Here is a 114,558-nt window from a genome sequence, read left to right on the forward strand (position 1 = left end):
CCGCCAGTGACGGATCAGACAATTCATGGGAGATGTAGGAATGCACTCACCTGCACTTGTAAAACCCACCGGTGACCTTTAAATGGATGCGGAGCTGGAGAGCCGGGCTCTGCCTCTGGAAGGTTGTTATAGACTCCTCAGCTTCCTTTGACTCTACGAGCTGCGTTATCTGCAGCGCTGCAAAAGTGCTGCACTTCAGGGGCCATTTTCTAGTGACTGTCGCTTTTTAACACTGCACCCAACCTCAAACAGAGCGATCGTTCAGGGCAACTGTGCTTGACCTCAGGGGTGACAACGAAATAACACATTCCTTTAAAACTATTCAGAAGACACTGTTTATCAGTTTGAGTTGCTATTGTATTGTATTTAATAGTAAAACCAGGAAGAGAGGGTATGATGGAATATATTCTCCTCTAAAGGCTTCACACAAATCAATTAAGGCTGGTGGGTACATAGCGGGGCAAAAAAAACAATTTGTAAGATACTCTAATCCCATAACAGTGTGTGTCTTTATACATGTATGTGTGTTCATTTTCATGGTCCTCAGAGGATGACTCCAAATGATTTCAGTGACCACTGGCCTTCCTTTAGTGTCACCTTCCCTTACTGTACAACTGAAATAGAACATTTCAATTAATTTGCTCCAGTTTTCACATGTTGAGGCTAGCACTGTTAGCACTGTTAGCACTGTTAGCACTGTTAGCACACAATCCTGCTGTGTGGAGTTAGCATGTTCTCTCTGGTTCTCCATCCTCCTCCCTCAGTTCAAAGATGTGCAGGTTAACTGATGATTGTAAATTGTTTGTAGGTGTGAATGTGCTGGTGTGAAAGTCTGGCCCCTGACCAGAGGGACCTGAACAGAGACAGAGGTCCAGACTATAGCCTGGACCCTGAACCCTGATCCCTCAGGTACTTGTGAGACTGTAGGGCTCGAGTGTGAATATGAATGAGACAACACTTTTGCCGCGAGGCTCCACTTTCATGTTTTCATGTTTCATCTTCAATCCTTAAAGATGTGATTCTGTGTAAATGTAATTTACCCAACAGGAGAAACTTCCCGCAGACGTCGGTTTGCAGGACACATACTGAACTCTTCTGTGTGAGCAGCTTCACTACAGACTCTTCTGATGTTCAGTCTCACGATCATCTCCACGTGCACGTTAATGGACCTGTGCTTGTGCAGCGCTTTTCTACTCTTCCAACTACGGCTGCAACTAGCGATTATTTTAAGAATCGATTAATCGGTCGATTATTTTTTTGATTAATCGGATAAAAATATAATAATTTTAAAGCATTAATTTGCAACCTTTTATTACAAAAACAGAACAGTGCAAATTCACAATGCAACAAATCTTAATAATAAAGAATTTATAAAAAATAAAGAAATACAAATCAGAAAACTTAACAGGATTTGTCAGAACTTGTTTTCTACACTCAGACACACACGCACACACACACACACACACACACACACACACACACACACACACACACACACACACACACACACACACACACACACACACACACCGACGTGCACACTCAGAACTCAGAGAACTAGAGATGATATTCCAGAAGTAAACACTCAATGTTTCAACGGATAACTTAAGGACAAACTTTATCTAAACAAAGCTTGTTCATTAGATATGGAACTACAAATCCCAGCAGCACTTCCTCTGCATGAAGCCTCATTATATCAGACTGTTGAATGCAGGTCTGTGTTCTGCACCTCAGAGGAGATGTTTACTCGTTGCTTCTCTCTTATTTTAAAACAAAGACGTTATCTAACCCAACAGCTCAAACATAAATAAAGGACTCGCTAGCGAGCTAACGACAACGGTTAGCCTAGCTAGCAAGTTATTGTACAAGCAACGCGACGATGCAGCGACATACGAGAACAAGCTGCTGGACCTCCTGTCTGCTGCGCTCAACTGTTTTGTTTAATACTCAAACATCTCCGCGACTTATTGAGCGGCGTAATAATGGAGCGACACAACGAATCGAAAATGAAATTCTTTGCCAACTTTTTTCATAATCGATTTTTATCAATTCGTTGTTGCAGCCCTACTTCCAACCACTCAAAGCACTTTAACACTACATGACATCATGAGTGGATTTACACTCATACACTCTTACAGTCAATGTGGGACTACAAAATGGCCGACTCACCACACAGGCAGCACGGTGTGATTTGGGGCACAGATATGAAAACCAACTTTTTGAATGTTTTGAACCCATGGAGACCAGACTTCACAGCCGGCTCGGGCCCAGGGAGCATGTCGCTTACGAGTCGGCAGCAGAGGAATATTTGCTTTCACGGTGACATTTACCAGAAGATTTGAGAGCGTTCTTATTCTGTTTCTGCGTTTTTAATTGCTGGGGATAATTCCTGAGATAACATCTCCTCCATGTGGTGAAGACGTTTGGATGACCTTTTCCTGCTCGACTTTAATGACAAACTCTGCTGCTTTATTGCTCCGGCTGCTGTCTTTAGTGTGTGTGTGTGTGTGTGTGCGTGTGTGTGTGTGTGTGTGTGCGTGTGTGCGTGTGTGCGTGCGTGTGTGTGTGTGTGCATGTGTGTGTGCATGTGTGTGCACGCGCGTCTTTGTTTGTCTGGTTCTATACAACCAGAGGAGTCGCCCCCTGGTGGTCAGAGAATGCAGCTTCACCACATGAAGCATAGACTTCTATACAACCAGAGGAGTGGACAGAAAAGACAATGCGAGATTAAAGTCTTCCTCATTGTCTTCACTTTCTATCTCCATGCGAGATTTACACATTTTTATTTTGGCTCAACAAACAAATTCACAAATTGTGTTAATTCCACTTGAATATCAATATTTAGACACCAAATTATTGTTTTTATTGATGGAATACCTTGTTTATAAAAAGTCTTTACTTTCACTTTAATTGTTTCGTCATTTCACCTGAACATGTTGCCGACCGACATCTTTGCGCTCATCTCTGCTAACAGGGATGACATCACCATCATGTGTTCACGGCCTGATACACACTCTTCCTCACCGCTCCCTCCGCTGGGCGCCGTCCGGTCCAACCAGCAGGAGTCACAGGTGAGCGGACGCTCGCTCGCCAGCCTCAACATCAGGCGGGTTGATGTTGAAACACTATCCTGTGTTTTCAAGCCGCTCCGTTTTCGAGCCGCTCCAAGGCTGGGTTGCACCAACAAGGATTCAATTAATCCTGGTTTAGCATTAATCTAGGGTGAGTAAATCTAGGTTTAACTGGTTCATATTTAATCTGAGATGTGTTGCACATCTTACTTTTAACCCGGGATTAGTTAAACTAGTTTAAACTAGAGTTAAAACAGGATTAGTGTATGTTCAGTGTCTGTCATGATGGATTCTAATGAAATATAAACAAATTCACAATGTATGTCGAACAAATACAGAACTAAATAACCCTAAATTATGACATCTTGTTCCTGAACTAATCCTGTAGCATAAACTCACAAAGCTCCTAGAAGCTGGAGAAGTGTTGGCACGGCACAGGTCCAACCTTCCCATTGAGGTTCATGACGGACTCCTTTGTGAATCTCTACGCTGTAAAAACTCTCTGTTGTCATAGAATTCAATTGAGTTTAACTAATCTCTCATTTTCCTGCGAGGAACTCTTTCCTCTAACCCCATCCAGCGAAGATATGCAGCCATGCTGTCAATAAAACAGAGATGAACCTCCTCCAGGGTGGTTTAAATATAACTGCTCATCCAGGTTTAGTCTAGGTTTAAAAAAAACTGGTGCAACAGATTGGATTTTAATCTAGATTTAAATGGAAATTAAACCGAGATTACCAAAGGGTTAGATTTACCCAGGATTAATCGTCAACTAACGTTAAACTGGGTTTAAAGTTTGGTGCAACTGGATTAAAAGACAAACCTGGTTTAAACCTAAGAGTTGATCCTTGTTGGTGCAACCCAGACTAAGTGTTTTCAACTGCACGGTGAAAGACATGAACAACAACCTCCAGAGTAAAACTCACCTCTTTGGAAAGAGAATGAACTAAAAAACAGAATCTGCAAGGAAAATCACAAGGAAACAAGTCTTGGCCTGTTACCAAGGATTTTAGTCCAAAAACTGTGTCGTTCGGTTAAAAAATGGAACATTTAAAAGCTTCATGCCTAAACATGCTCTGATTGGGTGAAGCCTGTATTTAAAATCTGCATATTTTCCGCCTTAAGACGTGTGACGCGTTTGAAAAAAGAAAATAAAGGAGGAAATCTCTGACCCCAGTTTGCAGTCTACAAAAGTCAAAGGAGTTGGAAAACCAAACATCCCGGCTCCACTTGGACTTTTCAGGTACTAATACACATCCAGTAAGCCTCTACCAGAGCTCGATCGAAAAAATCACGGCAAGCTTTTTTGAGGTTACGGGTTTTATGTAATTAACGGTATATATTTTTTCCGTTCAGATAGATGTCTTTCCACAAGTCTTTACTGTATTCAGTCATTTACATGAAGGTAATCCACGTTGTGGTTTTGGAGATCCTGTAGGAAACGTCACTTGACCTTTTGGTCATGATAATGGGTGCAGCAGCTTTTGGGGGCTCAAAAGGTTAAGAAGCACATGTGGTCTCCTCCTGGGACTTGAAGACATCCAGAGTTTGCTCCTCTGAGTCAGAAGTGCTTTCTGAAGCCAGAGACCAAGCGCACATGTTGAGATGGACGGAGAGCAGCAGCTGAAAAACCACCAACAACAAAGGAAACACCGCGACATGCTTTTAAAGTAGTTACAGCGCAGCCGGAAAAATACATGATTGGAAGAAAAGAACCCCACGTTCTAAGTTGTGTCCTCTTTTAAATGTCATGCTGCACACTTTGTGTTGTAAATATGTGTGTATGTGTTCTGTTACGTGACATTTTTTATGACCTAGATTTGAAGGAACCATCAGGTTTCCACTCTATTCGTTGTGTAACAGGACTGACAAACATTTTGAGCTTCAGACTTTTGTCGAAGTGGATTCATTTAGATTCCCTGTTCTCCACGTTCTAGGACTGAAGGTGGATGTTCTCCATGTTCTAGGACTGAACGTGGACGTTCTCCATGTTCTAGGACTGAACGTGGACGTTCTCCACGTTCTAGGACTGAACGTGGACGTTCTCCATCTTCTAGAACTGAACGTGGACGTTCTCCATCTTCTTGGACTGAACGTGGACGTTCTCCATCTTCTAGGACTGAACGTGGACGTTCTCCATCTTCTAGGACTGAACGTGGACGTTCTCCAAGTTCTAGGACTGAACGTGGATGTTCTCCACGTTCTAGGACTGAACGTGGACGTTCTCCACGTTCTAGGACTGAACGTGGACGGCAGGATCTTTTGGCAGAATTAAAGCCAAAGGTGCTTCATGCTCTACGGCCTTGTGGAGAGACGAGTTGTGGGATTATGTTCTCTTCAGTACAGATTATGTTCTCTTTATTACAGATTATGTCCTCTTCAGTACAGATGCGCCTGCTCTCTGCTGCAGTCGGGCTTTGATTGACAGGTCCTCTCTGAGGGGGAGGGTCCACTAAAACACACTCATGACGTCATGGATCCTAAATGATCATTTCTCTACAAGTTTAATCCACGTTACAAAAACTCTGTGCCCCACGTGTGTGTGTGTGTGTCCACGTGTGTGTGTTCACATATGTGTGTCCACGTGTGTGTGTCCACGTGTGTGTGTGTGTCCATCATGTTGGATACGACCCAGAATCAGTTCTGTCTTTCTTTCATCAGAGCGACATCCCATAATTCAGTCTGTTCATGTTCATCTTTTATGACAGATCTAACAAGCAGCAATCAGGGCTTCAGGCAAACAGCTTTTATGAAACATTCATCTGTGGATTTTCTTTTGCGTACAGTACAGCTGCTCGTAGAGTTGAACGGCTCCAAGAGAACCCGTTTGTGTAATTCTGTTGCATCACGCTCCTTCCTTTGCGTGTTTAATAACTGAGATTTTACTTCTACTTGGATGAATAATGAAAAACATATTTGTGTGTTCATGTTTAGGTTTGACCATTAAAGTCATAATAGCATATTCTGCTTCAGATATGATCTGAAAGGATCATTTTATTTTGAACCAGCGTCATGCACGACCCCGACACCACCACATATGTGTGGTTTTGTTTTGAGTGGCTTATGAGTTTCTACTATATGTGGCCTTTGAGTCAATCCAAAAGGAAAGACATCTGGGAAGAGGCTCGTCCTTGACACATGTCAAATTTACACCCACATAAAAAGGTAAATACCCTGCAAGGCTGCAGATACAAGCTGCTGATTGTCCTTCCTATTACAGCTTTATGGAAGGTGTAATTCAAACAGACATCCCACCAGTGAGCCTTAACCCAGAATTGTCTCCCTTTCAGAAATTATCAGCTCATATACAGTACCTCCAAAATACCTCAACCAGCTCGAGCCCCTATGGGGCGTGGACGAGATGATGGAGGTTCATATGCTGCTCGCGTTATCCGTGGATGTCTCTGATTGTTCTTCTATTTTACGGGTTCTTCTGATGTGTTCGGCCTCAGTCCCATTTTCAATGAAACATTTTAATCCTGGCTGTAATTCACCATCTGAAGAGCACGTATCAGCAGTAACACACACACACACACACACACACACACCCTCATTGTACCTGACTGATGGCTGTGTGGTTGAGTGTGTGTGAGGCTGGTGGTTGGGGGTCAGCCGCACAGTTCCCCTCAGTCGCATAAAGCACTCACCTGTCTCACCTCAGAGACCGGCTCCTGTCGTTCCTCTCAGTCCTCCAAGGACATGCACATCGCTTACATCGCTTTGCGTCCGGCATGTCGTCCAAACACGCCGCCGCTGTCCGTTAACCAGTGGAGTCGAGTCAAAGGGCTACGCGGGTTTGGAGCTATCAACCCGTCAGTCGGCTGCGATGACGCAGTGCAGCGCGTTAGCCGTGCTGGTCAACGCTACGCGGCAGAGACACGACCGGTTAAAGTTACTGGTAAAGCCGGTTGTTTTCAATTATGGAGGAAACATTAGTAGTTCCATATCAATTATTGAACCCAAATCATGATTGTAGTACTTTTGTCTAAATAAACGTTAAATAGTTTAACCTAACGACATATTTTCGCCGCCTAAATGAAACTTAAGGTTGTTAAATTTAATGACGTTTCATAGCCTAAAGCTAACGTTATGTTGTAAAACCTAACGACACAGTTGTGTAGCCTTAGCGTAACATTCAATTAATTAACCTAATGATGTAGATTGTGAACGAAAATGAACATAAAATTGGTCCCTTGATCATTTTAACTAGTAGATCACTCGAGTATCGTGGTGACGCAGTAAAAACAGCTGTTTTACTTACTCAGCGGCGGGCCGTGCATTTTCTACCTGAGCCTTCAGTGGCAACTGAGATTGTTTACATAAACACGCACGTCACGATGCTGCGTCATTAACGAACAATGCACGTGGTCACATCAACAAGAACCTTCAGCTCTACACTTAGCTCTGCAGCCGAGGCTTTATCTTGCGCCTACACTTCACTTTATTAATGAAACTACAACACCATGCTGCGTAGTTTACACAACACGGCAACCGCTTGTATTCTCGTTCTACGCGTCACTCGAACGTTAACTCCTTGAGACTTGACTTGAGACTCAACTTCATCCATTAACCACGGCACGTTCAGTACCAGCACAGCATCATGGTACGTCAGATGCTACATCATTATGTAATCTCAAAGCCCGAATGTTACATTGAATGCCTCACATCTCTCCGGGTAAAGATGTATTTTTAGCTGATGAGCATAAGGACATGGATTATTTTTTAAATTCTCATTATATCTCCTGTCAGAGTTCCTGTCTGTTTGAAGATTGCATTCTTTAAACCTGCTCTTTGAAAACACACCGCGCTGCAGAGTTTTTCAATCCACCTTGTGCATCTGAAGATGCACAATTTGCCAGAGCAAACAAGTCGCAGGCCTCAGGCCTCGTGTCAGAGTCATGCTGAGGTTAGTCTGTCTCACTTAAGTCTTGTCTTGCCCGAGTTTGTTTGAGTCCTCTTATTAAATCGCCATACCGTTGTAGCTCTCTCCATGACCTGCCAAGGATAAAAAATCTGTTTACTGTAAATTGCCCCCGACTCTCTCTCAAATACCATCTGCTGCCCGAACTGTGCTTCGCTCACAACCTCTAAAAATAGACATTCTGATTGGCTCCTGAGCAGGCGGGGGTCCACATCAGCCCCAAACCCCTCACCGCTGCTTCCCGAGCTCGTCTTTGACGTATGGCCGTTTTCATCTCCTCCGGTCCGACATTAAGTCCACCAATCTGCTTCACGTCTAATGGAAGTGTGTGTTTGCATTCAGGTGGGACTGACGGGCTTTTGAAGCCAGAGACAGATGAAGAGTAAAGTTTATGACTATATGACCCTCAGTTTACCAGAGGGTGGTGCTAGAACAAAGGACACGGAGCGTTGGAAGAGAAAGAGTTCATCCTGTGAGGAGCATGAACGTGCTCGGCCCAAATTAAATCACAAATACACGTTTGCTTCTTTTTTTTAAAAATGAAGTGCTTATTAATATAAATATGTTTTTTATATCAAAGCTACTGTTGGTAACTTATATAAACAATTTACCTTTTTTTGCCATAATTTCTTTTGTCTCAATGTACTGCTACTAGTAAAATCTGCCAGCTTCTAGTTCTCCTTATGACGTTTGAGGAAATCAACCAATCAGATCAGAGGAGTTGAAGGCGTTGGCTCCGCTTGGTGGGCGGGGCTTAGTTTTTGGCTGAACTGTTTTCACCATGGCTCACTAACAGTACACCAAAATATGTTCCTGAAAACATTTGAGGCGATAAATAAGCAATGCAACATAATCTTTGTTCATATTTGATCAGAGCTGCCTCGTTTAAGGAAATATGTCATAACTTTATTTCAGTCAAAGTTACAAACAGTATCTTTGAGGAGCGCACGTTGAGCTGAGTGTACAATGTACACGCTCGATAGCTTACAAGCTAAAGAGCGTTGAAGTGAAGAATGAGCAGCGTATTATATTCCACACCACCCACATTGGGTTTGCAAGTGTGTGTGTGTGTGTGATGGGGATGTAACGCGGAGGCAAACACACAACAAAGCGAGCACTTCCTGTGCTGAGCACCGCTCCCGCCTGCGTATTTTTCTCATCACCAGGAGCTGTTTAGTATGCTGTGGGTGTAAATGGGAGATTGGCGGGGCACCGGGTGGCAGAGCGGGCCACTCTGTCATTAATGTGCCCATCGCTGTTATCATACGCCTAATGACATCGCTCTCAGATGGCATGCTGGGAGCCCGACCGCGGGGAGCCCGGCTCAAACGTCTGCAGGCACCAACGCCTCCCGCCATCAATTCTACACGTCTCCACACCAAAAATCGGAGACCTCCCGATAATGTCTTTCACGGTTGGGTAGACTTACAGGGCTTCCCTCCTGCCTGGCCTGGAAATGGGCAAATTAATAGTTCCTTTGAAACAAATTGGAATTACACCCCTCGATGCCTTAATGTCAGAATGCGAGAGCGTTGACGTCCCGCGTCTGACTGCTGATGGAATATGAAGATCTGAGGAACACACTGGAGGGGAGGACAGTGTGAGGGTGCAAAGATATGCAGGACTCACACACACACACACACACACACTCACACACACACACACACACACACACACACACACACACACACACACACACACGCACACACACTCTCCCCTCGCTGCTCAGCGTGGCCCCTTACAGTACCACTGTGTGATCTGTGTGAATGAAGGTTGGAGGCGTTTAATCCTCGGCATTAAAAGGGAAACCCTTCTGCCCCGTGAAAACACTGAGACTTAATAATGTCATGAGACATTACGCAGTTCTGTCTGACTTTATAGCTTTTATTAGAGAGCTGTTCACACTGTTTGAAATGGCAGAGCATGGTCTCTACATCCTTAAGTCTCTTCCTTTGCATCCTGTGCCATGTTCGGATACCATACTTCCTGCCTGTCAGCCAGGACGTGGAGTAGCAGCCATCTTGGACTCAAGCCTATCAATAACCCCGAAACCTAAACACAAGTAAAACTAACCTGAAAGCTGTGTCTTTCACATCTAGACTGGAAAGCAGTACAGGCAATTCTATTTGTAGCAGTGTCCCGCCCCCAGGGCTGCAAGTCTGGTCCTTAAAACTGATGAGAGCATTATTGAAGGTGATTTTCATATCCATGTGGATGTCAGCAATGATAGCTTTAGTGCTGCATCGATCTCATTGTTGGATTCGATTGGCTTCTGTCAGAGTACAGGAACCGACTCTCTGCTTTAACCCCACCCTCGACCTTGTACATATCACATGTTACATAGAACATGTAATAGTCTTTCTACAGAACCCTCTTTCAGCAGACTATTGCCTTATAACTTTTGAGTTCATACTCACAGACTACAAGCCAGGAGGCAGGAGTTTCTACACCAGATGTCTGACGTTGCTGTAGCTAAATTTAAAGAAGTGCTTCCTTCTGCATTTGATTCACCGTCTTGTCGATACCAGCTCACTGCCATGCCCCTCTAAAAGAGATCGTAAAACAAAGTTGGCTCCATGGTTTGACCCTCAAACCGGCTCCTCAAAGGCAGAGCAGAAACCAAAGCAATGGGTATGTAATATTCATTGAGCTTCTTTTTATGGCTTGATTGACACTGACAGGAAATCTATCAGTTTAGTAAAAACCCTTTTTCTGCTTGAGATGTCACACTGAGCGGAGCTGATGGACCGATCCAACAGTAGATGCAGTTCTATACATATAAACTCAGTATTTAATTGGGGCTGTAATTATTTCTAAGGTGAGGACCGAAAACTCACAAGTTTCACAAGATGCTGGAAGTCTCACAAGATGCTGCTCGTGTGTGATGTCAGACAGCATGCAGGCATTACAGAAGTAACTACCGTGTGTGTGTGTGTGTGTGTGTGTCCGAATGTCGTCCATAGACTCTCTCAAACAAGAGGAGGAGGGGACTCTAGAAGGTGGAGCTAAGTAAAATCGTTTTTAGGAGACCAAAAAGTTACAATAACCATGGAGTAAAAAGAATGTGAAAGAATTAAAGTGTTAAGAGCAAAGCAGGAACAGCTCCCATGTGTGGTCACCTTTAAGCCCCGCCCCTAAAGCGTCCCCTGCTTTATGGTTTGTTTGACTCTAAATGACCATAATGTACTAAATGATCATCATGTTGTATTGAAGAAGACTTGAAACTAGAGATTAAGACATAAACTCATGTTTACAATGTTTACACAATAATTTTAGAGTAATTTTCTCAGAGACTTCTATACAACCAGAGGAGACTTTAATGGATAATTCCAGATTCACAGGATTGTCTGACAGCGCTTTGACCTGACTCTAGTCTCTGGTCAAAGCTAATGATTGGTTAGCTCATGAATGCTAATTGAGGACATTTGGGCTTAAACCTGCCAACTGGTTAGTAGCAATTATTACAGGCGGTAGTTTGAAGATGATATGCTTGTGAGCACTTGATGCATCAGAGACGGTCTGACCCGCAGACTACGAGCAGGTCAACCAGAGACAAAGCAGAAGAAAACAAACCTGCAGATGTCAACACAATCAACAATCAAACATGGACAATTTTATTACAAATCCAATGACAAAATAGATTGGTATGAAGCACTTAGAGACTGGAACTCAAAGATTAAAAACATGTCTTTTCAACACAACAGACTCAATACTTCACAGAACTGTAAATGAGTCAGAAAATAAGTTCATGTTTTATAAATGGGGGGACAAAGAAAATATGCATGAAATACAAAAATAAAATCCTCCAGTCAAATGTCGAGTGAAATGCGTGCGAAGGCGGTGAGAGGACGCTTCACTGCTGACGTGGGCGTGCTGGGCGGGGCTCTGTGCACCTCGCTCTGCTCGCCTTGTCTTGTAAACAGGACACTGAGGATACTCTGTGTGGACACACTGTCGGATCGTCATTAGTGTATGAAAATAGATTGCGTGAAAAGTGTCATGAACACGTCCGCTGACTGGGCGTCGCCGGCCGGACACAAGCCTCTGCTGTAGTGGGGTGTGTGTGTGTGTGTGTGTGATGCTTTCATGGTCAGAAATCTGAGCGATGTCTGACCGTCTGTCCACCTTAATTCATAAAAAGTACAAACTCTTTCCTTAAATCTAAAGATATCACAATTTTAAATAGTGTTTTTTTTTTTTCTAAAATACTCCTCTGCTGCTAAACTATGTGGAGTGGAAGCTACCTGCTGGCCAGCTAGAGACTTTGGGAGGCTAGTAGAAAGTTACGTGTGCTATAGTCTGGATCAAAACGCTAAGACTGGAGGTGAAGCCACAGAGCTGTGGTGTGTTCAGGGTCCGCTCGTCGGGTTCAGTTTGGAATCTCCTCCTGCTCTGCTGTTTCCTCTTTGACAGCGCCATCTTCCTCCAGCTGCTCCTGCTCCTCCCCATCCTCCCCCTCCTCCTCCTCTTCCTCTTCCTCCTGGAAACACAGGACACAACAAACCGTTACCTAACAGATGGAGCCTTTGAACGCATCGGACAGAAAGACTCCGGTCTCCATGTGGATGCATTGCTGTCCTAATAGAGAGCTGCAGGAATGAGTCCTGAAACCCAGAAATGAGTCAGCACTTTGCTCTTCTGGTTTCCTCATCTAAAGGTCAATGGGTTTTTGGTTTGATGGCTGAAATAAAGTCTGTACACAAGCTGAAGAGATGGCTTCCAAGAACATGAGATCTGTCAGTAAACACAACTTTGTTCCATCTTGGTGGTTGCAGGTGTCGTCATGCTGATCACCAGCCTTGAGCTTAGTGGTGAAGCTGCTGGAGCTACGTTAGCATGGAGCCCACACTGTCACTCACTGCACTCCATGAATAAATAAATAAATACGATCCCATTTTTGAAAACATGTAGTCTAATTCAGAGAGAAGCAGACAGAAGGGTCCATAAGTGGCGTTTAAGGGACATGTGTGGGGCGTTGAACTGATTCAGCAGTGAAAACCGGTTAAAAAGATGAAGCTAGACGCTAAAGCTACAAGAGAACCACCACATCACTGTTTCTGCTGAGCCGGGTCGGTCTTTATTTACTTCAGAAGTGCTAACGCTAGGTAACGATGTGCTGAACTACTTTTTACGTATAGTTTAGAAACATATTTCTCCTTTCATCCTCTCCGGGTAACGGTCATCACTATTACACAACGTTTAACGACGACTAGCTCCACTGAACCACGCTCGAGACGATCTGAGGCGATAGCACGAGAGTCTGTGAGCAGAGCTGTCGGCCCTGGTTGGAGCTGAGCGATGCTTTCCTGTGAATGGCCGGTCTGTGTTCAAGGAGGCGGGACTTAGCCAAGAGCCAATACCCCACCTCCAAATGTACATCCAGGGCCAACTTTCAGGACCATTTAAGTCTTTATGCAGAGCGCCAGGTCAGGAGGCAGGCGAGTGGCGAGATGGGCATGAAGCACATCTGACTCGCATGAAGGAGACGAGTTCATCAGTTTGCATAAATGTTAAGTAGTTCATTTTTAATAAACGTTATTATGGCTATAAAGACCTGTCCTTAGCATCTTCTAGCTAGCTTCTGTTTCACACTGAGGGTCAGCCTCATTGTTCGGCCGCGGTCGATGTTGTATGCTCTGTATATGTCTACTGATTTAAAAATGGATGACAGCATTAAGATGCAGCTTCTGATTCATTTCCACCCCAAGCAGGCTGATGGTGTTGGCTCCACTGTATTTCATAGATGAATTATTAACTAAATATTGTGTTGCCCACCTTCACCTGTGTCTTTCTGAAGTGCAAACCAGTGTGTTAACATTATTCCTTTATATTATTTGCTGGGCACTGAAGATAATTATGATTTTTTTTTTTTTTTTTACAAATGATGAATCATTTCCCAAATGTACACGTGCGTTTTACAGCTAACTAAAAGGGAAGTGACACGGGCAGAGCAGGAGTCGTAGTGGGCCAAGCGAGGAGTCAGCTGATTTAGTAAAACAGACAAAGTGAAAGTGACAGTGGGGAGAGCTGCAGCGGTGATTAAACGACTCTGACAGATACAATTATCCCCCTCCAGAGGTTAATAAACACATCTAGCCTCCAGAATGTGTGATCACCAGGTTAGGACCTGCAGCCCACGGACGCCTCATGAATCCACGCTCCTCCAGAGAGCCTGGAGGCCCTAATTCTCTGTCAATCACGAATGCTTTCACTCCACATGGATTCTTTGTGTGCGCACATAAATGCACACATTTCTGAAATATTGTAAACTTTTCCAGACATATTCATCCTGACACAATCTGGTGCAGGCCTACAGAAAATGTGATTACTTCAAAAGTACTTTCAGAAAACCAAGGCTAATCCCAAGACGCAGTTTTTAACTTTTCACAAAAGATTGTAAGCGGGACTTTCCCTGGCAGACTCCTTTAACCCCGTTAGACTCTTTGGCAAAGACTTTCTCAAGCGTTTGGATTCTTTGGGTTGTGATTTAATCTGGAAAATGATCTTTGCAACTTGATACTAATAGCCCCACGGCCCTGTCGGCGGTACTTTGAGATGAATGCTAACATCAGCATGCTAACACGCTCGACATGACGTGCTGATGTTTGACCGGTTTAACGTTTTACTTTGTTCACCATCTTCGTTTTAGCACGCTGACAAACCTTCGCTGGCAAAAACGGATGGGAAAAAATTCAAAAAGTTGACCTCATGATGTCACTGGATGTAAAGTCTTCACTCATGAAGCGCTATCACGGCGCACACATGTCTGCATCAAGACACCTCATGGTGGCGCTAGAGGAAATGTGAGAGCACCGAGGCGGTGGCTTTGTGCAGCTGGGAACACGATCCAACAGCTGGAGAAGATTATTACATTATTATTTCATTAAAGTCTGCAAACCTTTTACGTGCAAAGATTGGCACAGAAGGATGAATACCAAGCCTGACATTGGACACTTCCTTGTGTCCCACTTCATTTCCTTTTCACAACACTGGTCAGCATTGGCATCCTTCTGAACTACAGACAAAGAAATCCTTAATTTTAGCCAACGAGAGGACTGAGAGTGTGTCACGCTTTTGTCTGTTTACAGCCGCACATTGTATTTGGAGGATATGAACGAAAAGGACGACTACTCCTGTCATTCATTCCCACCGGACATCTTTTAATGTGATGAATGTGGACAATGTCCACTGACAACTGATGTTACTGACATACCCTCCATCCGTAGTGTCATTATATGACAACTTTGATCACGGTGATTGTCAGAGGATATATCACAGTCCCACAGCTTTCATGAGGATTGTTCTGAATATTTCTATATTGAAAGGTATACATGTCCCAATGCCTTCTCTAATGTTTCCTTCTGTGTTTGTTCAAGTTATTTGGCAAAAACAACATTTTACAAGATTATGTTCGAACACATGTGATAGTTGAACTTCTAGTTTTACTTTATTAAGTTCATGGTCTGCATCCAAAGAACGAGCCGCTGCCGTCGCTGCACACGTCTGCATGAATATGTTGGCAATCGCTATTTGTTTGCTGGAGGTGGCACAGATAGCCCAACCCTCATCCACAAGCACTCGAACATGAATTGTTAAAACATTTAAAAACCATTTAAATAGTTTTACCACTGTGCTTCCCAGCCTCTATGTCTCCCCCTTTCCTGCACTGTGGATGAAGTTCACTGAACATTGAAATAAGCATTCCTGACCAGTCTTTAGTAAATAAAATGCATTCTATCTCGTGAACTATTGTTTGATGATGCAGATTGAAAGTGAAATTGTCAAGGAAGATAAAGATGAGCCAGAAATAAATCAGCGTGTGGGATGTGCTTGTTAAGGCATGTGTAGAACCAGTAAATTAAAGGTTCAGGTTAATGCAAAGGACGGCTCGTATATTATCTTGTCACTAACAGGAACCTTGTCCGTGCCTCTGGAGCAGTCTCGCCCTGGAGAAAAATGTGCTACATTTTCCTGAACTCCGGATCCTTTCTGGTGCCGGTCCATAGGGCTGATATAAATCTAGCTGTGGGGTGACACCTCATGAACTCCGCCGTCGTATACACCCGTGCCATCCACCAAATCTCCCTGACAAGCCTGCCAATTTTCCAATTACCTGTGGCGCCATCCGTTATCGGGTGGAGGGGCAGTCGGCTCTTAAATGGAAAACAAGAGAGGGGAGGAGGGGCCAGCGCATGCTAACTATCTCATAAAGCCAGAGATGTGCCTCCCATGCCTCCCGCGCTGATGTAGTGTGCGTCCCTGGGGACCGGGCTGACACCGGCCGCCCGGCCTCTGGGGATTTCTCGTGTTCTTGATCCTCCCCACTCCAACCCTGCAGCCACCCGTCACACCTGTGTCTGCCTCAGGGAGTCGGCGCTCCACAGCTTCACTGTTGCTGGTATTATCCTGCTGTCTGTCTGCCTGCAGAGCCCCCCCCCCCCCCTTCTCCAGTCTGAGTGGGAGGGACACAGCCCCAAATCTTCATCAGTTTTTCGTGTTTCTTTGGATCTCAGTGAAATGCTGTGCTGGGAGTGATACTACAGCTTAAGATTGCCTTCCGTTAGGGCCCACTCCTCATTCATCTGCCTCTATAGTCAGGCTCATGGAGTGAGTCTACAGAAATTGCCTGTGCAACGTGCAATTTAGAGTGTCACAGAGATGGAGGGGACGAGCTGTTCGTCATATTTGAAATGCAGGCGTCACCTGGGGAGCATCTTCAGAGTTGTTTGGGGAGGGTGTAACTCCTGTTGGAGAGCACATACTGTGTCATAGGGTTATAATTCTGTAACTGAAATATCTATGCTGCAATTAAAAGATGATATAAACCTCTTTGACACCGGGAGCATTATTTAAAGCTGCATTCCCCGACTTCCTGGCCACTTTGGGGCATCAGAGAAAGCTGTAAACACAACGCGTTGTGACGTATCGCCTGATAAATGCAGGAAACTGTGTCAGCAAACGAATCCCTATTTGCACATCCAACAGACACACAGCAACATTAGGATTAATTTGGAGTCCTGCTGGTGTTAATTAAATTATCACAAGAACAGTCATATTGTTTATTCAGAGTAAGTGTTGTGCTTATTGGTGCATCTTTAACATTACAATGTAACTTCATTTACTCAATACCGTACATCCTTGTTGTTTACGTAGCTCTTCTTCTGCTGTTGCTGCTGCTATTGTTGCAACCTCTATCTGGTTTGCATGACACACTGTAAAACTTAAAGATTTGGACTAGCACTATACCGCACACTTCTGACTATGCTATTAGTAGCATAGCACTATACCGCACACTTCTGAGTATGCTATTAGTAACATAGCACTATACCGCACACTTCTGACTATGCTATTAGTAGCATAGCACTATACATCTAACTTGTGACAATGCTATTAGTAGCATAGCTCTATACCGCAAACTTCTGACAATGCTATTAGTAGCATAGCTCTATACAGCACACTTCAGACTACGCTACTAGTAGCATAGCTCTATATAGCTTACTTCTGACTATGCTACTAGTAGCATAGCACTATACAGCTCACTTCTGATTATGCTATTAGTAGCATAGCACTATACCGCACACTTCTGACTATGCTACTAGTAGCATAGCACTATATAGCTCAGTTCTGACTATGCTACTAGTAGCATAGCACTATACCGCACACTTCCGATTATGCTATTAGTAGCATAGCACTATACAGCACACTTCTGACTACGCTATTATTAGCATAGCACTATACAGCTCACTTCTGATTATGCTATTAGTAGCATAGCACTATACCGCACACTTCTGACTATGCTACTAGTAGCATAGCACTATATAGCACACTTCTGACTATGCTATTAGTAGCATAGCACTGTACAGCTCACTTCTAAATACGCTATTAGTAGGATAGCACTATACAGCACACTTCTGACTACGCTATTAGTAGCATAGCACTATACAGCACACTTCTGATTATGCTATTAGTAGCATAGCACTATACAGCACACTTCTGACTACGCTATTATTAGCATAGCACTATACAGCACACTTCTGATTATGCTATTAGTAGCATAGCACTATACAGCACACTTCTGACTATGCTATTAGTAGCATAGCACTATACCGCACACTTCTGACTACGCTATTAGTAGCATAGCACGATAAAGCACACTTCTGACTACGCTATTATTAGCATAGCACTATACCGAACACTTCTGACTATGCTATTAGTAGCATAGCACTATACAGCACACTTCTGACTATGCTATTAGTAGCATAGCACTATACCGCACACTTCTGACTACGCTATTAGTAGCATAGCACGATAAAGCACACTTCTGACTACGCTATTATTAGCATAGCACTATACAGCACACTTCTGATTATGCTATTAGTAGCATAGCACTATACAGCACACTTCTGACTATGCTATTAGTAGCATAGCACTATACCGCACACTTCTGACTACGCTATTAATAGCATAGCACTATACCGCACACTTCTGACAATACTATTAGTAGCATAGTATATACCGCACACTTCTGACTATGCTATTAGTAGCATAGCACTATACCGCACACTTCTGACTACGCTATTAGTAGCATAGCACGATAAAGCACACTTCTGACTACGCTATTATTAGCATAGCACTATACCGCACACTTCTGACAATGCTATTAGTAGCATAGCACTATACCGCACACTTCTGACTACGCTATTAGTAGCATAGCACGATAAAGCACACTTCTGACTACGCTATTATTAGCATAGCACTATACCGCACACTTCTGACTACGCTATTATTAGCATAGCACTATACCGCACACTTCTGACTATACTATTAGTAGCATAGCACTACACAGCTCACTTCTGACTATGCTATTAGTAGCATAGTATATACAGCACACTTCTGACTACGCTATTAGTAGCATAGCACTATACAGCTCACTTCTGACAAGCTCTGCAGTTCTTGTCAACCATGAGAGATGTTTAGTGTGTAGCACGTTTTTTTTTTATAGTAGTTGAGTGTTTAAAAGCAGACAATTGACACTGAATGTACAAAAGCATATGTTTTGTTTGTTTAGTCTGCAGGGAGCAAGTTCATGCATTTAAGATTCATAATTCACTACGAGGCATCACTGATTATGTCACAGTTGTGTCCGGTCCAGCCTAATCACTTTCTCATGTCAAATTGGCAAATTTATATAAACATATAGGTAATAACGATATGTTGTAAATATGTCTAATGTCTAAATCTTTCATGAAATATGTTGTTAATGTGCAATTATGAAGCATCTCCTTTTTCCGCATTGGTTGTGCTCTGACAAACTAAAAATACTCTGTAATGACTGGATTGACAATATGGTTAATGCTAAAATGATGAACAATAAGATTCACAATCCCTCCTTGTGACGTGTCTTTGAAACAAGCCGTGTGTATGTGACGACGGCGTAATCAATCCATCACATCCATCACATCAATGACACATCAAACATCCTGTTTTTAGACAATAGCATAGCTATAATTATCACGGCAAACCTAATATTATCTGCCGTTTGAAGATTTGCAGCAGGTTTTTTAAGCGCTGCTCCTCCACTGATCCAGAGAACGGGGACAGAGGTGGATTCCAGAGGTTGAGCTGCGTTTTGCATCAGCGGCCCTCGCTCCAGACGTTTGCTTTGTGTGAAGGGAGGAGGCAGATGCTCCTCCTCGCCCCACCACTCCTCCCTCCGACGGACCTGCAAGAGCTGATGGGCTCTGGCATTGTGGGATATCTCCATCCAGTCCCTCTGGGGAACGAGGGATAGGAGGAATGGGGAGGGGGGGGTTGTTTTCACCGCTTGCTTTCCATAGGCTGGTGAGGCCCCCTGGCACTAACATATACATATATGATAATGAAATGCCACATTTCTCATTCGAGTCGGGGGTGGCGTTTTTAAAGGGCAGGAGCAGAGCGTCGTTCAGACTCAGCCGTAGGGGCAACGAAGAGCAGTCCGTTGTTCAGCCTGCTCAGCCTCTCATATCCCGTTGCTCGCACCATCAACAATAACAGACACACACACACAGCCACCCACACAAACACACACACTATGCAATCAAGCTCATAAGCACAGATTACATTTTCGGCTGTAAAGGAATCATAATGTACAACACAGCGTGAGCTTTAATAAGCTTCGCCTTCCTTTATCAAACTTGCGCAGTCCTCAAACAAATTAGCAGTTAATTAGAGGGACTGATTCCCTTATCTTGTTTTCTGCTTTCATCCTATTTATTTATGAGTGCGTCTTACGCTGCACAACGTCTGTATGCAGAAGAGCTGCCGCAGCGTCCTCTCACCTTTGATGGATTCACTATCCTCAGAGAGATAACCGCACACTTCTGCACGTTTCCTGAGCCACGCGAGCGGAGAGGACAGTAGTCCCACTCGGTCCACGTGGCTCAAATGATCCATCACAGGGGGATTCAAACTTTGCCACGTTGCACATATTAATTAAACCCTAATGACTAATGCATTATTATAAATGCTCAAACATGATGAACATGAGCTTAAATGTTCATTGGTGAACAGACTCAGCAGTAACTAAGGAACGATGACGTAATCTGACCAACGTAATCTGGACTCAAGGTTCACTTCCTCATGGCAGCGCCATGCCACAATAACAACTTATTGTGGGGATATTCTTTTAGGTCATCTAATGTTTTTCAGACACTTCAGAATTCCCAAATGTCAACAATTATTAGGATCGAAAATAATTAGAAATAAAACAATTTAATAAGCAAGATAGCCTAAAGTAATATGATAATGTATTAACTCAACTATTTATTACTAAAAGTCATTTTCCCTTTATTTTCTTTTTTTTTTTCTTCCACTTAAGCAATGTTATAATTTTGAAATATTTTTGATTGCCAATTCTACTATAATTTAATAATTTATATAATAATTAGGATATTCCTGAATACATCATTATTTCTATAGTTTCGGGGCTCTCCTACAGTATATGCTGCTAAAATGAATGTCATTGGTCATTTTCTCTGCAATAAGTACGTTTTCTACTTCAGGAGGCGCCATGCTGTTTAATAAAAACTGCAATTACTAAAAGTAAAACTGGGAAACTATTGATAGACTATTGCCTGAATGATTTCCTGATCATGTTTCCATTTCCTCTCAACACCAAACTCATCACATGTATGTACGTCTCAGTGATGGAAACATCACATATTTACTGTCTGTCATCACTTTGTCCAGAGATTACGAGCTATACTGTAAACAATAATGAGGTAGTCAATCCCCGGATTACATCTGGAACTGTAATAACAATTCATACATTGTGATTTAGTTTTTACATGATTACAAGTTACTCTGATATCATGCCAATTAACATGAGCGATAGAAAGTATTAGGAAATGCTTCTCTAGTTTATTTCACAATCTGTTATTGAATTATCTTTCTATACATAAATCTGCTGTGTATATATATATATATATATATATATATATATATATATATATATATATATATATATATATATATATATATATATATAATTTCTCATACTGTCTCTTTTCATTGAAATTCTAAAGTCGTTGCACTGACTCTAATGTTGTACACTGTTAGATTGTTGGCTTGTACTGTCGCTGCTCCTCAGCACCACAAATAACCATTAACATATTAATACATTTTAACGAAGACAATACCACAGTGTGTGTGTGTGTGTGTGTGTGTGTGTGTGTGCACTGGCATCTTGTTGCCGTTCAGGAGATGGCACGCTGCAGCGGGTCATAAACAGCGCTTCATTAGCCGTTCCAGCAGTGCGTTACATCCCAGCACCTCTGCCCCAGCGCTCCTCCTGCACCCACAAACCAGTCACCAGAGAGCACAATTAAATTTCATGACTGCGCATATTTGCAATTCCCGTTTCATTTATTACAAAGGGCATTCTTTAATGTCCTTTCTCTCTCTCTCTCTCAAAGAAAGGTATTTCCATTTTAGTGAGGCATGACAGGCACGAGGTGGAGGTACCAGGCGGCGCCTAATTTAATCAGAGGTACAACATTCACAAGTAGGTTTTTCTTTTTTATCGCCTCGTCACAGAACTACAGATGCCTTACGGAGAGGATATACGGCCGGGAAAGAGAGAGCTGCTTCCTCTTTGTTTCCCTTCCAATTTCAAGCATTTAGAATAAAGCAGGGGATCATAAATAGGTCCGAGTGCTCGGGCACTGTGGGATAAGTGCTTGTGCATCTCTGCTTTATCTCTGAACAACGCTGGGAACACGAGCAAAGGAAAAATATGTCTCGTTAACTGTATTTCACATTTGCACAGAGCTATATAGGCAAAATATGGGCATTTATGAACTTCTGTAGTGTGAAGAAAGGTTAACACTGCCCCGCCCACTCCGATCACAAGGTCCAGGAACAGGAAGAGGATCCCTCCCCGGCTACATCCCTTTAACTAGAAACTATTTTACATTTAACCCGTTGAAAACTGTGGAACCAATTTTGCCTCTATACCTCCATTTCCCTGTTTGAGTTGTCATAGGAACCCCAAATTATTTCCAATACTTGTGTTTATTGTATGAATTTGATCAGCAAAGTCTTGGGAAAAAAAATGTATATCTGCAAAAAAATTACTTTTAAAAGATATTTTGACAATAACTATGAACATTCAGCATGATATGAGCCAGAGTCCCCAAAAAAGCCTCCTGGAGCGTCAATAAAACACCTTTATGGAAAGATTAGGACCTAAAGAATCAGAACCTGCAACAAAAATCACAATAAAACAAAGTCTTGGCCTGTGACCAACGAGCTTCAGAAAACTGCGTCATTGGGTTAAAAAATGACGTATTTTATGCCAAAAGATTGTTTGAATTGGGCATGCTGGGACTTAAAATTGGCGCGGGAGGATTTTCGCGCACATTTTCCAAAAGGTTAAAACAAATGATTTAAGTTGTATACTGACGGGAAACGCTGGATTAATCATGAACGTTGGAAGCGTGGGCGTTTTCCAACGCCACACAATGGTAACATGGCCGCCGTGCTTGAGTTGACTTGCTCACGTGCACGCACATGCGCTCATAGCAATGTTGATGCTGAGTCGATATATACGCAGCAGCTCTAGAAGCAACGACAAAAGAAACACAAACATCCTTTTGGGCTCATGATCAATACATTAAAAAGCTTTATCGGATAAAACAAGTGTGAAGCATTTTACCTTGCTACAAGGTGCTATTCTTCTTCAAATATTTACCTGCATGTGTTGATGTCTGATTATCATGTTTTTTATTCGTAGCTCTCTCTAACATTAACCGGCCAAGTGATGAACGACCTGCATGCTCTCATCTCCAGCCAATCTCTGACAAACACTCCGGTCTCTTCTGTGTCCTTATTATGAGCAAAGAGCCAATTACAACACACAGAACACTTACTTTACTTCCTCATTGTTCCTCACGTGTATATTGTGACCAACATGGCCGACAGCCGCAGAATAATTAACGTTAGTTCTGTGACACGGTTGGGCTCTTGTGTGGTCAGTGTGCTCTCTGCAGGCCGGCGCCTGTCCGTGCCCGAGGTCGTTGTAAGGAAAAGGAAAGTGTCTTATTGAGATGAATGCATGTTAACAAGGGAAGCATCAACATACAACGCTACCATTCTAGTCTCATGTCCATTAGTGTGACGCTCGTTACCCAACACAAGCGAAGGCCATAACTTACCCCTTCGTTCAGCTGTGGTGTGTTCACCAACACGTGTTACCTAAAGTTTATTTTGCATATGTATTGGAGGATGCAGCGTGCGTCATGCCCACGCAGCAGGAGCCGGGGACTTGTTGGAATGCCATCCTAACGAAGGGCGATAAAGAAAAACTGTGAGCCGCACTGTTTATGGCCATGAAATACTGAGGGGGTCCGAAAGCGGCCTCATGTAGGCTCACCGCTAAGAGGGTTGTTAGAATGAGCCGGGACCAGAGAAATGGACAGCCGGGCCGCTGGGGACCCCGGCAGCAATCACACACTCCTGTTTACTCCACAAATTGGCCCCTGAGAGGGCCACGGGCGTCTGTAGCGCCTAGTTAAAGTGATTGAGGTGACTCCTCGCCATTGATTTTCTCTTTGTCTTCGCCGTCCCACCCGGCCACCCTTGACCGTGTCCCGTGCTCCCTGCAGGCTAGTTTAGCTGCCCCCGGCTTGCCTTTAAATCACATTAAACTGTGGTTAAACTTTGGCCATGACTAAAAGACAACCGTCATTGATGAGGTTCTCATGCTCTAAGCACTTCATACGCCTGAGTCAAAGCCCCCGACCGCCGGGCTTATTGATCGTTGGGTCCTTACGGCATTAAGGTTCAACTGGACTACAGATAAGAGAACGTAGAGAGCAACACATTCAGATCGCTCTCCGGGATTTGTCTCCATTCCATAAATGCAGCAACGATACTGAGTAAAGCGATCAGACTGCTGATGAAAAGAACTCATTGAGAAAATAAAAAGCAGGCTGAACATTAGATGTTTGCAGTAACATAAGACACCCACTGGCGGAGGAGTTGGTGAAGGAAATGCATTCCCTCTGTCTCTCTCTAAACACCATACCATCTGATGAGTAATGACGCCTATTTTTCTTTCAATTTACTCAATATAGTAAAGGCAGCCAAGCGTGCCACTTCATTAAGTTAATTAGGCTAACTTAATTACAGTCTTTCACAGGTCAAGCCACGGAGCTTCTGATTGATGGCGCAGCATGTAAAGGTAATCTTCCTTTAAATCGAGAATGACATGGAAACGAACATCAGCTGCTAAAAAACATCCAAATCGACAAACACTAGTGAAAACAGGAAAAGAGGCAAAGACTATCCTTAACCACATAACTGCCACGTACACATAGACAGAGCTGCATATACCTGGAGGTCACAACAGAACTTCAAATACAAAGCCATCGCTGTGGAGGAGTGGGCCTGTGGCTGTGGAGGAAGGGAAGAAAATGAAACTTTTACGGACAGTAATTCCAACAGTTGCAATCCTTTTGATGACAACAAGTCTGAGTGCAGCTAAAGTAGTGCATCCCACACAAGTTCACAGTTGAGTACTTTAAACACTGCCTGGGCAACTTTAAGAGCTTTTGGCATTTCAAACCTTTTATCCAAATCTTCTGGTCTGATTCACCGTGGAGCCCAGCATGCCGGGCGGCGCTGCAAGGGTGTAAATAAAGCCTTAAACAAGCGCCAAGTGGCACGGAAACAGGCTTAAATTAAAGGCCATCCGTATATTAAGGCGACGCTGTCACTTTACTCCTAAAATCAATTTAGCGAGGGCCTGCAGCGACAGCGGGAGGGATGTGGCCTTGGCCAGAGCGGAGTTTATCTAAGCCGAGCAGGCCGAGAGAAACACAGCGACTATAATGAACTCAAGCCTGTCTAATAAACAACGTCCGCAATGGCACCAACAAGCAGCTCCTGCAGTCGCCTGCAACACTGTAAACCAGCAGCTCCTCTGTAATTACTGCTGCTGTACAAACATCTCAACAATACGAGCACAGCACAGGGACAAATCATCAGCAGGACGACATTTTGTTACTCACCGAGTCCCACACAGAGGAACAGCAGACGAAAGCAAACGCTCTTGTGTCTTATTGTTTTCTTAAGCAGGAAATGTAATAGTATCGTATCATCTTTGTACATCAGAATGTGTGGCAGCATTTGGGATGTGCCAGATTTTAATAACACGGTTTTAGAACTTTGATGCGACTAAACCTGAGATTTGTCCAATGATTCAAACAGACTTTGTGTTCACTGATGGCTGCTTCTCAATCAGGGTTTTGTGTAACCGGCTTCAGAACGGTTGTGTCATCTTTTCCCATAGCTAGCAAACTACGGAGCCACATCCATGATAAACGGTGACAGAAAAAAATAGCGGAGCATAAACAATACGAACTCTACTTAAACAGCAAGACTTAGAATCTGACATCGCTTACAATGTAAAGCATTGATACTTGTGAGTTTTACAATACTAAACGGCACAATAAAAACATCTGTGGCTAAATAGTTTTGAGCTTTGATACGCCAATTTGCAGCTTTACATGCTGCTGTGTTTTCAGTAAAAGATTACTTTGAGGGGTGAATACATTTCATAATATATCTTAATGTGGTTTAAAATGACTAAAAGTAAAAATCCACTCCACTATAGGTGGCTTTCACACTGCGCTCGCTAGCTAGCAAGCCATTAGAAATAATGGGTTTCAGAACGTAGCGCTCTGTGAAAGGCCCTGTGGAGCTTTTATACAATTATTCAAAACAATCCAGGAACAAAAGTGTACGTTGTAGACACACATTATGAATCTACATTTACTATCAAATATTATAAAACATGTTTATGCTGTCAGCAAATATTTAATTCTGAAAAAATCTGTACTGTGTCATACATTTTAAAATAAGGTATGCTATCCTACCAATTAACATATGAGACAGTGTGAGTCTCATAATAGCCTCTGATGTTGGTCAAGAAAGGCATTTACTGGGATTTATCTAGTATGTAAAGCAATGACGGGGAACGACCTCACATTACAGTGCACGCTATGCCTTCCAGCTGTGAAAACGCACGAGAAGTGTGAGCACCGTACTTAAAGTCGTTAGCCCACATCTCAATGCACACAGCGTAAATGATGTTGCAACCAGAAGCCCAGGTGTAGTTTCACTCACAGCAATTTATCTTTTGTACTTAACAAAACTCACCAGCGTATATTCACACTCTGAAGTCCGCCGCCACCTTTTGAAATGTAAAACACACCAATTGAAACTGGAACACATCCATAGATAACCCTCCCAACCCGGACTACATTAATCTGAGGACCACCTGGCACAACCTTTCCATCTACATCCAACAGCTCAGTAACTTTTCTCAAAGCTACGGATTGGCCAGATGTTCAAGGCTAGTATCCAGGAGTTGATCTTCTTCCTCAAGCTTTCTTGTCTCGTTATTCTTTGCAGGCTAAGGCTTAGGTAATACGTATATCATCAGAAATCAGGCCATATCATTTATAGTATGGCACAAATCCTTTTCATATCTCTTATTCGTCATATTTTTAGCCATGGTAGTGGCTTTAGGCATGGCAATATCGGTCAGAAACATCTCAATAAAAGTGCCAGTCAGGTTCGTGCAGACATTCACGGCGACTAGACGACCGATGAGTGATCCTGTAACCTTTCCTCTAGCCGCCAGCACGTCAAAGCTTTTACTTAATCAGTGAAGCCTCTACTGGATTGATCGACACAAACGTCTGGGCAGACATACGGTTCCCATGGGGTGACTTTACTGATCCATTCAGCCTCCCCGCGAAATGTCTCCACAGCTGTTGGATTGTCATGGTATTTGATACAGACGTTCATGTTCCTCTCAGGATGAATTGCAATAACTTTGATGATCCTCTGACGTTTGTAACGACATCATCAGGTCAAAGTCTCAAAGTGGGCAATATGGTGGACCTTGACCAAACACTCAAACTAATAGCAGTGCAATCAGCTCCAGCTGCATGTTGTGTCTGGTGCTAAGCATTTAATATTTGTATGCTTTTATGCTAACATGCTAAACTGAAATGGTGAACATGGTAGACATGACACCTGCTTGGTATCAGATTATGTTAGCATGCTAACTTCAGCTAAGCCTGAGCGCAGCCTCACAGAGCAGCTCACATGGCTTTAAGTGTTTTCACACTTAAAGGTTCGGTTCCTGAATAAAAACAAATGCAAATTATTCTGTCAATTTTCCACCAGGTCCAGTTTGTGTTCACAAAAGCAAAACTGAAACGGTCCATAAACTTTAAACAAAAGTCCACTTTGATGTGCTACAGGCACTTCAAAGCGGCAATAGTGACAATAGTGTGAGGATGAAGAATGACGTCGTTACATTTTACTCAATTAGGTGGCTGGCTAGTTAGCTAGCTAGCTTTCTAATTCCACCATGATTTCACGCTACACCGGTTACAGAAATTGAGCCCAACAGTGGCGCGTTGCTTGCAACAGCACTTGCTCTAAACGGTTTGTCTGTCACTCTCTGCCGCCAGCAGACGACGGAGCTGTCGACTGCTCTTGTACCAGTAAATTGGTCTCCATGCAGCAGGGAGTGAGGTGGAGGGACCGCATGGAGCACCGGCTAGCTAATTATTGTCTCATTTGTGGTCCAATAAACAGTTAAATGTTAAATGTTAAGGGCAGCTGTCGCTCGTGGTCATCCTGAAAACACAAGGTAGCTGTTTCGCTCCCCGGCCTCCCCATAGTTCATGTGGAAGTGTCCTTGAGCAAGACACTGAACTCCTAGTTGCTCCCTGGGTGATTTTTAACAGCCCACTGCTCCTGCTAAGGATGGGTTGAATGCAGGAGATGTCCTATTTCATGTATGTATGTAAAAAGTACATGAAATGACAAAAAAAAGTTTAAATACGCAAACACACTGCTGGTTCACCAGTCACCAAAACAGGAAAAGCAATCGTATTCAACCAACGAACTGACGATGCGCAGCAAGGCACAACGGCTCCTTCGATTCAACAGGGCTGCTGTGGACTTAGTCTTGTTGTATGATTTATGCATCAATGCGAGGAAGTACTTTGATTCGGCAGATATTAAATTTGCAAAACCTGTGACTACAACGAGCGAGCTCTCACGTCTCTTTGTATGACTCATTGCATCTCGCCACTTTTCCCGCTGCAATCTCACCGCCATATATATATAAAAGATTGAGCAAATCTCTTGAATCTTCAGTGCAGTACAGAAACAGGTTGGCTTTCAAACAAGACATTTAACCAACACTTTGCTCAGCATCACATACTGTCAGATATTTTGTTCCTCTTCCTTTAGATGTCAAGCGTCTTCCTCTCAGATAAGAGCAGTGGCTGCAGGGAGCTTAAATCACTACCTGAACAATTCTTTGGAACAGACTGCCAGGCGGAGGGGTTGACCATCCGCTATCTCTGCCAGCAGCGATATCTCAGCCGCAATGATCAGGTAATACTGTGCACTTAATGCTGGCATTTAAAGAAACATTCTCCCTCCCATAGGCAAAAACAGTGCCTGACTTGGCATTTAAAAGCAGATAATAAAACTTTCTTTAAATACAGCTCTCATCTCAGAGTGCTTTTTAGATGCCCTCAGTGGAGTCAATTATCTCCCTCCACTTGCTATTACTGAGACACTCTGAGCACCTTGTGCCTTAAAAAGGTCTGTGCACCATGCTCTCTCACAAATGTCACATTCTTCACTGCCTCTCAGAACGTAGACCCTGCAACATTAGAAATAACGTCTACGTGTTGGCTTCTTTCACCTATTTGTTGCTTAAATATGCCTCTTCAATGTGCCGGAAGAACTCAAAGCAAATATTTGAGATCCTTCAGAATGGGAAACCATTGACTCTTACATATATTTCCAAAGTAGAATATGAACAGATGGGTAAAACTAAGGCTTTGAGCCGGTTTAAAGTTCTCGAACACGAGTGATCTTTGCTGGCTCAAGGAATATGGAGAAAAAAACCTTCACACTAATTTGTCACGTCAACACAGCAAACACTATCCTCCTGTCACCAGTGAAATGTCGACCTGCTCTGGGCTAGAGAGAGCTGACGGCAAGAGCTTCTCCCATTTGATGTTAACAAGTAGGAGGGAGGGGGAGGATGATGGGAGCGACTTCATAGGGACAAGATACTCCAGAGGGAACGAGAAACGAAAGTCTAAGAGGTGGCAGAACGAGGGAGATGACACAGAGACTTGAGGGGGAGAGAGCCACAGAGACCGGCTTAATACTCACTATTTGTCTTTACTGCTATAAGTCTGCAGCATAAAAGTATAAAATATATGAAGTCAACCATAAAAGAGGAAAACACCAGCTAGAAAAGGTTTCATCTGACATGGGGATTTGAATTCTCCAGATCAGAAAACTCTGGTATACTGATGCTTGTAACAGGCACAGGGATCGTTCTGGAAGTCATCTGATGAACAAAGCTCTCTGGTCCAGTCAGAAAGCTCTGAGCTCATTTTGGGAGGCAATGACAACATTTGTTTTTGTTGATTTTGTTGAGATCTAGTTTTCAGCAACCAGGCCTTAAGCCTTGAGTTGAGGGATGCACAAATCACAACTTCAAACATTACGTTCATGCTTAAGCTAAATAATGTAGTTTTTCTTCTCAGAACCAACAATGCTATGTTAGGGTAGTTTATTCAACACTGCAGCCTCTGTGATTACAAAGCAAGCAGAGTGAAGAGGACCATATTAACGCCACTGCGTGGAATTGGTTTGTAATTATTGCATCTTTAATGATATTCTGGTAAAGTTTGTAGGGGAACTATGAGACGATCCTCGCTAAAAGTGGTACAGCTCATTTGCTTTTTGGGTTGGATGAGTGTGGAGAGATATGGCATCAGGATGACCACACAGTGTTCATGCTCTTATGTCCAGATTTATACTGGCTTTGCCAGTGTTAAGGACAGAATAACTTGATCTGTTGTATAAAATAAATGCTGCGTAAGGAACAATATTGACTGGAATGAGAAAGTAGATTTATATATAACTATAACTAAATAGTATTTACTGACTAAATGAAAGGGATCCTGTGTAGCGACTAAAATCAATCAGAAACAAACGAAGGCTATGAGTTCGTCAAGATGCCGGTGAAGGATCTGTGCTGAGGTCCATTGGAAGCTGGAGAGTGATCCCAATAGACTGGAAGTAATCCTGAATCCCTTTTTGGATATAAGAGGACAGATGTTCACATCTGATACTGGATTATGCTGCCTGGACCGATCCTCTTATTCAGCCTTCCTGAATGTGTTCTTCATTCATATCAGAACTATGACTCAGATATGTCACAGATCAGACCAGGTGTGTATGCTTTATGTGTGTACATACAACACAGAATGTTAACTAAAAAACACATGGATGGCACTAAGGATTATTAGATTTAGAACAAATCTGATTTTAATAGATTTTTACACTTAACATTTATAGAGAGCTTTAACCTTCTGGTTGTCTTGATGATGTTCCACTATAGCTTTAATAACAAATGTTTTGTGTGTCAGCGTCAATCAGCCCAATATTCCACATGGATGTGGCCTATCAGGACAGATTACTAGATTATAGACGGTACACATTCATCCATTAGGTTGAGAAGCAGCAGAATGGTCTGTTTATTGCAAACTGATTGAATAAAAACAATCAAAGAACTAAATTCAAATTAATAGTGGTGCAAGTTTTTTGTTTATTGAATTTTTTTGAGATGGAAAGCCCCTGAACTCTAATTTATGTATTTATTTTCAAGTGAAAAAAATACTTTTGCAACTACCAGGTAAATGTTCGGCTTTTGGGTTTCACAGTTTTTTTTCTCCAAATAATGAAGCAGGTACGTGAGCAGGAGTCAGCACAGAATGCATCAAACACAATGTATTCTGACCATCACCAATTTTGTCTTGATTTCACCGTCGCCATCTTGGATTATGGCCATTGGAGGCAGCTCTGTCAATCACAGTAAGCCACGCCCTGAAGCGTCCCCTGCTTTATGGTCTGTTTGACTCTAAATGACCATAATGCACTAAATGAACATCATGCTGTATAGAAGAAGACTAGAAACTAGAGATTGAGACACAAACTCATGTTTACAATGTTTACTGAGGGAATACATCAAGAGAGAAGTAGAGTCACTTATATAGACTTCTATACAATCAGAGGAGTCGCTCCCTGGTGGTCAGGAGAGAGAATGCAGCTTTAAGACATGAAGCATAGACTTCTATACAACCAGAGGAGTCGCCCCCTGGTGGTCAGGAGAGAGAATGCAGCTTTAAGACACTTCCCCATCGGCTTCACCCGGCAGAACCGGAGGTCGCATCATTCTTAACGAGGAGAAAGCAATTGTTCGTTATACAGCTTTGCTCTGTATCATTACAACATTTATGTTCATTACTTATTGTTAAGTTATTATCATGGATTAGGTAAGTCACTTGGCAAGTTCGCCAACTTACATATCCTCCCAGGTTTTTAGCTGTAGTTTATTAGTATCTGTATACAGACACATTAGCTCATGAAGCTAGCCAATATACCAGCCAGAGCAGCCCCTGGATTCTGAATGAATTCAATGTCATTTTTCCACTCTCTACAGTATTTTGCTACGTTGGCTGCACACTGTTGTCGCTGTTGGCGAGCTCAAGAGAAGCAAAGCATTACAGACATCCTTTAAGTGTTTGCGGAAAAACTGTCCAAAGTACATTTGTTCAATAGCTGTTATCTGCAACCGAGAAAGTCAGAGAAGGTCTCTTGTTAGGTTTTGTTACAGTACAACGTTTCACACATTGGCATACAAATTCATTAACACACACATTGCTTCACATATACCTTTAATGGGTGCTGCACAGTAAACTATACATCTATTCAATTCAGTTTTCCTAGCTATTCATAAATAAATTCTGACCTCACAATTTGGTTTGTTTAAATTCAAGCTGTGCCTCTTTAAACTTGTAAATGTTCTTCACCAGTACTGTCTGACTGACCCACTGTGTCACGCTTTAGTGGCCAGTAGAGCCCATTGTGCTCATCGTTGGTATTCCCCTCAGAAAATGGAAGCGAGTCAGCCTTGCTTGCTAATATTAGCACTGATTCCCACCGGCACAGCTTTTTGTGTGTGCTATTCAACACCTGCTGAGCTGCTCCGCAGCCCGGCACCGTGATAGTTCTGCATGACAAAAAGGAAAGAAGGCAGGGCATAACCTCAGCACGTGGTACATTCCTGCAGTCTGCAATGCCTTGATCAGGTCGTCGTTCAGACTGTATGAGCAACGAAGACCGAACAAAACCTTTATGTCAGTCCTGCGGCTGTAATTCAGAGTCAGAGATATTGCCAATTTGTGACTGACACGATATCTCGGTGACAAGAACAACAGACATACCAACAGACGAGGGGCAAATTGTCTGCGAAGCCACAACAAGCACATTGAAATGAAATCCAGTATTTATTCTAATTCAGTTAGTCCAGATTAGAAGCGGGCAGCTATACACGCTTTGCAGCTACAGTTCAGGAGCTAATTTAGGCAATTTATTTAGTTCAACAACAATAAATTCCCCCGTCCCCTCAGTTGCTTTTTGAGTCACGCACAGTCATGCAGCGCACACTCACCTTGGAGGAGGATGTGTCACACTCCTGGCAGATCCAGCCGTACCCCGTCTGCTTGGGGGATTTCTTCAGCGGGGGGTCCAGACACCCGAAGTGATAGCAGAGCCGGCACTCGTCACACCTGGACGGGGAGAGCACGTGTTACGCCTCGCATAAATAAAGCCCCCCGTCCTCTCACCGTGCAGAGGCCAGCTCACGGAGCTGTGATGGCCGATGACAAGGCTGCTGGTCGTCAGTCATGGGACTATGTTGTCCCTCTAATTACTCTGGTCCTGTGACCTCACACGGCCATTGCCTGTCCAACGGTTCATATGAGGAGCCAGATGAATACAGGCCGTGTTAGTGTCAGATATACACAACCGTTCAAAAGTTTGGGGTCACTTAAAAATTTCCTTATTTTTCAAAGAAAATAACTTTTTTTTAATGAAGATGACATTAAATGAATCAGAAATACACTCTATACTTTGTTAATGTGGTAAAAGACTATTCTAGGTGGAAACGTCTGTTCTTAATGAAATGTCTACATCGGTGTCTGGAGGCCGTTTCCAGCAGCATCACTCCAGAGTACTGATGGTACATTGTGTTTGATCATCACCTGAGAAGACTGATGGATGAGTAGAAAACCCTTGAAAACCCTTGTGATGATGTCACACAGCTGAAAACAGCTCTGCTGGTGAGAGAAGCTTTAAACTGACCTTCCTTTGAGCTGGTTGAGTATCTGGAGCATCACGTTTGTGGGTTCATTAAACTCTCAAAATGTCATGAAAAAGAGGACTTTCATGTGAAACTCTCCGGTCTGTTCTTGTTCTTAGAAATGAAGGATGTTCCATGAGAGAACTTGCGAAGAAACTGAAAATGTGTCTGGGTGACCTCGGACTTTTGAACGGTCGTGTACGACAGTCAGGTCTCCTGAAGCTGAGCTCACGCCGCGTCCTCAGGTGAAGTAACGACGGTCAGACGACACACGGGACACGCTGAAGGACTCGAGAGAACATATGAAGTTGGGTTGATTTACAAAAGCACTGACGGATAAATCCATGATGACGCTGTTGATCTTTTAAAGGGTGAAACTCCTCGATGTTACATAATATGAGTATGAGTGTGGAACTGATCAACCAATCACACGCTGGAGCAGCTCACCGAGCAGCTAATCGGACAAGTTGATCAGCAAAGTGAACAAATCAATCGACCTTCTGTGCGTTCACAGCAGAGCCAATCACAGCCGGACACTCCCGCCTCTCACCGTCTGTAGTGAAACCATTTCTATCAAAGATAAATGATCCAAACAGCATATTAAAGGATTAGTTTCACACTTTTGGAAACTAAAACTTCCTACGAAAAGCCAGAAAATCCAGTTGATATCTGCTCGATGGATACATACAGTCTTTCTTAAAATAAACTTCTGTCTTCACAGAGACTCAGACTTAGTTTGGGCACAACAACACTTGATTTATTTTAGGAAAAGGTTGTGGTACAGTGTTGTAAATAAAGTCTGCAAATTACGTGATAAAACTTATACTGGACTTATAATGATGATTAAACAGCAGTCTCTTGGCTGAAAGATGGCTGTGTGTTAGATCATCCACATCCTGTCCACCCAGGTTATATACAGTGTGTGTTTATATATATATACATATATATGTGTGTGTGTGTGTGTGTGTATACTGCCCACTCACTAATAGCATACGGATCTGTGCGTCGGTTGCTTTGGCGACCATGTTTAGTTAATCCACTTACATAGTTCTTGTCATTGTGTTTAACAAACTATAAAAGGATCGAATACAACGGATGATAAATAATGAAAGAGAGCTATAAAAAGTTCTGTGAATGTGCAGTCGTTCTTAATGTCAGCTCCAGGTAATGCCATTTACTTTTGGTTGTATTTATCATTTGGAGTGATCCTTTACATGTACAGAGACCCACAGGGTTCACTTCCCCCTCCTGGTTACATGGGGTTCTAGATTAATATTTCATTCTCACAGTTCCTGTAGTGTTCTTGGTGCATTGCTCATTGGCTCATTTCACAGCTTAGACATTGATTTTAAACTCTACCCTGAAGATAAATCAGGGCTTAGAAAGTCTCTCTGAGCCCTGCAGACACACTTGTCATTATTGTGTACTTGTGTTTCCGTCCCCGGCCTTAAACCCTCACGCTGTCCTTCTCTGCCGTAATGGAGATGAATAGAGAGGGTTCAGGCTGACCTCCGGGCTGTTAAGCTGCTATCAGCTTTTCATTGGAGAATGTGAATCTCCTTCATTGATTAGGACATAATTGCCTCTAATTGTGGTGTGAGTGTGTCTGTGTGTTTACCAGAGAGTGGGGGGGGGGGGGGGGTCAGCCTCGTGCAGGAGTAAAGGAAAAGTCTGCTCTCTTTGTGCTGCAGTCACAGGTCAACCTCTCCTTGCTCAGACACATCCACGCTTTTACTGGAGTTTACTGCGTGTCGGCTTCGCGTAACTGTTCCTCACTGTTGTGTGTTTCACTGCTGACCGGAAGTGAGATTTGTGAAAAAAAGTTATTAAAAAGAAAGATGGTAATGCTCTTATGGTCTTGTTCTTCAAAAGGGTTAGACATAAATGAATATGAAGATGGCGACGCGTCCTGGAGGCCTTTTTGGTCCAAACACAAGTAAATTGTGTGAATGAATGGCAGATCGATTCTAAAACACAAACCCGTCTGCACGAGTCCATCCACACCGAATCCAAAACGTTTGTATTTCGCAGTGCAGGTTTTTTCCTCTGCAGTTGTTTCAATGTTGGTGAACCAAGGACGACAATAAGAACAAAGCAAGCAATCAAACGCTTCACACCCATTCACACACTGACGGGAGGGGCCACCGTGGACTATCTCACATTCAACAGCACAGCAACAGCCTGCAGGGGAAGTGTCTTCAGGACACATCGTCATGGACTAGCGCGGGGGTCGGCAACCCAAATTGTTGAAAGAGCTATATAGGAACGAAAATAACTCAAAATAAATCTGTCTGGAGCCGCAAAAAATGAAAAGCCTTATATAAGCCTTATAATGAAGGCTCCACATGCTGTGGGTGTCTATAGTAGCCTACTATCAAAATGACTAAGAAGACTACAAATACATAATGAACATTCATGATGAAATGTTTGTTCCCTGCAGCGCATCCTGGAGCACTTCTGACTCCTACAAACTACGTTCCAGCATCAATTACGTTGACGAGCAACGTATTGTCTCCATGATCACATCTGTCTTTGACGTTTAACAAATACGTTGATTTTACGTCTGTGATTGACGTATTACAAATATATTGCTTATATACGTATTTTAGTTTGATTGTTTATTACAAATATGTTTATAATTGTGTGTTTGTGTTGTTTTTTTGTTTGTTTTTTACGCTGAATTTAAGCATATTTGAATTTCTAAACTTTGCGGAGGAAAAGAAACGGAGCCGGTCTGAAGGCCGCTTGGCCGCCGATGTGAGGCCGATAACGGGACCGAAAGTGCCGGCAACGGCCCGCGTCGCACCAGGGTCCGGGCTTCTCTGAGACGGGTTGTTTGGGAATGCAGCCCAAAGGGGATGATGAACTCCATCTCCTGCAGTGAACCGCTGCAGTGAACTCAGCAGACACTGGAATCATCTCCGTGGTCAAATCAGCTGCAGCTGACACTGATGTGACACGTTTAAAGGAGCGGAAAGAGCCACGGAACACAAAACATCTCGTTTTCAAAGTAGTGACTGATATGGACGTGTTGGGAACATTTGTGACCACATCCAAACATCTAATCTGTCCTGGTAATACAGAAATGTTGTAATCTGTCAAACACAAACAGGCTTTGAGTATTGAGTTTGTGTCGGACCGATCAGCTTCCAGTGAGGAGCTCCTTGCAGCCACGGAGGGGCCGAGGTGTGTTTGAGCCATGGAGGCGCCCGATGGTTCAAGACAACAATGGCGGATCTGGAAGAGGTCAGCGTAGACGTAGAACTGGAGAGGATTGGAAGAGCAAATTATGGCACTGGAGGCGTCTCACCATGGAAAAGATGTTTCTCTCTTCTCCCAACCGGCTTCGGCAAGGGTTTGATTAACAAATGGTTCATCCCATTGCCTGCCGAGTATTTTGTCCCAAACAGTTCCCGATGACGGCTCCTCAGAAGGTTCAGTGTGACGTTGCTTCATGCAGCGTACCCACCCTTTAGCTTGAGGTATTTTGGGTCGTACTGAGACTCACAGGAAGACCAGCGACACTTTAAAAAGTTCACCTCCTTATTTTTGTTGTGAAAAAAAGTTTTTTTTACAGATAAAACTTTCTTAAAACAATGCTGGTATTAAACTTTTAAGCAAGGTGGTACAACACAAAGCTCTTTGTAGTAAAGATGCAAATATAATGATTGTAGGTCAGATAATACATAACAAATCCAGCAAAAGCTTTCAGTTGTGAGAATTAAATGTGCATGTGGTTACCTGCAGTTTAACAAATTAAACATGTTGCACATGGACGTAGAACAGTGGTTAAACATTTGACTTTAACTATTTTGAAGGACATCTGCCAGCCAATGAGAAACGTTTCAGCTGTTTTAAGGCTTCACATATATTTTCTTCAATGTTCAGGAAGCTGCTGATCCTCGCTTCAGTCGATAACAGGAACAGGATTTCTAGAATCAGCGCTGCTCCACACCGATTGTTTCATTCTGTTGGGATGTTCTGTCTTCTCATGCCGTGGTTTCAGGATGAATATCATGAAATCACATTCCACGCTGCGTCCAAGAGGCTGTCTTGTAGATTTATGGCAGCCGGTGTTTGGATATCAATTTCTAACCTCGCAAAGAAGCCAGCTTTGTGTTGGACGTGTGCGCTGAAAGGAATTAGGCAGTTTGATGCCGTCTGATCTGACCGGCAGCCATGTTCAATATGGTGAGAGGAAAGTGTGGCCAAGGTTCCACAGGAAGAGCGGAGATCACGTCCAGTCTGAGCATGAAGGAGTCAGCAGGTCACTGCATTCACTTTGTTCCCTTCATGTTGCCCTGGCATCTATGACAGGAGCATGTGAGCAAAGCAACAGATTATGATATTCCATTTGTTTAGAATGGAATACGTGATTTTAGAATACCGTCAGTTAGAAGAGGTTACAATCGTGTTCTCTGGATGTATTTATTTACTAAAGATACTGATAACTGCCTTTTCTGATAGTAACCGAATTCAGGAAGTAAAATTGAAAAAAAGGGAAAAATCGTGTCGTACTTTTTATGCTTTTTCTAAATAAATTGGATTTTTGGGAAATCTCCCACAATGTGATAACAAACAATGACAGGATGTCAATGCATTTATGAATTAAATACTGTCATTTACAGTCATTTTTAGTTTAAAAAGCATTTTCTTTAAAAAAAGAAAGCCATTCTCCTGAAGAAGCAGCTCCTATAATAACTGTCCGCAGTGTGTTCTGTGGATTGTCCACAGGACCCGACCCACACGGTTCCTGGGGAAGCTGGTGAATTTTTCAAAGCGGGGCAAATCCGACCAAACCCATCTGCTTTGATAGCTGCAGCACATCAAAGACGGGCCAATCAGAAGAGTGTTAGACTCCAGTCTGCTTCACACACAGGAAGTTAAAGGTGCCCTGTGAAGTGGCTGACTGGTCTGTTGATCTGCACAAGGACGTGACACCACTCCACTGATCACCAGGTGACGGTCACATGCAATGCTGCAATGCGTCAGCAACGGCAGGAAGGAAGAGGACACAAACTCATTAGAAGGGATGTGCCGAATTAAAAATACTTACAAAATTGCCTTTGCAAATGTTTCATGGGGAGGAGCATGCACCAGTCAGGTGGCGAAGACTTCAAGGGCCACGGATTCCTGTTTTACTGGTCCGGTCCGTTGTACGAGCTCAATCTGGTTTGATCCAATGCAAACTAAAAAGTAGCCGGCATCAACCTTTGCCAATGGCGTCATGGGGCTAAATCCAACGTGTATTAATAGTATGCAACTTGAAACTGTGACTTACATAATATCTTGTCATTTATTTTAGATGGCGTCATTTTATCGAGTTGATGTTTTAAGTAAAAGTCCTGCAGTAGAGAAAATACAAAAACAGCATCAAAATATACTTGACATGCCAAAAGTTATTCTGCAGGCCCAGTTGAGAATCAGGAGCTTCATACAGTCTAATGATTGGTGGCTCACCAGATAATACAATATGACCGAAACATAAACTAAATAAATACATTTGTTTAATATGTATGTAATATGTAATGGAATAAACACAATAATTGAGTCTGAAATGCAGTGAAGTAGAAGTATCAAGTAGAATAAATTAGAAATACGACCAAGTAATACACATACCTCACAATTGTACTTCAGTGCAGAACCTGAGTAAATGTGGTTAGTTACTTTCCACTACTGAACATCCGTGTGGGCCGTGGGGTTAGTCTGACACAAAGCTCATGTGTTGTTTGGAGTGACAAACCAGAAGGTTTCCACCAGCCAGTGTTTTGCACATTGCAGCTGTGAGCAGAGCAGCGTGTGCACGGTTTAGGCCTAAGTCCAGTTCCTGTGTCTTTCCACTGATTGAAGGTGTAATATGGAAATATTGAACGCAACTCTTGAGACACACAATGCGTTTTGAATGGAAACACAATGTGCTCCACATGGCCCCTTCAACAGGAATGCTGGACTGACTGTGAAAAAGGCTAACAGCAGCAGCTACCACAGCGCTCCAGTCATCCAAAGAGCATCTTGTTGTTCCAACTCTTCAAGCTACATAATCATCAGACAGCGCTCTGTGCCTGCTACCGTTTATGAATTATGAATCAACAGTAAAAGCTATTTGCTGCATATTTAATTATGTTTAAGAGCGTTGTATGAAGGAGCGTTTCTGGAGCCCGAACATTGAACTATTAGCCATGAGGTTGCGTCCTTATTATTTGCCAAAGGAGTTCACGTCCATCAGTTCATCAGCTGACACTTGTGGTGTTATATGTAGGATAAGTTTAGGAGTTGTATCTTCGGCTAACTTTATTAGCTTAACATTAGCATAACACCGAGACTGTGACTGACAGGTTTGTACAACTCCAAGTGCGGACTGAACACGCCCCCTTCTGATATACACCTGGGGCCTGTTTTATGAAGCTGGATTTCGGTTTAGCGAGGTAACTTCTGGATTAACTTCTGGATTAACTTCTGGATTAACTTCTGGATTAACTTCTGGATTAACTCTGGGTCTTCCGTCTCACGAAGCTGGTTTACTTCTAAGCGGGGTACGTTGCCCCGGTAACTTACACTGAGAGCGCGTGTTTCCTGACCGTCGAAACCCGTCGGAGTTGTTGTGTAGACTATGCATGTATATTGTTCACATCATACATGAAGCCTGGAAGATATTATAATAAACTTACTGACCGCTTTGAACTAGGTTATTGTATTTCCTTTTTAACTTGCTCCCATATTCTTTTAGCTCTTTTAGGGGTTGCAACTGAAATTAGGTTCAATTGTTAAAACGAAAAGATAATCAGAACAGGCGCATACATGTGAGACAGTGATTTAATATTACATTCACAGTCGTTCATTCATTGACGGAGTCGAGTTTTTTTGCCACGATTCCTCGCGGCTTCTAGCTGCTGCAGCAGAGTTGCTTTTTGCTTGTATTCTTTCTCTATATTTTTTGTGTATTCTTAAGATTATGGTTTGCTCCTCGTTGTAAAATACTGCTCTCGGGGGCTTCTGCATGGTGCACGATTGGTCTAACGGAGTTAACTCTGTACTGTAACTGGGTGTTCTCAGGAGGTTAATGACGCCCTGCAGGACGGCTTTGAGTCAACGGACTGGGATGTGCTGCGTGAGGCACATGAGGAGGACATCAACAGCATGACGGACTGCATCACAGAGTACATCAATGTTCTTTTGTTTAAAAATAATAATCAACAGATTAATCGATTCATAAAATAATAGTTAGTTGCAGCCCTACTTGCATGACAAAAGCAGACCAGCGGGGATCTGCCCATATTCATATGATTTCTGAAAATAGAAGTGCAGTTATATTATAAACAAAACAAGACATTTATTGGACTAAGGTGAGCCCTGATGTCAGCACTGAACTGGGTGGGCTCGTCACGAAGGTCGATGGCAAAAAGCACAACAAAAAAGCCCAAGTGGTAATAATCCAGAATGTCCCTTTAACGAACCAGCAGGACCTGGTGGGGACCTCCGTTCAGACCGGGACAAGCCAGACTCTAATAAACATCAACTTATGGAAGGAAGCCTTCTGGCACTGGGCTAAAAACAAGGAGCTGTGAGCAGGTCTCATAATATCTACATGTAATGTTTACATATTAAGTCCAGTGGATTTACTAAAATCAGAGTTGAAATTTAATTGGCGTAGATAATTGGCATCTTATGAGTTGTAGGGGCATGAGCTAACAGCTGCTGCACATTAGCACAAATATGCAGAGGCAGGTGGACCTCACACACACACTCACACACAATATAATCTTGGACGGGCTGAGCAGGCATATCTGCCAAGGAAACGATGGGAATTTTAAGTGCCCTCCGGCCACCTAGTGAATAGAAGACAAATGACCAAAGTGTGTGCGCTCCACTAATGAGCACACTCCCATAGTTGCACACAAACGGCCCAATTGATTTCACATGAATCTCTAACCAAGGCGAAAAAAGGAAGCAGCAAACTCTTCAGTTTCGCTGCTGGAGACTCTTGAAGACCTTCCAAACTCACAGGAGGGCTCTTTTATTTGGCGAGACTGTGGCGGCTGCACGCATGCTTCCCTAATTACTTTACCTTAATGAACCCTTGTTTAATGTTTGTTGTGTATCGTGGGGAAGATCTTTGAATTAAAGCACTGCTCACTGATGCAGATGCATGGTTTATTTTTTGTGATAATGTGGTTTTTAATCTTCATTTATCCGTGAAAGGTGGGATCAAATTAGCTCAAATGAGCTAAACATTGGAAGAGTTCCACACATTCACACGTAGAACCGCCCAGTCCACAGCAGAGAGAGCTGGGTAACACACAGACAGCCGTCTCTGACAGAGATACATGTACTCTGGCGTAGTACTTTGAGCTGTTGACCAAGATTAAAACATTTTGACAGTGCTGACCTTGAGGGAAGGGAAATATACAGCCCTGAGGAAAGGATGCTACAATAGCATTAGCTCTGTTAGGCTAGCTAATAGTACGAGACAGGAGTTGATGGTATGGTGCGGTGCGAAAAGGGGAGAAAGCAACAAGAGAAGGAAAAGGAACGTTCTGAAGAACATTTTGTGTTTTTTTTTGTCATTTGGCATCAGCCTTTGTTCTATTTTTTATAACCGAGTGACCATGCTTAGAATTTGGAGGAGTGAGGTAGAGATGTTGTATCAGTGACCTGTCAATCACAGTAGTCCTGCCCTAAATTATACCCTGCTTTATGGTCTGTTTCACTCTAAGTGGACCATAATTTACTACATGAACATCATGCTGTATTGAAGAAGACTTGAAACTAGAGATTGAGACCATAAAATCATGTTTACAACGTTTACTGAGGTAATAAATCAAGTGAGGAGCCTTTTTCTCGCAGACTTCTGGAGATACACAAGTCGTATTTTTGCATCCGGTAGAGTCGCCCCCTTCTGGCCAGTAGAGAGAATGCACGATTTAGACGCTGAGACATTGGCTTCACTCTGGAAAACCGAAGGTTGCTGCCTGGGAGAAAAATTCCAATCATCCCATCACTCAGCCCAGGTAATTAAGTCAGGAATCAAACCGCTCCCTAACTGGCAACTTTGATCTGCTAGCCGGCTGTAGTGTAAATTGTGTCTCACCTGACAAGGGCTCGTATACAAAAAAAAAATTGCCTGACAACAATATCTATATAGGTAATACAATTTTTTTGCCAGATTTATGTTTGGTCAGAAAAGAGGTTAGAGCCACACTGTAAATCTCGGGCCTGTGGCCAGACACTGAAGGTTATGCCACAGAGCTTTAAGATAAAGTACCAGAAACAGCCACGAGATGGTGATTCCAGAAGCCTCTGCCTTTAAAAGAAATCTATTCAGACTGAACCAGAAAGCACACACACACACACACACACACACACACACACACACACGCACACACACACACACACACACACACACACACACATACACACACACACACACACACACACACACACACACACTGTGTTGGTTACTTGTACTCAATTACCATTACAATGAATGCAAACGACTGGCAGTGTATGACATCGTCAGTGTCGAGTGTTGTTGAGGGTTTCACCTCTGGAGTTGAACTGGCTGGTGGCGCTGGAGTCAAAATCAGAACATCACCAAAAACATTTGTCATTCCCATTGTGAATGTTTGCGCACGATATCACTGCAAGCCGTACTATGGATGTTGAGATATGATCAGTCGAGAAACAAACCATCATAAACACCATATACCAGTAGCTTTTAGGTTGCTACTGCAAACATGTAATAACGTGCACATCCAACATTAGCATTCATCATTATCTCAGCCAGGAGGATCATGTGAGAACCTCTGAGTCTGTCCACGGCCAATCTCTAAATCTGCTGCAGCAAACTGGACATAATTTGTGTGGCTAGTTTATGGCTCCATGCGCAACAACCGCTTGTGGTTACAATGACTCACACTTTCTCCACGCAGCATTTATTGCCTGTTATTCAATTCAATTACATTTATTTTGTACATCACAGAATCACAGATTTGCCTGAGAGGGCTTATTATACTGCCAGTGACCACCAGCACACCTCTGTTGACATTGTTGCCTGTTAACTGCTGCGACACAACAGCCTAAAAGATTGTTTGTCTTATACAATGCCTTTACCCTGATTGCCGCAGTTCCAGTGAAGTGTGAATTTCCGATGCTTTCCAGCCTATTAGTGTGTAGTAGAGGGGTTAGCTAACACTGGGTTATATTCATTTGCAGTTGTGTTTCCACTTTATCAATGCAAGTCCAGTATTCACTTTCTTGCTCTGTCTAGTTCTTCAACTGTTAATTCTCCACAATGTTCACCAGCTAGTCGCTCACTGTGTCTCTCTGTCAGTGAACAGTTGCTCTTTACAGCGTTGAGAGCGGTGAGAGTGACTCAGAACAAAAAGGTTGTGTCTGGGCCGCTGAACAAAGAGCTGAAACTCACTCTAAAGCTCTGTAAGCGTAGGGCGCCGTAGGTTCAGGTGATTATTCTCTGAAAGCTCATCACTACCGGCGACCACTTTACACTGTCACGTATTTCTGCATTGTCAATACACTGTTATGAAAGTATTGGTTATAGCCGCTTTATGGCTTACAGAAAAAGTTCATTTTGAAGCATCTTGCCCAAATGTGAAGTTTTAGGCTTTATTGCACGTTACCTAGCAGCCAGGCGGAAACTTCAACTGGACCGCCCCTTGAATACAGATTTCCAAAGAGGGAAAGCCTGAAGAACTTCACCAACCCTAGCCTGAAAATCCAAGATGGCTGCTCCACACATAAACGGAAGTGAAAGCTTTAGTAATGCCTCAGTAATTAGTGAGTCTGTGTCTCACTAAATCACTTGTACACACAGCACTGTCCACACCCATCTGTGGACATGTTGTGGACAGAGTTTGTATACATAACATACCACATAATGTGTTGACGTCAACTGGAGTTACTGCCAATGGCAGGAAAATGGTAATGCCAACTTTTTCTAAAGAGGTCATTCAGGGTTACACATCATTCCTAGTTTCCCAAGAAAATGGAACACATCCCTAGTAACTACGGGACAACCACAGTGTCAATCATGAAAACATCCATTTAGAAACTATTGGTGAGAACACAGACCATCCCTGTGTTCTGTGCTGTTGGCCAGTGTCGGGCTGATTAACTCCCTCAGTAGGGAGGAAACATATGTTTGGCCTCTGTTTGATCCCTGAAAGTCAAACTTGAGCAGTCGGGGCTCTTGGAGGCTGGTGAATTTGGACCCTCAGCGGCTGATCTACGTAATTTAGCGAGTGTTGTTCTCAGTCTGAGTCGGCTGCTACCACCAGCCTATCTGCTCCCAACACTTGCCCTTACACACCCAGCCACAGCAAGGTCCTTGATGTTATCTAAGCAATTTGGCCCTGCTTTAATCATTGGGAAAATTGAGCAGCCCCCTTTTCCCCCCGCCACACTTTGGAAGCAGACAAAATCCAATCAGTCATAAGAGAGGTTATTGATTGATGTAATCTTATTGGAGGTGAGGTGGTGGAGGGGACATGATTGATTGCTTTTGTCTGCTACACATGTTGCTCTCAGTTGGCGATTCGTGTCCACTTTCATCTGGTATTTAATCTCTGTGTGAAGTCCTGAGACCCCCCCCCCCTCCGCCCCCTCTCTTTCCTTCCCTCCGGCGTCACCGAGGGAGGGGGGGGGGGCTCGAGGCCCGCACATCTGAGCTGGCATCATTTGATCTCATCCGCTTCTTCAAAATAGCTGTCACATTGCTGTTGACGCTGCAGAAATATTCTTTGAAGTCTCGCCACAACTAAATAAAATTGCAACATTAAACTGAGTCAGTTGGATGGAATATAAAATAATTTGCCTAAATATGACTTGTTTGGTGGGGACTTGGGAATGTAGTGGGATAATTTCAAGCCAAGTGAACAAAGTTGAAGTTGAAGGATATCTGCAGAAATATTAATCCACCGGATGGCGCCGAGCAATTAAAACCTGTACATATTTAGTTTATCTAGACCAAGATATGACATCACAGAACAAAACTGTTCTGTCAGTTTGTAAGCTCATTTCTAAACTTGTCCTATGTTAATTTATGCAAAGCCTAAATATTTTTTCCGTGTGCAATTCTCAATGCGTGTTGATCGGCATCCTGTGGCGGCACGAAGCCATGAAAGCAAGCAGCACTAACTCCGCCCCCGTCACTGCGGGTATATTTAATTCTTATTTTATCTTTGGTCATTGTTCCTTTTAGAATATACCTATACATACAAACATATACATTATATATGTATATATGTGTATGTATATGTTACGTATAAACATGTCTATTGTTTATTTGTTTGTCCAGCTTTGTTGTCCTTGACCCTGTTTGTGTGATATTCTCTGTCAGTACATGACAGATGGAAACATTACGTGATATTCCATGTATGTGCACATGTGAGCACACCTCACCAACAGAGCTGATTCTGGGTCAGGGCAACAAAACCAGAGTGTGTTCAATTGAGTAAAGGTATGTTCTGTTTCTTTATCATATGATTTGGAAGATAAAGTTCTTCATAAAAAAGTGACAGTCTTTAAGTGTTCGCGCCTAAGTTGAATGAAAGTAACGAGTAATGTTCACTAGTTTGGATCATCTCGTCTCTTCTGCCAAGCTCCTCTGTGTCTGAACCCTTGAGGAGTCCAGATGTAGAAAGAGATCAGCTCCAATGTTCTCCTGTCCTTATCAAAACCAAAGCAGACTGCTAAAAAACAATGGGCAAAATCAAAAGCCCAAACTGAGCACTGAGCTAAATAACCTTAATGATGAGAAACAACCTGTAGGGTTATTGATGGCTGTGGCTTCCCACCTGCTTTGTACCCACAGTCATGGGTCTATGTATCGACGCTGCGTTTGCGGCCTAAAAAACCTCTTTTCTCTCCAGCAGCCCAAGTGACTGAAACAAGGCAATAAATTTATCACGAGTGGGCAATGCAATTACCTTGGGAGTGGCCACGTGACGGAAATCAATATGACACAAAGGCACTCAGCCATTGACTCTCATCCATGACAAAGTGTGCCGCCGGTGTCTTTCTACAGAAAGGAGTGGATTATTGGACTTGAGCCTCCTACTTTTTTTGATTTACTGTTGGATCACTACAACATTAGAAAAGAGCCATTGTTTTACAAGAGGGGCGAAGAAATTAATGGACTGCTGAAGTCGAACCGATGGTGAAAGCCAAGTGAGAGCGGCGGCCTTTATTAGCTCATCTGGACACAACTCATTCACAGCTGGGAGGGGAAGAGGAACCACGTCTACAGCTCTCACAGGCGTGGTATGTGACTGAAGGCGTGTTTCTTTCTAATTCCAGCAGGGGGCCCCAGTAAGCTGGGTACAACCCTGGAGAAGAGTCTATTTCGGCGGCAGGTCTGTGCCCTCACCTCTGTGGGACAAACCTGAGCCTTGTAGCGTCCGACCCCGGTAGGGAACTTAGTCCTTTTCATTGGTACCTCTGGGAATTCCACTAGAGATACAAACAGCTTGTGGCCCATTGCAACTCCATTAAAACAAGTCTATGACGAGGTAATCAATTAAGATATAAGGCACCCACAGGGCTTTGTGGCTCATGTTCAGTATGGAATGATTAAAAAAGGGGCAGGAGGCAAACCAGTGCAGTTAAAAGAGGATAAGACAGAAAGGAGGAGGAGAGGGAGAGCGTGTACATCAGGAAGCATCGGAGCGGACCCACACTGTGGCGGAATCAGTGGGATAAAGAGACGGGGGAGAAGCTGGGGAGTAATAGATTTTAGCTGCTTGGCCACACTTCCCACACAGCTCTGGTGTTTTCTGTTTTAATAGGAGGGGAAAGGGTGAAGTCAGCAAAAACAAAATGCCGCCATTAAATCATCTCCCCGGATCCGGTGTCAGAGCAGTAATGGGAAACGCACTCATCATCGGAAAGGTTACTGCCTTCCAGACCCCCCCCCCCCCTCTCCCCACTAGCTTTGTCTCTCTTTGCCCCTCCCCTTCCTGCGCCCCTCCTGGCCCCGGTCTCATCCCAAACAGAAACCAGCTGTAGCCGAGCCGATGCTGCTGGGTCCCTGAAGACCCCGGGGGATGGGGAGGTGGGGATGAGGGGGGATGAGGGGGGATGAGGGATCGGGGGTACAGTTCACCACGGTGGGATGGTTCCATCTTACAGAGATGCCACAAAACACAATGTCTCTGCCTTCACACAATTGAACTTGCCTGTATTCTTGAAAAAAAATATGTATTTTTTTTTTCCTTTTGGGAGAATATTATTCAACAATATATATATATATATTATTTACAATATTTGATTCATCTGTTTACTGTATTTTACTTATTTCTCCAGGATGATTTATGAGAAATGATTTTAATAAGTGTGTGTTTAACTGGCGATGTTTCCAGCCCTTGCTCCGCTCTGATTGGGCAGGGCTGCAGCACATTGACTCACCTGAGCGACGGACGTGCTCGTGTCCGTATTTTAATGCGTTTCCTTTGATGGTTGCCATAGTTAGATTGTTTGGATTCAGGTCCATTTGAAGATGTGTGCGTGTGCACAGCTGACACATGGGCTTACACTTTGTTCACTGGGATGCACATGCAGGACCTGTCAACAACTGACCGACACAGAAATCTATAACCGTTGACCAAAATAAAATCTCAGCACAAGCTCCACTCCAGGAAATGTGCAATGAGAGGAATCTGTGCTCAGAATGTTTAGTCGTATCCAGTTCAGGTCAGCAGGGAGCCCTAAAGCCCCACTACTGCCATGAAATATGATGTGGGCGATTAATAACGTGTCCAGTGACCAATTTTACACTGTCAATTATTTTACTGTATTTAATTTAATTTAAATTAAGTCTAGAACTCAACATCAACATATCAGGCTTAAATTAAATTCCCTGAGCAGTCGTGGAATCCAGAGGATGAACCATTTTCGTGTCGGACACTGAATGAGTTTGGTGTAAATGAGAAACTTACTTTGTGTCAATGAGAACATTTGAATGCTTAAAAAAAAGAGGAATTTCTTTGACATCTCTCCAGTTGTTGCTTTGAAGGTGATGACATGCTGATGGAGGCAGAGCAAACGCTGACACATGACATTTATTTATTCTGGTCAGTGGTTAGCATGCCTTTCTTTGAGTCCGAGGGTTGGTGGTTCGAGCCCCAACTCTGTCCATATAATCCATATTGTGTCCTTGAGCGAGACACTTAACCCTGAATTGCTCCTCGTTGCTGTGTCTACGATGTAAAGAGCAAACATTTAAGTCAGTTTGGATAAAAGCGTCAGCTAAATGTAATGGAACCTCATCTTCAATCATAGTGTTGTGGCCAAATAGTTTTAGTTATTGTGTTTTCATGAATGTAATTCAGCTGTTAGCTTGCTACTAGACGCCTCTTTAATACAGGTGTGTGTGTGTGTGTGTGTGTGTGTGTGTGTGTGTGTGGTCAGTGACTGCAGTGAGCGAACAGAGCATCCAGCAGATCAGTTCTAGATTGTATTGTATGTGGGCTGAGCAGCCAGATTCTGTCCGATAGCCCCGCCCCCACCCGCCTCCCCCACCCAGAAGGCCACCTCCAGGGTGATAAATCACAGATGACAGAGGGCATTACACGCACAAACGGACTGCCGCCGCCGCACCTTTAGAACAATTAATTAGCTGGCTGACACTCATTTATCACTACGGCAATAAGGTGAAAAAGTCAAGAGTTTATTAAAGCTCCGCTTAATTTTCAAGAGCTGTAGGCCAGAGGCTGACACACTGCACGTACACAACAGCAGCAACATTCACATTCTTACTTCATACAGTATCACAACACAAGTAATCAGAAATAGTCCCCTAAAAGCGTGGGCGTAAACAACCAATGTTTGGCGATCAAAAGGAAATATGGTAGTCGCTTCAAGACTTTATCACGAATCAGAGTTTAACTCTTTTCACAACACAAGCTTATGATATATAATCATGTAGGCACAAACATGTATGATTGGCCTCTTCAATAAATACTGTACACATTGTCACACTTATAGCTACCTGACATTCAAATTCAACAAGACCACGTCACTTATTGTACATTGTTGGTAATCACTGTGTAGATCTGGATAACTAGTTACTGCCATGCATTCCAGAACTGACTTTGAGACGCCAGAGCAGGAGTGAAGGGAAAGGTCTGGTTGGGGGACAGCAAGAGGTCTCGTCTCTAAAGACGGACCAGTGCGGCCAGAGAAGCAAAAAGGGGTCGACTGCTCCCAAAAGCATGCGTATGAAGCCCCGAACGGGCAGCAGAGTGACACGTGAGGGCAGAGTGGGACACTTGTCATGAGCCCTGACGGAGCAGCCGGCAGCTGTTGTTTTGACAGCATGACTTTGGGCCGCCAGGGACATGGAGACAGAGCTGGGCTTCTTTCTGAGGAAGTGTCACTTCAACCGTCACTTCAAGACACGGAGAAAGAGGAAGACCTAAATGCCTAAAGACAATAAAGACGTTGGGACTAATATTTAGGTGCTATTACCACAAACTGAACTAGTGTGTTTCTACTACAGATGCTATATAGTAGCATTCATGAACCAGAAACAGTTGGCTTTTCTATTCACAACACTGACTTGTTCTAATACTTGGGGTCCTCTATGTACATAGAAAAACACAACACAACATTCAAGTCTGGGAGAGCCTCAATAGCACTGATCGGTACTGCTGAGCAGTGGTATTGAGGGCTCACACACGTTGACTGCAGGGCAGCACCAGGAGGCAAAGAGAGGAATTATTTGCGATAGTGTCCAAAGTCAGAAGACGCAGCAGGCGTTGATCGTTCTCTCTGTGAGCAACACGGCCAACAAGAGTCCTGTCCTCCAGAGGAGGCCGCTGCCAGGCCAGCCATCCAGAGGCACGTCGGCTTTGGACAAACTTATTGCACTCTTCCGCCACACTTTACGATCCCATGGAATTTGATTTTTTTAAATTCATACCTGCTTCTTCATGGACAACAGTGCATCTCCAGTGGTTGTCCAGTTCATTAGTGGGTGGACTGGTATCATAAAAAAGGAAGAATCCTGTCTAGTACTCTTATAAAGAAAGCTGCTAACTAGAACAATATAGGGTTTGACCCGAGAGGAGAACCTTATTTTTCCCAGGTAGAACCTTTCATGAAGGTCCCAGGTAGAACCTTTTCAGATGGTTCTACCTAAAACACATGTAAAGAGTTGGTTGGAAGAACCTTTAAACACTTATACTTCCCATAATTCTTGAAGAGTTATTCATTTCCAAAAAGGGTTCTGTCTCGAACCTCAGCCCTTCAGAAATAACCATTTTGGAACCATTATTATTATTACTATGATAAACCCATTATTATACAAGAGTTTATCAAACTGACTTCCCATTCATCATTGATAGATTGGTCACGGTGTAACTGTGTCTGGAGGAAACCCTTCACAATAAGGAAGGAAGACACCATTTCATGGGACCTTTATATAAATGTCTCGAACATTAAATTTGGAGCAGTCGGACCATCAGTTGACTCCAAGTCGACCTCTTCAGTCACTTTCTACTCACTTTTTATTCATTTGTGTTGAATGCTCCCTAACTAGCCCAAGAGAGGTGTTGTGGTTATTCGCCAGAATGATTTAATACATGAATTGTATAAAAAACATAACTTTATCTTACTTGGTCAAAACTTTGTAGATGCAGAAAATTGCATAGATGCAACTTGAGCCACAATCGATCACAAAAAGAATCAACCAAGTTGCTCGTAGTGTGTAAAAGCAGTTCAGAGTCCAACATTAACCAAAGGTTACTGCCTCCGGGTTTTGGATTCAGACAGTCCCGCTCAATTTTCGTTGGACAGTTCTTGGTCCAGTTTGGATCAGAGGTGGTTGCGGGGCGGCGTCTCAATCTTCAGCCTGACTCGAGCGCCATTCTTCAAGCGCCTCAATTTGCCTCTCTGTCTCTAAGCCAACGGTCATCGGTCCCCAGTTTTTATGGGAGGTGAGCTGGCTGCCCCGGCTCTCACAACCTGTGCAATGCAAAGATAGAAAGAGTCAGGGCAGCACACCTCACAACCCGACCCGCAACCCGCACAACGTGTTCACCTGTCTCCACAGACATGCTGCATGTTTGCAGTGCAACATGCTACTACATGGATTGTGCCCATTTTTACGCTACATTGGCCGTTTCTTGTTGGGTTGGGTGTACACATGCTGCTCTGTAGTAGAGCAAAGGGAAACAACCTCTGCAATAAAAGCCAGTTTTTAAGAAACGGCTGAGTAATAATGATGTAGTAATTAAGTAATAAGCATGCACGGACAAATAAAGATGACACATACTGGTCAAATATTTGGGGTATGGTGGGTGGCCTCTTGCATCTAATATTCAGCATGTTGTACATTTTTGACAGCACTAAATACATCCGAGTGCTTCTACTACCCATCTGAAAGGCTTAAAACATTTCATTACTCACATTAAGAGAATCACTTTTGTTGTTCTGAAAATCAATGGATAAATATGTAAATGAGGCGTTATCTTAGCTATGTGCTATAAAAAGGAATGTGAACATCGGATGAAGCTGCGTTCAGAAAGATTCAATGTTTTTAGAGAGGGATTTTTGAATATCTTATTGCATCAGAGGATGTGAATGAGATATGAACAAAGCTCTGTTGACACCTTCAGAATACAGAGGGGAAAGTTTAGTAGATGTAAGTATGACTCAAGTGGAGATTTATGACTTATGTATTGTAAAATGAACATACATTTGGAAGGCAATAATATAGAAAAGGGTAAAATCTAACTCGTAGATATTACAATGAAACTTCCCCAGTTGATGCTAATATTTCAGCTAATATTTTAAACATGTTTTCTGAAACACTGTTTGAAAAATGCAAATGAAGTTAACTTTTGATCATTTAGGATCAATGTCGACACAAATAGATAAAGCAATAAAATAAACACCTAAACGTGTATTTCAAATAATCTGAAAAAGAATGAGGGTAATGTTCTGCCGACTAAGTCCTTTGAGATGCTGGAGCTGACCAGCAGAGAGCCGAGTGTGGAAACCATCGGTGGACTTAAAGCTGCAGAATGAATGATGAAGACAACAGGGAAGACGGAGGAAGCTCGTATCAACACAAAGTGAAACAAGAGCAGATCAGAAATGAGGAAGATGATTTCTAAATGATGAAATGAGCTTCAGAAGCAGAACACACTGTAACACAAGCCAGATTCAAATAAAAGCATCCTGCCTCTACGAGTTACGTTTCCACAGAACAACTCAGAGTGAATAAACTGCTTCCTACAACGCCACAGTGATGAGATGGAGAAGGGTTTCACGGAGGACGTTCATCACATGACGATGCTGTGACGAGGTGTCTGCTGTGATCTAGTTGTTTCACTAGGCTTTCTCACAGAATTCCAATGTCAAAGGAAGAAAACCTGCTTATTAGATGCCTGACACCTGAAATCCCAGGAAAGGAGAAGAATAAATTGTGCTATTCATTACGCCCTAATGAACTGTGCAAATGTATGTGGCAGGTCAATACGAGCGGCCGATGGACGAGATGCCCTCAGGCCCTCGTCTGCAGAGCCAGGCGGCCGGAGCCTAATGAAGACTGAACTTTAATCATCAGGAGGATACGCTGCCTCACGAGACCCCCCCCCCCCCCCTTCCACACACACACACGCGCGCGCGCAGCGTATCTGATAGTCCCGCCCCCATGCTTCCTCCCTGAACTACACACACTCCCTCCCTCACCTCACGAGGTTCTCGTTGTCGCCCGGTCCTCTGCAGGTTGTGCACTCGGTCCTCGTGTCGTCGGCTTTGGGTTTTTTCTGCATCGCAGACTGCCGTTGTCGGCGTTCCCGTGGCATTGGTTCCTATGGAAACATGGCTTATTAGAATCCTGTATGCACACTTGTTGGTGGTCGGGATGAAGAAAAGAGAAGAATGTTAAACTGGGGGAGAGAGGAGGAAATGCCAGAGCATCATGTCCTGAACATAAGTCATGAGTGTCAGGTTGTGGGTTCAAGAGCGACTTCCATCTCATGTCTCTGTGTTAAGAACAGCACCAGAGTTAGCCTAGCTTAGCATAAAGGCTGGAAGCACAGGGAAACAACTTGCCGTCCACTATTCTCTAAAATACACCAACACCTCTAAAAGGTTCAGAATCAACACCTTGGATCTCGTGTGTTCAAGCTCATATTTTTTAGATCGGGCCGGTATGAACATTTCAAACCGGTTCAGCAGGAAGACAAACACTGGCTGCTAAATGCTGCTTTTTCATTTGCCACAACGTGTCATAACTGCAAAGGCCAGTTCAGCCGGTCTGTATGAAATCAAACTGTTTGAAGGAAAATCAACCTAACACCAGTTGGATCTATTTCCTGACTAATGATGGTGTATCCATCCGCAGATTTAAATTATTTATCAAGTTAAATACCAAATATTCGCTTCATAAAGAGTTCATAATGAGTTCATAAAGTTGCTTCTTTTTTCCCATGAATTCAACAGGAGCTGCTGGTTGAAAATAGATTTTTGAATTTTGGAGGGCATTTCCTACTATATTTGACTTTTGGTACATGACTCATAATGATACAAGGAAAACTAGTAAAACAAATCTCCTTTTGAAATAGTCTAAAATCCATTTATTGAAGTTGTGAAATAAATGTATCACCTGATTGTCTCTCAAACACGAGCAACCCTTCTACCAGCTATATAAATAATTAGGTGTCAGAAATCCATTGACTGATCCATAATATTACAACTCAAATATACCTGGATTAGTAAAGTAAAGGAGTCAAGAAACAAACGTCAGTAGAGGAAGAGAACAGAGCTGAAGCGGTTGATGAAGAACTTGAATGTGACACACCTCCATCTTGTCTTCTCGGTCTTCCCCGATGGGAACCCTCTTCCTCTTCTGCCCTCTGGTTCTCTGCAAAACACAAACATGCAGCTCAAACCTCAACATCACAAAAGTCCAGATGAAATGTAAAATAAGATGTTTACCAGTTGGGATCTCAATCCTGCTCATATTGCTCACATATCAAACTAATTATGCAAAAAAAAAAGACGTGTAAGCGAGTACCGATGAATTTCAAACAATTATATATCAGGCGACATTAGCAACAAGGGAGGGTGTATGTGTATGTGTGTGTGTATGTGTGTGTGTGTGTGTGTGTGTGTGTGTGTGGGAGGGGCGTGGGGGGGAGCTCCACCAACATTATATCAATCCAATCAATTGCAAAGGGTTCTATATAATACTTAAATATTCATTTCCACCTGGGAATACGTCAGCGCTCAGACGCTGAAGACGCTCCAGCTTCCGCTTCACTGGACTTTGAATGCTGCTCATGGATGAATATCCAAACCACGTCTTTGTACAGAAGGACTCATCCAATCACTTCGTTGAGAAGCCAGATGGAAGCAGTGCACTGCTCTCTTCATGTCAACACAGGAGCCGACTCAGCAGTCCTGGCTCCGCTCCTCCACAGCGCGCGGCGCTGCGGAGACTAAATGTGACTTTCCGGACATGCCGGAGCACCGATGCCTCGTTCTGTGGAAGCTACCGCCTCCTCAGGTCTGCAGTGTGCTCCGTCCTCGCAGGAGACTGAACAAAGCATGAAGGGAAATACTAAATCAAACATCCCCTTCTTGTTTGCTAGCGAGCGAGCGTCGGGGAGATGCTGGAGAGGGTTTAAAAGGAGGAGAAAAATCGACAACATATTTAAACAGATTGTGAAAACAATCCCATCTGTCGCCTTTAGCTCGCCAGATGGGGCACTTATCGTTAAGAAGGCTAACTGCAAGAACGCTGCCAATTGGCTCCCGCGGACCTTTGCCGGTTCTCCCACGACTGCACCACCAAACAAAAGAGATTATTTGGTTATTTCTGCATTAAAGTAATGTCTTTGAAGTAATCTATGAGGCCGGGGAGAGCCAGGTGCAGTTCAGCAGCTGGTTCAGCAGTTACACAAAAACACACACACACACGCTCAGCCACACAGCACGGCTAATCTCAGGCTCTGCTCAGGTGAGGAAATTAAAACTGCAGGCAGTTTATAAATCCCAGGCAAAATCAATCTTTTAATTAAGTACATCAGTGCGTCTTTAACAAGCATGAATCATTTCACACAGGATTAGCGAAATTAACAGAGCATAGGAAGTGGTAGTTACTAGATATATTAACTTAATTCTCATAATTTCCAACTGATTAATGGAATATGTTCATATTGGAGGTTTTAATGTTAGCGCTGCGGTGGTAGCAGGCGGCAGTAAATCACGTCCTATTAGGAGGAGCCTTTTATTGCCACCTCCAGTTAGCCTCTGGAACCCTGAATTCCTCTTTAAACTTTCCCTTAATTATCACTGCATCAAATGAATGCAGAGCACTTCTCCACCTGATGTGTTTTAAGAACATATCATTATTGGAGGGTTTTTTTGACAGAATAAAAAAAAAATATTGAATGGCACAGTGAAAACAACCCCTGACACCTTGATTTTAATTAGTACAACAAAGATATGTAATAGTAACCGAGGCTTCAAATAACCCATAATGCAATACTCTCTGCAGGAGCCGGTGTTTCACCGGCGCTCTCCGGTGTAAAAGAACATCTGACAGTGCTCAAGTGTAAGAAGACCAATTAATGAGATCATCCTTCCATGTGGGCCTCGTTTGAGCTTAAATGAACCAGACATACTGCACATACTGGCCACTAGGGGTAGGGGGGCTGATGGGGACCCCAAAGCTCCCCTTCAGGGGAAAGTTCAGCCCAAAGCCAACAATAATGATGATTATGAAGCAAGATCTGAACTTAAAGGTTTCATATGAACCCAAAGTAGACTTACATCAACAATGGACGCCACGGCCAGAGATGCTACCGCGACGTGTTGGTGTGAAGAGATGAGGGCGTTGTAATCGTGGGCTTTAAAGTGTTAAACAGCGTGAAGATCAGGATGGAAACCTGGCTGCAAAGTGTCCAATACAGTCGTGTTTCTCATTAATTATCTAGACTGTGGGTTGCTGCCGGGGCCGTGAACCCAGAGCTCCCTGTGGGCAGGACGCGCATGAGGCGACTGTTAACCAGGAGTGTTGTCCTCCTTTACCATTCACATGAACATTCATATCCATACAACCAAAGTGCTTATGGTTACATGATCTACTTGAGCACAGTTATACTCTTGCAGTGAAAATGTTGCCGAAATACATCAAAATGTACCAAAATACCAAAAGTAAAAGCATGCTCAAATAATATGTTTGGGGTAGCTGGTAAAGGTGGAGCTCATTTAAACAAGTTATTTATGCATTGGAGTTTATAGATTAGTATAATAAATAATATTGTAGAACAAATGTAGTGAGGTGAAGTGTACAATAACTTTAATGCAGTGAAGATGAAATGAAACATTGTACTGAGGTGCAGTACTTGAGCAGCCTAAATGTACTTGTTACATAGCATCAGTGCTGGAGCACACACAGTTACAGGAGCACTAAGTTCTTCATCGTTCTAGCCTTTAATTTCTCTCTCAAAGTGCTCCAGATTGATGCATTTCTACTTTGAAATGAGCCTCAGAGAGTCCAGGCTCCTCCCACCTCTGTCACACACACTGATGCAGTCAAAGCTGTGAAGGAAGCCGATCACGTGTACGCGTTATAGCGCTCATCGTTTGTTGGATTGCTTTTAAAGTCAAAATACTTCCAGTGGTGTAAAGTGTTACTCCTGTCCTCTAACAGAGGGGAGCAGTCACACATGTCTGCTGAGGCTACTTCACATGTTGGGAAGATGCAGACTGACCGCACACAGCCGCGCGACCTGGCAACATGACGGACTAATAACTGTCACTATCACTGCTTTGGGAGGAGTGACCCTCACACTGGTTACTGGGTGGGTACCGTGTTACTGGCCAGCACCGGTCTGCTCACAACGTCTGTGTCAAAAACAAGCCTCGGGTGACTTTGCTGTGTATTTTCTAACCTCGGAGAGACCGTTGTGAGGCATGTTTTGCTGCTCAAAGTTCGTTCATTTCAGAGTGATCAACTGGCGCTTCAACTGGCTATCTCTCAAAAACACCTTCGCTTAATTAGAGCATCGCAGGAGGCAGGGGGACTGAAAGCTGCTGACAGTGAGAAATGCTCAGAATTAAAACTTGATCCACGATAGAGCCGGTCCAAAGCCCAGCTGCCTTTCTTTAACAGCGAGCAACAAACGTGAGCCAACGGCTCGGCCTTGCGTGACGCCCAACTGACAGAGGGTTGTTCGAGGGGGCCATCTTCAGCCGGGCTGTGTGGACTCACAGAGCTTTCATTTTACAGCTGTGACATCACATACGTGCTGACGACTTCCAGCTCTCCAGGTGACTTCAATAAGTTCTACTGCGGCCATGAAGAACAGCCACGAGGACCTCAGCTCCATCAAGTTGGTGGCGGACCACGTCGCCCTTCTGGCTAAAACTAAATGTGTGCACACGCCTCTCTTTCCTGACAGACACAGACGCACACACAGAGACACACACACACACCAGCCTCGGAGGCCAGCGGGAGGTTGATTAGTCAGTCCTGATATATTGAAACGTGGCTTTAGAGAAGTGCCAGGGCTCCGGCGCCCTGGTAAAAGCATAAAAAATGCAAAGCGGGGCCCTTTTAGCGTCTGCCATGGCATGGCGCGCCTTGCATTTGAAGATAAATGCTGCACTGAAGTACCTCGCCCGAGTGGCCGTGGCCGCGAGGACAAATCAGAAAGCTGCTTAATCCCCGAGAGCTCCAGCAGGGTCCTCGGCACATGTCTGGGCCCGGGGAGTCCAAACCTGAACAGAGGAACACATTAACCCGACTGCCACTGTGCTCCAACACACTCCGCTGTTTCCCCTCTAAGACAGATAGAGGCTGCAGAGAGCGGCGGCGCTGCCTTTGTTCGCCTCTCCGTTTGTAACAGAGACTGCGGTCGGGAGCGGCTTTCGCTGGAATCCGCTCTGCTGCGAGCGTCCGCGGTCACCAGAGGGACAGTTCACTTCAGCTCCCCAGTGAGCGGCACCGGGTCACACATTGACAGTGGAAAAACAAAAAGGGAAGTGAAAGACACCCACCCCTCCGTCTCTCCCCCCCACCAGCTGTCAGATATCAATCTGGAGTGTTTCTTGAGGGAGTGGGGAGGCTGCTCCGTATCGCAGGATCAGAGAGCATGGTCGCTGCAGATAAGTGGGATCCAGTGAGGGATGGAGGGACGGTTCTGTTCCCTCTCCATGCTGACAGAAAATGTTTCACCACAAGCTGACGGTCCCTGTGCCGTCGCTCTTTTTTAAAGGCTGAAGGAGAAAGCTGCAGTGAAAGCAGCTCAAAGGAAACACCAAACAAGCCACATGACCACCACTGATGTCACTGGTGCTTATCATTTCAGCATTAATCTGGGGTGTTACTGAAATACTATATTTGGGGGTTTTGCCAAATCGTGAAGGCATTTTGGGGAAAAAAATCATCAAGAGGTGTGATGGTGTGTAATTCCTGGCCACATGCTCCCCGTAGAGCGGGGCCAGAGACCGGGCGCAAAGTCGCCGGTTGGAGTTCAGCGATCACTCGGCCGGTCTCTGGCAGCCGGATCCAACGGGCAGTAACAAGGGGCTTTGAGAACGCGGGAGCCGCTGCAACCACGAGAGCATGCAGCTGTAACGGGCCAACCAAATGACGATAGTCTGCTGCGGACAGACATCGAGGAGCACACTCACTCACTCACGCAAGCGTCCGCGCTGCCCCTTGTGGAGGATCTTGTGAGTGGCAGAGAGTTTCTTGTGTGCACATGTACAGCCGACCAATACCTTGTGAGTCTTTACACCTCTTCTGAAGTTTGGACCGACATTTAACTGGATTTGTGCTCAACCTTGTAAAGACTTGATCTTAATGTCAAGTGCACAAATCATTTGATAATATTTCCCCCCCTAATACACTGAATCACTTTGTGCAGAGGATGGAGACATCAGTGCTTTCATGTGGCGGCCTCAAGCTCTGAGCTGCAGCCCTTTGAGTTTCAGCTTTATTCTGTTTGAAACACCTCCAAAACCAGGAGACTATCGGGAAACAAAGTCTCTGCAGAGCAGAGAGGAACATAGAAGGAAAGGATTTCTGTAGTGCGACAGCGCGGAATGATTTTAAACATTTGTTTCAATTATTTCCCAGCAGGCTCTTGCCTTCCTGCTCTTGTAATCACATGAAGCGAGGACAACCACGGTTTCTACTGACGTTGCATTGTGGAACAGAAGTTACAGATGTGTATCCTCTGGCTATGGGAACACACTATCACCATGTTCACCTTTCTGATAACCTTAAAGACAGCGAGGCCAACGAGGGCTCAAGTTAATTATCTGGGATCCATGCAGGTCGACCCATCGGCCGCTCTCTAATCACTACTGATCACATCGGATATTCCTCTCACTTGATGTTTCTTGGGCTCTGGGGACATCTCCTGGGGGATGAATTTGATCGGTCCTTTGATCTGCCTCCTGGACCTCTTGGTGCCGTCTGGTAGCGTCTCCATGGCGATATCGGCCTCGTCGCTGCTGGCCTGGTCGCACTCGGAGCATTGCCTGAGGAGAAGGAGGAGAACTCTCACTGAGCTGGATTCATTTTCATTGTCACGGACCCCGATCTTTACTGGAAAAGAAAAACCAGTAAACAAACAGCTTCTCCTCATCAAGAGAGGAAATAAAACGGAGGAGACACAAACGAAAGAAAATCCATGAACAATATGTTCCCCATACTGAAATATCTTGAGCGATGTTGGATTGCGGCAGCTTGGTGGTCTCTCAGCTCGCTCCCTCATCAGCGCCATCAGTAGGTCAGAGTAGTTTATGACCATCAGCCAGAAGAACTAATGACTCCCATCATCCTCTGCTGCACTTTGTGTTGGCTGCTAATACGCTAACGTTAGCTCAAAACGCCACTGTGCCCACGTACAGCAGCTCGCTGCAGCAGAAGCCTGTGGAGATGCCGTATGTAGTTTAGTGTGTTGATGCTGTTGTTGTTTGTGATGACATTATTTCAAATATGAAAAATATAATAGCAATAATGGGATTTAGTGGAACTCGTCCATCGAGCTGAACCAGGAACTGAACTTCAGCTAATAACGTTTCAACAATGTTTTAAATCAGATGAAAGAACATCTTTTGAGCCTCTGTCAGGTTTACATTAATGTCTGCACACATGAATGAAGAGGCATGCAACCTGCATTCTAGGGAAACTGAGTGTGTATCAGTCAAAAGCAAACAGCATGAATTATTGTGTGAGTGTTGTGTGAGTGGAGCGGATGGTTATCAGTGTGTGTTGGTGCTGATGATGGATCACACTCAGTATTTCAGAAGAGAAATGAAGGTAGACGTCTTCAGCTCCCGGACCTGTTTCAGCATTTGCTAAAGTCTACACCCGAACCTTATCAGATGTCCTTGCCAATACAGAACCCTGTGAGATAATACTGATATTTACTGCATCAAGTCAGTGTTAGACCTGAGAGTGAACACAATTCCCCAAAACAAGCCGCCTCCTCTGTTGCACAGAAGAGCACCGCAGCCGCTCGTCTCCGCTTTACAGCGTTCGCAGCGTGTCATTAGTCAAGTCTCTCCAGACACTTTTATCATTCAATTCAGACGGGTTCTTATTTTCAGTCAAATGAATGCTAAATTAATTACTCCAGTCACAGGCAGATTGTGTGAGACAAACACAAACACAAACACATATTGTAACACCAGCTGCATCGCCTCATTTCCTTAATTCAGCAGAGAGACTCTCTTTTCCCCCCAACAGAAGAACAAGTACTTCACTAACAACAGAATATCTCAGCGCTATCACGTGTGGGGGAGATGCACTAAATCTCCTGTCTCGATAAGGAAGTGCAGTAGCTGAGAGAAGAGACTGTGACATTTCCACCATCTCAGCATCCGTCATCTGATAATCCCGCCGCCACCGACTGGCCTCAAATGTCAAAACTAATAGGACTAAACATCCTCTGGATCCCAATGTGTTGCTCCTGCGAGCAGACGGATAATGAATATGTAAAGCACTCCCCTGTTCATATTCACACAGTGAAGATGTTTTATGATGTCAGGGTTATCAAAAGTATGAGTTTCTTGAAATATAATAATACAATATCCAACACCTAATCCTAATAGCTGCTGGTACAATGTGGTAAAGCAATTTAGTTTGTGAGAGCTCCACGGGTGAAGTTGAGAAGTCTTGAAAGGTTGTGAAACTGTACCTGATATTCAGCAGCGTCGGCCCTTTGGTAACGCATTCATTCACCTTTTGGAAACTGTGCGCAAAAATCCTCCCGCACCCATTTTAAGTCCCAGCATGCCCCACTCAGACAATCGTTGGGCATAAAATACGTAACTTTTCCAAAATTGCAAGTGGCGCATCACTTGAGTAAACCTGTGTGAGCAGATAACTCATAATCTTTCTCTCTTTTTTAGTTAAATGTGTTTCCACTGCAGCTGCAATAACATGTTCTACCTTTGTTTTCTTCTTCTTTCTTCTCTTTTCCCAGTTTTTCCCTGCCTCCCCTCTGGGGTTCCCCTCACATTCAGTGCTGATGATGTCATGAAGCCATGCACAGTGGCCAGCGGGTGGAGGACCGACGGAGCAGCACACTGATGTGCGAGTGTTCCTTCTGAGGAATCTTGAACTGCGTACGCTTCACTACCGTCTCTCCAGCCGCCCGCGTGTGTGCCTGACTCCAACAGTACACTCCTGACATTAACTGAGTCTACGTGGCTTTCAGGTCCCTAACCTCCAAGATGTATCCCTACCCCCCCCCCTGTCTCTCACCAGTAGCTGTTCTTGGTCTTCTTGGGCATGCGTGTGAGTGGTGGCTCCAGGCAGCCCAGGTGGTAGTACAGCTTGCAGGTGTCACACAGCACCAGCAGATGCTGGTCCTGGTTCTTCTTACAGATGCCACAACTGCAGGAAAACATGTGAAATAGTGCGTGAGAAAAGGTCGGTTACTGGTTATTTGGCAGGAAAAGCAGTGTTTTGAGAAACCGTGTGACGGAAGAACCTCATGTATTTTAGTTTAACCTTAAAACATGTTTTGCACACACTCTAAATGGTCTAAAAACAATGAAGGGCGTCTGCAGGGAAACACACGTGTCTGCCTCTGGCATTGGATGATATTTAAAACAACTGCACCCTAGTTTCACTATATTTACTTTAACATTTAACCTTCATCTTTAATCCTTCCTATTTGTTGCTCAGCATCTCTCAGGACATCGTGTGTTCACCTGTAGAGGATTGCTGGCAGGCTGGATGATTTCCCTGGGGATCCTCCCTCCTTCTTGCTGGGCTTCCTCTCTTTAGGGGCTTTCAGAACAGCTGGGGTGTTCAGTTTCTGCCAAAAAAAGACGCACACGTGTGTTCATGTTACACCTATGAGCAGAAACATTTCTTCCCAAAAACAAAGAGCCTGTCCCGGCTTAACCCAGAGCCTGTCCTCCTGGTGACCCACAGGACACACGGTTTGCACACGGGTTGTTACTTTCTGAAGGAAGTGGTGCTACTCAAAACTATCAACTCTGGAGTCGTTGGATCTTTTAGAATGAAGTTAGAAAAGCTGACACGGTGCTGCTGCTGAATCGTATCGCTTTTGAAATGAGGAAAACAAAGCTAGCATCACAGAGAGTTTCACATCACACCTTCACTTCTGTGCTCACACCTGCAAATGGAATAGTGTTTGTAATAGAGATTATATCTTTAAAAAATGACATGGACATACTAATAATGGGAAGTGGACACATCCCATATTCTAATGTAATATTTGTATTGTTTGTTAATCGTTTTCTTTATTCATCTGCAATAGAAACTGACATATTGTTAATGTCTGGTCACAAGGAGTGAAGCTCATACGGGCCCTTCAGTCAGCTGCAGGGTGCTTTGGAGAGGAACATTAAACTTTCTTCATTCCATAGACCAAAAGTATGCAGTTACGTTGAGGACGTGCATGTATTTCTGTAAGTTAAAGAGGTGAAAAAATTGCACAAAACAACACAAATGTATTGCAACCGGAAGAGTAACAGACTATAAGGAATGAAGATAATAGTTTATTTGGCGTTTTGTGAGTCGGATGTAACCAGGTGTCTGTGGACAGAGAGCCAGTGAGCACCTGTAGCCTGTGAGAATGAGAGTGTGTTAATGTGCAGAATGTCGCCAGCTTAAATGAAGTTGTTTGAGTTAGAGTGGAAGCTGACGTGTTATGTGTATCTGTATTTAAGATAGAAGGAGAATGTTTAGTCGAGCAAACTAGCCTGCAGTATGTGGCAACGTTGTGTACGTTGTGAATGTATTTCTGCTTTCAGATAATGAAATACGTTCTTTCCAACTTATGCACGCCTTGAAGTCCCTTCTTGTGTCCAAGCGTGCAACACTTACATCACCCGTGTGATGTGAACTTCACTCAGTGGTGGAAACATTATTCTGACTGTGAAGTCACTGTACACCATGACAATAACTCCACAGCAACCCTGAGATTGAGACTTAATACATTAATATCAAATTGTTGTTTTCCATATTTTTACAAAACTGGCTTAGTTCCTAAATGTAATCTTATGTTAAATGATGTCACTTAAACTGATTGTGTTTGTTGCCATCAATATTTTTAGAAAGTCTTGTTTGTCCAATCAGTTTCAGGAAGAATTCATGTTGTTGAGGAGAAAACTGTTTATCATCTAATGTGCAGCCTTGTTGAATATTCCACATCCACTACACCCTTAGAATGAAAAGTCAAATTGTGGGATGTAGTTGTATTACCAACAAGTGACACTTTACTGATCCCCTGCTTTTTGATTGTGAGAGTTTACGCTGTCCATCTTGTTGGCCAAAGCAGAGCTGTGAAAGTTCCCTCCCAGCAGAGTTGTGAGGGGAGCCTCTTGCATGTGGCAGGTGAACAGCAGCCGCAGACAGACAGTTTATTCTCCCATGTATCTCAGGTGCATTGCTGCCACGCAGGTTAATTAGAAAACTTATCTCGTAGGGACCGAGTTTGTCACTAAACAGACAAGGTTTCCCTCGAGGAAGCTCTAATCTGGGCGTGCTCGCTCTGCCTGCAGCGCCGAGGGAGCGTCGCCGCAGGGAGGCCTGATAGATGCGGGCAACGGGGCGGCCGCAGCACACGGGGCTGCCGGGGCTATCTCCTCAACCCGGACTGCAGTGTGCACGCGTCCGGCCACGAGGCAGTGTCTCTGCTGCTGATACGGAGCAGCTTCAGCATTGTTAACATGCTTCCTCAGACAGATGAAGACGTTTAGAAGGTCCAGATTATAAATCGGGAGTGGAAACAGCCAGGCACTCAGAGAGGCTTGAGGCCGTTTGGCTTCCTGCTGCACTGCTGAGTCCTCAAGGAAAACTCCAGACATCACAGAGCAGGAGTTCAGGATATAATATAATCGATTTGATTTAGTTAGATTAATCAAAAGTATCTTTATTTCAACTGATAATTGACTCACATACATACATATACATATACACATATATATATATATACACATATACACACACATATATATATATACACATATATATATATATATATATATATATATATATATATATACACATATATATATATATATATATATATATATATATACACACATATATATATATATACATACATACATATATATACATACATACATATATATATATATATATACACATACATATACACATACATACATATATATATATATATATATATATATATATATATATATATACACATACATATATACACATACATACATACATATATATATATATATATATACATACATACATATATAGATAGATATATATACACACACACATGCACACACAGTGAGGGCTTGCAGTTGATTAATGAAACACAGGTATTAGAACTGAACAAGCCAAATTGCTGCACCCCATGTAATACCTCAATATTGATATCCGGACTGTATTTTTTTTAAATCATCATTGGTAAAGTGGATATAGTCGAGTGAGTTCAAAAACATTTGATCACTTTACAGTAATGCAGCCTTTAAAACAAGGAAAAGACAACACGTATGCCATATTACATTATGAGTGACTATCCAAAAGCCTAAGAGGAGATCCAGTCTCATATCATCACATTGACATCATACCCACATATTGCTCAGCCTTCACTGTTGTGTTGTTATTAAGCGTAAATTTGCAACCTTTCAAGTCTCAAACTCACTTTAGTTTATAACTGTACACAACATTTTCAGCTTGCCAAACTATGACAACGTGCTGCTTTTCCCTGTTTTCTAACATTATAAATACATAATTATGAAATGAAACATGTTTGGGTTTTGCAAAATCACAGATTATTGTATGATATTGAAAATAATCGTGACCTGCACCGTGTGTGTTTTTTATATTAGTTTTTCTTTTTACGAAACATTCACCTCTGAAGTCAACTGAACAGTACATTATTCATTTTGTTGGCTGGAAAAGGAGAGTGAAAAATGTAATAATCCATCCTATTTCTGATTCGTTAATAACACACGCTTCAACTTCATTCAGAGACGGGTATCTATTCTTTTTGGTTTTATAAAATTCATTTATTTTCATGCAATACTGTGCTTGTGACTTTTGTGCAATTCCTGTTCATATTGTTTCATAATCACATTTCATTCTGCATACTACAATATATAATTCTAGTTGGAGATAATAAAGTATGTTGTGGTAGAGCATGCTGTGGTTAGTTTAGGAGTTCTTTTTCTTCAGTATCATGCGCTCTCTTTTTTGCTTTTTTGGTTTCAAGCAGAGAGCGCTACCTAAACTATCAGACACGTCAAGTCTCGTGACTCAGAGGCAAATGATTTACTGAGGATTGTTTTAGTGCAGCTATGCTCTCCAAGGCCTCCAAAGGTTCAATCCTGGGCGGAATAGTTGTGCCAGCCTGAGTCAGCGATAGACTGAGACTCCTGGTCGCCCTCAGTGCCCTGAGGAACCAGTTTTAGTCCTCTTTGATTACACATATACTTAGGGCTGCTCAGGGTTATAGTTAGGGCTGCTCAGGGTTATAGTTAGGACTGCTCAGGTTTATAGTTAGGGCTGCTCAGGGTTATAGTTAGGACTGCTCAGGTTTATAGTTAGGGCTGCTCAGGGTTATAGTTAGGGCTGCTCAGGGTTATAGTTAGGACTGCTCAGGTTTATAGTTAGGGCTGCTCAGGGTTATAGTTAGGGCTGACTCAGGGTTATAGTTAGGGCTGGCTCAGGGTTATAGTTAGGACTGGCTCAGGTTTATAGTTAGGACTGGCTCAGGGTTATAGTTAGGGCTGACTCAGGGTTATAGTTAGGACTGGCTCAGGTTTATAGTTAGGACTGGCTCAGGGTTATAGTTAGGGCTGCTCAGGGTTATAGTTAGGGCAGGCTCAGGGTTATAGTTAGGGCAGGCTCAGGGTTTCCTTGGTCCAGCCCTAGATATGCAGCCATAGGACTAGACTGCAGGGGGACTTCCTGCTTCGTGCCTCCTGTAGTGGCTCTACCTGAAACCTACTGCTACTATTATTGTTATAAGTCACATTTATATTACTATTATTGTTTTTGTTATGATTATTATTATATTATATCTACTGCTGCTGTTAATTTTAGTATATTAATATAGTTTGTGTATTATCATTCTGCTCTTATTAGTGTTACTAGTGTCATACGTATGACTTCTATCATATGGATCAGCTTTGTCATAATTGTATTATGTTGTTCATTTTGTACACAACATGTATCACACGTCTGTCCCTTCTGAGAGAGTGACTCCTCCTCTGTTGCTCTCCTTGAGGTTTCTTCCCTTTTTCCCATCAAAGGGGTTTTCCTGAACCGTTGTGAGGTCCGGGAAGAGAGGATGCTGTACAGATTGTAAATTTGTGATTTTCAGATATTAACAGACCATGCATATCTGCTTGCAAGGCCAAGTTGGCAATTATATTTCCGTTAATGAACACTAAACTGTACTACACTGTAACACTCATCCCCAGTATAATATCTGCTGCCCAGTCGCTGTTTGTGCCTCATGGCATTTTAAAGTGCCTGGTGTGAGTCTTGTGAGTGTTCTCTTGTGAAGTTGCCAGGAGCATCAGGGACAAAAGCTCTGACTGTGAACTGGAAGAGGGATGAGAGTCCCGGTTGGGGACATCAATAATTTCTGCAAATGCACAGGCAGGATGACAAATAGGAGATGAGAATGTGTCGGATAGATGACACAAAAGCATGCAGTGCTGTGACTGATGTTGCTACTTAAATCGTACGTGTTCATAATTAGGTGATTTATGGTGGTCGTTGCAGATTCACTGCCAGTCTCCTTCTAGCTCCTGTCCATTCTGCTGCCTCGCCACCGCATTAGCATCGTTCAACCATTTATCCACACGGCTCATACTCTCAACGGCCATACTTTTAATAAGGCTTTTTATGGCTTTAGCTGGTACTTATATACATAAAAACCCCAAAGGAGTGCCAGGCACCACAGTGGAAATGATGAATAATAGTTGTAGGTAAGGTTCAGAGTTAACAGCTTCCTCTGATCTTAGAGGTCAAAGACACTCGGAGACATAATACTGAAAGATATTATGGACAACCAAAAATGCATAAAAAGCTATATGTATAATCCACGTCCCGGATTATTGCTGGCTGGAGTGCTGCAAAGCAGAGGGCCAATCCTATGAACGCCAAAGTCTGAGTGTGGGAGTGAGCGAGAGATGGAGTCACACACCGTAGGTCGGTCGCGTTGAAGTTTCCGATTGATGCTCTTTCAAAGTGGAGTCGAACCATGTTTTACTTTGCTAACTTCTATGTTGCTCAACCCAGAAAGACTTTCTTTTCTGTATACATTTATATTTCCCTGAATTTTTACTTGTAATAATCCTGTTTTTGTTGTTAATGACTGATAATAGTAATAATAAGTGTTAATATATGTGTTTACCAATATTTCAAATAATCCTGAACAATTAAAGGTGTAGGGTTTCATGAGTAACTGTTATTTACGTTGATGTGGGGCGTGAACATGTTTTACATTAAAAGCAGCTTCGATATGTTGATGTTGGAGAGTGAATTGTGGGAAAGGACATGACTGTGTTGTTGATGTAATGTTTTATGTCAGCAATAATGTACTATTATCCGCTGTGGGTCGGGCCTAACAACACCCTTAAACTGTGCATTATTGAACGATACGATACGAGCTCAAATACCTTATTGCTTTGATAATACGGTTACCAGCGACATTATAAACATTAAGAGTAAGCTGCCTTTCAACCCAGCAGAGTTGCAGCCAGCAAACGTTGTGTATTGCATTTCAGTAGCCGAGAGAAAATAGTCCCGTATGTGTTGAGCGTTGCATCGCAATGCTCAACACATACGGGATGCACATACGGGACTATGAAACGGACTACCTGGTCAGTAAAGCTGGTTGAAAGCAGGGTGGAGGATGACACCCGGCCAGCGATGAAAATAAGTGCTCTCGCTGCTTCTGTCCGTCTTTTCTCCGTTATTTCCCCTCCAGGATGTTTAGAGAACTTGCCTCACATCGGGAAATTGCCGACGGTGATTATCTTTCACTGGAAATCATCACTATATTGTGATCAAACCTTTTTCGTTCCTCATCCTCGTTTCCGGTTTTTTTCACGCTCGCTCCCCGCTGATTAGTCTGCTCTCAGAGCGTTAACTAGTCTGCTCTCCGAGCGTTAACTAGTCTGCTCTCAGAGCGTTAACTAGTCTGCTCTCAGAGCGTTAACTAGTCTGTTCTCAGAGCTTTAACTAGTCTGCTCTCAGAGCATTAACTAGTCTGCTCTCAGAGCATTACCTAGTCTGTTCTCAGAGCATTAACTAGTCTGCTCTCAGCGCGTTAACTAGTCTGCTCTCAGAGCATTAACTAGTCTGCTCTCAGAGCGTTAACTAGTCTGCTCTCAGAGCATTAACTAGTCTGCTCTCAGAGCTTTAACTAGTCTGCTCTCAGAGCGTTAACTAGTCTGCTCTCCTGATCGTAAGCAGTATCAACGTGTGACTGTACAGCAGGAACAGGGACCACTAACACATTATTCGCCGCTGACATTCTCATCAAAAGTCATTCTCCCCAAAATATCAAAGTTTACACGAAACATGTGTAAGCTATTAGATTGTGTACGTAAACAGCTGGGGCTTTTATTGTGGAGGGGAAATGGAAGGAGATGAGGAGGATTTGTTCGAGTGAAAAATGAAACAAGAATAAAGTGGTTGCCGTCTTGTCTTACCCAACAAAGCAGCGTGTTGTTATTGTATTATTATAAAAGTATAGGCGCAAGAGAAACCCCCGCTACACATGTTTTGTAACTGTCAAGCTGGAAATGACAACTAATGGTCGCACAATTTAAATCTACCTGTTATTTTCAGTTCGCACTGATATGGAACGCTGGTTAAAGTAAACAGGCTGTACAGTACTTTATGGCTGAATAACCTACACCCTATGACTCACTCTCAACTAATCAGAAAGCTTGATTTGATCTACCTTTGTTATATATATATATATATATATATATATATATATATATATATATATATATATATATATATATATGTGTGTGTGTGTGTTTGACTAACCTGAATATATATTACAAGCTGTATATTTTACACTAAACCCTTTTGGGCACCATATTTGTCAGAGACAGGAGTGTTGGGCCGATGCTGCTGTGTTAGCACCATATACACCTGAACGCTGCAGGAGTCACAGGGATGCCGTATGTAAACTCAAGTTTCAGCCTGTCCTCCCAAAAGAAAAAAAACAAAGCTCTCAGTCTATTTTTGTAGATTGCAGTTCAAATTCATTAAAAAACCCATCAGCCATAGTGGCACATCTTGGCAATTGGTTACCATAGGAACGGGAAGCGGGAGACGGCTTTTACTTCCCCACAGTCAGGTCTGACTTCATGGCGAATGACAGGTCAATCAGTTAGTGCAAAGTGAAAGGATTTTTATAAAAAGCAGGGTTATTGCAGAGCGCACAGTCTGTAATAACCCTGCTGGCCGCGCAGCTCCCAATCTGATTAACTCTCCATCACAAATCAGTGCTACGCTAAAAAATGAATTCTGCAAACAGGAGTGTTCTTTAAACGTTCTCAACAGCTGATCTGTGCGTGGAGAGCAGGACAGACACAGGGGGAGACGGTGTGTGAAGAGGCAGTGATGGTGGTGGTACCTGGCCCAGGATGCCGCCCAGCAGAGTCCACATGGCCTGGCCGTCACTCCGCAGCTCTCCGTTCACATTGAGCAGCTCCTTCAGGGAGTCACAGAGCTGCAGGAGGGGAGGAGACAACGTGAGGCTGGGACACCTCGACGAGCACACTCGGACTTCATTAAGCATATCAGAGCAGGGAATTTTACACACACACAATATACAAAATGTCTATATATATATATATATATATATATATATATATATATATATATATATATATATATATATAAATATATATATATATATATATATATATATATATATGATCTACCTTTGTTCATATATATATCTGTTTGACTCTATATATATATATATAAATATATATATATATATATATATATATATATATATATATATATATATATATATATATATATATATATATATAAATATATATATATATATATATATAAATATATATATATATATATATATATATATATATATATATATATATATATATATATATAATTTTGTATTTATTACATTTCATATGATAATATATGCTTTTCAGTTTTATAGCCTATTGTGAATCTGCTGTCTTGAGGGAAAAGTCTTTGAAATATTCTTCATCTTTAATAATAAAAACTGTTTACTAGAGTTGCCAGTTGATAATATCAGATATTCTGTAAAAATATGGGAGCTGTAGATCTTTGAGACTTGCATTACTGTCTGTTTGTGTTTTTTTTTTCCACTGCACCAAACTCCCCCCGAACCTTGATTTGTGTGTGCATCTCTGTTACGGCTCTAATTAATACATCTCTGTGTGATTTTAAATGAGGTTCTCTTACATCTGGATCCAACCCAATCAAAAGCCTGTCTGATACTATGTTACTGCCTCGTGCTGGATCAATTGGCTCAGTCACAAGGGTAGAACCAGACTGTATGTAAGAAGTGGACGTAGTCATCATGACGTCCCCATTGTTTTGTGATGTTTTGAAGCCTCAAGTTCGGCGACTTCGCAGTCGCCATCTTGGATTACAGCTGTCACCATGTTGGGTTTTTTCAATCAACCAACAGAAGTTACCATATTTGGAATGTGGAAGAGTGACGTGGAGACGACCTAAAGCACCCCTTGCTTTATGGTCTGTTTGACTCTAAATAACCATAATGGACTAAATGAACATCATGCTGTTTAGAAGAAGACTTGAAACTAGAGATTGAGACATAAACTCATGTTTACAATGTTTACTGAGGGCATACATCAAGAGAGAAGTAGAGTCATTTTCTCATTGACTTCGATGCAACCTGGGCAGAACAGCAGCCTTATATATGTGAGAATGTGCACAGTGGCACCAAATTGTGCAGTCAACGTAACAGTTCAATATTCATATGATCTGCATGAGTAGAACTTTGTATCACAAAGTCAACCTTGCACTGGGCTCTACTACTATATATCAGTCAAAGCCAGACTTGTAATGGCATTCCTCTACTGGCGTTTCCTCCAAGGCCAAAGTCATGTAAGAGCAGCTCAAGAAGTGCAATTAGCAACACACACTCCATTAATAACGCTTAACACGCACGGCAGACGACTGAACGCAACATTAACTCTTGTGACTTTTACTCCGCTGCTGTGTTCCTTTCCTCGTGTTGACAGATGGACCGGCTGCTTCTACAGAGGTCACATGTTGAAGTGCAGATGAGAGAAAGGCTCACAAGGGAGCTCCCCACGCAGCATAGTGACGCCATGTCTAATGTCTAGGTGATACTGCACAAGATAACACAAGATAAGCGGAACCGTCTCCATGAGAAACTGAGGTAAGATGGCCGTCTACTTGGTAAAAGAATGACCAAACGATAATAATGCCTTCTTTATATTGCAGCAAAATACTGTGCCATTGACCATGGCCCCTGACCACACCTCCTTTTAAGACCAACACATTTTAACTTGTCCAATACTTTGTTTTATGACCAAATACCGAATTTTGTGCCAATTATCAAACGTTATTATGCTAACACACTACGATGGTGATCTTGGCATCAACATCAACACAGAACTGCTAACATGGTTGTAGATTCACGCTAGAATTTTATTTTCACCATGATTGTCAATTGTTCAGATTTTACTTACTTTTTATATAATTAATAAATAATATTAAAACCATTTTCAAAATATTAATAAACACCGGGAATATAACCGAGCAATATACTTGAAGACACACATTTTCTTTTGATTGACACTAGTGGGTGGAGCCTATTCCAGCAGTAGCAGGTGTATCCAGAAGGGATCACGCTCTGTTCATATAGTCTTGTTTGTGTAGTATGTCATGAACGTCACGCAGCAGAGAGGAGCCGTCCTCTGGCGTTAGAGTCGTGTAGCTCACCTTGTTGTACTCCACGTGCAGTTTTTCTTGCTCGCTCTCCAGCTTGTCTTTTAAGTTCTTCTGTTCAGAGATGTTGTCCTGGATCTGGATCATTCGCATGTTCCGCTCTGAATATAAATGGGACAAAAATCAATAGTACGATCACAATCTATATATACAGGAAAACGCACATGAGAGAGTGTACTGATGGGAGATAGGCTTTGTGCTGCAAGGTTACTGGTGAGGCATCTCGCACATCTGGCTTCACCGTCATTTATTTGGGGAGAAGAAAAAAAAGGTTCCCGTAGTAACTCTTAGGGCTATTGGGTGTTTTGAAATGGGGTTGTACAAGGTTCTTATCCAGAGTCAGTGTATTACCGCCAATAGATGGCAGTTGGAGAAACCTCATACTCCTGCTCGTTTATCCAAACGTGACGACCTATTATGACCTATCCACTATGTATAACCTCATATATATATATATATATATATATATATATATATATATATATATATATATATATATATATACAATATTGAGAAGGAAAAAAAACCAAAACCCTTTCAGCTTTGTTCAAATTACAATCGTGACACCCGACTTCATTTTGCACTTTGGATCTAAAAATTCTTCTAAAAGAATTAGAAGATTAGAAGCTTCCTACTTTAAAATGTTGCTGATGCTTCAAATGCATATCCATGAATTCCTGTGCACGGACGGGGCAGCCATAAGAGGGACTGTCAGCGAACGTACAGATAAGCATCAGGTTTTAAGCTCATCCTCATGCGGCTCTGCAGGAGAACGGAGGAGAAGGAAAGGAAAGCAGTGCCGCTCGTGTCACTGCTGCTTTTTGATCACAGGCAGTTTGACTGTTGCGCTCATCACAACAGTCACTTGCGCTATCTGTAATCTCTTGTCTTAATGGAGTCATTTTCCTTTCACCTGCGTTTTATGTAGTTTAATACTATTCATACAAATCTGATCTTTATGAAATCTATCTGGAAATACTCTCCACGAGCATTCCTAGTAATATATTTATTTATTTCCCTTTCAAAGAGTTATATTTCTACAATCTGAGAGGAAAAAACACAAATCCCTTGCAGTGACTGGAAACGAATATGAGTTTCCTCACCCAGGTAGTAGTTGACGAAGTCTGCTGTGAGGGCGGGCTGCTTGTGCTTCCTGCGTCCGTCCAGGCTGGCGTTGGCGTCGGACGTGTCCACGGGGAAAATATCGGTGCTGATGCCCATCAGCTCCGCTTTCCTCATCAGCTTTCTGATGGCCGAGGCACTAGAGGTCAGGGGTCGCGGCAGCTTCTCCCGGGGCACCCACGCCTGAGGCCGAGTGTTTCTGGACAGCTCGGCTTTCGCCCTGTACTGCTGCAGGCGGGTAGTGATTCGGGCCTGCGGTGGGGTGTACACATACAGCTGTAAACCGCTAAACTCGTTACATTCCTGCGCTAAACCTAATCATAATCCAGACTCTACTAAGGGAGTGAACATCCGCAGATTGTCCAAACAACGGGATATTCTCATCATCTTCTTTTCTTTGTAAAGTCACATGAGCACATTTGGACAGAGGTACAAACACACATGTTCATGTTTGAAGACTGTTCTGACATGAATGAATCAACAGTACCTGGGCTTCAGGAGTGAGCTGCTTCTCTCTCTCCTGCAGGGAGACTTTGCAGTACGACTGTAAAGCCAGATAATTCTTCCTTTTCCACTTCCTGTCAAAGCGGTCAGCGTGCTGTTTGCAGTACGCAAAGAACGGATCTGCAATATCCTGAGGAGGCAGAAACAAACGCACGCATTAACAGTTGTAACACTCGGTAATGAATGGAAACGCGCTGCCATTTTAGAGCACAGACCCTTCGCTCCTCCTCTGTCACAGTAGGAACATTACAACAAGCAGAAGCAGGTTTTCTAGCTGCTGGCCTCCTGCAACCATTTAACCCAACTGGTTGTCTGGTTGACATCAGCATGTTGACGGAAGCCTTTTTGTGCGATTGAATGGATTAAGTGGTTTGCAGTGGGGGAGGCACTTTTCTGGATGCTTATTGTGAAGAAGTAGGTGATGTGTGGTACTTACATGAACCGCTCAGCAAAATGGACCATGAGTATCAAAATCAGTCCTTTTTTTAAATACTGCATCTAAACTTTAAGTACCGGCTCACGGTTATACGCCTCCGCCAACCAGTCAAGTTGCATCTATTTATCCTATTAGACATCTGGGTGAAATTGTCATAATTAGCATACATATCATTGAGTTCACAGTGAGCTTTGACCTCCAAATTCTAATGAGTTCATCCTTCAGTCGATGCTTGAGCCAGACCTATTGAAATTCCCTCAGTGAGTTTCTGAGGTATCGTGTTCACGACAATGGTAAGGTAAGACAACCCGGATTCATACTCTCTTTATAGATGTATTAACTATCATTTGATTCATTTTGAATGTGTACAGTTTGGATTATGTGGTTTGTACATGCCATGATCATTTTATATGATGGTTATGTGTGACTCACTATTCATGTTGTGTCGTTAACATAAACTCAATCTTTGTGAATTGTTATCTAACATCAGAAAGCAGGAAAAAAGTGAAAGCTAGAAGAAATATTATTAACCACAAAATAAAATCATGTTTTATTTATGTAATGGCTAGGAACAACAACATTTAATATATCAACATTTCTTAGCTGACTGAGTTTACTAGCCAACTAGCTTGGTGAGCTATTGTGACGGATTTCTGTTAGCTTAGCTGGTTAGCTCAAACTTGTCAGAGCAGACATGCCACTGTATCTGCTCTGACTCCTGTTTTGATGGACAGGCCAGTGCTGGCAACAGAATCAGCAGTACTTGTGTTAGGTGTGTTGTGTCTGCCTCATGAACCTCAACTCTTCAAACGGTTGCTAACCCTGACAGTTGCCAAGGAGCACGTTACCTAAAATGTTGATTTGAGTCTTTCTCCCTTTAGAAAGGTGAAGTACTCACCTCCTCTGCTGCAGCCTCAGACAGGAGCCCCTCCCTCTGAGCGCAGGTGACATGGAAATAGGAGCGACACATTCCCGCATCACAGCTGATGCACACACCGGTCCGGGCAAAGCGTGCGTCCTCACAGAAGCTGCACTCCTAATCGCAACACAAGACAACAGGGAGACTTGAAGTTGGAGCTGCAGCGATGGGGAAAACACACTTTTAGCTATCACCACAAAGGTAGCTTTACTACTACATTTAGCTAAAGGCCTTTTGGACTGGACACAGTTAGAAAAGCACAGATGTAACAAATGAAATGAATGATGGCTGAATTCCATTTGAGCTGCTTTCATTTTAGTGTTCAGATATTGTGCATGCACTGTCACTGACACGTACAATGAACATTATTAGTTATTAGTAACACTGCGCATTTCCCTACAAGGACGAGTCCAAATGTCTTCTGTGAGAAAGGCCTGCTATTAGACTACGTGACACTTCAACTATTTGTGACACTTGAAGTGCAAACACAACTCTCCAGCTGTTCCACTTCAAGTCACATTTCAAGAGGAAACTGGCAGTTTTCATCGCTCACAAATAAACAGACATTTCAACTGCCTTCATCTGTTACTCTTTAGCTGACAGTTCAACTTCATCTCGTTCTTCAAACAACTTAAGTGGTTTTAGCATCGCAGCTTCACCCGAGCATGGCCAATGTCATGAAAACAAATATATCCTCTACATCCCTATCATGAGGACTTTCTTAAAATGATAACTTTGTATCACAAAGTAATGAGAAACATTCTCAAATCAATACATTTTCTTAATATAATACCTCAAAATGACAAGCTCAAAATTATGACTTAATGTCTAAAAATGAAAACCATATTTCTCAAAATACAAACTTAATAACTAAAAATAACTATATATATATATATATATATATATATATATATATATATATATATATATATATATATATATATATATATATATATATATATATATATATATATAAATAACTGAGAAGCAGAGGACATGCAGGCCTGTGAGCTTCCAGGGTGATTTCACCTTTCAGATGATTTCACCTGAGAACCATTGAAAACCTCAATCTCATTTTGTGGGTCCAAATAAGTCATTGATTTACTGTTATCCATGAAGTTTATTACTTCCAAAGAGAGAGAGAGAGAGAGAGAGGAGAGAGAGAGAGAGACCAGTGGTGGGCCGTGGGTTATGTCACTACGTCTACTGAACTGTTTAATAGCTGATCGCTGCGGGGCTGATATAGACACACACATATGTATATATTATGACTTCTTTTCATCAGACATGGGCTACCATACCTGAGGCTTCAGATCACTGCTGTCTCATCACTTTGCTTATCAACTGACACCTTCAGGCCTTTAAAGCTTTCACTGACTCTAGAAACCTTTTCAGGGCTTCAAGTCCTTCAACCATCATGCAAAGCCTTGCATGCAATGATGCATATTTTAAAACATTCTTTGAGATTTTCATTGGAAATGAGCATCCGAAATATTCATTATGAAATGTACATTTTCTAATTCTAGTGGACAATAACTAAGCAGGAATGATGAAACATAGTCAATATATTTAGATACACAATCATGAAGCACTAATCAAAAACAAAGTGGCCTCGCAACAGGAATGTATACTCCCACCTGCATACATATGGACAAAGAGTACTTGCCTTGGCCCCGTATTTTGAATAATTCATCTCTGTGAGGGTCACTGGTCGTAGTTTATCGATGTCTCCAAAAGCTACGCCGGGAACGTAAAGTGCACAGACCACATGCACCCATCTAAAAGTGAAGAGGAAGAAAATCTAATTGGTTGATGAACTGGTTTGTTGTCGATAAACAGAAAAACTACTAAAACACATTGGTATGAAAACCTTGGCCTTCCTAGTTTTAAAAAGGTGACATTTGAAATGTATTGATTTCCAGTCACCGATTTCAAGCAATGCCATCAAATTGATTAAAATCTACGGCTGTGGTTATTTTTGCATTTTGTAGAGTGGATTAGTGCAGACAATAAAAAACTTCATATCATCAAACGGCTGCAGTGAGTTGCTCACTTCAAAAAGAAATGGATTCATAGATTTATGTAGCCCCAGACTCTAGCTGTGGTTGGTGTGACACAATTTCAAATGCGGACTTTTAGGGAAGAGAATCCAAAGTCCAATATAAAGATATCCATCTCTAGCAAGCAACCGCTTCACAGTTTAATTTGCTGTGTTTTTCATGCTCTAGTGAAGTAGTAAATTCGGGTGCAGCCTGGCTGAGGAGCACTATCAGCGATAACGTGGCTGAAGTCTCCACGCTTCACATAACACACTCTTTTCTCTCACTCCTTTTCTTTCTCTATCTCTTCTCCTCCCTCCATCCTCTTCTCTCGCTGCCAGTTCTCTCTCACGCCTTCTTAATCCAACTTCCTTTTCTCTCCACTGCTGAGTATACTGTATATACAATTTAGCTTGTACGTATATTGCCTTCAGCATTTCAAGCAGCTGAGGTCATTGGGCATTATTTGTCTCTGAACATGTTCCACTCGCTGCCTCTCGTAAATAGCGGCTGACCACCGGGTTAATGTGTTATTGTATCCCACCTCCCGGCGTCCGTCTCTTTGAAGATGCCGTCCTGGTTGGGGCACAGCTCACAGCTGGGAGTCACTCCGTTCTTGCAGGCATCACAGAACCACGGCTCTGTCGAATTCTCTGAGGCGGAGCTCATGATCGAGTCGCTCTCGCCGTCCACGCCGTAGCATCCTGGAGATACGGAAGAGATGATGATATTGCTGCTACTGCATCCACTGAGAAGCAGAGGACATGCAGGCCTGTGAGCTTCCAGGGTGATGTCACCTTTCAGATGATTTCACCTGAGAACCATTGAAAACCCCAATCTCATTTCGTGGGTCCAAATAAGTCATTGATTTACTGTTATCCATGAAGTTTATTACTTCCAAACATGTTTGTTTGTTTATATATATATATGCATTGTTGAATTGTTGGCATTAAGCCCTCGTTGCACCATAAATGTGCACAATAGAAAGACAAGACGGTAAGTCAAAGATAAAATAGGAAGTGTGTCTAAAAATAAACTGTGATGATTGTTTTCCATCAAAAATGGGGGTAACTGGTCATAGTCGTCCATAAATTATAACATGATGGCGAACGACCTTTACGACCTCTTCAACCGTCTGACTGTTCAACTTTCTTGCCTCGTCAGACTTCCAATAACAATGTGGCTACATTCTATATCTTAGCTCCCAGCAGTTAACATACTGAGTACGAAGCCATAAGCACAAAGGATGACCAAATCTACAAAACTAGAACTAGGTGGTGATAAATTGGAATTTAGATAAGTGGAAGAAATATTGGAAATAGTACAAAACCCCTTTTGCTGTAATAATGTTGTATCACAACAAGAACATTATTTATCACAATGAGAAACGAGTAATATTCATCTGCAAGTTTCCTCTTTGGACATTAAATATTCAAGAAACTGTTGCAATTGAATGGCATAGTCCATCAATCATCAAGCCAAAATGGAAAGAGATACCATGGATCTGCATCTTGATCTGCCATCGGTTACTTCTGCCTTTCAAGTAACAACACACAGCCATGGCAGGTAAAAGTAGACAATCATTCACCTCCACCTGTGTGTTGGTAAACCAAAAGCACAAAAGGAACGCTGTTGTCGTTTGCTGCTCTGAGATCTGTCCCGAGTCAGCTGCTTCAGAACGTAGGGACAAAACAGAAATACCACATTGCTGTACTGTATGCCCGGTCTTCAAATGACTGGACACTGAACCACACTGTCAATATTGTTGACTGAAATATTGTTCAATAATTGTACAGTACATGTAACCCTGTGGTTTGCTGTTGTAACACTCTGGGAACCAAGTCAAAAGCAAAAAGCATTACAATAAAAACACTGAATAGACCTGGTTTGCTCTGGTTTCAAAGCTGTCAATCTGCTGGCATTCTGCAGCACCACAAATTGAACATTTGATATAAAAAAGTGCCCCAGAGAAAGCAGGCAGCAGCCAAGCGAAAGAATTTTAATGTTGTCCTCTTAATTTTCTGAGGTTGCCTAAACAATTACTTGGCTGATGTGGTTTCTATGGCAGCTATTACACCAGGCAGACGTGCTCCTCACTACCAATGAGGGCAGCAATCAGCACTCTGCCTCCGCTGGGGAGATAACACTAACTCCTAATTCAGTCAACCAGCCTTCGGGCTTTTTGAGCAATGGGAAAGACTCACAAATCAGAAGCTCAATGCTCTGCATGCCCGTCACTGTGTGCCACACCAGGGAGTCGGGCGCCCATCGAAAGCAAACACTGTTTATTCAGCGCTTTACTTTGTTTGGTGGGTGCATGTCCTTTTCTGATTGCGAAACCTTTGCTGTGTGTCACGGTGAATCACTCATCTTGAGTTCTGCTCCTCAGACGCTGGCGGGGTATATCGTACGTTTTTACAGGCCACTGGGTTTGGTTTCAGAGGCAATACACCAGTCCAGCTTCTGATTATTACAATGGGGCAATTAAGTCACAGCTGGAATTTGTTCTGACCTTCAAAATGGGAAAACTACTGAGGATCTACCTACCCAAGATGTGAACGTAACTACTGACGATTTGTATTCCTCCACAGCAGGTGGCGAGGACAGGAGGCCAAATCCTGCCAGCTCCAATATATCTCTACTCAACGTTTATTTTCTTAAAGAAAGAGGTATTACTGGAGTAGCTTTGGCAACAGTTGGGCCCTTCATCTTTACTGATTGGGCTTTGAACCGTGGAACTGGGGGTTGTGAACGACCACTATGCTGGTTTAACCGACTTATGGCTGAACCAGGGCACAAATCTTCGGTGTTCCTTTTGAACTGAGATACAAAGCTCAGACTGTTAAGCCACGGGTTGCTGGCTAATATGAGCTAAGCTGACAAAAAGTGATGACTACTGGATATCTTCATAATCCCTGAAGGAAAGATTATCCTTGTCAGGAATGACGAGCTTGGCAAGAAAAAAAAAAGGGGCAAGGTAGAGTTGACTGAACCAGGAACAGTACTTTAAACTGTATTGAGATTTAATAAAAAGAACTGTTTGCTTGCTTTCAATAACAGACACCTTGTTGTGGTTGCATCCAGCAGTGAGAATTAATATAAAAGGCAGTAAAGACAATGTAGGGGTGTTGTCATGGGTGGTTTTCCCATGGGATGGAAATAAAAGCGATGAGGACCTCCATGAAAACGCCAACTGCTGTTCAGACAACAAATCGCAGTTGGTGGCAGTTTACTAGTATTCATCTATCCATCTACTTACCATATAAGACAGATGAACAAGAAAAATGTGAATAAATGAGGGGAGAAAAATAATGAATGCAGACGTTTCCATACAGGGCACAAGGGTCACTGAAATGATGTGAATCCTATGTTAAGGCCTTCGTAATCCTGATGCAACGACAGCAACCTCTTCCTGGCCACACCGACTTTACCGTGATGCAGAGGTAGCAGGCTGATTCATAGAGCAGGAGGGAAGGTAGTGTTAGAATATGAAACGAGAAGAAATACATTGGCATGATCCATGTCATGCTAACCTGCCGGAAAAGAGGCTAAAACGCACTCCGAAATTCGGCTAAATTTAGGCGAGGGGAAAACTGGGATGGTGTGACCTCTCATGGGAATGACAATGGGTTAATGGGTACGTCTCCCCATCAGACATGCCACACGAATTGAATGCAGTTTGGGGCAAAAAACAAGCAGTATAAATGTCATATTTGAACCTATTCTTAAAAGAAAATGTTTTCTGCATTCAAATTGCATGAATTGGGGATGACAGGAAAACGGATGCTCCATCAAATAAAAGGGGATTCTGAGCAGTTTACAGAACAGAAGTATTTGCCATCCAAACGCAGAGAAGTTATTTTTTCATGCATTCAGATGAGGTGCATTTGTTCTATGTGTCAAAAACTGTTGACATGTCCCCCACCCCTTCCCCCAGAGTAGTTCTTGAGTCAAATTGAACGATTGAATGCTTCATCACCAACCATAGTCAAAGTAAAATATCACAACTGCAAATATAAATTATTTTTTATTTTAATTTCTTTAAATAGCCCAAAACCACTCACACATAAAATGAGCTCAAAATAATCTTCACTTAAGAGTGATTATTTTATCCCTCAGTGCCAAAGAGACAACTCAAGTGAATCCAAAGCCTCTGTGCTAAGTTTTTTGTTAGATGTTTTAAGAGGTTTTACAGATGTTCAAGTTTATGTTTGGAGTCCAGTGCCAAAGGGAAGTCAGAAAGTATTAAGAGACACGTGGTTGACAAAAAAAAAGAAGAAATTTTATCAAACTGAACAAATAAGGTGCCGGCATAAATGAGTTGAGAATGCCATTTGTGGCAATAACTTGACATTGAACTCCCATTTAAGTCTAAAAGTCAACATCACTTCTAACTTATCAGAAGAGGATGACAGCTCGATGAATTATGAACATTTATCTTTTCTACAGTAACATATCATAGACAGGAGAAATGTGTTGCACTTAAATGACGAAATAATAAAGCTTCTGGATGTTCAGACTAGTGATTGGTATTTAGAGTAAAAGGCACATAAAAGGCACGTTGGAATCTCGTGCTGTGGTAATGATGTCTGCCTGGACTCTGGCCAGAGTGAAACTCAAAAGGCCGGCCGGTGAGAACAGGACTCCTCGCTCGCTTTGACTTTTGCTCATGCCAGCTTTTCATCTCTGGCCCAGGTCGTGTGCGTCTGCCTTTCATGTCGACCCTCTCCTCGCCTGAGAGGAGAGGTGGTGCAAAGAGAACAAAGAGAAGCAGTGAAGTCCAGCAGCAAGACCGACTTGTATGGCTCTGCCTCAAAGTCCTTCCTAGTTTGACCTTTGCCTGACCTTGAAGGTACTTTGTGATCTCTAAATTGGTGTTATGAGCACACCTTCATCTCCAGCATCAGGACTGTCACCTATGCAGCTCAGCAAGTACTCAAATTTAAATATTAAAGCTGTCAATATACTTATTTCTAAATGTAAGGCAGGATTATGTGATCATTATTTTTCTGTAGATATATTAATCATTTACTCTAGAGAACATGGCACTGCATTGAATACATTGCCCAGTGGAGGCACACAGGACATAGCTCAACTCTAACAGGGCCCAAAAGTTATCCTTGAGGTACTTTGAGCTACAATTTAACCATGGAGAAGATTTCCTTTGAAACCACAGGACTTAGGAATTTTGAAAAGGTATGGGTTGCGATATTGAAAGGAATGAACATTTTTACATCTTGTTCTTATTTATAATCTGACGTGTAGGCCTGGACATCTCTGTAGAAGCAGAGTGACAGCACGGAGCAGCAGCAGAGTGACAGCACGGAGCAGCAGCAGAGTGACAGCACGGAGCAGCAGCAGAGTGACAGCACGGAGCAGCAGCAGAGTGACAGCACGGAGCAGCAGCAGAGTGACAGCACGGAGCAGCAGCAGAGTGACAGCACGGAGCAGCAGCAGAGTGACAGCACGGAGCAGCAGCAGAGTTACAGCACGGAGCAGCAGCAGAGTGACAGCACAGAGCAGCAGCAGAGTGACAGCACAGAGCAGCAGCAGCAGCAGAGTTACAGCACGGATCAGCAGAAGCAGAGTTAGTTTTATTAGGGAACCTGATAACGTGACGACAAAAGCTAATCTAGTCGGTTTTTGAAGGAGCCGAAACAGATGGAGCGAGGAAACATTTGTGAAAGCTCGACCGGAGACCAACACACAGCCATCCAACGTTAGAGATCAGAGTGCTCCACAGACATCTCGTCTCCTCTTGTCAAACGGCCAGAGTCATTGACAAAGCGCAAACTTGTTACATTCTGTGCTGTAATTCTCAACGATAAGATCATATGTCTTGACAAAAAACAAACCGCTGAGCCACCGAATTAAACCTCCAACAGCACGATAGATCTCTCCATTGTGAGCGCTAGTACACGTGCACTGGAATACGGTTCCGTATGCTACTGCTCCGGACCATCATGTCCTTGGAGAGGGAGGTAGGAAACTGGCCGCAAGTGCTGCCACTGCCTCCTCGCTCTCAGGCCTTCACTGCAAACCACTTAGTCTCCCTTCTGTGTCTCTTTAAGAGAGATTAAACGTATCTCAGAGGAAGAAAATATCAAGCAACCCAACGAACAAGATAAAGTTAAGACCTGCTCCTAATATCTCCTGTCTGCCTGTGGAGAATATGTGATTAGGACGATTCCCACCCAACTGTGTGTGTGTGCGTGTGCGTGTGTGTGTGTCGTTAGACTGTCTGAGATAATCCAACAAGTCCTGCTCGCACCTCTCAGGTGTCCGCTGCCTGAAGGCTGAACCCTGATGCAGCTCAGCCGATCACAGTGATGGCGGGCCGCGTCCCGGTGTGGGTTTGTGGTGTGTTATGCGTTTCATGTGCGATGAGGTTACAGACACGTGAACCTGGGCTGATGTGTAACCCAAGAAATGTCTGTATTCAGTGCTCAATATTTCATCACATTTGCAAAACTTTGTTTTTTAGGGGTTCTGCATGGGCATTTCTTTTCACCTAACTTTTATAACTCAAGATTTGGGTACAGCCTCACTGTCATGTCGAGTCATTAGATTTGTATTTATGGAGCTCAAAATTAAATATGTTGCAATCTGCACATCATCAAATCATACACTGTCCCATTTCCCAGGGTCAACATGGAGAAACCTCCTCTCCCATTTCCATATAGTTCTGCATGCATGTCCTCTGTGTGTGTGTGTGTGTGTGTGTGTGTGTGTGTGTGTGTGTGTGTGTGTGTGTGTGTGTGTGTATGTTGTCTGTGTTTGGGGTTATTCTTTTATTATATTTTGAAAGATGGTCATCACTTTTGAGAGGCTGGACTCAGTGATATCTGGCACTTCTGTTTTGTTTTTGTCTTCATTAACTTCTAATTATTCAACTCATCTTGAACTCTAATAATCATATAACATTTCTTAAAATAATCACTTCTGATTTATATTCTTGTTGAGAATAAAATAAACTTTTTGTCAATAAATATTTCCTGTTCAAGTTAAAAGCAGCAGCTCTTCTGGAGTGCCTTTACATTAGCACAACAAGGGGAAATAAAGTCATGAATGAAGTCATTGAAAATGATCGGTGTCACATCGATCCAACTCGATGGTCAGCCTTAACTATGTGTGTCTGAGACGGCGCCAATCCAAAAGAGATGAGCCACAGAGTCGTTGATCAGGACAAATACTTTGACACACTTCCATATGGGTTGAAACTCAGCAGCCTACCTTCGTGCACGGTCACCCCGCAGTTGTCACACTGGATAATCTCATCTGCGTCCTCGCTGTTGTCTCCCAGACAGACGCAGCAGATCAGGATATGCTGAGTGCTCCAGGTTTGGGACCGGTCCAGCAAGGCATCCTGGGGAATCAGGAAACAGAGACACAGTAAAGCCACTTACCAACGTCCCCTCCTTTGATCGGACCATAGATCCAGTAACTGTTAGTAAATCCCTCATACAATGCTCATGGACTGTGCTAAGTCCATTAGAACAAAGGCAGAAATGATACCATCTAAACCTCTCATTGGATTATATGGTGACTTAGTGACTCATATTGTTGTTTGGTATCATGGAGCACCAAACAAAGGAAGTAACCAACGTGCAGGCCGAGTGCCCGAGTCCTCCGCAGCGAGGACAGAACTAGTACAATGAGGACTGCATTTGCCTCACAGCTCAGCAGCTCAATAGTGTTGCAGCTCTCACTCGGCCCGTTGACTCCAAACCCATGCAGAAATAACACAACTATGACTAAAAGCACTCTATCATGCCATAACGACTACAACAAGCAGTAACTAAACCTAACCCCCACTATAATTTAACTACTAACACTTTCCAAGTAAATTTTTGGGGGTGTACCAAAAAAATGTTTTTGCATTCAAAGCTTTTATTTAATTTTTTTATAAAGCTATTTATATTTTGTATTCCCCCTATTCGGTACAGCCCAAAACTAAATAGTGGGAAATGTTTCTGGACTGCTATTCTGTGAACTTCCGTGACAAACCCATTTCCTCACAGTGTCGCATGAACATTGCTCTATTCGGTCATCGTGGCTCAACTGGCGTTCAGAAAACAGCCTCAGCTTTTCCCATCTATGATGTGGAATCCCAAAAACCTTCTGTGTGAATAAACCATTATCTAAATACTAACAGACCATTACTTTTTAATAATTGACTAATTACTGTCACTTTAATAGAGACAAGCTACAAATCTGTGGGCTGTGCGGCGTCTCTCTGACTGGTGGCTTGATGGAATAGCCAGTGATATACTTGTAACGTTAATTCTTTATAAAAAATAAGTTGCAAGTAATATGAGTTGGTTGCTATATGCAATACATTTGTTGCGTAGACAGAGAGCTGGAGTGGCGCTTACCTCGTTGCCTTTTCCCTGGGACATGCTGTCGTTGGTCAACTCTTCATCAAAAGCGTTGCTGCTCTTCGTCTTCTTCTTGAGCTTCTTCACATCTTTGTCACTGTCACTGCTACTGTTGTTGTTAGTGTTGTTGTTTTTTTCACCATCGGCATCCTCTTTGTCATCGTCCTCGTCCTCCTCGTCCTCATCGTCTTCGTCATCGTCCTCGTTATCGTCGTCCTCGTCATCATCCTCACTGGCACTGCCCCCGTCCTCGTCCTCCGGCCCTCCTTTCTGAGCGGCGGCTTTGCCTTTCTTCTTCCCCGCCGTAGGTCTCCAGTCGTTGTCGTCCTCGCTGTCGTAGTCGTCCATCTCGTTCAGCTCCTCCATCGTGGTAAAGTCCAGAAGGGGGCGGTTCCTGCGGAAATTCCATTTCTTGGGCTCGGCCTGAGACTCTTCTGTGTTCGTGCTGGCCAACCCAGATGTCGAGGTAGATTCGGTGCCGGCCCCTGCCGCGGGCTCTGGCTCCGGTTCCAACTCCGGCTCGGGCTCCGGCTTGGGCTCCGGTTTGGGCTCCAGCTCGGGCGCTAGCTCGGGCTCTGCCGTTTTCTTGCTCTTGCGTCGGCTTTTGGGTGGGGTGGCGGCGGCGGGGTCTTTGGTGGAGCTGTCCGAGGAGGCCTGCTGTTTGCTCTTCTCTTCATCTTCTGTGAGGTTGTCGTCAGCAGCCAGGGCTTTGGCCTCCTCTTCATCTATGCCATCGTCTGCAGAACCAGCATCGTTGTCTGAGTCGCTTCCTGAACCCGCGGCGCTCACTTTAGACCCTTCCTCATCGCTGTCTTTACCCGTGCCGTCCGATCCTGCTGGTTGTACACAGTCATCGGACCTTCAGTAGGCTTGCAACACATCCTACCTATGAGAATCCTTTTCTCTTCAGCTCTTTGATTATGAAATCTTACATAAGGCTGCTAGACATTACAAGGACGTGCTTACCTGAAGCATCTCCCACTTCGAAGTCGCTGTCATCGGAGCTGTCATAATCCAAGGCATCTAAGAGGGAGGCAGCGAGGGGCTTCACCTGCCGGCGCTTCAGACTGCGGTCCACTGAAAACAGAAACCACAAGAAAGCAAAGTTTGAGTGAGCAGGTAAATGGAAAAATCTCAACCCCATGAAACCTGTGATTAAAGTGTTGCCTAAAGATGATTACTCCCACACATTATGAGGAGATACAGCACCAACGCATCAGATAAGTGATAATGTGAAAACACCAAGCTTGAAAAGTAGAGACAGCGGTTCGCCCCATAAGATCCAGTGACATATGCCGGACTGCTTTTCCGAGATGACGCAACGCACCTCCACTACCCAGAGGGATGAGACATGTGTGATCAGGCAGTATGTGCTTTCATTTTAATACACACTTTACTTTGTGGCACAGAGCGATGATGGACAGGTAACCTCCAGTTTGCCTTCTTGGCCTTGCTGAAATGGGGACAGAAAACAGCAACACGCACACACCGCAATAAATACATTTTCAATATTAAAAGCATTAGTGTTATGTACATATTGCATTTTGAGTCACAACCGGAACCAGACAACCTTGAACGCGAGTTGGTGTGTTAACTTGCGTCAGCACAGGCAAACGATTTATAGACAACAGTGAAACCAATACGATGTTTGACAGCATTGACATCACCAACCAACGTGCAAATAGTTCAGTCTAGATGAACCTCAACGAAATATGTGTAGTATCCGGGCTGAACAAAAAATCAAGCTGTGAGGCGTGAACACGCACGACATTACAAATCTCATATACTTCACCCACAAAGCGTTTATGTGTTTGTACAGAAGTCAACTTGACTTTTTAAGGTGTGTTACTCTCTCGTTTGACATGCTTCATATAGAAAGGTTCTGGTGAAGATGCATGTGTTTGGGAAGCAGGAAGCATTCTTTCTTTAACTTCCTCAGCATCGATCCTGACCAGCATCAGAAACGTGTAGGAGGGAACACGAACGGCAACACGACACACACTAAAACAAGAGAGACACACCATCAGTACATGTCAGCGGAGAGCGCCGACTGCCAGCTGAACACGAGTGACGTGCCATTTAATAGTGACCCACAGCAGGCTGTACCATAATCAGTAGTGGCATGTCAGTAAGAACCGGTAGGAGCCAGTGGGACATACTATTTGCCAGTAAAGCACGAGTGAAAACACCTTATCGCTTCAAAGCGTCATATGTCAGTGGAACAGCAGAGGCACACCAATAGTGATCGTGATCCACGACCCAGAATCCTATATGACAGTAAAACAAGAGGGGTCTCTCAGCATCTCTCTGTCATGTCTTTAGGTTCCACAGGACAGTCCACTCAGCCTGCTCCATGTCGGGCTGCTGAGTAAAACCTCTTTGCCTGTTCAAGAACAGGTTCGCTGAAAATAACCCACAAGGGCTCTCATTAAGTCAAATCCCGGTTTCAGAATCGAGAGGAGAGTATGTGTGTGTGTGTGTGTGTGTGTGTGTGTGTGTGTGTGTGTGTGTGTGGTGGTGGGGGGGGGGTCTGGTTCTGCTCCCTCTTTCGAGAAAAAAAGGCCTCACGACTGGTGTTTGTTGACATTCTGCACACCTTTAAAACGGCCAACGGGCACCAAGTCACAGCAGAAAGCAGAAACACAACACACGAGCGGAGTCGGATCCGGCCCCGCAGCTTTAGGCGGACACGTTATCTGGTCTGAAGTTCGCTCGATGCCACGAACCTCGCGCGCACACTGCCTTTGCTGTTAGCCTAGTGTTAGCAAACAAAGCGCGCCACTACTAACAAAGCGCTCTTTGGTTATCCACTCAGCTTCTCTCTTGGCTAAAACGTCTCCGCGTGCACAGCTACGCCTCGCGGACACGTCCGTTGTGAGAGCGCAACCATCGTCCTCGTCTGCCAAGCGAAGTAGCTAACGGTGGCTAGCATTAGCTGTGGCCATTCTCCTCATATGACGGCATTGTCACACACACACCGCTCCATAGGCTCCACGCAGATACAAGTATGACAGAGAAGTGTGAGAAAGTCTAGCCGGCCGAACGACGAAAGACCGAGAAAAGAAGCAAAACTGTGCAAATCGTAAATTAGCATTAGCATTATTAGCAACAGCAGGCGCCAGTCACAAAGCACAGCTGAGCTAGCTAGCTTAGCCGGCTAGCTGATAATTAGGAGTTCGAGGCAACAAAACGCGTGGTTAAATCCAACTAAACGACATCGTGCTGAATCGTAGAGGGAAACGACAACGTGGGAAAGCAGCACTCACTTTGTAGTTCGTATTTACTACAAGGAACAAGGCGGCTCTCCTTTTAGCAGCATGTTATGTGGACAATGGGAAACAGCCGCTGTGACGTATCGACGGCCGGAGGATGTTGCCATGGGGACACGTACGGGACAGATGAGGAGGAACGACACATGACCGTTACGTGAAGGAGAACGATAACTAAATGAATAATAATCGTAGTATTTAATAATGGAGTTTACATCGTTTTAGACATGAGATGCTGCATTGGTACTTTTTCTATTTTCGGAAACATATGTACAGCATAAGCGTTCACAAAGACTGAGAGCTGACCCCAGAACAGTGATGCCAGATGCTGCTGAGACTAAAACCATCTCACATTATTGTAGCTTTCTAAGCATCATCTCAAATTAAGACAAATTATAAAGCATTAAAAAATTTTTTTTTAAAAACATAAATTGTATTAACATTTCTCTTATGTTTGGTCACGGTATGGTGGAAAAAATAAATTAAAGAGCTATAATCTGAAATGGCTTAACACGCCATCAACTGTTGTGTAATCTGGTGTAGATCAGCCCTAAAGCTTGGTCGGCCAGTACTAACATAGAGTTGACCATTTAGGACGAATCTATATTGTTGAAATCATATTAGAAAAAAGCTTTGCAAGTATTCAGTGTATGGAGACCTGTGAATGGAGGTACACCTTAAGTGTCTCAATGGGTTATTTCACCAGAAAAACAGCAAAGCTTCTGTGCTCCTTGTCATGGATTGCCAAGTGTGTAAAAGTCTTTTGGAAAGATTGAACTGTATTCTTTCATACGATAGTCCCTCACTTGGTGTTTTGAGGATAAGGGATATGTGTTAATATTAATGTATGCATCTATACATATATATATATATATAGAGAGAGAGAGAGAGAGAGAGAGAGAGAGAGAGAGAGAGAGAGAGAGAGAGAGAGAGAGAGAGAGAGAGAGAGAGAGAGAGAGATAGATAGATAGATAGATAGATAGATAGATAGATAGATAGATAGATAGATAGATATGTATGTATACATATGTATTTATATGTACATATATATATATATTTATATACACATATATGTATATACTGCATTTTCATATTTTATATTGTAACATCTGTTGAAAATCTTTGTATTTTTATTGTTGGCGATTGTTTGTGACAATGTAATAAACCCTTTGATTCAGTTTAAATGTTTGGAACCGCTTGGTATAAATTTGCCTAAATTGGTTCCGATTAGGTTATCCTGAGTGCTGAATATGGCTATAATTAATTTACCCTGATTACTTTCCTATTGTGTTTCTTAAAACTTTTTTTTTCTATTGAGAAGTCACACTTACTGTATTTAGACTTTCTTTGGGAATAATGAAGAAACTGGAAAGTTCCTTTTAAAGGATGCTGTTGCATAAATAAAAACATACTTTGGCTCATTTTCAAAAATGAGCTTTGTTTCTATTGTCCTTCACTGACTTTGCCAGTTTAGCAAATAAGAGACGATTAAAATAAATGAGCTTAGATTGATCCTGATACATGAAAGGGGAAGACTGATGGTGTAGGCAAGCAAAAGGGATGATTACAACTGTCCTTGCTTGATGACAAATGGCTCTGCATTCTGCCGGGAAGAGGTAGTTTTTTATCAGCGTACATCAAAACACCGTGGGGATATCACAGTGGCCATCATTGTCATCATCACTATCAGCATTTTCATCGTTGTCTCTCCTGCACTGATTTCATCAACATGAGCCTGTGATGCAGCCGGATAGTGTTGGAGGGAATGTGACAAATGGAGGCTCTGATGTTACATTGGTCAATGTGATAATGTTAGAGAGGCTAGGTGTAACTTTGAACAGAATTCCTCTCACTCAATTACAATTTTTTACCAAGTAAGTCCCAGTTTATACAATCCTGAGTAGTACAAATACAAAGCAGTAAAGGCTGCACTTCTAAACATGAGGTCAGATTACACACAATGTCTGTCTGACCTCCACTTGGCCAAGCATCGTACCGAGTTAGAATATATACCAAGACATGCATGTTAAATATACAGCAGTTCAGTTCTATTCTCTTTTATTCAGATTTTATTAGCCTCTGTGTCAGTAACAGCAGTCATGTACATGCTGCGGCCGGTAGCTCCCATGAATGTCACTGCATTTGTTTGTTGCACATCTTCACAGAGACCTGGATCCATCGGGGCCTGGGATCCAGCTGCACTTGACGGGCGGACAGCAGGACGGAGAACCGAACTCTGGGGGGACGCGAGGAGGTGGACTCTCTGTTTACATCATGATGCTTTCTGCTCAAACATCAGTTAGAGATGATGGACCGTGTTTTTTTTAAATGTGTCTAATTTTGATTGTGAAGATGACGGCCATATTATCCACCCAGAAAATTGTTTTAGTTATTGCTGTTTACCTTCCTCGGATGTGGACTACGTAGTTAAATAAACAACTACCAAAACATACAGGAAGTTCTTGTTGTGCTTTCCATAATCAGACCAACAACTTCCCCCGAACCTACCAAAGTGTGTTAGTGGCTTAAACCGATGGAACACAGTGTCAACATCTTGCTCTTTGTACGCCTTCCTATATTTTATGTTCTGTACTCTCAAACCCCCCAGCAGACACATGTTTGTCCAGTGAACATAATACACATAGCAAATATGTATTTGCATCGAGTTTGCCTGCAGTGTATAAAAGCCATTTTTGGGAGAAAAGCGGTGCATGCTCTCTTCAGCCATATTGACTTTGTACTTGGACGGACAATCCAAACAATACAGTTTTGGAGGAAGTGAAATCCTGTTTAATAACAAATCAAAACAAAGTGTGTCCATGAAGCTGCACTCATTGGTTTAGAAAGAACAGACTGGTGAAGTAGTACCAGAGGTGAAGATGTGTCGATATGATCATGTTTTAATGACGTATTTAAAATCATATCCTGAATGATCACACATTGACTCAACTGTTTATTTAGTGTTTTGGGATTTGAAAGCATAGAGAGGCTTGAGTCCTTTAAACGAGACAAATGAGGTGCACAAACATACTGTACGCGTTGAGAATGACCCTCGACCCATTACGCTGAGGAGTAGAATGGAATGCGGCAGATGAAAAACTAGACGGTTGCAACTTTAGAGGAGCGGTAGAAAAGCCCGTGCCGGCTCAGTGCCGAGAGCTGAGAAAGTGTCCCACCACAGATATCAGTCAGCTTGATGAGCCAAAGGACAGAAGCAATTACACCGAGAGCAAGAATAACACTGGGTTTAGGAAATAAAAACATTACTATAAGGACGCACTATGACAAGTAAGGTTTAAAACCTCATTTTAAGAGGAGTAATTGCATTGGATGTTATTTATGAATCCTGAGGTAAAATGTACCAAAATGTCTGTGTTGATCTACACATACAGCCCACTCCATTTCAAGATTTTGCATTTAAATTGGAATATCTATCTATTCATATGGTGTAAATCATGTGACACCATATTCTTCATTTATCTTTCATGAGGCTGCCTTTACATTCCATCCTAGAACTGGAGGAAGTGAATCCTATTACTCGCCGGCTGGCAGTGCATGCAGATGTGTTGCAATAAAATGTTGACTAGTAAGCAATTACTTCTGAGGCATGCTGAACTAATTATAGTTAAAGAAGTATCATTTTCTGGCTTTCGGCAAAAATCTATGTGTTAATGCAATTTGATGAAGATAAAAGTAAATGTTTTTCTTTCTTTATAATACAGTGGTTGCTCCTTCAGGAGTCCTTGTGGAAGAGGATTCCAATGGATGGAACAATTAGCAATATTTCTAAACATTATTTTAGCTTGAATTGTAAAAAAAAAAAAAAAGAACAAACATTAACAACAGAATGTGAAGAGGGTACAGTGTTGTCAAAACATCTCAAACAACACGTGCTGAGTTGCAGAGAGATCTATGGAACTCAACATGTTATCACAGGGTTTTCGGAAGCGCTATGTTTGGCTCTTGGGATACAATTAGCTGGCCACTCAGGCATTAGGAAACACTTTTATAGGCATCAAACTCTATCAAGATGGGATAGATTTTTGTGCTCCTATCACAATCGTCAGTTGGTAAAGGGTAACCTAATCAGAAAGACCCTGTCGCTCAATGGACCCCTGTGCCTGGAGTGCTAGGGCCTTGCTCATAGACTGTGTGGGTTCTTTGCCTAAATCTATGAAAATGTCATGATTTTTTGTTGATGAAACTGGACGTGACTACGCCTTTCCCTGACGCTGTACCTTTAAGAAACATTAAGGCTAGAACCATCATAGAGGTGCCAATAGGTTTCTTTTGTCAGTTTGGGTTACCAAAGCAACCAATCAGAAGATCGGCGCTTCGATACAAGGCTTCCCTCGTCCATGTCGATGTGTGCTTGGGCAAGACACTTCACCCCACGTTACGATGAATGGGTATGAATGGTTCGTTTGAGGTGGTACCTTGCATGGAAGAGCTCCTCCCATCGGTGTATCAATGGGTGTGAAAGGATGAATGATGACCTCCAGTCCCAGGGAGCTCTTGAACAGGCTCATCGGACTCTGCAAACTATGTTAAAGACCTACCAAGCACATGTTCGGCCATGAGGTTAAATGGCCCCCTTCTAAGAATAAAAAGCTGTCCTCATAAAGATACATGTTCACAAAACACACTAACACACACACTCAGTCACAGAAACACATACACAGCATAAGTAAGCAAGGTTAATAGATGTCATGGAAAGTCTATTCATTAGCCCTTGACGTTGTGTTACTGAGCCCAGAATGAGCCGCTCTCAGTGCAGCGGGAGATCCAACCGCTCCCATGTAGGCTTTCAGCTCTGCCACTTTATATGTTATGATGCTTCAGTCATGTTTAAATTGTGCCTCTATTGGAGATATTCTCCAAAAAATGCAGATGGCATGTGTCTGACAACTTCCAATTTCCTTTAAAAGGCGCTACTATTTATAAAACTTCCAGGCACTCTCTCCTTGGCGTTTTAGACACAGCCTCCATTTCCCTGATGGATTGGCTGTCATATTCCGACAGTGCAGTGCTTCTTTCACTTTATAGACGTGTCTGGGCTCCTGACTGTGCACTACGAGCTGTAGTTTTTCTCCCTTATCGTAATGCCGCTCTTTTCGGGCCTCCTCAAGTAAACAAACAAGCAGCACCTCTGAATAATCATGACTTTGGGAGGGTTGAACTCCGGTGATGGAGCTCATGTGCCAAGTAAGGTCATAATCATCACTCCCCACATCGATAATTACTTTCATGCTCATGATGTCACGGAGCGATATGCATGTATGTTAGTGTGCAAAGCAAATATAATAACGCACGTTCCTTGTACTTGCAGAGGTTGATCACATCTCAACCAGGACAAACAAACACTAACCATTATTTTACAACTTTGACTTTATCAAAGATGATACGTTCAAAGTCAGGGCGTTAATATAGCAACAAACAACTGTTTGCTCTGTAAAGATACAGTTGAGTAACGTCGTTCTGAGCAGAGTGGCCTCGCATGACCTTTCAGTGAATGCAAGCCTCTTTGTTGTGCTCTGAATATCCATCTTGGCACCGGTAGGGTTTGGTTCGGGTTGGGCAGTCTGCGATTTGGAGGCTTCTAACTTGCACAAACCTCATTGAGATAAAGGATCAAGGAGTCAGGCGGATTAGGGGAAGTTCATCGGAAGAGAACAAAAGAACAACCACTATGCTGTGGGGCATGGTGGTGTGTGCGTGTGTGGAAGGGGGGCGGGGGGTAAATCACCTACTGCTGGTATCCATATAGATCCAGCATGACCCGGACTCCTCTTTTTTTAAAGCTTCATTTATCATTAATGGCTGACTTTGAGATGAAATGGGTCATTTTTATTGTGAAAAACTAATTAAAATAAGACACAACATGTGAATACGTAGCACATAATTAAGCCCCGTAAGTGCGACTATCCTCAATCGCATGCACCAATCTCCAATGTGAATGACACTGCCTGTGAAATTAAAGAGTGTTATTAGAGATGTAACACACGGCACTCAGTCTGAAAGGGATGTTGGTTCATCCGAGCCATCGGGCGTCTTTCCTCACGCAGCTAATTCTGTGCCTTTTAGAGTCACTTTGGAAAGAAAAACAATGAACGCATTCTTCCTCTGAACTCATAAGAAACAAAATACATTTTGCTCACTTCTGTTCATTCAGAGGTTCTGAAGCCTCATGCTTTAAATATCTACGGTTTGATAATGCTATTTGTGCTGTTTGACTGACAATATTGACTCCACTCAACCTGTGCTATTGTTACACTTCATTACCGTGATTGCAACTTGTGGCTACATTAGCCACTGGTTAGCAAATAGGCTCTCTCTAATGCCTTTTTTAAAATATATTTGTCAGGGTATCCTTGTAGTTTACAGATTGAGATTCATGTTAATTTCCATCTGTTGTTCCTTGTCAGATCTAAGTTAATTTTATTTGTACAGCCTAATGTCACAAATCACAAATGTGTCTGAAGGGACTTCACACTGTACATTCTGTCCATACCTCCATTCAGTTAAAGACAAACTCCCTCCAAACACCTTCAAATGGCAAAAATAGATGAAACCTCAGGAAGAGCAACTGAGGAGAGCGTCGTCTTTCTGGATGGACAGACACGCACCAGATGTGTGTAGAGAATACCCAACGTAATAAAAGTACACGAGAGATTCAAATGACTAAATTCGATGCTAGGTTAGACGCTGAGATAGAAATGTATGTCCTCACAAGAATAAACATACATGAGTGTGTGCGTGTTTGTGCGTCCAACCTTGTGGACATTGTCTTCCTGGTAAATCTGCTCCCCCCAGCAGGCTGTGTGTGTGTGAGCAGCAGCTTATCAGCTCCGACCAGAGTTAGCCTCACTCCCAACCACCTCCATCGCCTGAGAGGAAAATAAATTGCACCCCTTGCATTTAATAAGAATAAAAAAATATATTGCGGCGGAGTCTCACACAACCATTACAGACGTAGCTGGCGTGTGCTTGTAGTATTTTCTGGCTGGAACACGTCGGCATGGTGAGACATCTCCCAGGATCAGACCTGCTTCTCATGATGAACAGCCAGGTGGCCCTTGCCCCTCCTCCACAAAACCAAACAAACATTTATTTCCTTTGCGTTACACCACCAGTGTCATGGGTGCATATTGAATTCCTGACAACACCGTGACGATGTCTGTGCAAGGTAATTACATATTGAATGTTCTTTTTCTTCATTCAGCTCCTGGAGGGGAAAATCCATCTGTTACACCCAGAGATTGTATGGAGAAATCATGTTTCCTCAAGCCCTCAAACACATCCATTTACATCGATATCAAAACAGGTAGAGCAGTGCGGGATATCTGCGGCGTGGTAAATTAACTCCTGGCCACGCTGCACGTGATACATTTCCTGTGAAATAAGGAGGGTGTTTTTATTATACAGTGCTGAAAAAGAAACACACAGAGTTCTTCCTGGGAATATAATTCAATAGGATACCTAGCGTTGGGTTGGAGACTTCTTTTGCAACACAGTGCCATCCTGTTCCAGACCGTGTAAAGACAGGCAGGCAAGGAGCAGAAGAGAATGAAAGCAAAATGTTTGCTGGAATTTGCGACATTGAACAATTAATTGAAAGAAGACCCAAGTAAACATAGTTACTATCAATGTGCTCCACTATGGGACAGAAAAAGGGTTCCAACAGAGCTAGCGCGTGACGGCGTGTAAAGGGTGTTAATGCGTACACTGGACTTTAAATCTGATGCTTCTGTCCTTGTGCTAATGTGAAGTTACTTTGTGATGAGTTTACATATTTAATTGAGTTCATGGACCTACTTTAAGCCCAACAATGAACCTAACATCTATGTAATGTTTCCAAGGGGTTAGCGTCACTTTGACCTTTCACTTGAAGATATGTGAATAAAAACAAGTTCTATGGGTACCTAAAAGTCTCCCGCTTACAGATAATCCCATGCAGTTTTGGGCCAAAACCATGCAGGTTATTTGCATGCAGTAGGAATGTGTCACTTTAGGCTTTTCTAAAATAATATATTTGTTTAAGTTTTGGAATTGCATATATTGGGTTAGACTGGGTAGTGGAGACTCTTGTGGACCCAATAGGCCTAACTGTACCCATGTGTGATGATAATAGTCCCCATAGTTGCCATTTCACATCGTGAGTCCATATTTTAAAACATGATGTCACAGTATGAAATGACGTGACCTCTTGGATAATCACAGCCTCATGAAATGTTTCAACAGAGGCCTCAGAGGATATAAGGCTTTTCGAGGTATATTGACAATTTCCAAGTTTCTGAGCAGTTTAAAGAAATGAAGTCAATCCAATCACCAACAATTTCAAAGAATCGCAATACATCGTATATGTATTGAATCATAATTCCTGTATACAAATATAAATACATACATATCATATCACCATATTCTTGCCAGTACACAGCCCTATTTCTTAACATCACTACAAAAAGCATGGTGCGTCTGTACCTTCAATCAGTCCTAAACCCTCCTCGGTAGCACTCTGGGGACCCGACAAAACCTCTGAAATTTCCATGCCCCCGTCAAACTTTTGAAATAGAGCTTTTGTTCTCTGTAAGATCTCCAGCTTGGCCTGAGGGATTAGCGCTGGTAATATCCCTGGCTTTGGTTTGCACATGTCGCCACACTGCTTTGGTTGGGGAGGGTGTCCACAGTGGAGGTATTGGCTGGCTTTGGCTCGTGGAGGATAACACTGAAGCTACTACTCCTACAGACGACATATCCTCAATCGTGTTTCAGGGACTTTACGGTTTTAATAACCTGTGTTATTACATTACACACTACATTATTATACAGCTCGCTGTCATCTGTTTGTGTGTGTGTCTATGTAAGTGCACGTATGGGTGCGTCGTGTGGGAAAGTGATGGATATCGGTTGACCTGTACCTTTTGTTGACAGGATTTGTGTTGGATATGTATGCTTTCACTATGGGGTTATAAGATTAGAAGATTTGTGTTTAGTCTTATAATTAAACTGCAGTCATAAGTGATTATCGATGATATTGCTGATGTTTAGTGCCTTGGAAAAGATGTCGCCCACCACCAATGAACTCTTTTTAATAATAGATGTAAAAAGCAGCCATGAGCGATACTGGATTATGATGATTTGTTCGTAAAGCATGCACAGACCTTGGGTGAACAGCTTTCTCGTGGACAGAGACATCTACTTGGAATTAACTACGAAACATTCAACTATGTATATTTGTCTAGTTTGTGAAATTTATTTTAAATTTCAACATAGTGGATACTTTTAATCCTTGAGATTTCCGTCCTGGTTGATTTGGTGACACATCAAACACAATATATACACACAAAATGTTTTGATTTAGAAGTCAGTCAATAATAACCTTATGTTATCATTGTTAAATATATTATTATATAAAATCGTCCTGAATCAGAGAACAGAGAAGCTCAGATTACAACACACAGAAAGAAAGCAACTTCAATCTCAAGTCAGTGTTACTCCACGACATGTTTGCATAACACATTGTTGTTTGTTCCCATATTAATGTTCAGCATGTCGTATATATTGCTCCTTTATAAAAACATTGTGCATGTGATGTACAGTGTTGTTTCACACATGCCTGTCACTGTAATGTATACATTTGTCGCTGCCTTTGTTGGCTAATTGAAATGTGGTGTAATGATGCCCTCTCACTTCATTTATTGAATCACTTTTCAATAGCAGCCAGTTCAGAAAATTCAATAGAGCTCCCCTTTCTTACAAATAACACTTCACTCAGTATTGTGATTGCTCTTTTATGAAACGGAGGAACGCTTTCCATATCTGTGCCAGTCAAACAGCATTCTTTCCCTCTCGCCCATCACAAATGGCAGAGAGCTCATGTTTCGGCGCTGTGACGAGAGCACACATTTGCATCACGCACCTTCAGACCACTCCGACACACAACGATGAGTGTCAAAGTGCGCTCCAGCTATGTTCATATTCATTTCCTTCTGATTATGTCTTTCTCGTGGCTATGATTACTCCCAGACAGCACGCCGGGCTCGCTCATTTCAGAATACATCATAAACAATTTACACGTCATTAGTTTTGTTTTGATCATATTTGTTTGACGAAATGTCTCCCTGCCTGGTGAGTGCTGGGGTTATTTACCCCATTTAGAGGCCCAAGGAACACCATGCAGGGTGTGTTATGTAGCATTGTGTGATTAATTGTCATGGCTCTGTGAAGAACTTGAAATGAGACTATCTCAGAGAGGGAAAAGTGTACTGTGCAATGTATTGTGTATAGATCTGCTTCTGTTGATTGGTTTATTAATCTATGCCAGAAGGAGCATCGACAATGTGTCATGAAATGCTAATGCAGGCGATTAAAAGTATTTTATCTGTCATCCAATTGCAAATACCCTGCAGAGGGTGTGCATCTGCTGTGTTACTGGAGAGAGGGCAAAGGGCACGTGTGTGTTTGGATGTGGCGTGCACTGTGCAGGTGCCCTGCAGAGGGCAGTGAAACTAACAGCAAACACAGACGCTGATGAAAGCCAGAGCAAATAAAAAACTGTATTAACATGATTAACACAACGTACAAACAGAGAATTTCACTCCAAGTCATTCTCCCGGTGATTCGTGGCTCTAGTGTCTTTCCACAAGGTAATGTTCATATTTCTGTGAACAAGTCTTTTTAGTTTCTAAAGACTTGGGGGGCTGGGATCCTCCAAGAAGATCATCAATACATCTGATGGGTCAAAAGATGATTGAAAAGATATAATGAATCTTGTCAATGCTTGTTTGTGACATACCAGATACTCCGATCTCTTTGGGCTTTTAGATGAATCTCTTTCAGTGTGTACATATGTGTGTACGTATGTGTTTTCTCTGCACATCCCGAGAACCGCCAAGCTGATCTACTTCACTCTTGGTTGGTGTATCGATGGGGACTCAAGGACCCAATGATGAAGTTGCGATACATCAGATATCATTAGACTTTAAATAAATAGGCTTGACTAAAGGGTCATTTATACTCGTGTTTTACGCAGACTCGCAAGCACACAAGACCCGCAAGGACCCATCGTGTAGTTCCATCAGCCATCTTGTGTGCGTCGCCCAAAAATTTCTGACTATCCGACAAAGCTACCCAAGCTGTTCACAGCCCGCAAGATTTTATACCCACGTCCTTTCTGAGTCTCGCATTTCTGGTTTCATAGCATAATGCCGCTGTTTTTAAAAGCCACAGCAGAAACACAAACAATGGATCCCGTTGAAGAACGTACCTGTGTACCTGCAGTTCTGGTCTCTGAGGTACCGCACCAGCTCCGGGCTGCTGATAAAGATGGCTGTGATAGTGGGGAAGGACATGGTACTGGCCAGGACAGAGACAATTTGGCTTGTGGCACCCAAGGCTTTTTGGGCAGGTGTCAGGGATGCATTATGGGCCTCCAGGGTAGTCTTGCCCTGGTAAAGCACCAAATTATGGATGAAGCCATCCTCAGACACCCTGGCAAACAACTTAAAAACCCACTTGTGTGGCTTGTTTTTGATATATTGTCTCAGGTTGCCGCTTGTCTTCATTTTGTAAGCAACCATCACCTCATCCAAAGACTGCTTGGGGGTCTGTGGCTCAAGCAGGAAGGCGGTCGTGAGGAAGCTGAAAAGGGACCGAACTTTAAAGAAGCGGTCATTGGTGCCAGGGAGCTCGGTATTGTCACAGAAGTGGACAACCCTTCTCGGCAGCTTGAACCTCCGAGGGACCCTGGTCTCCATGGCCCAGTAGTCGCTAATGGCTGGGAGCAAATCAACCCCCATATAAATGAGGATGGCCACAAAGGTCATAATTTCCACCTCATTTGTGTGGAAAGCAGTGTCTATGTACTTCTGAGCAGCATACAAGTTTGTTTGTTGAGTGACATGACTGATCATTTTGTCGCCATAGTACCTCGTGAAGTACTGAAAAGGGGTTTCAATGCAGACAGGGGGTGAGTGCTGGTATTCAGGCAGGGCTGTGTTGTTTATGTCAACTTTGTTCCAGGTGGTTGGCCTGGCTGCTGACTTGCGTGGCCTCTTGGCTCGTTGTGCTGGCTGCTTATCATCATCATCGTCGTCCTCACAGTCCAGGAGCACCTCCAGTGCAGGCTGTCTCCGCGTCCTCTTGGCAGAGGGGTCTATGTCGCTGGGGCCTGGAACGTTTTTGTCGCGTGTCGTCGGCACAAGGTCAGGGTCTGCCTCATCTTCATCGTCGCTGATGGCAGGGTTGGCTGGCACGATGATAGTCTGCCTCCTCCTGCTGTAAAAAAAGGCGAGCATTCGTTTTTCATGGCGTAAAAAACAAACATGTAATCGCTTAGTGCAACTATTCAAGCATAATATGTGTGAGTTTCAGCAACTTACTATGGTTAGTTTTGATGTTTGATCCGTGTTTGTAGACGGAGTCGCGCTGCAAAACCGTCTCTTCCGGGGTCCAGAAAAAAGAGAAAGTTTACTGCGCTCCCGGTCTCTTTTTATTGGTCAAATTACCCAAAGGTGGGTGGTGTGATGTAGAGTGATCTTTGCTGATTGGCTGGGTGAAGACCATGTGTTTCTTGGATTTACTGATCCGCAGGAAAGACTTCATATGTACAGCATGCGGAAGTGACCATATATGGTCACTTGAACGATAAAGGGATAAGGACACGCAGATGGAGGTGAATTCCTGGAGGGAGATATCGGTGAACGTCGGCGTGCAGGTCGACTCTAAACGGACGTTGCACCACTCACTGTTCTGGAGGATGGAAAAGCGGGAACTATAAACCAAAACGAGTCCGTCGATGCAACTGCGTGGCCAGACACAGTTGTAGTTGCAAGCCCTTAAGCTAAATGAGGGCGGGGCTTCATGTTGTCCGCAGTGGGCCTTTACCGGCCGTGGCTCATTGACCGCAGTCACCGTTTACCCGCTGAATGCTGAGTATACTTTACAAACAAACTCTCCACCGCTTCCCTGGATTAAACAAACATTGAGCGGAGAACACTTCAGGCAGTCCTTACGGGGGACAAGGACGCTGCCTGCTCTGAATGAGCACGCAATCCAAATGGCAAGGCGGTTTGAACGGGCAATGCCCTGAGTCAATGCTGCAATCAGCAACACCGGGAGCCAAACAAACATCGGCCTGTTCCGAATGTGCTCGCCCTGAACGGGCGCTGCGCTCGTCCATCATTATTACATTAGATTACATGTCGTTTAGCTGACGCTTTTGTCCAAAGCGACTTACAATAAATGCATTCAACCGTAAGTACGAAGTAGGAACAACCAGAATCAAGACAGAACAATTTCTCAAATAAAGTCAAACTACTAAGTGCTATCAGTAAGAGCCATCAAAGTGCTGCCTAAGTGCTGCCGTCATTGTCTTTATTCAAGGTGTAGTCGAAAAAGATTTTTAGTCACATGAGGGAAACTGAACAATTGCACTGCTCACAATTCTTGACCACACTGTGAGAACAGCTTGGGATGATGGGCTGCAAGAAGGCCCTCAGTGTCCTCAATGGTCACCCCTGGTTACAGTATCCCTTCAACAAAGTGTCTTTCTTATCCCTTTAGATCTGTAATGACAGTCCGCCTGGTCGTTTTTGTCTTATTTATTAATAAATATGAAAAATGGGAAAATTATTTTGTTCATTTTTGTCATTATTATAAGTTATAAAGGCTTAAAACACTGTAAAAAAAAAACTAAAAAGTAAAGACACATATTTGAGTTTTCATCATATTTCTCTTCCAAACAATTAAAATAAACATGACGAAAGCTTTTAAGATTACAGAAATGAAATTTGACCTAATTTACATCTTCTCAAACAGTTTTGTTTGCATAGAGCATTCAGTGTCCATGTTATAAGCTTTTATATGTGCATGTTATAAGCTTTTATATGTGCATGTTATAAGCTTTTATATGTGCATGTTATAAGCTTTTATATGTGCATGTTATAAGCTTTCATATGTGCATGTTATAAGCTTGTATATGTGTCCATGTTATAAGCTTTTATATGTGCATGTTATAAGCTTTTATATGTGTCCATGTTATAAGCTTTTATATGTGTCCATGTTATAAGCTTTTATATGTCCATGTTATAAGCTTTTATATGTGTCCATGTTATAAGCTTGTATATGTGTCCATGTTATAAGCTTGTATATGTGTCCATGTTATAAGCTTGTATATGTGTCCATGTTATAAGCTTGTATATGTGTCCATGTCCAGGCGTTTTGGAGATTTGTTTCCCTCCCTCTAGTAGTTCCTGTTCAGCTGAAGACAGAACCCGTTCTTGCACTCCTCACACATCCAGGCAGCTTTCACAGGCAGCTTGAACACTGTTTCCTCATCAGAATGGCCTTCTCTCTCTTCTTTTCCCACTGTCCTTTGTGTTTGTGGGGACAGGAAAGTGGCCTTTAGTGAGGGGTTTATGTGGGCTAGCAAGTGGCTGAACTCTCAGAAACTATACTCATACTATTATTTACAACCGCAACATATTATTTACAAAGAAATCACTGCTCAAAAGGCCGGTTAAAGGCAGGGAAAAGCCAGTCAAGTCTCTCGCCCGCTCTCTGCAGCCGCTCTCTGCAGCCGCTCTCTGCAGCCGCTCTCTGCAGCCGCTCTCTGCAGCCGCTCTCTGCTCTGCTGTGCTCCACCTCTCCCCGAAAGACAAGCTACCGTTATCGTAACGGACTGAAACGCTTCTTAGCGTTCAGAATCCGTTGGAATTACAGGGCGATTGTGTAAATATTCAAGGAGTTACGGTCAAATTAGTTTTGTATCCTGTTTGCATGTTACTTCCTGTCGCCGGCGACAGGCTCCGCACTAGAAAGGTTATCAAAGGTGCAAATATGAAAGCACAAGAAACTTGTATGAATGTAATTCAAACTAATCAAGCGGTTGACTTTTGGTGATGTAACAGGTGCTGCTCAGAGTGACACACCCAAAGAGACTCATCACAAAATGTCCATTCTGTTCTCTGGAGCTTCTGAATCATATTAAAGTCCTTATTGTTTTCGGTTGTCAAGCCTCTCTCTGTGGGTGTACCAGCGGCGCCTCAAACGCGTCTGAGGGAAAAAGTGTTTTTTTGCAACCTATCGCATCTGTGCATTGACTTTGCATGTAATCATGTCTGAATAATGCACATTGCCCTTCTTATCTTGGAACACTTAATGCAACATGTAACATAGGAGCAAACATGATCATATCGGGTCCATAGAATTATGAGGTGCTTTTATGTTGATGAGAGAAGGTTCAGGGTTAATTTATTGTCATAATAAAACAAAGGCGCTGCACAATTAAATGCAATTATGTTCATTTCATGCTACACAAGAAATGAAAAGCACAGTAGTGCATTCCTGTATTGCATTTTTTTTTTAAATTGCATCAGGAGGAATGTAAACAGCAGCAAGAAAAACACTAGGGAATAATCTATTATTATTGTGGAACCTGCAGATGATGAAGCCAGCAAGATGTGGCCACAGCAGTCTCTGACCCCTGAGTGCTTCTTCATCCATTTTCCTTTTCTGTGAGCAGACATCAGCCAGGTGCATGCTGGGTAGTGGAACAGCTTTAAATCCGAGCTGGGCAAGCGTGGCTGTTATCCCGGCTCTCTTTCCTCTCTTCTCGATGCCATCCCGCCGTCCTTGGTGGCGGGCGGTCTGTCTGCTCGCCAGCCAGCGAGGCACAGTACGCCAAATGGAGGAAAATATTAAGTGTGTCTAAATTAATTTTCTGTACAACAAAATTTGCGCTTGTACCGAGACCTCGGGAGGAAAGCCCTGTGTTAGAAACACGTTTCCAACAGAGTAGGCTCAGGTCCGCTAGCAGGGCTAGCGCTTGCACAGGACTGATGCATCTTTGTCGCTGGCAACAACAACAGGACTTTGTCTCGTGAGAACTGTTTTACTCTGCGCAGCACAAATCCCATCGTGCCTGAATGGGCCTTTCACCTACTTGCCATGTTTTCCTTTCCAATGTGTATCTCTTTCATAACCTCATTCCTCCTCCGGTAAAAACGGCAACTCACTGACGGAAGATTCATCTGGTTCTGGACTTGATCTAGACAAGAACAGCTGCGTCGGCATATGACCTGAAACAAAAAGGCCAATGTGTGTAAGGTGGAGTTTGACCAGTATGTGCAGAGAGACAGACAGAAGTGAGTCAGTTCTGACATGGAAGAGGTGGACGTGGTGCCAGGCCCCGCTGATCACTCCGGTAATTGGCAGGTTGAGTAAAGATGAGCGCTGGCAGCAGGTTGAGCCTCAGCTTTGTTTCCTCTTCATTTGTTGACAGGGAGACAGCTCTTCCAAATGAAGTTCATTCCCTGGTTTCGCTGCGTTGATGAACGCCCGGGAAGCAACACACTCCCTCCTGTTTCTGCTGTATTTGTACTTAAATTACATCTTTCCATCCACATCTTTCAATAGTCACATGACAGTCATCTCCTTGGTGAAGTGACACGTGAGAGTAACATTGTGCTACGTTCGTGTCACGCGCTGTGAAAGTATTGACGGGAATAATTCTCACGGTTGCCACGACAGCACTAGATGGTGGCTGGCAGTGTTATTAATAACCAGTGTAATTAGCGCACTGAATGAGCAGTTATCTGGGGTTGAGATACAGTTGAGATGCTGGAGTGTGGGGGGTAAAAAGAAACGTGTCCATGATCAAAGCTGCAGCTAATGAAACCAACAATGAGAAGATTTCATTAACACGTGCCAGTTTAAGAAGCACTGAGAAACAATACGGACTATTGTTAATGCCTGCTCATTAGCTTCCCTCAATCAAGCCTATCCACGAGGACGTTTATCAACTGCAGCTGTATTCCATGTTTCAGCACGTCTTTGAGGAGTGAAGGTGTGATGGGACAAGAAACACACAGAGGATCAGACAGGAGTGTAATCATACAATAACTTGAGTTCCCTCAGGTTGGTACCCACACAATTTATTTGGAACAAATCGCTTAGGATACAACTACCATCCAAACTATCTGTTGTAAACATTCATAACAGTTTATTATCATGCAATGCATGGGAATAGTGCTGCAGGTTGGGCCTGACCACTTTAAATACAGTGTAGGATACGTATTAAAAATATGATTTCCTGGAAAAAACTGTGCATGTATGTAATTGAGAAAACAGACAATTAAACTTCAGTTAATCATTGCCAGTTAATTGGCAGAGTAACCTGGAGACTTAAAGGCAGGTCAGCTAAACATGGAGAAAGGTGGAACGTGTCTGACGGCCAGCATACACTACATTAACAATCAATAAATAATTATATAGGTTTGAATTGAGTTTCTTTCCGGGGAAATGCCTCGTTTCTTGAAATATTCATGAAATTCACAACAGAATTACTGACCTGTGTTACTGCACATGTGATAGAGGCTGAGAGACAGATTTTTCAAATACACCTGCAATCCTGTTCTGCTGCCAAATCACAGACATCACTAAACCAGAGACAGCCCCCAACAAAAGAAAAAGAGCCCTTAATTAAATTCAAACATGGGCCCGTGCCCATTGCAAAAGCAACTGATAAACATGTGGTACATGTGGACCAGAAAAGCACAATTCCTTTATTCAAAGCCAAATGCAATGCTTTCTACCACCATTACTACCGCCGGGGCAGTGAAGTCAGACATGTGAAAAGTTATCTACTCGGTGGCTCTCAGGTACAGTTTGGAAAACTCATTCCATAAAGAAACAGTGAGACAATTTCAAGTGACATGAAAACAACACAAAAATGCACCACTCCCCCCTTATGAATTACTTAAAGAATACAGAAACAAACGCTGGCGCGTCAGATACTTTGTTGCTACTTTTTAGTTGAACAACATAAAACATAATCAAAAGATTGAAGCATTCACATGCCGTTAGCTAGATTGCATTGGATGTGTTGTCACTTGCCTAACCTGTATAAACAGCTTTGGAGGGACAGTTTTATGATTTAGGCTGTAGCACAAACTGATACCACACAAGCAAAATGAGCTGCCAGTGGCGAGGCTTTTCGTGCTCAGGGATTATGCAGGACTCTCCAGCTGTACCGTCACTGTACTGTACCTGAGTGCCAGCATCCTGCACCCAGCAGCAGCACCAACATTCCACCAGGTTCACACACAGCTGCATGAGCAGACTGCCGCTTTTCAAAAGTGAAAACATCGTAGAAGTGCCCGGAACCTGCAGTATGTGTCATGGCCAGCAGGGGGCATAGAGCGCGGTTGATGTCTCCGCTCACTAGCATTGCCGGGTGCCGTAAACACATTGCGTCACTGCGCTAAATAAATGAGTATTTAAAGCATGCACATGCACATCAGGGGCAAAAAACTTTAAAAAATAATATGAATACATATTCAATAAAATATAAGTGTAAGTAAATCTAACATACTTTAATTTGAATCAGACACTGATGGCACGGCAACCAAAAATGCGGTGCGCTGGTTATGAGGAAGTTGGCCCAAAAAATATTTCACATGGGGTACATCACTGCGAAAAGGTTGCGAACCACTATAGACTTTGCATAAGGCTTAGGTTAGATGACAGGTGTCTTACAGGGCGTATATGGAACAATAAACTAGCATGTATCCCTGTCGGAGCAGGCTCCCGTTTACTACACATACCTGCATGTTAAGCAGCACCTACTATTTTATGTTGACATGACCGAGTCCTCAACCATGTTGATGTTGGTCTGATGCTCACACAAATGAATGCTAACCCACACTGACCGACTATCAGCAGCCCCATCAGTTATTACTTCAAAGCCGGAGTGTGAGCTCGGCAGGCTGAAGGTCTCTGCTCCAGTGTCTGATTCAGGAGATCAACCCAAACAGCCCAGAGTCAATTACCAGGCTTAGCTCGGATACAAGCTATAGTCACTGAGATGTCCACCAACATATGGGAAACAGAAAGGCAGAGAGACAGAGCGGGCGGGGGAGGAAGTGAGTGAGAGAGAGAATATTGGGGAGAGAAACCTTGGAGGCCATTTCAATACTTTCCCTCAATTTATCTCCCTCGTCTCTCCTCCCCTGCCTCCTTCCAAACGCCTGCAGGTGCAGAACCGACTTCCACTGAGCAGTTTGATTTGAATAATTCCTTCCTGTTATATATATATTAAACCAAAATCGGGGGAGATCAGAGAAAAGGGATTATGCCTGAGTGGTAATTAGTCTCTCACTGCTTTTTTTTTGCTCCTCTGGTTGTGCGTGAACAGAATTGGTGTGATGACAGTGAAAAGGCTGCGGCTATAAACACCGGTACACGTAAGCAGACATCGTTACACAGCAACTTCACATTTAATGTGATATTAGCTGGTCCTGTTTACATGCAGAGACAGTGAACTGAGTTGAAAAATGTAAGCCAATTGTCTTTAATTGTGCATATTTAATTATGGTAATGATACTAAATATACCCAAATAAGTGCGGTAATTATTTACTGTTCTTGTACTTGTATTTTTTTTACCCTGCTAATGTCCCCGGGCTTAAAACATGTGACGTCTTTCCGTCTATCACTTTGGTCCAAAAGAAGATGTCTGTTAGGATTTTTTCATAATTTGCTGTTCAATGTTATTTTGTTTCAATTCACAACATGAGTGTTGAAGAGAAACACTCTGAAAATCCAAAAACGCTTAAAATACATTAAACCCAACGAACAAAACTATAACTAAACTCTTAGAGCTTTCTCTCTATTTTCCTATAAGAAAACCTCTTTACTTTATGTTTTACTTCACTGTATCTCCACGTGTTTTTGCCTACAGCGTTACTCCAGTCGCTCTGTCCGCACGTCGATCCACCACTGTCATCCAGACACCATCCAGACACCATCCAGACACCATCCAGACACCACTGTCATCCAGACACCACCGTCATCCAGACACCATCCAGACACCACCGTCATCCAGACACCATCCAGACACCACTGTCATCCAGACACCATCCAGACACCACTGTCATCCAGACACCATCCAGACACCACTGTCATCCAGACACCACTGTCCAGACTAAAAGACAGTATCTCAACAACTATTGTGTGCATTGGCTCGACATTTCTTTTATACAGACATTAGAGTTTGATGAAAACCCCAAATTCCCAGAAAAATATTCCGGATCTTTATGGTCTTCAGAAGATTCATACTAGAAATGTTTATGCAATTTTAGAGCTTTCAGCTAAAGTGTTTCCTTAGTGCTCCCATTGGGATAAAATGTCAATCTTATAATACAGTGTGCAAATTCATATTAATTTTGCTGAGCATAATCATAGTACCAAGCCCTTCATTGAAACCGCATGATTGTTCTTGCTGTCCATCAGCCATTCTCCTTCCAGCGTAAAAAGCCTCCAGAACATAGAACATAGTCTGAAAGGACAACATGAAAATATGGGTCGCTTTCTCTTTACTGACACTTTGGATTTAATCCAATCAACATTAAGTATCAAGACGTGCACAGACCTTCCTGTTGATAATCGTAGCAGTGGTTGCGTTAGGCTTCCTTGTTGTCCGTCATTTTGACTGACAGAATAAATTTCTTTTTGTAAAAAACAATATTACGGTCCGCTAGCTGTCTGTTCAGTGTGACTAATGATTAAAGATCCGGTGTTCATACACAGCATATAATATTTAGTATTGAATATATACATCAACAATATGATAGATATGTATTTATATGTTGCACAATATTTGTTTAAAGAAAGCAAAATGAATAACATGTTGAGATTGATTGATTGTCCATATCATAAATACACTAAGGTTTTCCAGTCAGGTACATTCTTGAAGCAATTTCCCCCAGAATCTCTGATCTGCTGAGTGGAAGCAGGGCCAGGGCACTGTTCAAGATCATAAAATCCGAGATTTATCTGGGAGGGTCAGATTGATCCATTAGAGGCCCTCTGTTGACATCACATCCACCATGTCCTGTGCTTATGCTTGCTAAACGCCTGCTCGCCACCGAAGCTTTCTGCTGAAATAAGCAGCGCTGCGGCTCCTGGAGGTGGGACAACCTGTGCTGCGTCGCACCCGGATCATCCATAACCATGGAACTGCAGCGGAGGGAAAAAAGGGGGCCCTTTGGCAAACAATGTGCATTTCCTTGGGCTCTGGGTAATACATTCATTTAATCAGCCTTGTCAGAAGCAGAGCAGTCTCAAGATGCTACTGTATTTGATTCTCAAACTGGCCTTTGATGGTGAAAAGGAACGGCACCCCAGTGACACTGAAAACAAGTAATGCAATTACTCTACTACTCTATGTTCTGCAGGCAATTAATTCATTTTGATTTGCTGTGTTTTCCTGGGCCTCCTCTCTCATTAGTAATGATTAATCACGGAGCAGCCTACTTGTGTCTCGGGGTTCAGTCTCTTACTTTTAACCAGTGTTGGAGTCTACTCTCTCGGGTTAGGGGCCACATTTCTGCTGCGTTTTTAAATCAATAGGCTCGATGAAAGGTATCGACAAATTCTCAGGTGCGGAAGGCAAGACGTTTCTAAATGAGCTCGTAACCATGTTCCGTGAACAGATTGTCTTCGGTGAGTTTTAATTAAAAATGTAAACGACAAGATCAGCGGAGTTCGAAAGCAAACGCGGAAACAGTCGAAATGAAATAAACGTGTCTTCCAATCCCTCTGATAACTGGCAGGGCGGACCAGATCTGGGGAAAGAGATTGTCCAAGCTTTCCAGCAGCTGCAGAGCCCCCCCCCCCCCCCCACCCGCAGTGGTCTCTTCCAAATGGAAAGCGCGGGGTAGGAGGGTGGTGGGGAGGAGGCGGGGGGGAGAGCGTGCGGGGAAGAGGAAGTTATCACCAAATTGCCATATCTACAAAGCTCTCCCTGCACGCCACAGATTTTCCCTCTTTAATCTGACACATACAGCCTCATGCCTTCTAAAACCCTGCAAGGCGCTGTGAAGCTCAGCATCCTGGGCTGAAAGAACACCGCAGCCAAAGAGAGAGGGGAGTCAGAGGGATAGACGGAGGAAAGGAAAAAAGAGGAGATAGCGTGTGTGTGAGGGAGAGAGAGACGGAGAAAGAGACCATTTTATTTGTTCTTTGGAGCAAACATGCACCCGGCTTTATGAAGGGAGTTAAATCGTGGAGGTTAATTGAAAAATGAGATAAACAAAGGCTGTGAAAAGCAGAGGGAAAGATTGTGGCTGGCAGCGCAGGCGGGCCACCACTGAACCTCCTTCAGACTGTGCAACCCTGATAAAAAAGCAGTTAATTGTCTCGCAATTCCTTCCACTTAATTTCATTCCAATTAGAGAGAAAAAAAATGCGAGGAACTGTCTTCTTCCTTTCATTGCTATGCACGCACTGTACCTCCATAGAAAATCACTTTAATGGGTGGATCTCTCTGTCGACAAGCTTTCATTTTGTCTTGAAGTCATGCTCAGCAAAGATGTTCCAGTGTCTCTGAATATGAACATTATGTTCTAAACAATCTGCTTTTGAGTTCTTACAATTTCTCTGCGCGGGTTAGCTGGAGGAATTTTGTGAGTCTGACTGAATGAAGTTCAGCTCATTTGGTGACTAACAACTCCCTCGTGAATAAATGAGGCAGCACTGTGGGAGCCGGGACGTTTGTATGTCACACTTTACTGTGGAGACGTCTAAAAGGATCAAAAGCAGTCCATTCTGCTCAAGACCCCTTTTTAAGGCAAGATGCGAATAGAAATGTCAAAACACTTAAAGGTGAGTGGGTGACCTGTGAGATCACAGCAGTGAACGCTCTGCATGGATTGGAAGTACATTTCTGAAGAACATTATGATTCATTTATGAGGAAGAATTGCAGCAAAACAGCTTCATGTTTGTAATATGTTCTGACATTAGACTGTAAAAAGTGAACATAGTATAACAATACATCACCCATTGGCATGCAGCAGCAGTAATGACCTGTCAATCAAAGTATAGCCACGCCCTAAAGCATAATTGAATTAAAATGCTGTAATGCTGAATAATTAAAACTAGCAATAGAGACAATAAACTCGTGTTCACAATGTTACTGGAACAATAAAACAAGTGAGAAGAATTAGAATCAGGTTTATGGCACTTGTGCAGGTCGCTGTCTCGGTTGGACTCATGTGTTGGCCAATGTGTAAGGCTGAAGGGATGCTGCAACTTCCTAAATCTGTTCCACGAGAAAGAAAACCTCATTCAAAATGACATCGACGTTTGTAGAAAGTATGAGTGGTCCAGCGACTAGAAAAGCGCAGTGCAAGCCTTTTACCAAGAACATTAATGTGACGACGGTTAGTCAGTTTCATCATCTGCAGCCATCGCTCTTTTCTCTTGACCCGTAACACTAGCAGAGACCGGAAAGGGCCGTAGATACACATCAGACCCGTGGCGGGCCGTGGAGTTTGTCCCAACACCTGCTGTGCTGCGCGACACAGCTGCCCGCCCGCCAAAAGTACAGCTACCTCCTCCTCGTTGTCTCCTCTAAATGTGTGCTCCTAGCGTCCACTCGCCACACAGACCAGCACCAGCTGATCCGTTTCTCAGGCTTCAGTTTCAGAGTCAAAGTAGCTTCTAGGCAGCATCTAGTTTCTGCTGGGTGAGAGGAGCGACGTCTGTTTAGGGACTTCCTGCTGCTGTTTCACAATAAAAAGCTTCAAACAGAAAAAGCAAATTGCGTTTTTTATTGTGAAGCAACTTCAGGAACATAGAAGCCTATATATATATATATATATATATATATATATATATATATATATATATATATATATATATATATATATATATATATATATGTATATTGGACAGGTACTGTTCAGTAAGTAGTAAGGGTCCCTGTGAGGGACAAACCACTCCTTCTTTGGTCCATGTTCAGTCTGTTTCTTACCTTAAAGATGTTAAAGACCAGCAACTGATTCACTTCATACAAAAGCAATAAGTGCTTTTCATGTTTTCAGTTCAGTTTTTCATCCTCAGTGAGAAAAGTCCAGTCTGTGTTGACAGAGATTATCTGTCAACACATTTTACTAATTGAGGAAAAAAAAACACCCCTACCCACACGAGGCCTTTGCTATATCAGTTCATTCATTTTAGAAATATTGATTATAGTAAACACGAATAAATACAACATGAGGGAATGGCAGGACAGCTCCAGAAGGAGGAAACAAAGAACAGGGATTATCATAGGACAAACATTTGGCTTTCTACTTGTGAAGTTTAATTGGCAGTAACATTCCAAAGTCGCAGCTTGTTGGCCAGAGCTTAAATTTAATCAATTTAGTTTGTAGAAAATATTAATGTTGACATTTGTGACCACCAGTATGTATCGATTTGTCCCGCAGTGAGGAAGTTTATCATATGTTTCGTTACTGCTTGTAACTCAATTATGATGTCATTGCAGTGATAGTTGATTGGCAGGTAAGTTTGTGTCAAAATAATAAAATATAGTTTCATTACTTTCGACATTCACATAATAGAAGATATTGTCTGGGGACCACATGGCTCACCTCCCTCTGCTCTCTGCTAATTGTAAAGATATACCTACATTTTAACAGCTAGACTATAAGTTTGAATGTGAGAGCAGCTTTGGCACCCTAAATCCTCCTTAAATGTAAAATGCAAAAAGATAAGAAAAAAAACAAAACTCTAAAATATCTTAATTTTAGATGTGTGGCT

The 114,558-nt window shown here is 43.0% G+C and overlaps 1 protein-coding gene across 4 annotated transcripts; it reads right to left on the reverse strand.

Annotated features, from left to right (window-relative positions):
* Positions 1–11,585: 11,585 nt before the first annotated feature.
* Positions 11,586–90,065, reverse strand: phf14 (PHD finger protein 14). 4 transcript variants are annotated; one of them, XM_068575425.1, is made up of 18 exons: positions 89,954–90,065; positions 87,654–87,764; positions 86,685–87,520; positions 85,543–85,675; positions 78,854–79,013; positions 77,937–78,048; positions 76,250–76,387; positions 74,899–75,045; positions 74,393–74,663; positions 73,284–73,390; positions 70,921–71,016; positions 63,005–63,111; positions 62,553–62,684; positions 60,169–60,319; positions 54,621–54,683; positions 53,507–53,628; positions 33,107–33,224; positions 11,586–12,472 (listed from the first exon to the last, which is right to left on the reverse strand). In XM_068575425.1, coding segments are annotated over exons 1-18 (2,916 nt in total). In that variant the 5' UTR covers positions 89,955–90,065; the 3' UTR covers positions 11,586–12,361. The 4 variants fall into 4 exon arrangements, with proteins under 4 accessions (XP_068431526.1, XP_068431525.1, XP_068431527.1 ...); XM_068575424.1 differs by having other exon boundaries at positions 86,685–87,523; XM_068575426.1 differs by lacking the exon at positions 11,586–12,472 and adding an exon at positions 32,314–32,665 and having other exon boundaries at positions 86,685–87,523.
* Between the last annotated feature and the right edge of the window lie 24,493 nt (positions 90,066–114,558).

This window comes from Clinocottus analis, unplaced genomic scaffold, assembly GCF_023055335.1.
Source record: "Clinocottus analis isolate CAN_PGR_092001 unplaced genomic scaffold, fCliAna1.0.p SCAF_14, whole genome shotgun sequence".
Classification (NCBI taxonomy): Eukaryota; Metazoa; Chordata; class Actinopteri; order Perciformes; family Cottidae; genus Clinocottus; species Clinocottus analis.

Bases quoted from the DNA above. Each gene is read 5' to 3' on its own strand.
- phf14 (XM_068575424.1), bottom strand. The intron at 73,391-74,392 runs GTGAGGAAACTC...ATTTATATTCAG, and splicing joins CTTCGTCAACTACTACCTGG to AGCGGAACATGCGAATGATC. The intron at 71,017-73,283 runs GTGAGCTACACG...CCCCTCCTGCAG, and splicing joins TGCACGTGGAGTACAACAAG to CTCTGTGACTCCCTGAAGGA.